The sequence below is a fragment of the Budorcas taxicolor genome, chromosome 7, assembly GCF_023091745.1.
Source record: "Budorcas taxicolor isolate Tak-1 chromosome 7, Takin1.1, whole genome shotgun sequence".
Lineage (NCBI taxonomy): Eukaryota > Metazoa > Chordata > Mammalia > Artiodactyla > Bovidae > Budorcas > Budorcas taxicolor.
Genome location: NC_068916.1, coordinates 6,159,448 through 6,297,228, shown reverse-complemented (window position 1 = coordinate 6,297,228; position 137,781 = coordinate 6,159,448). Strand labels below are relative to the sequence as shown.

Sequence of the window (137,781 nt, the reverse complement as noted above, 5' to 3'; positions counted from 1 at the left end):
CCTGCTGTGACCCATCATCACCTTCAAAGAGGCTGTTCAGAGAGCAGAGGAAGGCCAGAGAATATACACACAGGCCTATTTTTCTTTCCCTACCAACATCACTGGGGCTTTGGCCACAGATCCGTGTCCCACAAGAGGCTCCTTTGAAGCAAGAATGGGGCTGCGGGGTGGGGGGGGGGGCGGTGCTAGGGAAACCCACAAGCACCCACTGTTCCTGGGGAGAGCCCCCAGTGGGGTCCACAGTCAGCCCGGGCTGGCCACAACTCACCAAGGCATGCTGGTGAGGGCCACTTGTGTGGGAGCCAAGACCCCAGCAGATGGGGTTTCAGAGAGGCTGGGCTGGGGGAAAGCTAAGATCCTAAATGTCTTTTTTTCCCCAAAAGTCGTGGAATTTCCCTGGAGCAGCCATGGCCGCTGCTTACCCTCGAGGGACCTCTCTTGGTATGAAAGAAGAATTCCATTTTCCTGGACTCGGAGGCTGGCATGGAACTCAAGGAGGAGCTTGACCGAGATGTGGGGCAGAGTTGTGAATTCAGGACTGGCAAGCGAATTCCGGAGTGTGATCTGTGCTGGGTTAAGTCACTGAGTGGGACAGCCCTGGGGTTGGCTGAGATCTACCTGGAATCCAGCCTGGGCTGTGGTGGAGGCCTGTCAGGACTTTGGCATGGTCTGAAATAAATTTTAAAAAAATTTTCTTTTTTTTTTTTGACCATACCACGTGGCATGTGGGTTCTTAGTTCCCAGACCAGGGATCGAACCTGCAGCCTCTGCACAGCCTTAACCACTGGACCACCGGGGAAGTCCCTTTATAAAAAAATTTCAATTGAATTGTTAAAATGTAGACAAAGAAAAGAACTGAGAACTGGTGCTTGATGGCTGCTGGCCCCACTTTGAGGAACACACTGTGGCGGTGTTGGAACCACTAGAATCCCATTCCACAGGTGAGGCACAGAGAGCCCAAGACATTTGGGAGAGGTCACACAGCAAACCGAGAGCAGAGTGGGAATGTAAACCCAGACTTGCTTTCATTAACCCAAATCCATCAACACAGCCATGTACTGCATTTTTAAAAATATTTATCTGTTTGACTGTGCTAGGTCTTAGTTGTGGGGGATTTAGCTCCCTGACCAGGGTTGAACTTGGACCCTCTGCGTTGGGAGCGTGGAGTCTCAACCGCGGGACCACCAGGTAAGTATTATTCTTTTGAATTGAAATTTACCTTGAATTGAAATTTACCTTGTTCGATTACCCTAGGTGATTGAAATTACCTAAATTTAAGTTTAAAAATGATTTTATATGTTTATTTTTGGCTGCACCAGGTCTTCATTGCTCTGTGCGGACTTTTCTCTGATTGAGGTGAGCGGGGGCTACCCCAGCTGCGGTGTGCCGCCATCTCATTGTGGGGGCTTCTCTTGTTGCGGAGCGCAGGCTCTAGGGCACGTAGGCTCAGTGGTTATGGTTCCTAGGCTCTGGGACACAGGTTCAATAGTTGTGGCATACGGCCTCAGTTGCTCTGCTGCGTATGGGATCTTCCTGGACGAGGGATCAAACCCTCATCTCCTGTGTTGGCAGGTGGATTCTTTATCACTGAGCCACTAGGGAAGCCTTCTTTTTAGACTTCTTTTTTTTGTGGAAAAATATACCTAACATAAAATTCACCATTTTATCTGTACAATTCAATGGTATTAATATTAAGTACATTCATGGACTGTAGTGCAAGCATCGCCGTCTGATACTTCCAAAACTTTTTATCTCCCCAAATAGAATCCCAGGGCCGATTAAGCAATAAGTTCCATCACCCCCTCTCCTCCCCCGTAGTTAATCTTTAATATCTGCTTTCTGTTCCTGCAGATCTGTTTGTTCTGGACATTTCATAGAAATAGAATCTCACAACATGCAAGCACCCAGCCTTTAGGGTCTGACTTCTTTTACTCAACACAATGTTTTTAAGGTGTATTTGCGCTTCATTCCTTTTTATGGCGGAGTAATATTCCATTGTGTGGACAGAGCACATTTCCTTTACCCGTTCATCCACTAATGGACAGTTGGGTTATTTCTACCCTCGGGGCACTGTGAACAGGGCTGCTATGAACAGGCGCATGCAAGTATCTGTGAGTCGCAACTTTGAATTCCTTCGTTACATTTCTATCTTTTCTTTAGTTATTTCTTCTTGGCTGGTAGGTCTTTGCTGCTTGGCAAGGGCTTTCTGCAGTTGCAGCGAGCGGGGGCTACTCTTCATCGCGGTGCACGGGCCTCTCACTGTGGGGGCTTCCCTTGCCGGGGAGCAGGGGCTCTAGGCAAGTGGGCTTCAGTAGTTGCAGCACGTAGGCTCAGCAGCTTCTGCTTGTGGGCGCTACAGTGCAGGCCCAGCGGCCGTGGCACCTGAACTTGGCTGCTCTGCAGCACGTGCAGTCCTCCTGGACCAGGGATCAAACCCATGCTCCCTGCATTGGAAGGCAGGTTCTTATCCACTGCACCATCAGGGAAGTCTCCTTTGTTATAATTTTTTCCTTACCATACACATTTCTTGGCTGCTGCTGCTGCTGCTAAGTTGCCTCAGTCGTGTCCGACTGTGCGACGCCAGAGACAGCAGCCCACCAGGCTCCCCCGTCCCTGGGATTCTCCAGGCAAGAACACTGGAGTGGGTTGCCATTTCCTTCTCCAATGCATCAAAGTGAAAAGTGAAAGGGAAGTCGCTCAGTCGTGATCGACTCTGAGCGACCCCATGGACTGCAGCCCACCAGGCTCCTCCCTCCATGGGATTTTCCAGGCAAGAGTACTGGAGTGGGGTGCCATTGTCTTCTCCGACACATTTCTTACCGCATACGTTTTTCATATAATACTCTCAAGGACATTGCTATTTAAAACAGTACTATTCAGTTAGAGCGGACATACAAAAACGTGCACATTTTTAAAGTGTACAATTTGATGTCTTTGATATATGCTTACACCTGTGAAGCTGTCTCTGCATCTAGAGAGTGAACGCAGCCAGCACCCCGAAAGGTTCTCTTCCGCTCTTGACATCCCTCTCTCCCTCTCATCCCTTCTCTTGAAACCTCTGTCCTGCTTTCTGTCAGTTTACATTACTTTGCACTTTCTAGGATGGCATATGAAAGGAATCACGCAGTATGTAGCCTTTGGCATCTGGATTCTTTCACTCAGCATAATGGGCTGGAGGTGCATCCCGGTGGCTTGAGTGTCGACAGTTCACACCTTTTCATTGTTGAGAAGTATTCCATGGTGTGTTCATCTCTTCCCCTGAAGGTGAAATTTGGGGTTATTTCCGGTTTGGTGTGATTGCTAATAAATAAAGCCACTGTGAGCATTCATATACCAGGTCTTCTGTGAACACCTGCCTTCATTTCTCTAGGGTAAATCCTGAGGAAAGGGAGTGGCTGACTCAAGTTAACTGTTGAAGAACCCGCCAAATCGCCTTTCCAAGTGACTGCAGCAGTTTGCGTTTCCAGCAGCCTGGATGGGAGTTCCGGTTCCTCCCGATCCTTGCCAACACTTGCTGGTGTCAGTCTTATTCATGTTAGCCAACTAGGGGAGGGGATCATGGGGGGCACTGTGCTCTGAGACTCCAGGTGGTTTTATATTCTTTCTACTTTTTTTATTTTGTCTGATTATCTTCTTTTCCAGCATCAATAATATGATACTTTTATAGTCAAGGATCCTCTACCCCATGTATACATTTTGTTTTTTCCCAAACAGGAAAAACAAATAAGAATTAAATACTGGGCTTCCTTGGTGGCTCACTGGTAACAAATCTGCCTGCCAATACGGGAGACACGGTTTTGATCCTTGATCCCACATTCCTTGGAGCAAGTAACCCAGTGTGCCACAACTATTGACCCTGTGCTCTAGAGCCCAGGAGCTGCAGCTACGGAGCCTACCTGCAAAAGCTACTGAAACCCACGTGCCCTATGGCCTGCTTTCTGCAACAAGAGAAGCCCCTGCAAGGAGAAGCAAGGGGACTGCAACCAACAGTAGCCCCTGCTCGCTGCAATTAGAGAGAAGCCCGTGCAGCGAGGAAGGCCCCACACAGCCAAAGATAGACTAATAAGAAAGAAACTCAGGTATAAAAACAGAATTAAGTACCAATCAAACAGTTACTTAGTTTTGCTCTAAAGTTGCATTGAAGGTATGTTTTGAGGTGATGAAAATGTTCTGGAACGAGTTGATATTCACACAGCAGTGTAAGTCTACTAAATGCCGTTTAAGAAAAATAGCCAAAGTGGTGAATTTTACGTTAAGTGAACTGCATTTAAAAATTTAGAATAACCTGAGATATAATGCTGCATCCAGCTCAGTTCAGTTCAGTTCAATGCAGTCGCTCAGTCGTGTCCAACTCTTTGCAACCCCGTGAATCGCAGCACGCCAGGCCTCCCTGTCCATCACCAACTCCCGGAGTTCACTGACTCACGTCCATCAAGTCGGTGATGCCATCCAGCCATCTCATCCTCGGTCGTCCCCTTCTCCTCCTGCCCCCAATCCCTCCCAGCATCAGAGTCTTTTCCAATGAGTCAACTCTTCGCATGAGGTGGCCAGAGTACTGGAGTTTCAGCTTTAGCATCATTCCTTCCAAAGAAATCCCAGGGCTGATCTCCTTCAGAATGGACTGGTTGGATCTCCTTGCAGCCCAAGGGACTCTCAAGAGTCTTCTCCAACACCACAGTTCAAAAGCATCAATTCTTCGGCGTTCAGCCTTCTTCACTGTCCAACTCTCACATCCATACATGACCACTGGAAAAACCATAGCCTTGACTAGACGGACCTTAGTCGTTGGCAAAAATTGCCCAGTGTGGTGAGAATGGGGCTTCTTGGAAACTCATAGAAAGCTCTGAGGGGGCAGTCATGTTGTAGTGGCCACCCTGGTTCCTCCTCCTCAAGTGGAATACTCACATGCCTTGTGACGCATCCTGGAGAAATTGCTAGACGTATTGAAGGTGTCCACACCTGGAATCTGCCTGAATGTTGGATAGTGGTGGTGGAATATTATACATCCATAAAAAATCAAACCTGGAGGGGGACTTCACTGGTGGTCCAGAGGTTAGGAATCTGCCTGTCAGTGCAGGGGATGTGGGTTCAGTCACTGTTCTGGCAGCTAGGATCCCACATGCTCCTGGGCGTATGGGCAACTGGGACCGTGTGCCATCATTACTGAGCCCACGCTCTAGAGCGGCACCTACAAAGCATGTGAGCTGCAAGTAGAGCCCGTGCTTCACAAGAGGAAAAGCTGCCAGTGAGAAGCCTGCACACAACTAGAGAGTAACCCCAACTCGCCTCAACTAGAGAAAGCCCAGGCGGCAATGAAGAGCCATGTGCCTCAGCAAAGACCCAGTGTAGCCAAAGATAAAAAATAAATAAATAAAAATAATTTTTAAAAAAAGTATGCCCGGAGGGATGAATGCCAATATGGCCACAGCTCAGCAATAGAAAAAGAGTGACCTCAAGATCACAGGCAGCCTGATGCCCTTTTATACAATGAAAGTAAAGGTGCATATGCGTTTTTAATAATTATTAGAACTATGAAACATACAGTACAAGGGTTGAACAGGGGGCTCGAGATGAGGGTCATCTGGTGGAACAGTAATGTCCTGGAGTCCTGTAACAAGCCACCACAGACTGGATGGCTTAAAACAACAGGACTTCTATTCTCTCGCAGTTCTGGAGGCCAGAAGTCCAGGATGAGGGTGCTGGCAGGGCCGTGCTCTCTCTGGAGGCTCTAGGGGAGGAGGCTTCCTTGCTTCCTCCAGCTTCTGGGGACTCCAGGCGTTTCTGAGCCTGTGGCTCCTGCCTCCGTTATTGCGTGGTCTCCTCCTCTGTGTTCCTCCTTTTCTATCTCTCCTAATACTTGTCGCTGGGTTTTGGGCTCCCTCTAAATCCATGGTGATGTCACTTGTAATCTTTCACTTAATTACATCTGCAAGGACTCTTATCCAAATGAGAGCATATTCCCAGATTCTGGAGGTGAAGGCTTGGACATATCTCTTGGGGGAACACCAGACAGCCTGGTGGAGGGGCAAATACCAATGGCTGCTTGGTAGGCTTTTAAAAATGACTAATAACCTAATAAACAAAAGTGGCCACAGATGCTCCAGTGGTGAAAATGTGGCTAGATCAAGTATTATTTTATTTTTAATCCTCTTCGTGTGATATTGTAAAGAAGTGCTCTGCGTAGAGTGTGTTTTTATTTTAGTTTATATTATAATATAGTTAATTTATAATGCTGTGTTAGTTTTGGTGTACTGTGGAGTGGTTAACTTTTTAACTTTTTTACTTTATTTATTTTTGGCCGTGCTGGGTCTTCAGCACTGCGCAGGCTTATCTCGAGCTGTGGCAAGTGGGGGCTGCTCTAGTTGCGGTGTGCGGGCGTCTCATTGCAGAGGCTTCCCCTGTGGCGCACGGGCCCCAGGGCGTGCAGGCTTCAGTAGCCGTCCCACGTGGGCTCTGCAGCACCGGCTCAATAGTTGCTGCAGACCGGTTTACTTGCTCTGAGACATGTGAGATCTTCCCGGATCAAAGACTGAGCTCATGTCTCCTGCCTTGGCAGACGGATTCTTTGCCACTGAGCCTCCAGGGAAGCCCAAGTGCCTCAATTATACATATACATATACCCATTCTTTTCTAGATTCTTTTCCCATATAGGTTATTACGGAATATTGAGTAGAGTTCCTAGAGTTGTGTTAAGATGCAAATGCCTGGTTCTGCCCACATTCTTCTCCAGGCTAAGGGTCTGTCAGAGGTGGCGGCTGGGATCCTTGGAGACTGATCTGAGATGCCTGCACCCATAGGCGGTAGCCCAGGTCCTTTTGAAAAGCCCCTTTGTCCCTTCTGGGACAGATTATCCTGGATGATCAAAAAAAACAAAACCAAGTGAATCCCACCCTCAGTGTCCCCTGGGTTTGCTTCGCCTGCTCTGAGCCTGTTTCCACTCCTGGAAGATGGGCAGCCCTCCTACTCTTTGAATTTCTGAGGTGCTGGTTGTCAAGCAATGCTATCCCTGTGTCTGCTTCATACCAGGGTTTCTCAGCCTCAGAGTTATTGACATTTTGGAGAAGATTTCTTTCTTTTTATTTATTTTTTTTTTGTGGAGGGCTGTCTTGGCTGTGACCGGCACACTTAGTGAGGCTGAGAGGAGCTACCCCACGTCCGAGGTCAGGTGCAGAAGCCGGGAGGACCCCATGCCCGAGGGGCAGTGGCCAAGAGGAGTTACCCCACATCCGAGGTCGGGGGCAGCGGCCGAGAGTGCCAGGCTGCAATGGCGCAGGAATGGCCGAGAGGAGCTACCCTGTGTCCGAGGTCAGGGGCGGCGGCTGAGAGTGCCAGGCTGCGACAGCGCAGGAGCAGCCGAGAGGAGCTACCCTATGCCCTAGGCCAGGGGCGGCAGCTGGGAGGAGCTACCCCACGTCCAAGGAGTGGTGGCTGCCCAGGAGCAGGAGGCCTTAGAGCAGCCGTGAAGAGATACCCCACGCCCAAGGTAAGAGAAACCCAAGTAAGATGGTAGGTGTTGCAAGAGGGCATCAGAGGGCAGACACACTGAAACCATAATCACAGAAAACTAGTTACTCTAATCACACTAGGACCACAGCCTTGTCTAACTCAATGAAACTAAGCCATGCCCGTGAGGCCATCCAAGACGGGCGGGTCATGGTGGAGAGGTCTGACAGAATGTGGGCCACTGGAGAAGGGAATGGCAAACCACTTCAGTATTCTTACCTTGAAAACCCCATGAACAGTATGAAAAGGCAAAATGATAGGACACTGAAAGAGGAACTCCCCAGGTCATTAGGTGCCCAATATGCCACTGGAGATCAGTGGAGAAATAACTCCAGAAAGAATGAAGGGATGGAGCCAAAGCAAAAACAATACCTAGTTGTGGATGTGACTGGTGATAGAAGCAAGGTCCGATGCTGTTAAGAGCAATATTGCATAGGGACCTGGAATGCCAAGCCCATGAATTAAGGCAAATTGGAAGTGGTCAAACAAGAGATGGCAAGAGTGAACATCGACGTTCTAGGAATCAGTGAACTAAAATGGACTGGAATGGGTGAATTTAACTCAGATGACCATTATATCTACTACTGTGGGCAGGAATCCCTGAGAAGAAATGGAGTAGCCATCATGGTCAACAAAAGAGTCTGAAATGCAGTACTTGTATGCAGTCTCAAAAATGACAGAATGATCTCTGTTCATTTCCAAGGCAAACCATTCAGTATCACAGTAATCGAAGTCTATGCCCCAACCAGTAACGCTGAAGAAGCTGAAGTTGAACGGTTTTGTGAAGACCTCCAAGACCTTTTAGAACTAACACCCAAAAAAGATGTCCTTTTCATTATAGGGGACTGGAATGCAAAAGTAGGAAGTCAAGAAACACCTGGAGTAACAGGCAAATTTGGCCTTGGAATGCAGAATGAAGCAGGGCAAAGACTAATAAGAGTTTTGCCAAGAAAATGCACTGGTCATAGCAAACACCCTCTTCCAACAACACAAGAGAAGACTCTACACATGGACATCACCAGATGGTCAACACTGAAATCAGACTGATCATATTCTTCGCAGCCAAAGATGGAGAAGCACTATATAGTCAACAAAAATAAGACCGGGAACTGACTGTGGCTCAGATCATGAACTCCTTATTGCCAAATTCAGACTTAAATTGAAGAAAGTGGGGAAAACCACTAGACCATTCAGGTATGACCTAAATCAAATCTCTTATGATTACACAGTGGAAGTGAGAAATAGATTTAAGGGACTAAATCTGATAGGTAGATTTCCTGATGAACTATGGACTGAGGTTTGTGACATTGTACAGGAGACAGGGATCAAGACCATCCCCTTGGAAAAGAAATGCAAAAAAGCAAAATGGCTGTCTGAGGAGGCCTCACAAATAGCTGTGAAAAGAAGAGAAGTGAAAAGCAAAGGAGAAAGGGAAGGATATAAGCATCTGAATGCAGAGTTCCAAAGAATAGCAAGAAGAGATAAGAAAGCCTTCTTCAGCGATCAATGCAAAGAAATCAAGGAAAACAACAGAATGGGAAAGACTAGAGATCTCTTCAAGAAAATTAGAGATACCAAGGGAAGATTTCATGCAAAGATGGGCTCGATAAAGGACAGAAATTGTATGGACCTAACAGTCCATGGGGTCGCTGAGAGTTGGACACGACTCAGTGACTTCACTTTCACTTTTCACTTTCATGCATTGGAGAAGGAAATGGCAACCCACTCCCGTGTTCTTGCCTGGAGAATCGCAGGGATGGCGGAGCCTGGTGGGCTGCCGTCTATGGGGTCGCACAGAGTCAGACACGACTGAAGCGACTTAGCAGCAGCAGCAGCAGCAACAGAAGCAGAAGATATTAAGAAGAGGTGGCAAGAATACACAGAACTGTAGAAAAAAGATCTTCACGACCAAGATAATCACGATGGTGTGATCACTCACCTAGAGCCAGACATCCTGGAATGTGAAGCCAAGTGGGCCTTAGAAAGCATCACTACGAACAAAGCTAGTGGAGGTGATGGAATTCCAGTTGAGTTGTTTCAAATCCTGAAAGATGATGCTGTGAAAGTGCTGCACTCAATATGCCAGCAAATTTGGAAAACTCAGCAGTGGCCACGGGACTGGCAAAGATCAGTTTTCATTCCAATCCCAAAGAAGGGCAATGCCAAAGAATGCTCAAACTACCGCACACTTGCACTCATCTCACATGCTAGTAAAGTAATGCTCAAAATTCTCCAAGCCAGGCTTCAGCAGTACTCAAACCATGAACTTCCAGATGTTCAAGCTGGTTTTAGAAAAGGCAGAGGAACCAGGGATCAAATTGCCAACATCCGCCGGATCATCGAAAAAGCAAGAGAGTTCCAGAAAAACATCTATTTCTGCTTTATTGACTATGCCAAAGCCTTTGACTGTGTGGATCACAATAAACTGTGGAAAATTCTGAGAGAGATGGGAATACCAGACCACCTGACCTGCCTCTTGAGAAACCTGTATGCAGGTCAGGAAGCAACACTTAGAACTGGACATGGAACAACAGACTGGTTCCAAATAGGAAAAGGAGTACGTCAAGGCTGTATATTGTCACCCTGCTTATTTAACTTATATGCAGAGTACCTCATGAGAAACACTGGGCTGGAAGAAGCACAAGCTGGAATCAAGATTGCCAGGAGAAATATCATTAACTTCAGATATGCAGATGACACCACCCTTATGTCAGAAAGTGAAGAGGAACTAAAAAGCCTCTTGATGAAAGTGAAAGAGGAGAGTGAAAAAGTTGGCTTAAAGCTCAACATTCAGAAGATGAAGATCATGGCATCCAGTCCCATCACTTCATGGGAAATAGATGGGGAAACAGTGGAAACAGTGTCAGACTTTATTTTAGGGGGCTCCAAAATCACTGCAGATGGTGACTGCAGCCATGAAATTAAAAGACGCTTACTCCTTGGAAGAAAAGTTATGACCAACCTAGATAGCATATTCAAAAGCAGAGACATTACTTTACCGACTAAGGTCCGTCTAGTCAAGGCTATGGTTTTTCCAGTAGTCATGTATGGATGTGAGAGTTGGACTGTGAAGAAGGCAGAGCACTGAAGAATTGATGCTTTTGAACTGTGGTGTTGGAGAAGACTCTTGAGAGTCCCTTGGACTGCAAGGAGATCCAACCAGTCCATTCTGAAGGAGATCAGCCCTGGGATTTCTTTGGAAGGAATGATGCTAAAGCTGAAACTCCAGTACTTTGGCCACCTCATGCGAAGAGTTGACTCATTGGAAAAGACTCTGATGCTGGGAGGGATTGGGGGCAGGAGGAGAAGGGGACGACAGAGGATGAGATGGCTGGATGGCATCACTGACTCGATGGACGTGAGTCTGAGTGAACTCCAGGAGATGGTGATGGACAGGGAGGCCTGGCGTGCTGCAGTTCATGGGGTCACAAAGAGTCGGACACGACTAAGCGACTGAACTGAACTGTCCCGAGTGTTGGAGGATGTTTGGCAGCATCCCTGCCCTCTACCCACTAGATGCCAGTATAGAGTTGCAGGATTCAGAAAGTACAAGTGCAGAAGACCCAGGTAAATTTGAATTTCAGATTAACATAGAAAAAATTTTAGCCTGATTTGTCCCAATTATTGCATGGCATACAATTATACTAAAAAGGCATTTGACAAGGGTGCTCAGTGAGAAATGAACAGTCTTTTCAACAAAAGGTGTCGGGATAATTGGATACCTACACGTGAAAGTACAGAGTTGGATACCTGCTGTCTAGGGGGAAAAATATCTATGACCTTAGGAAGGAGTGAGGTGGGCTCATGCTCAGTCGGGTCCGGCTCTTTGCGACCCCATGCACTGTAGCCTGCTAGGCTCCTCTGTCCATGGAATTTTCCAGGCAAGAATACTGGAATGGGTTGCCATTTCCTACTCCAGGGGACCTTCCCCACCAAGGGATTGAACTAGCATCTCTTGTATCTCCTGCATTGGCAGGCGGGTTCTTTACCAATTGAGCCACTTGGGACTTTAGAATAGGCAACAGTTACTTAGCTATGATGGCAAAAGCAAGGCAACAAAAGGAAAACCAGGTAATTTAAGACTTCATCATAATTTAAAAGTTTTGTGCTGCAAATGATATTGTCAAGAAAATGAAGAAGACAGCCCCCAGAATGGAAGAAAACAAGCAGAAATCATACAGTTGACAAAGGACTTACATTTAATACACAAAAATAACTGTTTTTACCATTCAATAATAAAAATATAAATAACTCAATTTTAAAAGGGCTAAGGATGTGAGTAGACATTTCTTCCTCCAAACAACCAACCTGAGATAGAAGAACAAAGCTGGAAAACCTCACTTTCTGATTTCAAAAACTATTCCAAAGCCACAGTAATCAAGACAGCATGGTACTTGCATAAGGATAAGCAAATATATCAATAGAATAGAACTGGGAATCCAGAAATAAAGCCTTCCATTCATGGTCAATTGATTTTTTTAAAAATATTTATTTTTGGCCGTGCTGGGTCTTCCCTGCCGTGCGGGCTTTTCCGCAGTTGCGGTGGGCAGGGGCTGGAACCAGAACTCCACGCCGTTGAACCAGAACTGCTCTCTAGTTCGCCCTCAGTGGCCTCTCTCGCTGCCGGGCACAGGCTCTCGGGCACAGGCTCAGCAGCTGCCGGGGCATGGGTTCAGTTGCCCTGCAGCATGTGGAATCTCCCTGCATCAGGGATCGAGCCCATGTCTCCGGCTTTGGCAGGTGATTCTTTACCCCTGAGCCACCAGGGAAGCCCAGTCAATTGATTTTTAACAAGGGTGCTGTTTCAGTCCGCTTGAGCTGCTATAGCAAAATTACAGGAGACTGGGTGGCTTAAGCAACAGGCATCGGCTTCTCATAGTTCTGAATGTTGTTAGGTCCAAAATCAAGATGCTAGCCAAGTCAGTTTCAGGTGAGAGCTCTCTTCCTGGCTTGTAGATGGCTGGCTTCTTGCTGTGTCCTCAGCTGGCAGAGAAAGAGAGAGACAGAGAGGTCTGGTATCTCTTCTTATAAGGGTACTGCTGCTGCTGCTGCTGCTAAGTCGCTTCGGTCGTGTCCGACTCTGTGCGACCCCATAGACGGCGGCCCACCAGGCTTCCCCGTCCCAGGGTACTAAGCCCCACTCTCTGAATCCATTAAACTCTAACTACCTCCCAAAGGCCCCACTTCCTGACTATCATACTGGGGGTTAGGGCTTCGATTACACATTTAGGGGGGATACAAACATTCACCTTATAACAGGTGCCAAGACCACTCGATGGGGAAGGAGTAGTCTCTTCAGCAATGGCACTAGAACAACTGGGCATCCTAGATATCCACATGTAAAGACCGAGCGGTTGGACCCCTGCTTCACACCATACGCAAAAATTAACTCAAAATAGATCAAAGACCTGAACATAACATGCAAAATCACACTGCTCTTAGAAGAAAGTCAGTTCAGTCGCTCAGTCATGTCTGACTCTTTGCGACCCCATGGACTGCAGCACACCAGGCTTCCCTGTCCATCACCAACTCCCAGAGCTTGCTCAAACTCATGTCCATCGAGTTGGTGATGCCATCCAACCATCTCATCCTCTGTCATCTCCTCCTCCTGCCTTCGATCTTTCCCAGCATCAGGGTCTTTTCCAATGAGTCAGTTCTTCGCATAAGGTGGCCAAAAGTATTGGAGTTTCAGCTGCAGCATCAGTCCTTCCAATGAACATTCAGGACTGATTTCCTTTAGGATGGACTGGTTGGATCTCCTTGCAGTGAATTTCTTCTCCTTAGAAGAAAACACAGAAGCTAATCTCCATGACCCTGGATTAGCAATGGTTTCTTGGAAATGACACCCACAGGACAAGCAACAGAGGCAACAAGGAGATCAACGTGCCTTCTTTTCCGAGGGGCCCTCAAGCAGGTGAAGGTGTTGGTGGATCTTGAGTTTGCAGGAGAAACGTGCCAGAGATAACAGAAAATGGAAGATCTTGATGAAGCATGTTGACCCTTCAGTCTTCCCTTTACCCTATAACCGTGGTAATGGGATTCCTCCCTGTTCTCCCTGAGCGCTAACGTGGGCTTGTGACTTGACCACCGGAACATTTATGGAGTACCTACTGCGTACCCAGCCTTGTGTTAGGCCCTGAGCAGACAGCAGTGAATGAACAGTGAATGAGATGGCCACAGTTCCCGCCTTCAGAGAACTGATGTTTGCTCCCACCTAGGTTGGGTTCTCAAGAAGCTGAGCCTGAGATAGGGATTCAAGGTTGCATGGGTTTGGGAGAAACCAATGAGGGAGAAGAGAATGCACAAGTTAGAGAAGGAGCAGGCAAGGAACTGGGCTCAGCTGGAGTCAAGCCTCCACCTCCTCAGCGTGGACTCAAGAGTGTGCAGAGCAGCAGAGTTGCTCTCATTTTCCTGGCTCCCCATGCCAGTTGCTCACTGGTGTGGGCTTGCCTAGGTGTGTGTCTTGGGAGGCGTAACCTCCCCACTGAGGCAGTTCGGATGAGGGCAATTCACAGTGGGTGGCGGTGAGCTGTTAGCAGACAATATTTGCGGCAGCTGAGCTAGGTGCACCAGCTGGTAAAGGAGATCTGAGCGAGGCACCTACAGCATCCTCTCCAAAGAGATCCTGTACATCAAAAAATCCCACTGACACTAATTTAACCACAGTTATAATCAATGTGTTACGAGACCAAACTTGGGGCCACTTGCCCACTCACAGTAAAACCAATCTACTGACACTAGGTTGTGATGAAGGAAGTGAAGTGAAGTCGCTCGGTCGTATCTGACTCTTTGCGACCCTGTGGACTGTAGCCCACCAGGCTCCTCCGTCCCTGGGATTCTCCAGGCAAGAACACTGGAGTGGGTTGCCATTTTCTTCTCCAGGGGATCTTCCCAACCCAGGGATCGAACCCAGGTCTCCTGCATTGCAAGCAGACACTTTAACCTCTGAGCCACCAAGTGCAGCATTTACTGCAGGGCGCCAAGCAAGGAGTCCAGGCAGCTAGAGCTCAAAAGGCCTGAACTCCCCGATGGCTTTCAGGGAAAGGTTTTTAAAGACAGAGTGAGGGAGGGGAGTTTGGGGTGTTGTGATCAGCTTGTGGACATTCTTTTCATTGGCTGGTGGTGAGGTAACTGAAAGTAAACATCATCAACCTCCTGGTTCCAACAGGTCTGGGGTCTATGCGCTTGTGGGCAGCATGCAGTTAACTTCTTCTGCCTGGTCGGGGGTTCAGTATCTGCAAAATAATTCAAAGGACAGGACTCAGAATATTATCTATCGCCCTTGAGGAAGAACTAAAGTTTCTTGAATCTGCTTACTAGATGGTTACTATTTTGTCTGGCTTGACTGATTTCTTTTCTCGCTGCATTTTCTCACTTCTCTGATTAAATCTGTTTGGAATTTGGGGAAGGCCCAGGAGGCTAAAGTTATTTCTACAGAGGAGAGGCAGGTGAAGGACATGGGAAGCGAGGTCTGTCCTGTGAAGGTCCTATAGGGTCCTGCTCAGTTACAAACTCTGGTTGTGAAAAGGGCTCCATCAGAGGAAGGGAAAGGAAGTCTTGGGGTGACTGGGAAAAGAAGGATAAGGCATGGGTCTGGAATTCTGGTGACCATGTCTCTAAAAAGGCTAGAAAACTAAAGTGCACTGGAAGGGCTTGGGGCTCAGCTGCTCCAGATCACGTTCTAGGGCTGGCTTCCCTCCTGAGGCACCTCAGCCAGGATATCTTCCAGCCCATGACAGCTGGGGCTGACCTACCCTTAGGGATGTAACACCCCAATCTGAGGTTGGGACAAGTCATTTGTTACTAGTGACAAACACTTAACTTGTTTTGAATCTTTTCCTTTTACCAACTAACCTGCCATTAAATATCTTGCAGGGCCTTCCCAGGTGTTGCATTGGTAGAGAATTTGCCTGCCAATGCAGGAGACACAGAAGATGGGAGTTTGATCCCTTGGTCGGGAAAATCCCCCGGAATAGGAAATGGCAACCCACTCTAGTATTCTTGCCTGGAAAATTCCATGGACAGGGGAGCCTGGCAGGCCACAGTCCTCGGGGCTGCAAAGGGTGGGACGTGACTGTGCAACTGAGCACACACACGTGCAAACATCTTACACGTCTGTATCAGTTATCCATTGCTATATGACAAATTATGCCCAAAGTTAGTAATCAAAATAACAAACGCTTGTTATCTCATAGTTTCCATAGGTCAGGAATTAGAAAGTGGCTTGCCCAGGCATTTCTGGCTCCGAGTCCCTTCGGAGCTTGAGGTCAAGATGGTGGCTAGAGCTGCAGCTAAAGGACACGCTCCTGAGGCCGCAGAGCTCACCACCACATGCGGGGGGCAGCAGGTGCTGCCTGACAGTTACTGTTTCTCAGTTGCTCAGTCGTGTCCAACTGTTTGCCATCTCATGGACTGTAGCACACCAGGCTCCTCTGTCCTCCCCTATCTCCCGAAGCTTGCTCAAACTCATGTCCATCAAGTTGGTGATGCCATCTAACCATCTCATTCTCTGTTGCCCCCCCTCCTGCCCTGTCCTTCCCAGCACCAGGGTCTTTTCTAATGAGTCAGTTCTTTGTTTCAAGTGACCAAAGTGTTGGAGCTTCAGCTTCAGCATCAGTCCCTTCAGTGAATATTCAGGATTGATTTCCTTTAGGATTGACTGGTTTGATCTCCTTGCAGTCCAAGGGATTCTCAAGAGTCTTCTTTAGCACTACAGTTCAAAAGCATCCATTCTTCGGCGCTCAGCCTTCTTTATGGTCCAACTCTCGCATCTGTACGTGACTACTGGAAAAACCACAGCCTTGGCTATACAGACCTTTGTCAGCAAAATAATGTCTCTGCTTTTTAGTATGGTGTCGAGGTTTGTCATAGCTTTTCTTCCAAGAAGCAAGTGTCTTTTAATTTCATGGCTGCAGTTACCATCCACAGTGATTTTGGAGCCCAAGAAAATAAAGTCTGTCTCCACTTGAGAGGTTTTAGTTTCGTCTCCCTGGTCCTCAGGACATGGTGGCTTGTTTAACCTAGAGTAAGTGGCCAGCAGAGGGCAAGGCAGAATCCCCAGTTCCTCCAGCTTCATGCAGTTACTTCTGTCACCTTCTATATTGCCTTCTATTCATTAGCTGCAAATCACTAAAGTCCAGTCACATTCCAAAATGTTGGGCAACTTTTAAATTGAGGCAAAATCCTGTAGCATAAAATTTAAAGTAGACAATTCATTGGCAGTTCCCTGGTGGTCCTGCGGTTAGGATTCTGGGCACAGGTTTGATCTCTGTTTGGCGAACTAAGACCCTACAAGCGATGCAGTGTGACCAAAACAGAAAAAAAAAACACACAAAAATATGACAATTCATTGATTTTTCGTATATGCACAATGTTACACAACCACCACCACTATCTCATTCCAGAACATTCTTGTCATCTCCCAAAGAAACCCTGTATCTTTTGCAAACCCCCTCCCCCATATCCTGGCAACCATCATTCCATTTCCTGTCTTTATGAATTTGCCTGTTCTCAGTATCTCACAGGAGTGGAATCATATGGTATTTGTCCCTCTGGGCCTGACTCATTTCAGTGTTAATATTCGTATGTTAATCTCATCAAAAAATACCTTCGTAGAGATCCAGAATAATATTTGACTGGATATCTGGATACCATGGCCTAGTGAAATTGACACCCCAAATTAACCATCACAAGTCCACCTCTTGTCAACTTGGCAATCATACACATCTCCTTAGACCACACTTAATTTTCAAAAAAAGATGCTAACCAGGTCATACTTTTACCTAACACCATTACAACTTACCTAACACAAGTACAATGAAAATATACTAACCCTTTCTCTAGCAGAGAATACAAAGTCCTTGGGTGATATTTACTTTTGTCCTCGATATCCTGTAAGTTAAATACTATGATGTGAAGTTCAGTTCATTCACTCAGTCATGTCCAGCTCTTTGTGACCCCATGGACTACAGTACGCCAGGCCTCCCTGTCCATCGCCAACTTCCGGAGTTTACTCAAACTCATGTCCGTTGAGTCGGTGATGCCATCCAACCATCTCATCCTCTGTCACCCCCTTCTCCTCCTGCCCTCAATCTTTCCCAGCATCAGGGTCTTTTCAAATGAGTCAGCTCTTCGAATCAGGTGGCCAACGTATTGGAGCTTCAGCTTCAACATCAGTCCTTCCGGTGAATATTCAGGACTACTTAAACATTGTGCTATAGTCAATATACTGAATGTTGGGACTTCCCAGGTGGTCCAGCAGTTAAGACTACGCTCCCAATGCTGGGGGCTTGGATTCCATCCGGTCAGGAAACTAGGTCCCACACGCTGCAACTAAGAGTTCACATGCTACAGTGAAAAGATCCTACATAAAAGATCTTGCATTCAGCAATGAAGTTTGAAGATTCTGTGTGCCAGAACTAAGACCTGGCACAGTCAAATAAATAAAGTAATATATCATTACATGGTCAGAGGATAAGATGAGGAAAGCAAAGATATTTGCTATAGAGATATTACACACACATTCACAGCAAAAAAATAAATAAATAGAGGAAGGGTTGGCAGAAACAACACAATATTATGAATCAATTATTCCTCAATTAAAAATAAATAAATATATATATATATATATATATTTTTAGAAGGGAAGACGTACTCGTGATGATTTCCGTCTTCATTTCTGTAACTGGTCGTGTGGTCATAGCTGGTATTAACTGCCTTCTTCTACCACCTGTTCCATATCCCCTTTGCCCTCTGCAAGCACCTGAGCGATCATGGTTCTTTACCTCATTGAGTGACACAAAACTTCGTTCCTAAAGGGTCTGGACCATTAGTAGTCCTGACTGAACTGGGTTGTGGTTCTTTATTGGCCTTAATCACACGACTATGATAATACTCCTGTGAGAGTTGGACCATATAGAAGGCTGAGTGTCGAAAAATTGATACTTTTGAATTGTGGTGCTGGAGAACACTCTCGAGAGATCCTTGAATTGCAAGGAGATCAAACCAGTCTAAAGGAAACTAAAGGAAATCAACCCTGAATATTCACTGGAAGGACTGGTGCTGAAGCTGGAGCTCCAATACTTTGGCCACCTGATGCAAAGAGCTAATTCACTGGAAAAGACCCTGATGCTGGGAAAGATTGAGGGCAGGAGAAGAAGGGGACCACAGGGGATGAGATGGTTGGATGGCATCGCTGACTCAACGGACATGAATTTGAGCAAATTCTGGGAGATGGTGAAGGATGGGGAAGCCTGGTGTGCTGCAGCCCATGGGGTCTCAAAGAGTTGGACACAGTTTAGTGACTAAACAACAAATGACAATACTAACAGATGCCTTCATGGATCTCCTGTGGTCCAGACATATTCTTCCGTACCTCCATTGTGGAGTAGCAGGCTACTTTCCCTCTTGGACCGCACGATCCATCATCTCAGCCAGCACAGTAACCCCCTTCCTTGCCTGTTGATTCAGGGGCCTGAGGAACCCAAAATGGCCAGGTGGCCAGGTAGCTGTAACTTCCAGTTCAATAGAATCATTGTTTTTCTCCCAGGCTAATCACTCCTCCCTTTGAAATAGAGACCTTGGGACTTCCCTGGTGGTCTAGTGGTTAACACACTGCCCTCCTAGTGCCGGGTTGAGGCTTCGATACCTGGTTGGGGAACTAGGAGCTCACATGCCACACGAGTGCAACCAAAAAATAAATACAAAAATGAAATAAAGACCTCTAGGCCAGCAGAGCATAGGTCACAATGACAGGAAGCAAAATTTTTGCTAGGTATCCCTAGTGGTAATAGTGGATGATGCCACTCCCATATCCAAACCTCAGTTCCTGGGTCCGTGAATCTTGCCTATCAGATTCAGACCACGTGCAGCCTCCTGGACAACCGTGCCTCAGCCCTGCACCTTTCTGGTCCTGTAACTGAGTCTTCAAACGGCCATTCTATAACTCTATCAAACCAGCTGGTCCAGGATGATGGGGAATATGGTAAGATCAATGAATTCCTTGCCACGCTTCATTTTCATTTGCTGTGCAGTGAGCTTCTCAATCAGAAGAATGCTGTATGGAACACCATGGTGGTAGACGAGACTTTCTAGAATCCCACAGGTGATAGTTTTAAAGTATTCTCTCTATTTATTTTTGGTTGTGCTGGATATTTGTTGCTGCGAGTGGACTTTCTCAAGTTGTGGTGAGCGGGCGCTGCTCTTATTTGCATTGCACGGGCTGGTGGCGGCTCCTCTTTTTCTGGAGCACAGGCTCTAGGCACAAGGGCTTCTGTAGTTGCAGTATGGGGGCTCAGTAGTTGTGGTTCACAGGCTTAGTTGCCTTGAGCCATGTGGAATCTTCCCAGGCCAGGGATTGAACTCGTGGCCCCTGCATTGGCAGGCAAATCCTTGAACTAAAGAGCCTCTCGATGAAAGTGAAAGAGGAGAGTGAAAAAGCTGGCTTAAAATTCAACATTCAGAAAACAAAGATCACGGCATCCTGGCCCATCACTTCATGGCAAATAGACGGGGAAACAATGGAAACAGTGTCAGACTTTATTTTGAGGGGCTCCAACAATCACTGCAGATGGTGACTGCAGCCATGAAATTAAAAGATGCTTGGTCCTTGGAAGAAAAGCTATGACCCACCTAGACAGCATATTAAAAAGCAGAGACATTACTTTGTCAACAAAGGTCCATCTAGTCAAAGCTATGGCTTTTCCAGTAGTTACGTATAGACGTGAGAGCTGGACCATAAAGAAAGCTGAGCACCGAAGAATTGATCCTTTTGAACTGTGGTGTTGGAGAAGACTCTTGAGAGTCTCTTGGAGATCAAACCAGTCAATCCTAAAGGAAACCAATCCTGAATATTCATTGGAAGGACTGATGCTGAAGCTGAAACTCCAGTACTTTGGCCACCTGATATGAAGAACTGACTCAATGGAAAAGAGTCTGATGCTGGGAAAGATTGAAAGCAGGAGGAGAAGAGGAGGGCAGAGGATGAGATGGTTGGATGGCATTAGCGACTCAATGAATATGAATTTGAGCAAGCTCTGGGAGTTGGTGACAGACAGGGAAGCCTGGCGTGCTGCAGTCCACAGGTTGCAAAGAGTCAGACACAACTGAGCAACTGAAATGAACTAACTGATAGCTGTACTGGCCTTAGTGAATGGAAGTCCATATGGTGGAGCTTGCGCATAACCTCTATCCCTGCCACCTTGATCACTTGTTGATGTGGTCCATTGCATGGGGGCAGGAGTGGCTGGGGAGAGAAGCTCACTTGTATTCACAGACTAGGTCACTTTGTCCATTTGATTATTAAACTCCTCCCCTGTTGAGTTCAGCCTTCGTGAACATTCACATGGGATACAAATAACTTCACATTCCCCACCCTCTCATTCAGGGAGGTCTATCCACACAGTCTTCCCCAGACTTTCTAGTCCCCCAAATTCCAATCATGTTCCTTCCAAATCCCTGACCATCCAACAGAACCACTGGCTGCAGCCTATGGATCAGTGTGCAATCATACATTTGGCCATTTCTCCCTCCAAGCAAAATAAACAGCTAAGTGCACTGGTTGAAGTTCTGCCCACTGGGAGGACTCCCCTTCATGGCTGTCCTTCAAGGCTGTCACAGAGAGGCTGTAGCTTTCCAGCTGTCCACTTCTGGTGGGATCTGCATGTTTTGCAGGATCTTCTGGAATCTAGGGCCAAAGGGAAATCTTGGGTCAACTGAATATAAGAAAGACTTCTAAAAATATCACTGAGCTAGAAGAGCCTTGAATTTTGGCTGAATGTATTTCCTACCCTCTGACATACAAATGTCTTACCAGTAAGTTTGGAATCATTGCTACTTCTTGTTCACTAGGTCCAATAAGCATAATGTCATCAATATAATGGACCAATGTGACATCTTGTGAAAGGGTAATTTGATCAAAATACCTGCAAACTAAAGTATGACTTATGGCTGGAGAGCTGATGCACCGCCGAGGTAGGACGGTGAAGGAATATTGCTGGCTCTGCCGGCTGAAAGCAGACTGCTTCCGGTCTTGGACAAGGATGGAGAAAAGGAATTTGCCACCTCTATAGCTGCATACCAGATACTGAGAATGTGTTTATTTGCTCAAGGAATGAAACCACATCTGGTAGGGCAACTGGAGTCAACTACCCAGTTACTTGTGATTCCCCACTGTCATTCCCCAAGCTCCATCTGTCCTCAGCACAGGCCCAATAGCAGAACTGAATGGGGATGTGCATTCAATTGCATCTTTCAAGTCCTTAATGGTGACACTAATTCCAACTCTAATTGACACTCTTCCACCCCTCCGGGAATGCAGTATTATTTTTGGTTTACTATTTTATTAGGAAGAGACAGTACTAGTGGCTTTCACTTGACCTTTCCCACCATAATAGCTCTCACTCCATAGGTCAGGAAACAAACGTGAGGATTCTTCCAGCTGCTAAGTGTATCTATTCCAATTATGCATTCCAGAACTGGAGATACAACACAAGATGAATTCAGGGATCCACTGGAAAATGAACCAGATAAAATTCCAAAGATAACTTGACTTCCATTAAGCCCCTGCTCTGACTGATGGACCACAGTGATGTTTTGGGTGTCCTGAGATTTGTGTTGGTTCACAGCCACTGTCTAGTAATCTGTGAAAGGCCTAAGTATTTCCTTTAGCCCAGTGCATGTTCACCTTGGCAAAGGGCCAAAGGTTCCGTTGGAGAAGACTGGGAGAAAGGTTAATATAAGAATTTTTGGTAGTGTACTGGGTCCTTCCTCAAGGGGACTCAGCCTCTTCTTCATTAAAGATGTTCTGGGTTTGTGAATTGCATCAGGTCTGAGAATTGACTGAGGGGCCATGATACTCCATTTTTAAGATTCAAATTAGACTTTTATTCACATGACCTAGAACTTTTCTGCTTAAACAGACCAAGTAAGAATTTAGTAGGCTTCCCAACTATCTTACTTCTAAGAATGCCATGATCAGCTAGTCAATGCCATAAGGCTCTCTAAGTCAGACTCTTCTGATTGCTGCTTTTTTTCTCTCTGGATTGCTCCTTTGACTCTGCTGTCCATTGTGGTAACCATATCCATCTTCAAAAGCTTAGGGAGGTGAGGAGATCTTAAATGATAAATCTGCTCTAACATTTTCATCTTCCTGGGCTTCCCTGGTGGCTCAGAGGTTAAAGCATCTGCCTGCAATGCGGGAGACCTGGGTTCGATTCCTGGGTTAGGAAGATCCCCTGGAGAAGGAAATGGCAACCCACTCCAGTAGTCTTGCCTGGAAAATCCCATGGACAGAGGAGCCTGGTGGGCTATACTCCGCAGGGTAGCAAAGAGTCAGACATGACTGAGCGACCTCACAAGCTTTTGACTCCTTTCCTTGATAGTAAACTATAGTTACTGTTGAATTATTTCTTTCAATTTATCACATTTTTCTTCATGTATTTTTGGGTTTTGTTGTTAGGTGCTTTCATGTTTATAATTATTATTTCTTCCTGATAGATTGAAGTTTTATCATTATCATTATATAATTTTATTTTTGTCTCAAGTAACTATTTTTGTCTTAACATCTGTTTTATCTGATACTAGTATAGCTAATATAGCTCTCTTTCGGTTACTATTTGCCTGGAGTATCCTTTTCCATCCAGTTACTTTTTGTTTTTGCATCTAAAGTGAGTCTTTGGGGACTTCCTTGGCAGTCCAGTGGTTAAGATTCTGCACTACCAATGCGCGAGCATGGGTTTGATCCCTGGTCAGGGAACTAAGATCCCACATGCCAAGTGGCAAAGAGAAAAAAAGAAGTGATTTTTTTTTGCGGACAGCATAGCTGAACCATGATTTTAAAAAAAACAAAACAAAAACAAAAAAACCCTCTGAAAACCTCTACCTTTTAATTGGAGCATTGAACTCATTTACATTTAGTGTAATATTGATAAGGACTTATTTCTGCCATTTTGCTATTTGCTTTCTATATGTCGTGTCTCTTTTCAATTCTTCCATTACTAACTCCTTCTGTGTTAAATTGATATGTTTTAGAGTATCATCCACAGTGTCATTTTGCAAATGTGAGGCTATGTAGGAAAAAAGAGGAGATCCTTAGAAGTGGAATTACTAGGTCAAGGGCAGGGCAGGGCATGCACTGAAACTGCTAAGTTTTACCAGATTGATCTTAAATGATTCTACCAATTCGACTGGATACTTTCCATAGAGGGCTTTGCATTTTATTGAAAGCATCTGTTAGCTTGCTAGGATTCTCCCTTAAACTGTGTCTTCCTGTAGTGGGGGGGGGGGGGGGGCGGGGACCTAATGATTCATTTTTTATATTCCCACGTTTTCATGCACAGGAAGCCAAAAAAGATGTGAAGAAGGAAAAAGGAATCTTTTATCATGTCATGACAGGAATACTGGAAAATGAGGAATCATTCAGCATCTGGAACTTTAGGAACAGCCATGCAAACCTGGGGCCCTGTGAACTGACTTCAAGTATTTAGTCTCAGAATCTTGGGAAGTGGGGGGTTCTCCAAGACACTTTACAGAAAAGGAAGCTGGGGCTAGGAGTTAGGAGATTAAGGCTCATAAACTAGTAATTAAACTTTTACTGTGCACCTTTCCTGTGTGGGCAGTTATTGTCCCCACGGAGAAGACCATGTGAGGAACAGTCAGCCCTGTCCACATGGAACTTTTCTTTGTAAATACCTGGGAGTAAAGAGTAGCTCGTTTATTCCTCATTCCACCTTTTTATTTATTTTTGGCTGTGTTGGGTCTTGGACGCTCCTCACTCGATTTAGCAGGGCTACTCTCTAGCTGCGGTACACGTGCTTCTCAGTGCAGCGGCTTCTTTTGTTTCAGAGCACTGCCTGTAGGGGGTTTGGGCTTCAGTAGTTGTGGTCCAAGGGGCTTAGTTGCCCCACAGCATGTGGGCTCACCCCAGATCAGGGATCAAACAGTGTCTGCCGTATTGGCAGGCAGATTCTTAACCACTGGACCACCAGGAAAGTTCCCCTCATCCCATCTTAATGGCTATTATTTCCTTTTCCCAGCTGAGGAAACGCTAGGCTCCGAGAGGTAAAATCGCTTGTATAATTAAAGTCACACAGCCAGTAGGTGGCCAGGTTCGGGTTTCAACCCAGAGCGATGCTCCCAATCGCTGTTATTTCATGCCTCTGAATAATACCATTGCCCAGAGCAGCAGCAACCACCTTTCCTGCGTGCTAGGCTCTGTGGTAAGGACTGTCCCCACTCACTTATTCAAGCAGTGCACACTGAGCAGCTACTATGTGCCATGCGCCCTCATCTTAAAGATTTGGCGAAACTAGCCCAGGGAGTTTCTCCGAGTGAAGGGGACGCACCACACTTTCCTCGCCAAGCCTCCCCAGCTGGGTGTTGCACCTCGGTAAGGCATCCAGCGGGCGCTCAATTACCCCATGGCACTGTCGCCGCTTCTAGGGGCACAGACGACCACGGCCGCACGTCCCTCTGCCCGAGTGCCACAGGCAGCGGCAGAGGCGGACCCGTGAACTCGCGCGGTCGCCCGGGCGGCGGTTGGAAGCCCCGCCCCCGCGCGTGCGCGCTGCGCGCTGCGCGCCGCGTCTGCCCGCTCGGCTCCGGCGGTACGGGCGCGGTTGGAGGCGTCCTCGCGGAGCGCGCGCGCCTGCGCCGTCGTCGGGCTCGCGCACGCGCACCTGCGCCGGCGCCGGCCTCACGCACGCGCACGGCGGCGACGACGGCGGTGGCGGCGGTTCCTGCCGGGGGCTGCGAGGGCGGGCGGCCCCGAAGGAAGCGGCGGAGCTGAGGGGCTCAGCGGCTAGGCGCGCGTGGCTCTCAACCCGGCTCGCTCCGCGGCGGGCGTTTTGAGCCGGTCCAGGGGCGCGGACGCGGCGGCGGCGGCGGCGACCCGAGGCCTGCGGCCTAGGCCTCAGCGCGGCGGCGGGCTCGAGTGCGGCGCGGAGCCGGCCTGAGGGCCCTACGCGGCGGCACAATGAGCGTGGAGGCGTACGGGCCCAGCTCGCAGACGCTCACCTTCTTGGACACCGAGGAGGCCGAGCTGCTCGGCGCCGACACCCAGGGCTCCGAGTTCGAGTTTACCGACTTCACCCTCCCCAGCCAGACGCAGACGCCCCCCGGCGGCCCCGGAGGTGGCGGCGCGGGGGCCCCGGTCGGAGCCGGCCCGGGCGCGGCGGCCGGACAGCTCGACGCGCAGGTGAGCGGCACATGGCGGCGCCGGAAGCCGGGGCCGGGCCTCGGCGGCGGGGGACCTGGTCGGGTTTCCCCTCCGGCCGTGCCGGGGCTGATCTGCTCGGCTCCTGCAGTCCCGCCTGGTCCGGAGTGACCCGGCCGGGTATCTCCCGCTCAGTACAGGTCCGGAGTAACCTGCCTCCAGTTTCTGCTCTCCAGCCCGACCCGGGTAAACCTACTTCAAGTCCTTCTCTGGTCTCTCTCGAGTGATCTCAGAATCTAGTTCCAGACTGAGTGTTAGCTAATCTGTCCCAAGTCCCCTTCCGGGCCTGTCCGAAGTGACCGGCCCTAGGTCCGTCTCTGGCCTGGGCAGTGGTGACTTGTCCCTGAGTTCTCCTTAAGCTGGGTCAGTGCCCCGCTCAAGCCAGCTCCTGATCTGCGCCGATTTCCCCCTCAGTCTCATCCGACCGCTGCCCCACCCCCTTACCTGTGGTCGCAGTCTGGGCACCCCTGCCCTCATTCATGCCCACTGTGCAGTAGGTTTATATTTCACTGGGCCCACGGACGCTGGCGAGAGGAGGGCTGAGGCTCCTCCAGCAGAAACGGAATTTCTGCATTCAGTAGAGGACCCTAAGCTCGCAGACTTTTAAGATTGTTGAGGAGGCAGTTTGCGTTTTGTTTTTTTCTTCTTGCATTGCCTGTTGCTGAAACCGACCTGTTACGTAACTCCGCAGCCCTGCCTTGGAAAAGTTGGTTTTGAGTTTGTTCCTCCAGTGGGTGAGTGGTAGTGGGTTTTATATATGTGGCTCTGCCACGTCAGGAACTTTTGTTCTTGATGATGTGAACATTCAGCAAAGGCTGCTTGGTTATTTTAAATTTGCGTTTGTGTTATGAGAGTGTATCCGGCATGCACTTCCTGGATCTGGGTCCCTGACCCGGGATGGGAGAGGGCGCTGGCTTTGGCCTTGGGCTAGGCTCCCCAGGATTGTAGCCATCATCCTGTGGGTCTCAAATTCCATTCCTGGTGCCTGGCACCTCCCTCATTTATTTTCCTGAATTCTCAGCCACAGAGGAGCTGTAGGCTTCACCTTGTCGCAGGTGTCCCTTCGCATGAGGACCCACTGCCAGAGTGGGGGAGCCAGTCCAGCCTCAGCCAGCGTGAGCTGAAACTGTCTCCTGGGGGCTTGCATTCTAGTTGATTGAGTCACTCCCGTGGGTAGACCACCCACTTGGACTTTCTTTTAGCCCCTAATAGAAGCAGAAAACATTTGACTCATTCTAACCCCAGATTCCTTAAAAATAGAAGCTTAATGGGTGGGGCATCAGGGAGAACAGGTGTGCACATATCTGTGTTTTTTCTGTTTTGTTGATATATCATGGGGGAAGGGAGAGTGTGCTTGGGAAATAAGTGAGCTGCTGTAAGCTCATGATAACACCTGTTACCAGAGTAGTTTCATGCTCTGTGGGTGCTGTTTCCACAGCGGTAGCATGGGAGCAACAGCTGTATTTTTGTTACTTTTAAACATACCTGAAATCTGGACTCATGTTTGAATGAATAGACCAGATAGTGCTGTCTGTAATTTGTGTCCAGTGTGTCCAGAAGACGGAGGCTAAAGATCTCTTGGCTGAGCAGTGTGCCACGCTCCGTGGCAGTTCAGGGCTGTTTTGTGGAAGGTTATTGTTTTATTGCAAATCCTTTTTAAACTGTGGCCTGTAAAACAGCAAACTTGGGTCAGCTCTGAGGCCTAGTTTTGTCCCTTGGGTTCTGTTTTTGATTAATTGTGGGGCGTGTCTTTCTCTTTCTGTGGAAGTAATTGATTTCTTTTTTTTAAATAAATTTACTTATTTTTTAATTGAATGATAATTGCTTTACAGTAATTGGTTTCTTTTACTGCACCTGAACACCGAACTGTACTGAAGAAGATCATTGAAACACTCCACCAGAGGGAAACATTACAGCTGAGCTCACTTGTTATGACACCAAAGGGGTTTGTCCTTTTTCACTTTTAAGTAACTCTGGTGACCCACCCACCTGTAGCCTAACTTTGGATTTGTGTTTGGGGAAGGGGAGTGAAAAGTTGATTATCTCCTGTGTTGGTGGCATTGGCTGCCTACGACATTTGGGAGGTTTTCCCTTATTTGTCCTCAAGAGTTGCTGTATAACCGAATGTACGGTGGGGCTTCTATTCTGGGTGCCTTTTGATTTTATCTTTTTGGATGAGTGGCTGTGAATTGTCAAGTGCCGGGCAACTACTTTTGTTCCATAGCTTTATTGGGATAGAATTCATATACCATACACCCAGCCATTCCGAGTGTGCTCCTCAGTGGCTTTAGTATAGGGTTGTGCAGCCTTGCCCACAGTCGATTTTAGGACATTTTCATCACCATGGAAAGAAACCTAGTGCCGCTCAGTCTACCAGTCCTCCCTTCTCTAACCCCAGGCAACCACTGATCTCTATTTACCTACTTTGGACCTTTCGTGTAAATGGACTGTATGTGGTCAGACTGTGCCTGTGGTCATTGGCTCTTTCACTGAGTATGTTTTCAAGGTTCATCCGCGTTGTAGCATGTGTCTGCTGCATTCCTTTACATGACTGAGCGATGCTCCGTAGCATGGACAGACATTTTGTTTATCTGCTTGTCTGTTGGTGGACCTTTGGCTTAGCTACTATGGGAAATGCTGCTGTGAACATCTGTGTACAAATTTCTGTGTGGGTGTAAGCCTTCAGTGGAAATTCTGGGTGGTCTGGTAACAGCTGCCTGTTACCTTTTCAGGGGCTACCAGACTGTTTTCTGATGTGTAGCTTTCTATATCACTGATATCACCTTTAATATCAGTCTTGACTGCCAGCTTTGGTTTTGCCTGAAGGTTTAGGTAACACATGTGTGTCTTGGGGCGGCAGGGAGAATGGCACACTGAGGTGAACTGAGTTGGTTCAGATAACACTTGTTTTCTTATTTATGAAATGAACTGATATTTGTCACAGCCCTGTCAGATGTCCTTAAGATAAGGCAACAGTTTTCCTTTGAGTGTTCGACCCTTTTTGGGGCCTGTCTCCCAACGTCTCCAGGGGCAGGGAACGGTGAGTTCACAGGCCTTCTGGCCTGCTTAGCTGTAATAGTTCCCCTTGGTGCTGCTGTCGTGTTTCCTCCAAACATTGAGTTAGGATGATGGAAATGTTGAGCTGGGAACACTACCAAACAAAAAAGGAGTGAACCACGGATGCACCCAGCAGCGTGGATGCGTCTCAGAATGATCACATTGAGTGAAAGATGTGCTTAAAAAAGGAGTGTATACTCTATGATCCTTCTCATGAAACTCTAGAAAGTGCCAGGTAACCTACAAGATTGAAGGTAGGACAGCGGTTGCGGGGAGAGGAGGAGAGCAGGAAGGGGCTGACAAAGGCAGGACGAGGCTGGGGGTGATGGATTCACGAGCATTTACAGGCGAGGCTGGGGGTGATGGGTTCATGAGCATTTACAGACGAGGCTGGGGGTGATGGGTTCACGAGCATTTACAGGCGAGGCCGGGGGTGATGGATTCACGAGCGCTTCCAGGCGAGGCCGGGGGTGACGGGTTCGCGAGCGCTTCCAGGCGAGGCCGGGGGCGATGGGTTCGCGAGCGCTTCCAGGCGAGGCCGGGGGTGACGGGTTCGCGAGCGCTTCCAGGCGAGGCCGGGGGTGACGGGTTCGCGAGCGCTTCCGGGCGCCTGTGTGCGGGTTTTAGAAGCTGTGAGAGCTGCTGCCTTGTTTGCAAACGCTGGCTGCCTTCGGAAGTCCGGGAGGGTTGTCCTGGCGCATCCTTGACTATCTGGTTAAACAGATCGTCCTCTCATTCCTGGCCCTTAGCTTATGATGAGGAGCGAGTTCCTTACAGTCCCAGGGTTCCTGAAAATGGTGAGTTTAAAATTCGTGTGGACCTTTTTTGGTTGTGTGAAGACTCGGTTAGTACAACTGTGACGTAGTACGCTTTGAGAAAATTGGAGATAAGATGCTGCGAACCTCACAGGCGCTCTGGCAAGTGTTCTGTAGCACTTGTCTTTTATTGGATTTCCGGGGTTTGAAAACCAAAAGGGAGGACTTATGTGGCTTAGTGCTGAATAGCTGAAATAGCTTCTAACTCTGTTTACCCAATTAATTTCTTTACCCAGATTCAGCATGATTGAGGGGGAAGCTTGAACACTAACACAATAGCAAAATTCTCTATCAATGTAGGTCCCACAACCAAAAAGGAGACATCTTTCAAACAGCTTGACTGAGGTATGATCATACACCATGGAGTCCTCTTGTTTTTAAGTGTTTGATTCGTGGGTTTTTTTTTTTTTTAGCTGTGCAGCCATCAGACAGCCACTCACTGTCTTCTCTTCTCCTTCATGCCACTGTTCTTTCCTCTTCTGTTTTGCTCCTGCTGATCTTGGTAGTCTCTTGTTAAAGCCCTGAGGTAGGGAATCGGGTGAGCCCACACTTGGCCACTTCAGCCGGCCCTTCGGGGACGTGTGTGGCCTGTGTGGGTTCTGCACCGGGGTGTGGAGGCTTGGCCACCCGCTCAGTGATGAGCCCGCGCGCCCCGTGGGTCTGTTCTTCAGTTCCCTCCACGCAGGCTCCCAGGCTCCCCTCCTTGGCCTGGTTCGTGACGGCTGCCCCTCAGGACTTCCCTTTGCGCGTCCTGCTGTGCTCCAGGAGCGCTGTGGGTGGTGATTCCTGCTGGGGGGCAGAGTGAGTCCCTTGTCAACTGAAGCTGCTGTATTAGAAATGGCAGGCGCTGCCCAGTCTGCAGTTGCCCGTGGGGGCAGTGAGGGTCCAGAGGAGGGGGTGGTCTGCCCGGCAAAGTGAAAGCCTTTACGAGTGGTGAAAGTGAAAGCCTTGAGTCGTTCAGGAAGGTGCGCCCACTTGGCAGGGAATGCAGGGCTTGGCATGGAGGGCTAGCGAGTGCAGGCAAGGGCCAGTGTCTACACCGAGGGGCCCAGCTCGATCTAGGAGCCTTGTGTTGCTGCTGAGGGGTGCTGTGAGCTCACTTGAGAGCGGGGCCCTTAGACGGCGGGAGGTCTGGCAGAGTGTGGCTGGAGCTAGAAGGGGGATTCAGGTAGAGAGTGCTGGGGTCAGGTGTGTAGCCTTCTGTGTGTGTGACAGAGAATGCTCATGTACCAGGTGGCCCTTCCTCCTCTTGGGGTCCCACGGCTGGCATCAGATCCTCTTGTGCCTTTTTAAACGTGTGCTGGTCCAGTAGCAGCTTGCGAGCTGGACAGCCAAACCCGGCTTCTCGGGACCCCTGTGGACTGGGCTGGGATGGCCTCTAGACCTCCAGTTGGCTTAGGCAGCCTGTGGAGCTTTGGGGACCTTCTTCACGACTGAGGATGGCACCTTCCCGTCCACTCCAGCTCCTCTCGTAGCTCACCGGCTGGGGGTGACGCGAGCCTGGCGCGCCACTCCTTGTCCCCGGGGGGAAGGCGCTTGGCTGTGCTTGTCTTCCATCGCTCAAGTGCATGACTCCGCAGAGCTGACAGTTTCCAGGCAGCACTTTGTCCACCTGTATTGCATAAAAATGTATGTTATGGATTCTCTGATGCATAAGTAAAGAAAGCAAACCCTGCCCTTCTTTCTTCTTGGTTTGATGATTGTAAAGATTTTCCTTTTTCTTTTCCTTCTCTGACGTGTTTTAAAGCAAATCCAGCTTATTTCGCTCTTCTGAGGTTGAGCCATATGAGTTAGTGATAGTCGGCCGTTGAGACCTACAATATTTAGAATGCATTCTTAAAAACAGAGAAGGGGCATCTTCGTAGCCTCACTGCTGTTATCAGATGAACAGCACCAACGGTAGTCTTTCCGGGATCGTCTAATACATGGGAATTCCTTTCTCCACAGTCACGTTGTTTACCTGGCCCAGACCCCTGCGAGGTCTGGCATTAACGTGACTGCCTGTCGTGTCTCCGGCCCTGCTCTCCCGGACAGCTTCTCTCTCTCCTTTTCATGCCCCGAGCCAGGATCCTGTCCAGGTCACTGTCCTGTGAGGGGCCCTGCCTCCTGGACCGAGCCTCTCCTCACAGTCTGGCTTCTCCCTGCAGGTGTGGGTGGATCCCGTTTCAGTCTGTGAGCTCCTCTGAAAAGTGGCTGACCCCAGAACTGGGTAGTCAGGGGCGAGGTAAGCCTCAGCCACCCCAGACAGGTTGAGGGTACTCATGAGCTTTGGAATGAACTGCAGGGGTGGGCTCAGCTCTCGATGAGAACAAGAAAAGGGGAGGCAGGTGGCGCCCCTTTAACTCAAAGCTTAGGGGCTGCTGTGCTGGGTGGGGCCATGAGCAGTGCCCTTCATTGCAGGTCAAAAATGGTCAAATCGCAATAGTTTCTTGTGATTAAAACAGATTAAAGAAGGCTAAGAGATTATATCACAATGTGTAATCATTAACTGGATCTTGAATTTAGAAAACTATAAAAGATGTTATTAGGGCACTGGGGACGTGTGTGTATGTGTGTTGGATAGCAGTGTTATATTAGCATTATTCCTGAGTGTGATGCTCATATTGTGGCTATGTGGAGAGAGCTCTTGTCCTGGGGCCTGTGACTCTGAAGTGGATCAGGAAAGTAAAAGTATTTGTGTGTGTGCGTGCTTGTGCAGAGCAAGAGAGGGAGAGAGCAAGCCTGGTAAAATGTGAGTGGCTGGTAGATCCAAATGGGGGATGAGTGGGTCACTCATTCTCTGTAGTTTTGAAACTTTTCCGGAAGTTGAGGGTGAGGGGTCTTGTGTTAGGCTGTTCCTGAGGGCTCAGAGACCCAGTAGCTCCTCTGCCTCAGGCCACCTCAGGAAAGGCAGTTTCCCATTCACTCTTTTTTAGTTAGACTGTGGAAGAAAAGAGGGAATGATGAATCGTTTTTCATCACAACGTTTATATTTTGGATGAGAAGATGTATTCATTGAGCCTGTCCTGTGAGAGCATACTGGGGTGTGGGCTTAGTTCTGGGTGCTGGGGTCATAGCAAGAAGCAGAACAGGCAGAGCTGGCCCCACTGGCACCCCTCAGATGGGGTCAGGGGTGACCTCCCTTGGAGGTGTGCTGTGGATGGAGACTGAAGGACCAGGAGCTGTCTGTGCAGAAGCCAAGGGGGTAGTGAGTGCCAAGGCCTGGGGAGCGGGCCCATTCAGGGACCAAGAGGAAGGCCCATTTTATGGTGAGTGGTTGACGCTTACAGGGTTTGGGTAATGTGTGGTCTAAAAGTTCTTACCAACACATTTAGTGGTAATTTTTAAGTAATGTCCGTTTCCTCCGTGAGAATGAAGTGACTTTTCTTCCTGCTTCTCTGATGTGCACAGAATTCTGCAGTGGGTCACAAGAAACTCTCTTGGCAGAAAATCCCTGCAAGGCCTTGGTCATAGTGTCCAGAGCAGAGGTGGGGAGGAAACTGTTTCTTTGGCTTTCTAGACCCAGTGACCTGGTGCCTGGGGGTGTGCTCAGAGAGCCCAGGGGAAGGCTTGGGGAGGCCTTTCCCCTCCTGAGCCCAGCAGGACCCAGGGCTCCTGGCTGTAGTTGAGGGGTTGATAACTTCAGTCAGTCCTGTGCCAGACAAGGACCTTCCCCTCCCTTCTGTTATGTTGCCTGGCTTGGGTTGTGTGCCTTCTCTGCCAGGCACTCTTTAGTGCTTTAATTCAGTTAATTATAGTTTCTAAGGTCAAATGTATTTTTGAAGTTAATGTTTATCTTAAAACTTTCCAGAAAGTAGAGGGAGAAACTAACAACCCAGCTATGGAAGTCTGTGTTGTGGTCAGGTCACAGCAGGGCAGGAGTCGGGCCGGGCAGGGGTTGGACATGCACGTGTACGTGTGCAAAAGTCCTTGTAAGAAGGGTCACACCCACACTCCCAGCCACACAGCTGAGAGCCTGCTGGGGAGTCTGGACTCCTCTCTGGTCTCCTTGCCTTAGAGGCTGAGGGAGAGTCCATCTGACTTTGTCTTGTCTGTATTGCATTGTCTCTCAGGAGAGTTCCTAGAGCAGACTGAGAGTTCCTGCTCCTTGTGAAGCCGGAAGGGTTCATCACAGTGATGCAGAGAAAGGATCGCCGCTTCCAAGAGCCTCACACATTGCCGATGCTGGTTCCCTCCTCCCTCTGAGGGGAGAAGTATGGGGTCTGAGGCCTGATGAGGCAGGATGGGTAGAATGAGGGCCCCTGGTGGCACGCAGGTTTCTGTATTACTCTACATACTAATTTTGGCATTTCAGGAAAGTAAAGATCCACATCACTAATGTTTCCTTGAACAAAAAAGTTTATGCAGCCTGATGACACATTTTAGGAGCTCCTTCTCTAGGAGTTGGTGAGATTTTCATTTTTCTTTCCTTTAACCATTTTTAAAGTTGAAGTGTAGTTAAAGTCCTGTGTTAGTTTCAGGTGTACAGCAGAGTGATTCAGTTACACACATACGTATGCGTATTCTTTTTCAGATTCTGTTCTGTTCTGGGTTATTACAAGATACAGGATATAGCTCCTTATATTATAGACCTCTCTTGTTTACCTGTTTTATACACAGCCGTGTGTATGTGCCAGTCTCAGAATCCTAGTTAACACCTTCCCGCTCAGCCCCCTTGGAAACCATAAGTTTGTTTTCTGTGTCTGTGAGTCTTTCTGTTTTGTAAATAAGTTCATTTGTTTCATTATTTATTTGCTTGTTTTTAATTCTCCAACATATAAGTGATGCCATATGATACTTGTTCTTCTCTGTCTGACCTCACTTAACACGATGCTCTCCCATCCATCCACGTTGCTGCAGGGGGCACTGTGTGGTCCTTTTTAATGGCCGAGTGATGCTCCGCTGTGTGTACGCGCCACAGCTCACCCGCTCACCTGTCGGTGGACATTGAGGCTGCTCCCGTGGCGTAGCTGTTGTGAGCAGTGCTGCTCTGAGCATCAGGGGGCACGCATCTTTTCAAATTAGAGCTTTCTCGGGATGTGTGCCCAGCAGTGGGGTTGCTGGGTCATATGATAACTCTTGTTTTTAGTTTTTTGAGGACCCTCCATTGTGGCTGTACCAGTTTACATTCCTACCAACAGTGTAGGAATGTTCCTTTTTCTCCACACCTTCTCCAGCATTTATTATTTGTAGCCTTTTTAGTCGTGGCTATTCTGACTGATATGAGGTGATACCTCATTTGGTTTGCATTTCTCTAATAATTAGTGACATTGAGCATCTTGTCATGTACCTATTAGCCATCTGTATGTCTTTGGTGAAATATTGGCAAACATTTTCTTGAAGTGCTAGGTACTAAATGTTCTAGACTTCGTGGGACAAGAAGCAAATTAAGTACCTACTATTAGGTACTTAATTCAACCATTTAAAAATGTAAATACTTTTCTGAGCTTGAGATTGTGGCCCACATCCTTCTGTCTCCTGTAGCATGATATATGTGGCTGTTCCACTGCCATTAAGTGAAACCCAGGTACCGTAATCTGGCCACACACTGAGAAAACCAGCGTGCGTGTGCTGCGGCGGTCATCCCGAGAGACGCATTGCTCTCTGTCAGCAGCCTCACCCCAGTGCCGCCACTGTGCGTGGCAGGGGCAGTGCTGCCGGGAGGAGAGGTGACTTTGGACAAACAAAGCACCACAAGGAATTCAGCAACCTGGTGAAAAAACGGGCAAAGCACTTGAATAGACTTTTCCTCACAGAAGATATGCAAATGGCCAACAGGCATTGCGAAAGATCCTTAGCATCGTTACAATCCACGAAAGGCAAATCGAAACCACGGTGAGTTACTGCCTCACACCCAGTAGGGTGGCCACTGTCGAGAACAAACAGAAACCACAAGTGTTGTCAGCAATGTGGAAAAATTAGGACCCTTGTGCACTTCTGGTGGGTGGGAAAGTGAAATGGTGTAGCTGCTGTGGAAAACAGTAGTAACTTCCTCAGAAAGTTAAACAGAGAATAGCTGTATGATCCAGCAACTCCATTTCTGGGTATATTCCCCAAAGAATTGAAATCAGGGACTCGAAGAAAGACTTGGACTTCATAGTAAATCGTTGACAACAGCCAAAAGGCGAGAGCAACCCAACTGCCCATTTTCAGATGAATGGATAAGCAAAATGTCGCGTCCGTACAATGGAATGTCATTCAGCCTTTAAAAGTAAGGAAATTCAGACACAGTTATGACATAGATGAGCCTTTGACCCCGTGTGCTGCGTGAAATAAGGCAGTCACAGAAGGGCATGACTCCACTGACCTGAAGTCCCTGTGGCCGCAGTAAAATCCACAGAAACAAGGCAGAATGGAGGTCGCCAGGGCCTGAGGGCGGGGAGACGGGGAAGGTCTGGAGGTGGGTGGTGGCAGTGTTTGAACAGCCGTGTGGATGTGCTTAATGCCGCAGAACCACTTAAATTTTTTTAAAAGGAGGTCAGGGATTCACAGAGAGGTGCTTGTGATGATGTTAATAATAGTATCTTCATGACACTAAAACCCAAAAGTTGATACTGATTTTTTGTTTAAAAAAATTTCCCCAAAACAAAGCATACAGTCTCCTTACATTTAACCTGGACGCTCTGAAAACGAAAGCATGGTAAAGTGGTGGCAGAAGCTGAGACGGGGTTCTGACCTGGGTGAGACCGGTACGCAGACAGGGATTCCTGTAACGGGCTCTTGGCTTTCTTGACAACCCGAATGTGTCTTTGAAATTTCTGGGGTGCCCTTCTCAGGAGACGTGGTGTTCTCCTGCTCAGATGGGTGACTGGAGCAGTGGACAGGGGCTGGCGTGGCCGACCCTCCGCGGCGTGGACGTGGGTTATGGTTTCAGTCTGCCACCTGTGTGTGGCAGGGGTTCTGCCAGGGCACCAGGCCAGTGTCTGACCCGTCTCTCAGCTCAGAGAAACCCGGGGCTTCTGTCCCTCCCTGTCCTTCGTCACAGGCTGCTCCCTCTGCTTGACCCAGCTTCGTGTGGGCTGTGGCCCCTGGGGGTGACGGGGACTGTTGGCTGCCGTCTGAGGGGGCAGTTCCTGGAGGGCAGCTAATAGGAGCGTCTCTTCCCCTCGGATGAGCTCTGTGTGCTGACGAATGGATGTGTGAGCTCAGCAGAAGTGCCTGTGAAGTTCACCGCTTGGTTACTTAAAGTTGCCTGTTCGTATGTTTTTGCTGTTACAACGTGCGAAAGGTAGTGTATTTAGTACGATTGTATCCTGAAACTAGAAGATTGTCTTAACATTTAGTTTCTAATTGCTGCTTAAGGGCTGCCTTCCAGAGAGGGGAACTGACAGTGAAGAAAATTTGTGGACTAGCAGGAGAACCACATTCCTACGCCTGCAGGAGTCTCAGCCTTTGCTTCTGGTGCTTAGGCAGAGGAATGGGGGGTCGGCCCCTTCACCGTGGTGGGGTTCCAGGCCCTCTGGTCTGGCGTTGCGCATCTGTCCTTGGGGGGACCATGCCTGGTTTGTGAGCTGTCCTCTTGCTCCTTGTGGCCCTCCGCATCCTGGTGGGTGTGGCTTTGTGGTTAGATGGGGTTTGGCTGGGGTATGCACGTGGCAGGGCGGGTGGCCTCTGCTGTGCGTGCCCTGTTTCTGGCCAGGCAGGTTTGATAGGGAGGAGAGTATGAAAAGTCACATCGGAAGAAGCTGGACTGCCTCACGGTGGAGAGCAGGCCAGTGCTTCACGGGAAGGTTGCCATGACTGCTCACGTGGAGAGACGCCAGGTGCCTGGGCTGAGGCCCAGAAGCTGCCGCCCTTCATGGTGATGCTGCCCTTCTGCCATAGGTTGGTGGCCCTGAGGGCATCCTGCAGAACGGGGCCGTGGACGACAGTGTGGCCAAGACCAGCCAGTTGTTGGCCGAGTTGAACTTTGAAGAAGATGAAGAAGATACCTATTACACAAAGGATCTCCCTGTACATGCCTGCAGGTGAGCGCTTCAGCACAGGGGGGACTCGCCTCCCAGAGCACCCACCTTCCACATGCAAGTTCTGACTTTACAGAGGCCCGTCTAAGACACATGGACTGTGACACTTGGAAACACTGTGCTTGGAAATAAGGTTGCTCCAGCCCTTGTACACACATAAATCCCTCATCCTGGGCAGGAGAGTGGGATCAGCACCCTCTGTCATCCCTGATTCTCCCAGCTGGAAGGAGAAAGAGTCCCCTTCTCTGCCTTCTTCAGGCCTTAAGGTTGTTCCCCAGAACCTGCCCCCTCACTCATCCGAAAGAACTCAGCACATCGGGTGAGCATCTGGGTCCAGAGGGTAAGAGCATCCGAGATTTCGCTCACAGCAAGGTTTCTGTAGGCTTCTTTAAAATAGCTGCTTTGGAGACTTCCATGGCAGTCCATGGTGCCAGGGCAGGGGGCGTGGGTTCCATCCCTGGTCGGGGAACTAAGATCCCACAGGCTCTGTTGGGCAGCAAAAAATAATAATAAAAGACCTGCGTGTTGACCAAATTTGGATTTCTGATCTAGAGGAGGACCCATCCCTTGTGTTTGGACTTACTCTTGCTTTTTTGTTACACGCACACAAGGAAATTGAGACCAAAAGAGGTGAAATGATCTTGCTTGGGGCACTCTGCCAGTCAGGGCACTGGGCCTCTCGGCCCTGCCCACCCTCAGGCGCGCGGCCCTCCACGATCAGCACCCATGGCGGCACAGAGGGCTGCTCCTTCCCTGCCTGATGGGCAGGCTGTCTGACTTTGTTGGTTCTGTGCTCCCTCTCATTCACAGTACATTTTTACATCTGTACTAGTGTTCCTGTTCTCAACAGGCCTGTGAAGTGGTTAAAGTCTGCGCACCCCCTCGCACTCCTGCCGTCAGCGTGGAGTGGAGTGGAGGAGGAGGGAGAGCTGTCCTGGCATGAGGTGCCGCGGGGAAGGTGCTTGGCCAGAGCACATTCTGGTTTGAGATGAAGTCTTGGCTTCATGCACATACAGAACTTCACTCTGTGCGGAGCCAGAGCCAGTGCTTTTGTTTTTGGTGTGTTGATTTTCAGAAAAGGGAGTCCGGGGGCTCTCCTGAGGTGCTCCTTGCGGGACCCTCCACTGCTGGGTTGAACTGAGTGTTCACGGGAGCATGGCGCCCTCTGCCGGAGCATGTGAGGCTCTGAATGCAGCGTGGTCTCAGCTTACCTTCTGTGCTCCCAGAGCCAGGATGTTGACTTCCCTGCTCACAAGTCACCGTTCCTGAAACTTGAGAGTGAGGGAAATGGCTCCGTCACCTTGGGGGTGCTAGGCCTACGTTGCTGGGCTCACCTGGCACCTTGCACCGCTCTTGTGCCCCACACCCCCGACCCTGCCTTGCGAGGGTCTGTGCTGCCATCTGAGGAGTCTCCACAGCACCCCGACCCCTTCCCTGTGTTCACAGGGTCAGGAAGCCTCTGCAGTTAACTGATTGGATTTTGTTAGTGGGATCGTTGGGTTTGAGTATGTGTTTAATGAAAAACTTAAAAATGTTGTAAGAGGAAAGAATTTTACATCCTGCCAAATTAAAACCAGAGAGCAGTCTTCCAACTTTAACTGTTGATGTTTTGACTTTTTTAGTTACTGTGGAATACATGATCCTGCTTGCGTGGTTTACTGTAACACCAGCAAGAAGTGGTTCTGTAATGGACGTGGAAATACTTCTGGCAGGTAGATAATCAAACCGCGCATGTGTCTTTAATCAGTGCTGTGCTCAGATTTGTGTGTAAATTATGGAAATGTTGAAGCGAAGCACAATATAAAATCACGCTAACAAACCTGGTTTTTCCCCCTCCTCTGTGACTGGTTTAACTTGAAACAGATGGTGGTGTGTGAATGCCTTAATGTATTTACCCTTGATTTATTCTCTGTGGTTCTCTTTATTATGCAAGGAGGGTTGGTTTAATTCTCATTCCCAGTTTTTATTTATATTTTTCTGCAAGATGAGCTCCTGGCATGCCCGTTCATCTTCATTACTGGGTGCCTGGGGAGGATGTTCCCAAGACAGTCATGGGCATCCATGGGAGCTGCTTCCTGAGAAGGCTCCCTCTGGCCTTAGCTCATTGGAGCAGTCCTGAGGCTAATATGGGCCAGATCCTGAATCATCAGATTAAATTAAGTTCACTTGATCGTCGACTCTGGGCTTCCCTTCCTGCTGTTGATCAGCAGCAGCTGTGACTAGGTCCCTTTTTTGGGTTTGGGTGAGACCAGCATGATGTGGGTACTCAGATTCCAGGGGAGAGTCCGTTTATCTAAGCTTGAGTGGTGAGATTCCTCAGCCCCCACCACTGGCACGGGTCTGGTCCTGTTGGCTTCTCTGAGGCTGCCGTGAGGTAAGGACTCAGGCCATTGCCACAGAGAAGCAGAGCAGAGTCTCCGTGGGACAGAAGCAGCATCTTCCTCTGAGATTCCCGTTTTATAGAAATAAAGTGACGAAATTCCGTAGGCGGCTTTATTCTGCAGAGCCCCTACCCTTCCTATGTCTTCGGCAGCTGGACCCGGGCTCACGATCTTGTGTAGGACGCAGAGTGGTCAGATCTCATGTCACCGTGGAGTTAGTAATGCAAATTACGGGCTTCTGAGTGAGGCGAGAAAGGGAGCTGAGGTTTTTTAGGGATATGAAAGGAGAAGCATCTTTAGGGTACCCAGAAGAGACTGGTATCCCACTTTCCAAATGTTCTGGGTAATTTAAGTGTTACTGTGTTTGCATTAGTTCCTCTCCTGCAGGAAAAGCAATTAAATAAAACTTGCCTTAGTTGGCAACCCCATCTTCAGGTCAGCAGAGCCAGGGTCAGGGAAGTGAGCAGAGAACCTCTAAGAGAAAACAGACTTCATCGGCCAGCACTGTGTGTTCTGTGCAAGGTCAAGTTGTGAAGGTGATGGGGCAGCCACCCGCCTTCAGGAAGCTTCCAATGTGATGGAGCGTGGTGGGCCTAGAAAAGACAAGAGGAAATCACTGATTCCCGTAGAATACCCAGGGGTGGCTGCTCCAGGAGGGGAGGAGGGGCTTTGGAGGTACAGAGAGCAGTGATGATTAGCTGGGTAATCTGACAGTCTTTGTGTGGCCAGAGAGGATTAGGATGTTGGCCTCTGAGCCAAAGCTTGCACAGGAGGGGTTTCCCAAGGGGACGCGAGGGGAGCAGCAGGGAAGGCTGGAGGCCCAGCAGGCGCGCTCAGCATGTGACACACCCACAGCAAGGCTGGGGGTCGCTGGGGAGGCTGGGAGAGCCTGAGGCAGGGGCAGGCACTGCCTGGGGCCCTGAGTGAGGCTGGCGTTGGGGAGGGCGAGTTCAGCGGCTAAACCAGGGACTCGGGCCCCGGTTTAGGTGAGCCGTGTCCCGGAAATGAGAAAGACGTCAAGAGTGGCCACGCGCAACAAGGAAAGAGCTGAGACAGCGGGGCTTCCAGACGGTTCAGAGCTGGCCCTGTGCTTCCGGAGAGTAGCCTTGACCTCCCCCTACTCCTTATTTTTTTGCTGTCTTCAGGTTTCTAGTACATTTGGTTATCAGGTTTCCTGGCCTGCAGCAAATGAGAAGGGGTGTTGCTCCTGGAAGCAGGCGCGGGGGCCAGGAGAAGTGACTTTGAAAGAAGCAGCAGAGAAACTACGTTGAGTGAATAGGAGCAGTGAAGGGGCGAGCCTTCCTCTCCAAGACAGCAGCCTTGGCACCCGCGTTAGATTCAGTCAGGCCCAATAAGCTGGATTTAAGAAAGCAGGAATGGGGGAAGAGGGAACTGTGTGAAGCATGTTAGGAAAGTTTTCCTTAGAAATGGTTCAAGTTGGATCGATTTTGCGCTCAGTGGGGAGCCAGTTCGGGGGCAGGCCAGTCCCTCTGGATGCCAGATGGATGAGGTGTGACCGCTCCTGCTAATGGACCGTGAACGGTACCGGAACTTTTAACGGAGCTCGAAAATTGGAAGTGGTGAAAAGCCAAACTTTAGGTGTTAACTATTGATCATTTCCTGGTTTCAGCCACATTGTAAATCACCTTGTGAGGGCAAAATGCAAAGAGGTGACCCTGCACAAGGATGGGCCCCTAGGGGAGACGGTTCTGGAGTGTTACAACTGCGGCTGCCGCAATGTCTTCCTCCTCGGCTTCATCCCTGCCAAGGCTGACTCGGTTGTGGTGCTGCTGTGCAGGTGAGGGCAGGGCCCCACTTTCCTCATTGAGGGGGGTGCCTTTCAGGCGAAGACTCAGTCTCTCCACGGCTCCAACTCTCTGGAGCTTTAAAATAGCTTTAAATGGTTTCTGCCAACTGGCAAGGTCTGAGGAGGTTTGGAGGGTTGGGGCTTGTTACAGAGCTAGGAATGTCATGACCCTTTTGGGGTGTCTTCTGGTTAAATCATAAAATTCTGTAACAGCAAAGTCTGTTATGAGTTTTAAGAGTTCAGAGCTCAAGTGCATGGGGAGATGCGTTTATTGCTGACAATTTAAAGGCACTGTGATCATACAGTAAAATGTAGGGAGTACCACTCTGAGGTGCGAGGTAATGAGCCTGTGGCGGGGGGCAGAGGTCATCCTCACCTGGGCTCTCCTCGCCCTCTGGGTTTCTGCAGGCAGCCCTGTGCCAGTCAGAGCAGCCTCAAGGACATCAACTGGGACAGCTCCCAGTGGCAGCCCCTGATCCAGGACCGGTGCTTCCTGTCCTGGCTGGTCAAGATCCCTTCTGAGCAGGAGCAGCTGCGGGCGCGGCAGATCACTGCCCAGCAGATCAACAAGCTGGAGGAGCTCTGGAAGGTGAGGGCCTGCCAGCAAAGCCTGTCCAGCTCCGTGGCAGGTGGTGGTGGGGGAGGGGGCTGGGACCGGGACTGGGGTCCTCAGAAACAGGAAGGAGGGTGCCAGCGATGCCTCCCGCCAGGCCTCTGGGAAAGGAAAGCTCTGGCCAGTGGAATTTTTCTCTTCTTGTTGAGGGCAGGGGTGGCTGGTGGGAAGGAGGAGGATGGGAGCTGGCTGTCAGCGACTGCGGCTGGACACGCCAGGAGGAGCGGGGCCTGAGCAGACAGCCAGGACTGCGGTATACTGTGTGAAACGTGGTTGGGCTTGAGACATGTGACATGTTGGAGCCAGGGCGACGCCAGGCTGGGGGCTTGGAAGATTCCTGCCCTGCCCATAGGCCATTTCTCCAAGGAAGCCCTCCTCTGGTTCTGGCTGCTTGCACACACACAGACACACACACACACACACAGACACATGTACACATTTTATTTATTTTTGGTGCAGGATGTGGGGTCTTGGTTCCCTGACCAGGGATTGAACCTGCAGCCCCTGTAATGGAAGCTCAGCATCTTAACTAGTGAACGGCCAAGAATTCCTAATTGCTGTTTTAATTAATTAGGCTAGAAGTTTTAATTAGGCACCCATATAATTTTAAAAATGTGAATTTATCTTCTCTTCAGCTGCAGGGCAAAGTATGTTTGAAGCATTGGCTAGCAAGGAACCTTTCCACCTCGATTTTCAGGCTGCTGTAGTTATCTCACCGTCCTTGTTTATATCTAAACAGCTCACTTACTGCCGAGAGCGTGTTTCTCCTTTTGGTGCCGCGTAGTGGGGTCAGGAGGAAATGGGGAGGCGGGCCTTCCTTTCTGTTTACACACTCAGGGAATCCAGTGCTCTTTCTGGCAACTGGGAAGAATAACCTCTCCCGTGTCAGGGGCGAGGTGTTGGTGGAAGAACATGGCCACCAGGTGGGATGTGTGTCAGGCTGTGTTCCTGGGGCCTCCCCCTCTATGTGCCGCGTGTGCTTCCTGATGAGAGGGCTGGGCCACTGGGAGCCCTGCTCGTCCTGAGAAGTGATGGCGGGTGTGCACTCGCATACAGCGCGTTGTAAGTGGAGGTGAGAATGGGGAAGAGCGTGGTGCCGGCTCTTGTCTCTAGGAGAACCCTTCTGCCACCTTGGAGGACCTGGAGAAGCCCGGAGTGGATGAGGAGCCGCAGCACGTCCTCCTGCGCTACGAGGACGCCTACCAGTACCAGAACATATTCGGGCCTCTGGTCAAGCTGGAGGCTGACTACGACAAGAAGCTGAAAGAGTCGCAGGTGATGTGGTGTGTGCACGAGGGCTTGTTCGTTTTAACAGAGCCTCTCTCCTCAGGTCTGCGGAGGGTGGGTTTCTCTGCAGACTGCAGATGCTGACTTGGGCCACGGTGCAGCCCCTGAGAGACGGAGCCGTGGATTAAGGACAGGCCTGTGGGCAGGTGCCCCGCCACTCATGGCCAAACATCCATATATAGGTGCTGTCTGATTTAAAATCCAACAAACATTCCTTCCAGTTGGGTTTGTAGCCTTTGCTGCAGCGGGGAGAGGCAGACCCCAGGAGCCCGCAGTACCCTGAGGACCCTCCTGTGCCCGTTCCTCGGAAACTGCACGGGAATCGGAAGCCCCGAGGCTCACGGGCCATGTCCTCAGCTGTCAGCTTCTTTCTCTGCCTCCGCCGCCCACAGAGCCGCTGTCTCCAAGAACAGACGTCGTGTGGGGGGGTCTTCCGGTCGTCCTCTGCAGGTTTCAGGGTCCTCACGCCTTCTCTCCCGGATGTGCGCTTGTTGGTGTTTCAGGCTGTCGGGTGCTGCTTGCCGTGGGGCGCCTGCCTATGGAAAACAGACACGAGGAGCCCAGGCCCATGTCTGTGTTGCAGGCTAACAGGGCTCTTATTTTTTATGTGCTCAGACTCAAGATAACATCACGGTCAGGTGGGACCTGGGCCTTAACAAGAAGAGAATCGCCTACTTCACTTTGCCCAAGACTGACTCTGGTAATGAGGATTTAGTCATAATTTGGTTAAGAGGTGATTTTAAGTTTTAAAATATTTGTGACTCTAAGTAGCATAAAATTCCTAGTTTCACCCTTGTAAAGTGTCCCTGAATTTGAACTGTTGGTGGTGGTGTCTGTGATGCGTGTGAAAACGCCGGTTTTCCTGTTGTCTTCTCTCTGTAAGACATGCGGCTCATGCAAGGGGATGAGATATGCCTGCGGTACAAAGGGGACCTGGCGCCCCTCTGGAAAGGGATCGGCCACGTCATCAAGGTCCCTGATAGTATCCTTTGTGTTAAGGGCCGGCACAGGCACCCTCTGCCCCAGTCTCCGACGGGCTTATCCCGAGTACAGGAGACCTGTGTGGGTCACCGTGGAGAGTGGTCTAGGGGCCTCAGATGCAGGGAAGGCTGTGTGCAGCCCCGTTGACTCTGGTTTGTCTCCAGCCGTCAGGCTCTTCAGTTGTGCTAGCTGATACAGAGCTGCTTAGGCAGAAACCAGGATGCTCTGAACCGTGTGCCCGAGGGCTCTGTGGAACCTGGGCCCTGGGCTTGGGTGTTCCTTGCTGGGTGCCACCCTAGGCTCGTGGGGAAGATGCCCCTGGCTGCAGTGGCCGGAACCTGCCATTGAGAACACGGGTCCCTCGCTGTGTTTCCTGTGTCTGGTGAGGAGGAGGGGCTTTCTCCTCCATGAGTGAGGGCTCCTCCTAAGGCTTTGACAAGGAAGGGTGAGACTTAACTCGGCGGTGTAGATTATGGTGATGAGATTGCTATTGAGCTTCGGAGCAGTGTGGGTGCCCCTGTGGAGGTGACTCATAACTTCCAGGTGGATTTCGTGTGGAAGTCAACCTCATTTGACAGGTATGTCCGCCCCCTTCCCCGCCCCCACTTGCCTGCATCTGCTTGGCAGGCCCTGGCCCTCAGTGTGCCTGCAGCTTCCCCACTGCTCCGTGTTGTGGGGAGCCAGGCTGCCTGGCAGCTCCATGTGCCCGCTGCTGACCCAGAGCTTCCCCTTCAGAATGCAGAGTGCACTGAAAACCTTTGCCGTGGACGAGACCTCCGTGTCGGGCTATATCTACCATAAACTGCTTGGCCACGAGGTGGAGGATGTGATCATCAAGTGCCAGCTGCCCAAGCGCTTCACGGCACAGGGGCTCCCCGACCTCAACCACTCTCAGGTTCTCACCTGTCCGAGGGGCAGGAGGGTCCCAGACCTCAGGGTACGTGCCGAGCAGCCCTCCACCTTGTCTGCACCCCTAACGGCCACTTGTATCCGAAGGTTTACGCCGTGAAGACTGTGCTGCAGAGACCGCTGAGTCTGATCCAGGGCCCACCGGGCACAGGGAAGACCGTGACCTCAGCCACCATCGTCTACCACCTGGCTCGGCAAGGCAACGGGTAGGGCTCTGTACAGCCCCGGGTGGGGAAGTGGAGGGGCCCAGGGTACCTGGCGTGCTGATTCCTACGCCGTTGGTAGTAGATCTGGCCTTTGTGGCTGTTGTTAACAAGTAAGCTTGCACAGGGTAGGTTCATCCTCACTTGTGTTGTGCCTGTGTGCACCTCAGAGCTTGGAAAGTCTTAACGGTGTGGTCAGGAGGTGATGACGCTGGAATCAGGAGTTAGTGGGGAGTGGCGTGCACAGTGTGAAGCTCAGGAAGTTCCAGACCATCTACCTTGTTGCTCCTTCAGCACCATGTCACTCCTGGCTTTAGTCTTAGGGCTTGAGTCGGCTCCCCTACCACCTGTGATCCAAACAGTGGTCTCGCTCTGGGCTCTTCTCTGGGCGAGCGCTGACATTCGCTCACATTTTGCTGAAGGCCCGTGCTGGTCTGTGCTCCAAGCAACATAGCCGTGGATCAGCTGACTGAGAAGATCCACCAGACCGGGCTGAAAGTCGTGCGGCTCTGCGCCAAGAGCCGCGAGGCCATAGACTCCCCGGTGTCCTTCTTGGCCCTGCACAACCAGATCAGGAACATGGACAGGTGGGTGTCGGCTCCCTGGCCTTACAGTGAGACGCGTCTCCTCGGGGCAGGCCCTGGCGGCACCCGCCTCCTGCTCACACGCCGTGTTCGCAGCATGCCAGAGCTCCAGAAGCTGCAGCAGCTGAAGGATGAGACCGGGGAGCTGTCGTCGGCGGACGAGAAGCGTTACAGAGCCCTGAAGCGCACTGCCGAGAGGGAGCTGCTCATGGTGAGCTCCCCACCTGCCCTGCTGCCCAGGAACGGGTCTGGGCCTTTGGGCTTTTGTCTTCTTCTCTTGTTCACTTGGGCTTCCCTGGCGGCTCAGACGGTAAAGAATCTGTTGGCAGTGCAGGAGACCCGGGTTTGTTCGCTGGGTTGGGAAGATTCCCCTGGAGAAAAGAATGGCAACCCACTCCAGTATTCTTGGCTGAGAAATCCCGTGGACAGAGGAGCCTGGCGGGCCACAGTCCGTGGGATTGGAAAGAGTGGGACATGGCTGAGCAGCGCTTTGAGTTTCTCTTGTTCACTTGGGCCAAAGGACCTGTTTGGATACATTAAGTCCATGTGAAGCGCCATTAGTGGGTTCTTTTCCATTTGAGGAGAGAACTCTGATGCTGTCCTCCGTGTGCTTCCTCTGAGGTCACACAGAGACATCTTATTGTCTGAAAAGCACAAGTGTTTGAGGTAGATTGCATTCCCTGCCAGCCTGCCTGTTGCTGGACTCTGGGAGCCTGGTCTGTGCCTGGAGCCTCGGGCAGGTTCAGAGCACCGTCTCCCGCGCTAGGTGACAACCGACTGAGACCACGGTTCCCCTGGCTCAGCACTGCCCCTCAGAGGCTGTCTCGAGGCACCACACCCTTTTTAGGCGTGACTCGCAAGCGCTTAGGGTCACCACAGCCTGGACTGTAGATGCTGTCGGGAAGGGTGTGGACCAGAGCGGCGTCTGCGTCCCGTCCTGCCTGCCCTTTGGGCTCTGGGAGCCTGGACCTGCAGGTGCCCTGAGACCTGGCGCACTCTCTTCCCCAGAACGCAGATGTCATCTGCTGCACGTGTGTGGGCGCAGGAGACCCGAGGCTCGCCAAGATGCAGTTCCGCTCCATTTTAATCGACGAAAGCACGCAGGCCACCGAGCCAGAGTGCATGGTGCCCGTGGTCCTTGGAGCCAAGCAGGTGGGCCCCAGCGCGTCCGCCACGGCCTGACTTGGCGCTTTGAGTGCGTCCCTCTCGTTCTGTGCGGCACTTAGTGTGGAGGTTTGCGTTAGTGTCCTAGGCTCTTGTGTTCCTGCCCTGGCAGAGCACAGAGGGGTGTATAGCAGGCCTTTGAGGGGTCTGCCAAGGGTGGGCGTGGCACAGAGTGCCTTCGTGAAGGTTTAGAGCATGTTCCACATGTATGGTGGGCAGCTTTCCCACTCCAGGTCAGTGTCTTGCCACTTGAGTTAGTGTAGCTGGGTGGTTGTATGGACCCCAGTCCTCTTAGTCCCTGAATAGATAATGTGGGCTATCCATGTTTGAACTGTGATGTGGGCCTCTTATCACAGCTGATCCTCGTGGGTGACCACTGTCAGCTGGGCCCTGTGGTGATGTGCAAGAAGGCGGCCAAGGCCGGGCTGTCGCAGTCGCTCTTTGAGCGCCTGGTGGTGCTGGGCATCCGCCCCATCCGCCTCCAGGTCCAGTACCGGATGCACCCCGCGCTCAGCGCCTTCCCATCCAACATCTTCTACGAGGGCTCTCTCCAGAATGGCGTTACTGCAGGTAAGCTTGGCCCAGTGCCGGTGTCTGGGGACAGTGCCTGGTCTCGCTTCCTTCTCAAGTGGCCTTACGTGGTGACTGCGTGTGTAGGGGCCTCTCCGAGAGGCGCAGTGGGGCAATGCGTGCTCTAGAGTGCAGGCCATTCTTGCGGCATGGGCCGGGGGTGGGGGGTCCTCATCTCGGTAAGATTCGCAGAGTCAGCCGTGAGGATTCCCTCCATTGGTGCATCACACACAGAAGAGGAGGTAGCAGAGACAAGCGCCTGCCCCACTCCTTCCTCTGTCGGTGGTTCTCAAGGCCTGTGCATGCCCGAGAGCAGACTTCTTCCGCGGTGGCCCTGGGGTGTTGGGCGCCTTCAGGCTGTGCTGATGCCTGTGGTGCGCCCAGGCTGCTGTGTATTGCCATACCACACACCTGTGGCCACACACACTCAGGGCCCACACACTCAGGCCCTGTCCTGAGTTCAAAGTGAGGAGTACTCTGTTTACTGGTCCCTGAGGCGCGTCCTAGGGATCCTGTGTGGGAGAGGATCGTCTCCCGAGACACTTGGCAGGTGTGTGAGGTGCTTGAAGGAAGGACTCACATGCTAGTTACACAGACTGGACAGTTAGCAGGCGTTTTCTTCAAAGGGATCAAACCTGGCCTGTGGCTTCAAGGAAAACAACTCACAGTATTCATCACCAGTGATAAAATATGAGACTTCACATCAAAATGAGAGTTTTGGAAAACACATGTCCCCTAGTGTGAGCTTACCGTGTTTTCCAGGTGCTGAGTAAACTTTCTGATGAGATCGTGGTGGTGACACTTGTCAGGGGTGTCAGCCTTTGGAAGCCCTGCCTGACAGGGTGAGCAGCACTTCCCATTCCAACAGGTAGCAAAGGTGCTTCCACGTCACTGGGGGTCAGAGGCCACGCAAGTAAGGGCAGTGCAGAAAGGCCATCGTCCCTGGACCACAGGGCAGCCTCCCATCCGGTTTCCAGGTAGAACTGAGATAATCCCATGGCAGCGGGAAAGGTCTTAAAGATGCTTCCTGGGACTCCGCTGGTGGCCCAGTGGCTGAGACTGTGCAGGGGCCCGGGGCCAGCCCTTGGTCAGGGAACTAAGGCCCCACACGGTGCGAGTGAGAGTTCCTGTGCCACGACGAGAGGCCTCAAGTGTTGCAGCCAAGAACTAGCACGGCCAAATAGATACTTGAAAACAAACATGCTTCCCTTTTCCAACCGCATGCATCTGTGAGGCCTGACCATCCTCACATGCCGTGAGGGCTCCCAGGAGACTGGGAGCAGGAGTCGATAAGCTGGAGAGTGAAGTGAGTTGGTAAAATTCACTAAATATATATTTTAGTGAAATATTACTTTCCATAAAAATATTTTTAAGTTAATATAGTCATTTTTAAATGAATTTTTTTAATTATTTAAAATTTTGGGGTTTTAAAATACAATAAATATCGGTAGTTGTAATGCACAGAAATAATAGCTGTTTGGACTGCTCCACTTTCAGAGTGTAAAGAGATGCTGAGCGCACCATTCGTTTGAGAACTGCTGGTTTAGAGTCTTGTTAATGCCAGCAGCCCATCACGCCGGCTTTGTGTAGCCCACTTTGTGGATGAGGAGACTGAGGCGGGACGTGTGAGTGCCTGTCCACGGCACACGGCTGCTGTGCAATACAGTCCCGACCCTCGGGGTGCTGCTGGTCTGGTGGGAGGCAGGACTAGGAAAGGCCAGGTCACGAGGAGCTTGTTGGGGCGCAGTCGGCGCTTGTTGGGAAAGCCACCACCAGCACTGGCACAGACTCCCGCTGGCCTCGCTCCACCTTCTCCATGGCGTCGGCTCCACAGGATAGAGGTTGCTGGCGATGCTTCACTGCTGGACCGTCAGTGTCTGGGACATGGCACCCCCGAAGTAACTTTTTAAAAAACTCTGAGGAGTGTAAAGAAGTGCCAGGCTTAGTTTTCATTAGGGGACCACGCCTGTTACCAGCACCTGCACCTGCACGCCGCCTCCCCAGCACCCTGCAGCCTGGCAGTGAGCCCTGTCTGGGATGGTGCTGGCGCCCTGGCCCGGGGTGGCCGACATCAGTGGTGTGGGCGTATCTACAGCCTGGAAATTAGCCGGCACTGGCTAGCCCTTGCCTTGTCCCTGGCAGGTGATTAAACGTTTGCCAGTGCCGAGCTTGCTCTAGCCACTGCCCTCACTTGAAACATTGAGTCTTTGCCTCATTATTAGCTTGACATAAAAGGGATCATACCGTGTGTCCTCACAGCTCAGGCTCTTCCTTCATCTGTGGTAGTCTATTTTGGTGCAGAAATTCCAGTTTTCTTCGTTAATCTGATTAGGTGTAACTCCAGTCAGAAATTCCCAAAAGAATGGGTGGACTGTCTGATTGGACAGACTGATTTTCAGCATTGTAGGGACTTGCAGAGGACTGAGCAGTTAAGATGAGCATGAAAGAGCTTGAGGACGGTGGCAGCTCATACTCGGGGATGTCACGAGCTACTGTCCAGCTGCAGTCCCAGAGACACTGCGCACAGGGCCTGGGAGAGTCCAGAGCAGACCCGCCTGTCCACAGGCCCTGGTTTGGGAACAGGACGTTGGGCGTCAACAGTGTCATTGTTAAAAGCCAGGTGTGGGTGCATGTGAGTCCCTTAAGGTACATCATAAACCTTCTGAAAGGAGATAGAATATCTTCTTTACCCTGGGGCAGACATAGGCCGCAGAAAACACCAACAGTGAGATCTGTTCCGCAAGTAAGCCGGCTTTGTACCAGGTATAGTGCTAAGTGTTGCTGGGAGTTTCGCTCAGAGGACCCCCGCCGATGGCCTCCCCTGGGACCCACAGACCTGGGTCAGTCGCTGGAGCCTGCCGTTTCCTGCTCTGCCGTGTGCCTCTGCCCAGGATGGAGTGGCCTCCACTCTGCTCTCCACCTCAGCGCACCCAGACCGGCCGCACTTCGCTTCTCTAACAGGATGTTTTCTTTTTTCTCCTCCACGATGCCAGCGGATCGTGTAAAGAAGGGGTTTGACTTTCAGTGGCCCCAACCGGATAAACCAATGTTCTTCTATGTGACCCAGGGCCAAGAGGAGATTGCCAGCTCAGGCACCTCCTACCTGAACAGGTAAGCAGAGACTTGTCTGTGGTGCCTGCTGGCTTCAGTGACAGCTCTCCCAGTGACTGCGCGCCTGTGGTCTCGTTTACTGTGGTGGTGAACCTTGTCCTTGCTTCCCTTGCGCTCATTCTGTTCACACTCTCAAAGCAGCACCATAGGTCCAGCCTCATCTTTTCAGTGTATATTTCCTGTTGAGCAGATCCTTTAGGAGCCCCCGTGTGAGTCTTTTCTGTCCCTCCTGACTCAGCTGGTAAATGGTGGGCTGCCCGGCCACGGGTGTGCCAAGCAGGGCCTCCATAGGGTTGTACTGGAGGCGAGGCTGCCCCTGAGCCTTCCACAGCCTCTAGTCCTGGGGGGGGTCTCAGGAGCCCAGAGATGGAGCCTGGGAAGTGAAAGCCTGACTCTCTTAGGACGGAGGCTGCCAACGTGGAGAAGATCACCACGAAGCTGCTGAAGGCGGGTGCCAAGCCGGACCAGATCGGCATCATCACGCCCTACGAGGGCCAGCGCTCCTACCTGGTGCAATACATGCAGTTCAGCGGCTCCCTGCACACCAAGCTCTACCAGGTGCGTGCCCGCCTGCCCCGCCGGGCCCGTCCCAGGCCCTGCCCTCCACCGCCTGGCAGCTTCAGGCCCCAGGCTCAGCTGTGGGGCTCGGTGGTGCATTTAGATGGACTTTGTGCGGGCTGAGGGCTCCTCGGAGGAAGCCTGTTGGCTGACCGTGCTTACTGCCCCTGTAGGAGGTGGAGATTGCCAGTGTGGACGCGTTCCAGGGCCGCGAGAAGGACTTCATCATCCTCTCCTGTGTGCGGGCCAATGAGCACCAAGGCATTGGATTTTTGAATGACCCCAGGCGCCTCAACGTGGCCTTGACCAGAGCACGGTAGGGAGACCTGCGTCTTGCAGGGGCGGCCCCTCGTGCGTAGGAGGCTTTCCAAAGTGCTGGGAGGGGTTGGCCTGAGAGCTGCTCCCGGCCTGCTTCTCTTCCTGTCAGCTCTCACACCGCAGCCGCGCCTTGGGCTGTGGCACGGGGCGTGGTAGAGGGGCCTCAGCAGTGCCGCAGCAGAGGGCTCCCAGCAGCAGTCTGGAGAGGACCTCTCACCCGTGAGTGGTCTTTGTTTCTGTGTCCTGGTGGCTTTCTGTCCAGTTGCCTTGTTTAGCTCTGGAATATAACTTTCGAAATAGTAAGGGACCCAGAGAATCAGGTGGACCCCATATGTCACCCCCACATGAAACCAGACAGCAGCCACTCTTGTACCAGCTGCAAGCGGGACTCACATTCACATGTTGGTTCCCTCCCCACTGAGGGCACCTTGCTTTTCATTTGGTAGCCAGCATAGGCGGGGGAGCCCCGAAACAGCTGATGAATGTAAGCTTTCCCCCAGAAGCTTGGCTTGGGCATCAAGTGCCCAGCCCATCAGAATGCCTGAGGCAGCTGTGGAGTCTGCCCCTGCCACGTGTGACTTAGTTGCCCAGGAGGCTGACTCACGTCTGCAAATGAAGAGACTCGTCTCTGAGTTCATTTTCCCACAGAGATGTTTTGACATCTGGACTCAACAGAAACCTGCCCTCAAATAAACCCATGTGCAGGGTTGGCAGCTTACAGGATGGGCTCCAGTGAAAGTTACCCCAGTTCGCAGTTACCCAACCATCCCCAGCATTCCCAGAGGGCGCTGCATAGGCAGGCCAGGCGTCTAGGCAGGGAGGTTGAGGGTGGCTCTCAATGCTCCTGTGCGCTGAGAAGACAGGGGCATGGTGGGCAGGGTGCCAGGGGAGCTGCCTGGGCACCTTGTACTTTCAGTTCATTCTCTCAGTCATGTCCGACTTTTTGCGACCCCATGGACTGCAGCACGCCAGGCTTCCCTGTCCATCACCAACTCCCAGAGCTTGCTCAAACTCACGTCCATCAAGTCAGTGATGCCATCCAACCATCTCATCTTCTGTCATCCCTCCTTCTCCTGCCTTCAATCTTTCCCAGCATCAGGGTCTTTTCAAATGAGTCAGTTCTTTGCATCAGGTAGCCCAAGTATTGGAGCTTTAGCATCAGTCCTTCCAATGAATATTCGTGGTCGATTTCCTTTAGGATTGACTGTTTTGATCTCCTTGTAGTCCAAGGGACTTTTAAGAGTCTTCTCCAACACCGCAGTTCAAAAGCATCAAACCTTCGGCGCTTAGCCTTCTTTATGGTCCAGTTCTCACATCCATTCATGACTACTGGAAAGCCATAGCTTTGACTAAACTGTTGGTGCCTATCTCTTGCAGATATGGGGTCATTATCGTGGGCAACCCGAAGGCCCTGTCCAAGCAGCCGTTGTGGAACCACCTGCTGAACTACTACAAGGAGCAGAAGGTGCTGGTGGAGGGACCCCTGAACAACCTGCGGGAGAGCCTCATGCAGTTCAGCAAGCCCAGGAAGCTGGTCAACACCATCAACCCGGTGAGCGCCTGCCACGGGCAGGGAGAGACTGCTGGGAACCCCTCCTCCCGGGCCGGTGTTCTGGGCCTGTGGCCGCGAGTGACGGCACGTGGGACTTGGGACGAGTACGAGCTGGGGGTGGGCTGAGAGTGTCAGTGTGTGAAGAGGAGCGGTGCGTGCTAGCCTGTCCCCGCAGAGCTCCCCACGCCAGGTGTCTCGGGTGCTCTGAGGCTTCTCTCTTCTTGGCGCTTGTGGAACACTGTGTCACAGGTGGCACCCAGCCGCTCGCAGTCAGACCCAAGCAGCTGGGAGCTTGGTAAACCCATGGTGCTCTGGGGCTTAAGGAGTGGGTGCTGCCTGAGCTGTTGGGCATCAAAGGCCGGGTCAGGCGTGGAAAGGTGGACGAAGCCCGGAGCGCACAAGTGGCCAGCCTCTGGGTTGTCATCTGTGTGTGCAGCTTGGCCACCTCCCAGGCCACCAGGTGTTTGGAAAGTTCCTCCTCCCGTCAGCATGATAAATTCCTCACTGACCTAAACCCTCTGCAGGGAGCCCGCTTCATGACAACAGCCATGTATGATGCCCGGGAGGCCATCATCCCAGGGTCGGTCTACGACCGGAGCAGCCAGGGTGAGTCTCTGCGGGGGACCGCCTGGCCCCGCACTTGTTGACTGCTCCCACGCCCACACCTTCCAGCCCTGTCACTCCTGAGTGACCTCTCATGCCTCTGTCCACAGAAACCTGCCTGACAGTGAGAGTTCTTTCTCAGCTTCGCTTGTTTGAAATCAAATAATTGGTCTTGGGCAATTTCTCAAATGACAGATGTTTTTAAAATAATACAACTCTGTGTACGCAGTGGTGTCTCAGCAAATCTTGTAGCTCGGTCAGTTTGCTTCTACGCCCTCACCCCACCCTGCCTGCCCTTTGCCCTCCTCCGTTGGGAGGGTCACACCTGCAGCCTCATCTCAGGTTTTGCTGCTTTCCCTGAACTTCAGCTCCGTCTGTCAGACCTCAGGGTTGGGCGCACCACCTCTCTAGCTGGGTGAGGCTTCTGTGTACTGTGTGCTAAGGCCGAGCCTGGCCCTGCTGCCTGGGACTCCTCCGGCCTGAGGCGGCAGTCTGTCGCAGGTCCCCGTTCATTCCACAGGTCCCTGCCTCCTGGGACCCTTCCCCGAGCCAGCTGTCTTGGAGGGCCAGCGCCTCGCCCATGTACTCTCTGCCACCTGCCCACGTCTCGCAGCTGCCTTTGGCCTCCCGCATGCTTGCCATTCCCCTCCAGGGCAGGTGGACCCCGGCTGCCCCTCTTCCATAGGAAATCGTTGAGACCCTTTCCCTGCCGCAGTGTTCTTCTGGTCGTTAGGCTCAGACTGGGGGTTGTGTTCTTAAATAACAACAGATCTTGTCACCATATCTGATGCGTCCCTGTGTAGCTGAGGGTGTCCTGGGTCCATCCTTCATCCCTGAGGCCCCCGTGGATCTTCCTTGACCAAAGGTTGCCCTGGGGGCTTTTGTCTTCAGTGAGATCCACTGGTGTATCAAGCTTAGGCTTTTTCTTAGGGGTGGCAGGGTGGCAGTGGTACCATGTAATATAACGTTTGCAGTAAAAAGGGCTATTTAAAGAAATCAGAAATGCAGCATGGTTTCCGTTTTTCATATCCCCTATAGACCGGTGGTTCCCAGAATCCCCCAGGAGAAAAAGTTCACTCCCAGACACCAGCCCCAGGAGGCTGTTGGGGGTGGGGAGGATGTGTTGTGAGATTCTGTATCAGGTGACTTTGCTGTCAGAGCACACCAGGAAATGCTGGGACAGACAGCAGTGAGAGGACAAGACAGACGTTCCCGCTGTGGGCAGAGCAGCGGGCAGTGGACTCGCTTGGATGCAGTGTGATGCCTGCCGTTCGTGTTGTGTCTTACAGGCCGGCCCTCGAACATGTACTTCCAGACCCACGACCAGATCGGCATGATCAGTGCCGGCCCCAGCCACGTGGCTGCCATGAACATCCCCATTCCCTTCAACCTGGTCATGCCGCCCATGCCACCACCGGGGTATTTTGGACAAGCTAACGGGCCAGCCGCAGGTGAGCGCTGAGTGGGATCCCGTGGGAAGCTGGTTTGGCCTGGGCTAGGGTCACACCATAGGGTCGAGCAGGCGTGCTTGTCTGTGAGGCTCAGAACCTCTTTCAGGGAACCCTGGACTGCTGTCTTTCAGGCCGAGGCACCCCAAAAGGCAAGACTGGTCGTGGGGGGCGCCAGAAGAACCGCTTTGGGCTTCCTGGGCCCAGTCAGACGAACCTCCCCAACAGCCAGGCCAGCCAGGATGTGGCGTCCCAGCCCTTCTCCCAGGGCGCCCTGACCCAAGGCTACATCTCCATGAGCCAGCCCTCCCAGATGAGCCAGCCCGGCCTCTCCCAGCCTGAGCTGTCCCAGGTGAGCCCTGGCCACGTGAGCGTGAAGCAGCGCACACCCGCAGGGGTCAGAGCCTCCCAGGGAGCCACTCTCCCCTAACGACCTCCGCGTTGGGACTGTGGGTCTAGAACACTCCACACGCAGTCCTGGGTAGCACATCTCCAGTGGTGAGGTAACCAGTGTGGGTTTCCTGCCGCTTGGGCTTCGAGGTAAGTTTCCAGATGGTTCCTTGGGGCTAGTGGCGGCTTGGACACAGAGCAGGTTCTCACGGCCGGGAGGATGAACGCCCTTCCTCGACTCAGTGCCGCTGTCTCCAACCTTGTCTCGCAGGACAGTTACCTTGGGGATGAGTTTAAGTCACAGATCGACGTGGCGCTGTCGCAAGACTCCACATACCAGGGCGAGCGGGCGTACCAGCACGGTGGAGTGACGGGGCTGTCCCAGTACTAGAAGGCAAGCTGGCCTCTGGAGGAGGTGTGGGTCTCGAGTCCTCCAGGGGCCCGCCCACCCTGTCGCCTGTCACTCTGGGTCCCGGTGCCTCTGCTCAGCTGCAGGGGATGTGAGATGCATGTGCGCTCCTCTGCCACAGGCTTCTCCAGAGGGTCTTAGTGCTGCTTCTGGTGGGCAGCCAGGAGGCAGAGGGTCCCCTCACCCTGACAAGGCCGGTCACGAGGGTGGAGAGGGCCCAGCCCCTAGGTGCCTGCGGCGCCTCTGGGTGTGCGTCTCGGTCCCTCGAGGGCCCCGTGTCCTGGTTGTCTGCCCATAACAAGGCCAGAGTGGAGTTAGAAGGCCTTGGGCCAGCCCCACCCGCCAGTGACCAGGGGCTGCGGGAGCTGGTGATGCTGGGAGCAGGGCCGGGGCTGTTGATTGCACAGGCCCAGCAGCCGTGACTCTCAGCCACCTTCTCTCTGGGTGGGAAGTCAGTGGTCCGGGCTCCCAGCTGGCCACTGGAATGGGGGAGCCTTCCAGGCCATGTCTGCGAGCTGCCCTGGCTCCCACCTGTTCTAAAGCCTCTTGCCCTCCCTCTCTCCCTGACAGGTGGCAGCGGAAGAGCTAAGCTATGTGGCTTAGTCCATCAGCATCTTATTCTGGGTAATAAAAAATAAAAATAAATGGATACCTGTTTTCCACTGCTAAAACTGAAGCACCACTGTGAGCAACAGGAGGGAGAGGAGCACCCGAGGGAGAGAGGAGCCCGAGACAGAGCGAGCGCCCACTGCTGGCACGTGGCGGCAAGGAGCCGGAAGGGAGCGCGGGAGGTGGGGCGGCCGCGGAGGACCGCCGCCAGCGAGCCCCGCCAGCCCCGCTCGCGAGGAGCCCAGCTCGCCCGCCGTATCCACACCTGGGTCTGCGACCAGGGCGGAGGGAGGAAGACCCTCATCTCAGAGTAGCCCTTTCCTCTGTTCTTTCTTTCCTTTTCTCTTTTATTGAAAGGGGACTACGTTTTAGCAGGAAAAAACTTGGCGTTTCTGTGCTGAGCAGGCTGCTTGCAGTGGTGGCCGTGCCGGGAGAGCCCCGCGGAGTGTGGGTTCTGTCCACACCGGCTCTGATACCGCCGCGCTCATGCTGCCTGCGTTCTAGGAGGGTTTTCATTTCAAGAAAATATGGTGGTTTGTGTTTTTCTGTTTGTTTTTTAAAAATTCTTTCTAAGGAGTACTGAAAAATATACTTTGCTGAGTTTGTCTCTCAAATCTTAGTGGTGGGCCTGGGAGATGTGAGAAGCTTCCAGAAACGAAGTTTAAACATGCCAACACAACTCAAGATTAGATCAACACCTGCGATGGGACGAGGATTGTTTTCAGTTTTTAGCTTCCAGCAGCTTCTCCCAGCGCATCAGGGCAGTGAGGGAGCACAGTCCTGAGCCGGGCAGGCAGCTCCGAGGCTCTGCTGGACTCCCAAGAAGCAGAGCGCCTCCCGTGCACTGTGGACTTGGCCCCACAGGAGGGGCTTCAGGCAGGACTGGCCATGAGGCCAGAAGGCTGGAAGGTGGCTGTTCCCTGGCCAGCTGCTGCTTCCCCAGGGTCTTTCCTGAGGATTTGGTGAAAGGCGGCAGTCGGGAGGACCCGTCCCCGTCCCCGGGGAGGCCCCCACCATCCCTGAGGCCAGTTGGAGTCACTGAACGCCCCCCGCACCTCCACCTTGTTCCCCACCTGCCCCACTAGTTTGGAGCTGCTCTACACAGAGGCACAGCTTTGATGAGGTGGGGTCATTTGTGGGAGGGAGACAGGAGTAAATTTCCAAAATAAGTTGAATTTGTGCTAAAGGGCGTGAAAGAATTCGTCACATCAGGTGTTACACGGGGCCTCTGCCTGGGTCTGAACTGCAACTTGAAGTTATTGTTGCTGCCCGAGGCCCCCCGACGCCCAGCTCTTCGCACGTGGTGGGGTATTAGCCTCCTTGGCTGGCCCTGGTTGGGGACCATCTAGCCCTAACCCTGCCTGTCCAGGCCCTGGTGCCCCTGACCCCACCATCCCCCTCCCAGTGTGCCTTATCCCACAGCCTCCAGCTGGCACACGGGAGAGAGGGGACGCAGGCCCCCTTCCTCTGGCACTCAGGAGGGTGGGGCACAGGCTGCCCCCTCTGGCAGGCCTCTTGTTTATCACCTTCGCCGCAGGGCCTTCGGCCCCCGCTTCTTTTGGTAGCTGCATAGTTTGGATAGGTTTCTGCTGTGACCCCTCGTGTGCTGTCCCGTGGGTGACACACCCACCACCCCGTTCTGTTCCTGGGAATGCTTTGCCTCTGCTTTGTGCTGTTTGCTTTTTTTCTCCACCTTAGCAGCAGTCACTATAAGTTCCCCAAATTAGAAAAACATCTGTACCAAGGCAATGTAACTTTTGGTTTTTGGTCAATTTGTTTTAAGCTCTTTTGTCACCAATAAAATCTTAATAAACATCTCTTGCTTTCACACAGGCTGGATAACTGCAGGGGGGTGTGGCAGAGCACTTGCCCGGGGAGGTGGGGGGGTCTGGCTAGTTGAGGATGTGGGGTTCAGAGCAGCCTTGATGACAAAGCTGAGACAGGGCTTGAAAAGGGCCTGGGCCGGGTGGTTCCTAGGTTTCAGGCATGTTAGATGTTGGCCTCTGGGACGGTTTCTCCCGTGGCATCACTGTTGGGAACCCCCACCTATTACCCTCGTGGTCAACGGTGATGGTCAATGGCTGCCAGCCCCCCACCCCCCGGGCCACGTAACAAGACCAGTGGGGACAGCTGCGCGGACCACGGAGTGTTTATTGCTGCCCCCCCCCCCCCCCCGCTCCGCCCGCCCCTCAGCGACAGCCGCACTCGTCCACCGCCATGTCTTCGTAGCGCCGCAGCACCACGTTGTCGCTGTTATCGAAGAAGAGCACGGAGATGGGCGACAGGCGCGCGGGCACGCAGCAGGGCAGGCCGGCGGCGCCGGGGGCGGCCGCGTGCATGAGCGTGCGCAGCACCGCGTGGTTCAGCGCGGGAGCCCCGCCAGCTTCAGACAGCACCGCGGGCAGAGCGCACTTGCCCTGGCAGTAGTTGGCCAGGAAGCCGCGAGGCGCGATGACCCAGCGGTGCCAGCCCACCTCTCGGAAGCTCACGTAGAGCCGCCGTGCGCGACACGAGTCCCCGGAGCCACCACCCACTAGCGGCTCGGCCTCACGCCGAGGCCGGGCCACGGAGTGGCACAGGCGCTGGTCGAGGGTCACCAGCAGCAGCGAGGCCTCGGCCAGGCGCGCGCAGGCCGCGAGGGTCCGGTGACGCAGCGCCAGCGTCAGGCGGAGGCTGCGGGGCGCCGAGGCGTTGCGGGCCCAGATGGAGCCCAGCAGCTCAGCACGCACCGGCTGTCCCAGGGTGGGCACCACCTGACGGAGCCCCACCCGCCCGAGGCCTGCTCCCGCCGGCGCCACACTCAGTTCCCAGCCGCCAGTCGTCCCCGCTGTCGCCTCCGCAGCCGCGAAGCGCACCTCCAGGCGGGCCTGGCTCGGGCGCTCGGCTGGTTCCACGGCCGACAGGTCGAAGACGACGGTCCACTCAGGGCACTGCCCTGCGGCTGAGGCGGGTTCCGGGGAGCGGGCGGCCGCTCCTGGGAAGAAAGGGAGAGGGCTTGGCTGGCGCTGGGTCCCCTCTCGGTGCTGGCTGGCCCACGAGGGGGTTCTGGGTTGGGGGCTGCAGAGAAAGGTGAGCGTCCGGAGGTGGGGCCGCACTGTCTGTTAGAAGGCGTCAAGTGGTGTGAAGCGCCAGGGGGTGGGGGAAGGGCATCACTTGCGAGGAAGAGGCCCTACCCAGTCGGGGTCAACCCGCGGTTGGGGACTTCGGCAGACAGGGGACCGCGTGCGGGGATGGGGGGAGATCGGCAAGTGGGGGATGAACGAAAGCCCGCCTGGGGCCAGGGGAACCGATGCTGGGGCGGAGTGGCATCAGCAGGAAGGCATCAAGTGGTGTGAAGCGGCAGAGGGGCTGTGATGGAGTGGGGGCAGGGCTTCAGCTGCAAGCCAGGGGGCCCGGCTGGGAGTAGAAGAGCCTGGCTTTCGGACCGCTCCCTTCGCTGTCCCCCATCCCCTGTCTCCACAGGTGTCCACGCGCAGGACCGCATGGAGTACTAAAGCCCAGGTTGCTTGCGGGCTGGACGGGATGGGTGGGGATCCTCAGGGCTCTTCGGCCTCCCAGACCCACGCCGCCAGCGCAGACCCCACTCACCGCTGTCCAGGACGTGGCGCACGATGTTTCCGGCGACCCCCAGCTCCTCCACGTGGCACGGCCGCAAGGTCGCCCTCGGGGGCATCCTCCGCGGGTCCGCCCTGGCCTCCTGGTGGTCCCGGCGGCGGAACAGGCGCCACATGACAGGGGGTACGGGCCGGGATTTGGGGGCGCCCCGGGGCACGTCGGGCAATCCGAGAGCCTGGAGCAGGGCGGCGGCTGGGCCCGGGGGCGCGGGAGCGCAGGCCGGGGGTGATGAGGGCAATAGCAGGGCCAGTAGGAGGAGAAGGACTTGGCGGCCCGGACGGCGGCACAGAGGTGGCATCTTCCTCACAGGCAGCGGCCGGGCGAGTGCTCAGGGCCTGTCGGGCTCCCTGACCTGTGGGCTGGGGGCGGGACCCGGGTCCCTGGAGAGATCTGGGCTGGGTCAGAGTCCCGGGGGGTGTGGCCGCGATCCTGAAGCCGAATAGGGACCAACTGCGGGGGCGGGGGCTCCGGGGGGCGGGGCAGGGGTCCAGGGAGTGGCCAAGAAGGAGTGGGTGGGAGAGGGAGCGGAGCCTGGTAGGGTTAGGGTCCCTGGGGCGGGTTGGGGAGCCGCGTGGCTGGTCTCCGAGGGGGAGGTTGGGTGGGACTGGGTCCTGGGCGGCGAGGCCGGGGTGGCGTTCAGAAGCGTTTGTCCTTAACCAAGCCATTCCTCAGCGGCTTCCTGCGAGCCAGAAACGGCCCAGGTTAGCCTGGGGACACCACGCCCTTGCGGAGCGCCCCTCACCCCTGTCCTGCCCTCCTGGCCTTTCACATCTCTTTTCCCAGCTCCGCCTCCATCCTTCCTCCCAGCCTATAAAGCCAAAAGACCCTGCCATCTGCCTGCTGGGCAAGTGGTCCCTGCCCCTCCCCACAATTAAACCCTTCTCTCCCCTCCCCACCTCCTGAGCCACCGGTGGCTGCTGGAGGGCAAGTTACCTACCATCTCTGCCTGAACCAGGACCTGGACCTCTGCCTCCATAGGAGGCAGAATTGACCAGAGCCCCCTGTGACCCCACTGGAGCAGGGCAGGCTCCTTCCCACCTCCAGGAGCCTTACCAAGAAAGGCTTCCCAGGCCACGATTCTCCACCCACTGCCCGCTGTCTACATCTGCCACAGCCCTATTTTGCTTCCATGTCCTTAAAACAAGTTATGTAGTGTTTTAAAAAAGAATCCGTACTATAAGTGCCCAGCTTGAGATCCCAGAGAAAGACCCCTAACTTCTAAACAATGTGCACGGTCTGCTTCTTTCGAACTGTCTAGAAAGATGTGTGCTCCCTTCAATTTTCCAAATGGTGCGGCTGAGATGGCACCCATGTGCTCTGGCGCTCTCCTTAATTCCATCTTCCCTGCCTGTGTTAGTGGCAGATCTCTGGGCTTTCCACTGGGAGTGGACCTGCGCTCTGAGGGGTCTACCCAGCCCCACCTTACTGGACCCAACAGGTCTGCCCTGCTCCTCCCTGCTCCTGCCAGCCCTTGCTCAGAGTTACGCCCTGTTTAACTGCCAGTCTGCTGATGCCAAGATGGACCTCGCTGCAGCCTAATGGTCATGGCCATTGGCCATTCCTGTTCCCACGTATGAGAACCCTTCATGCCTTTGCACGTGATCGATCCATCAGTCTCTGCTGAAGTGAGTTCTACAGTCCTGCTTACACACAAATGTATTTTTTTTGAGCCAGTAATACATTCTTGGGCTTCCCTGGTGGCTCAGCGGTAAAGATCCTGCCTGCCAATGCAGGAGACGTGCGTTTGATCTCTGGGTCGGGAAGATCCCCTGGGGAAGACAATGGCAAGCCACTTTATTCTTGCCTGGAGGATCCCATGGACAGACGAGCCTGGTGGGTTACAGTCCAGGGGATAGCAAAAGAGTCGAACACGGCTTAGCAACTAAACAACAAATATATTCTCATGATCTAGACATCAGAAAGCACAGCAAACTCAGTTTGACTGGATGACTCCGAGCAATCCACCAGTTTTCCTGAGGCTCCTCACAGACGTATGGGGATTACTGCCCCCTGCAGCTCTCTGGCCCACAGACCCTTTCCTATGAGGACGCAGGCGTCTCAGTCACTGTGATTCGCTCTCCCCTTGGGCTGGAGCCCTGGAGGTCCCTTCCTGGGAGCACGCCTCTCCCCCTCCGCCCGCTTCTCCGTGGGCTGCTGCTTCTCTCACTGCCACCACAGCAGTTCTTTATCTGGGAGATCAGAGATAAGCCCCCTGTGGACCGCCCATCTGTCCCATAGCTTCTGGCTTTGCCTGTCGGTCCCTCCGACAGAGCATAGGTGGGGTTCCTGGCTTCTCGAGTCTTCTCATAGTTCCGCTGTTGGACGACACAGTCTCTCGTTTCTGCTCCTGTTCGATTGCACAGCTTTCATTTCTGCACCGACATCGATCTTTTGGAAGTTTGTGCTGGGGGCTTATGTGAGATAAAGATAGTTACCAAGGAAGCGTCCCACTGACACTTCTTCCCTCCCGGGGTTCCTTCTTTGTTCAAGTTTGATGGGCTCAGCTCTGTTCCTGCTGTTTTTAATTCCTATACTTTTATAGAAGGTTTAATACCTCCAAGGATCTGTATTCCCTGCCCTGGACCTTTTTATCAGAGCTTTCCTGCGGTGATTGTGATTCAGGTTTGTTTTTCTGCACAAGCTTCCAAGTGTCCCCTCCCTCCTCAAAACCAGTGTTAGTATTTGTGGGGGGAGGGGAGTACCCGATTCTGGCAGGATGGCCTCTCTGCAGTATCAGATTTACACTTTTGTAGTCTCAGTGCAACACTGCAGGGCAAGAAAAAAGTCAGAGTGAGGGTGGAAGCTGGAGGGAGATGTGGGCAGGCAGGGACCCAGGGGCTTTCTGGATATTTTCTTGCGGGTAAGGAGAAGGGAGAGAAGGGGGTCTCTCGAGGATTTTGCAAGGTTTTCACCTCGAGTTGCCATCAGCTGCAATGGGCAAATGTACAGGAGAGGTAGTTTGGGAGTGGGGCTGGGGGTTGATTTTGGATATTTGAGAAGGTGCTGAGAACGGCGCTCAGAGCAGCACTGGGAGCTGGGAGAGGCACTGGGAAGTCGGGTTGGATTCAGTGACCCGGGGGGGGGCGGGAAGCCAGGCACATGAGCAGGAAGGCGGCAGAAAGTGAAGTGGGGAGCAGAAGCAGACTGGTGGTTGCAAAAGGAGGGATCGGGCTGGGTACGGGGTTTCTTTTAGGGGGCTGACAAAAATGTCCTAAAACCACAGTGAGGGTTGCACAACCCTGTGGATGGACCAAAAACATTGAATTCTACATGGTAAATGGGCAAACTGCATGGTGTGTGAATTCTATCTTGATAAAACTGTTTTTAAAAGGGGGAGGGGTTAAGTGACCACCAGGTTTGTTTAGCATCAGTGGAGCAGACAGGACTGGTCTCAGGGGTTGATGGGGGAAAGATCCCAGAGGGAGCTAGGTTCGGGAAGGGAGGGGAGGGGGCCGCTGTGCTGTAAAGGGGGATGGGGTGGGGAAGATGCTGGCTAGACTGGCAGGGAAGGGCAGAGAGAGAGGCGGCTTCTCTCCTTTATCAGAATGTCCCTGAGCAGGCAAGGGGGAGACATCGGTGGCCCAAACGGGGGCTTCAGAAGGAGACGGACCAGCTACCAAACAGCCAGCCAGGCAAGAGGGTAGACGTCCTCCTCCTGGGGACACGGGGGCCAGTCATCAGGTGAGGGGACAATGGTGAAGACAGCTGGTGGCTGAGGAGAAGGGAGAGTCCCAGGAGCGTAGGCACCACCCCGGCATCACTAGGACCCTTGGCCCACGTGGCTGCTGTGGCCAGACACGTGGGTCTCAGCTCTTCGGATACAGCAGGGCCTGCTGAGAGCGCGGCGAAGGCCAATGTCTGGGGAGGTGGGGCTGGCAAGTCAGCAGCGCCAGAGTGTGGCGAGGGGCCTGGATGAACGGCAGCCCCACCAGCCTGAGAGGATGACGGGGGCTTCAGGCCGAGATTGTGCCCAGGGCATGGGGGTCACTGCAGGGGTCTGAAGCTGGAGGCCCAGGAGGGGTCCCGTGGAGGTGGATCAGAAGAGAACCAGCAGGAACAGGGGAGGCATCGGTGCCGCCCTGCCACAGGCTTTGCTCTTCCACTCCGGGGTCCTTCGAAGTGATTCTCAGTCGCCGTTTCTTACTGTTTTCAGACCTAACTGAATCTTCTCATCATACATGGTCTGCGTGATCCTGGTTCTGAGCAACTGAGGTTGCTCCTGTGGCCTGTTTTTTTTTTTTTTTTTTCAATTTTGATCAGTGTTCTGTGCTTTAAAAGAGCATCTGTCCCTGAGCTTCCCTGATGGCTCAGTGGTAAAGAATCCACCTGCCAGTGCAGGAAGACATGGATTCGATCCCTGAACTGGGAAAATACCACATGCCTCAGGGCAACTGAGCTCACGCACCACAACTGCTGAGCCTGTACCCTAGAGCCTGGGAACCACAGCTACCGAGCCTGGGCGCCCTAGAGCCCGCGCTCTGAGACAAGAGAAGCCACCGCGACGAGGCGCCCAAGCACCACGACCAGAGATCAGCCCCCGCTCGCCGTGACTTGAGAAAGCCCAGGCAGCAGCAAAGACCCAGCACGGACAAAAATACATCATAAAAATTAAGTTTAAAAACACAGAAAAGAACGTCTGTTCCTGCTTCTGAGCCGCCCGCCGAGGAGCGCGGACTTAACCTCCCTGGGTCCCCTCTCGCCATGGTTTAGGGCTGCATTGTGCAGGTTCCTCCAGATCAAAGGTTACACCTGAGTGTCTCTTCCTGTCCTCTACTTGCAACTTGCATTTATCCTGGAGTTGAAGTCTTTTAACCAGGTCAGAAGTGGGTTTATTTAAAAGCCCAGTCTCGTAAATGTCATGATGATTCCATGAAGATTTATATGGATGCCTATTATTTGAGCTTCTGAGCTCTATTTTGCATTACTTACTCTGCTTCTTCTAACTTTCCTTTTCTGTATTTGTTATGCCTGTTTCTTGTTCCATTCTCCCCTCTACACCCTAATAGTGTTACTGTAAGTACTCACTATAGCTGGTTTCCCTGGTGGTCGGACAGTAAAGAGCCTGCCTGCAATGTAGGACACCCAGGTTTGATCCCTGGGTTGGGAAGACCCCCTGGAGAAGGAAATGGCAACCCACTCCAGTACTCTTGCCTGGAGAATGCCACGGACCGAAGCGCCTGATGGGTTACAGTCCATGGGGTTGCAGAGAGCTGGACACGACTGAGAGACTAACATAGAGAACCCAGAGATGATCCCCTGGGGCTTCCCAGGTGGCGCCAGTGGTGAAGAGCCCACCTGCCCATGCAGAAGCCACAAGAGACGCAGGTTTGATTCCTGGGGCGGGAAGACCCCCCGGAGGAGGGCATGGCCTTTATTTTTATTTTGTTTGTTTTTTTTAAGCTTGACCCAAACATGGCCTCTTTGTGATTCTTTTTTGATTTTCAGCTGTGCAGCATGTGGGCTCTTGGTTCCCAACCAGGGATCAAACCTGCACACCCTGCAGTGGAAACGCAGAGCCCTACGCGCTGGAGCGCCAGATAAGTCCCAGCTCCAACTTTTTTTAAATCTCCGCGATTAGGCATTGACAAGAATTTTACCCAGATAGGTGTCAGTTTCTCTGCTGATGTATCTCTCGGGTCTAGCTTTCTTGTTTTCTATAATATTCTTGTAGAGAAGATCTGCAAGCGCTGAGCATTCTTAATTTTTGTTCCTGTGGATATTCTTTTTCCTTTTTCTCTCTTGATGGGGATGCTAGGGACAATTCAAGCCAGGATCTCATTCAAGCCAACACATATCTTTTCTCTTGAGGAACTGTTTTTCCAGTTGTATACAAGAGTCCTGGTTTCCTGTTACTTTCTTTCAGCGTTTGGGGTGATATCTGACTCCACAGTCTTCCAGCTTCCCTTGTTGCTGTTAGTCCGTCACTGTTTTGTAGGCCATCTCTTCTTTTCTGCGGCTGTTTTACATTTCCCAGGCTCCTCTGTCTATGGGATTCTCAGGCAAGAACACTGGGGTGGGTAACCATTCCCTTCTCCAGGATATCTTCCCAACCCAGGGATTGAACCCAGGTCTCCCACACTGCCGGCAGATTCTTTGCCATCTGAGCAACCAGGGAAGCCCCACGTCTGGGGCAAGGACGCTTTTCTATTCATGCTGCTGACGATTTGTGGCTTGTCACTTTCTGGAAGAAGTCTCAGCGTTGTCTTCTCACTGTTCTCTCTCCCTGTCCGTCTCTCCTTAGAACTCGGCCAGGTAATTCTCGCCATTCGAGTTGTCATATTTTCCATGCGTTTAGCTGCATTCTGGATGACTTCTCCACAGCTTTCAATTTACCGATTCTCTTTTAAGCTGTATCTAACTGTGGGAGACAACTTCTACAGTAGGTTGAACAGGGGTCCCTAAAAAGATACGTTCCCATCCTAATCTCTGGAACTGTGAATGTGACTATTTGGAAAAAGAGTCTTTATAAATGTAACTAAGGGAGGGAAATTGCAAAGAGATGACAGTGGTCTAAGTCCAATGGCAAATGTGCTTATGAGAGGAGAGCTGGAGACCAGAGGCCATGTGGAGACAGGAAGTGGAGACTCGAGTGACGTCGCCACAAGCCCAAAGGAGCGCCCAGAAGCTGGGGGAGGCGAGCAAGGACCCTGCCCTAGACCTTCAGACAGAGTCTGTGGCTCCTGTTCCACAAGCCCAAAGGAGCGCCCAGAAGCTGGGGGAGGCGAGCAAGGACCCTGCCCTAGACCTTCAGACAGAGTCTGTGGCTCCTGTTCCACAAGCCCAAAGGAGCGCCCAGAAGCTGGGGGAGGCGAGCAAGGACCCTGCCTAGACCTTCAAACAGAGTCTGTGGCTCCTGTTCCACAAGCCCAAAGGAGCGCCCAGAAACAGGAGGAGGCGAGCAAGGACCCTGCCTAGACCTTCAGACAGAGTCTGCGGCTCCTGCTGACACCTTCACGTCAGACGTCTGGTCTCCAGAACTGTGAGAGATTAACCTTCTGTTGCTCTAAGCCCCCTGGTTTGCGGCACTTTGTTACAGCAGGCCCAGGAAAGTAACAGAACATCCGATGCTGTTTTGACTGGTCTCTCGTGTCTTTCACATTTTTCATAAACTTTCAACTTTGGAATAATTTTTAGATTTGCAGAGATAGTATCAAGAGTTCCAGGGCAGGCCTTGTCCAAGCTTCCCCAAATGCTGACATTTTATATCTGCACAGTACATCTGTCACAGCTGAGAAACCAACGCTGGGGACACTGCTGTGAGCTGAACAGTAGACTCGGTTTGAATTTCACCAGCTCTTCTATAGCCGTCTCTTCGGGCCCAGGACTCCACAGCTGCATTCAGTCAGTCTGAGCTAGGACAGCCCCTCCGTCTCTTGTCTTCCAAGACCCGACAGTTTTGAGGTGTCCTGAGCTCTTCTGTGGCACATCCCACATTCTCACTGCTTTTTATCTCATCTTGTTTTAAACTCAACTGTTCTAGTTATCCTTAAGGGTTAGGTTCAGGCAGCGTTCCCTCGTCCCCTGTCATCTCTGTATGGAGTTTGCTCTTTGCCATCCCAGCGGGAATGCTGCCCTTTGCAGCTGGAGCGCCAGCCTCCCAACCCACATTCTGGCTGGACATTCTTGGGGGAGACAGAGCAGGGAATGGGGTGTGGGTAGGGGACCTGACTTTCTCTTTGCTTTGGGCTTTCCAGAGTTCACTATCTCACAGCAGAAAGAGCTTTCAGAGTTTCAGACTGGGCCGAGCGAGTGCTTCCCTGACCTCGTCCCTGAAGTTATCTTTAGTCCCTGCTTCTTCCAGAAGCCTCTGAGGGTTGGTCAGACTCCTTGGTGAGGCCTCACCGATCTCTATGTGCAATTCCCAACTCAAATCGCTGGGCACGGACAATCCAACACCCTTAGAACTAGATTCCCAGCTCCCACCCCCATGGCTGCACACGGCCCTGCCCTGAGTCCCGTCTTGGTAAACGGCAGCTCAGCCAGAGGTCTTGGATCGTCCTTGATTCTCTTATTTCTGTCTCACCTACATCCCGAGCAAGCCTGGTTAGTTCTCCAACACAGCTGGGATCTGACCACTGGGGTGGCCTCACCTGCTGCCCAGCCCTCTAGTGTCCGCCATCTCCGCTCCCTGGCCTGACTCCTCTCTCGACCCCGGGCGCTGGCTTTCTGGCCTCTCTGACCAGCCCGCAGCTCTCTGCTCCCCTTCTCAGGCCTGTTTTCCTCTTCCTCCTCTTCCTCGCTGCCCCTGCTGACCCACGTGTCACTGCACTCTGAGCCCACTGCTTCCTGGGAACCATCTTCCCCAGCCTGGTCCCTCACGACCTCCCTGGACTGTTGTCAGTCCAGGGGCCAAACCAGAGGGTCTGCTGGGAAGCACCCCGGGGGCCTCCGGCAGCCTCCGCCTGCCCCGCCTCAGTGCTGCTGAACCATTCCTCGCACTGCCTGTGGGGCGCTGCATGCCTTGGACCTGGCTGGTCACCCCAGCAGGCCCCATTCACCCCTGGGGCCCCTCTAGCCCAGGGGCTTTGGGTGCCGTCTGGCTCACCTCCCAGGGCTGGAAGTCCCCAGACCCACCTCCAGAAAGCTTCCAGAGGTCCCTTTTGCTCTCCGTCCCTATGACTCCTCGGGGCCCAAACCCCGAGCCCGATCTCCTGCTTGGCTGACCAGTGGTTGCCTCAGGGACCCTGAAGCCAGGGAGTATCAGCGTGAACAGAGTGCAGGCTCTGGCGCCCACAGCACCCCTTGCCCCCACCTCCACTGCCACCTGCTTAGAGGCTGTCAGTCCTGGCTAACCGCCGCCCCTCACCACCGGGCTTAGCCCTTACAGCTCTCACCACTGAGACCTTGATCTCACCCCTCACCATTCTGCCCCGACCAGGCACCTCTCTGCCCCCACCTTCCTCACTGTCTGTTCCGACAGCGTCTAACTCTGTAGCTACGTCGCCCATGCCTTTATTGCAGTCTCTCTTTTGAGTGGAGGCTCTGGGTGGAGGGCAGCGTGCACCTGGGCTTCATCCGCCGCCGCGTCTCCAGAACCCGCCCTCAGCGCGCTCCGCCAGACAGAGGTAGCTAAAAGAATGAACCAGGGCCGCCGGCCCCTCCAAACTCACTCAGCTTTGCGGGGCTTGGGGCTCGGGGCCTCCGCCGTGTCATATTCCCGCACATCCTTCAGCTCCCGCACCTGGCCCGTCAGCACTTTGGCGGCAAAAGCCACGATGTACTGTGGGAGGGGAAGGCAGAGGTGAAAAGGGAGCCCTGCGCCTCCTGACCGCCGTCTGCTCCAGCCACAGGCCCTCTGCCCCTTGCCCCTCTCACTGGGCCTGTGTGAGAAGGGCCTGCCCCTGGAGGGCTCCTCAGGGACGGGGGACCGGAACAGGGCCGGCGTCTGAGGAGGGCCGGGTGGCGAGGCGTTGTGCACGTGCACTCACCAGGAACCAGTAGAGGTTCATGAGGGTGAGCAGCAGCAGGAGCACGTTGAAGAAGAAGTAGAAGGGGATGTCAGGCACCGACCGCAGGCTGCAGTAGCTCGTGGCGTACAGGACCTTGAGCGGGAACCAGTAGAGGCGGAACCAGAACCTGCAGGAGGGAGGGGCGGCTCGGCGAGGCTGTGGGGGAGAAGCGGAGGATGGCCCCACCCCGTGCCTGGCCTGTCCCGGCTGGAATCATCCATCTGTCCCTATCTCCTTACCCCACCCTTGTCCATTCCTGCCCATCTGTCTCCTTTCCCGCCCTGTCCTTTCCAGCCCACTTGCTTCTTCCCGACTCGCACCGCCTACTGCCCTGCCAGGCCCCACCCACCTCACCAACCCCACCCGCTTCCCTGCCGGGCCCACCCCATCTCTGGGACCCGCTTTCTCCTTGCTCGGCCACGCCCACTCGCCTAAACCCCACCCCCTTCCCTGCCGGGCCCACCCCGTCTCTGGGACCCGCGTTCTCCTTGCTCGGCCACGCCCACCCAGCTAAACCCCACCCCCTTCCCTGCCGGGCCCACCCCGTCTCTGGGACCCGTGTTCTCCTTGCTCGGCCACGCCCACCCGGCTAAACCCCACCCCCTTCCCTGCCGGGCCCACCCCGTCTCTGGGACCCGCGTTCTCCTTGCTCGGCCACGCCCACCCAGCTAAACCCCACCCCCTTCCCTGCCGGGCCCACCCCGTCTCTGGGACCCGCGTTCTCCTTGCTCGGCCACGCCCACCCAGCTAAACCCCACCCCCTTCCCTGCCGGGCCCACCCCGTCTCTGGGACCCGCGTTCTCCTTGCTCGGCCACGCCCACCCAGCTAAACCCCACCCCCTTCCCGACCTGGCCTCGCCCGCCTCCACCAAGCGCCCGCCCCTTCCACTGGGCCCGCCTCCTCCCCGCACCAGCTGAGGCAGAAGCTGAGGCAGCCCAGGTCGGCGGCCAGGGCGTGCAGCCTCTGGTGGGCGCCTCCGCGGGACTTGAAGTAGACATTGAGCTTGGTGAACTCCAGCTGCACGTCGCTGATGTCATGCAAGAAGAGCACAAGAATGCCCACCTTGTGGTACCTGGGGGGGAGAGCGGGAGAGCAGAGAGGGCCAGTTACACAGGACCCCTACCCACACCCAGGCTCCCAAGCACAGGCCCCCTTGGCCGCCCCCAGGCTTCCTGTGGGCGGGTTCAGAGCCATCCTCCCTGGCCCGGCTGCCCTGCCCATCCCTTCACGGGGCTAGGTCAGCAGTAACACCCAGACGGAGTGCACCCTGTGGTAGCCCCACCCAGGACCTCACCCTATCCCTCGTGACTCAGGAATCTCTCTGGAAGTACTTTCTTTGATCCTTCCTCACCCCCTCACGGGTAACCTCACCCGTGACCCCTGACCCCTCTGTAACCCCTGACCCTCACATGTCCAGACCCCTCAAACTTTAAACACGACTGCCTCACTGATGTTCCCAGGTTTATACATTAAACCTAAACATGGCCACAATCTGCAGGCTTGCCTGAGACAGGCTGGGTCCCCACCGTGATCTGCAGAAGCCTGGAGCCCCGCTCCCAACCCCTCACAGCCGTGTGGCCCAGCGGCCTGAGTCCAGCCTGGATGTGGCCGTGTGCCTCGGTCACGTCTCCGTCCCCACTCTGTCCTCCTGACAGCTCAGGCTCCCGACAGTCACAGGCTGTGCTCACCACCTAACATCCCTGGTGTTCCTGGAGGCTTCCTTCACCGCCCTTCAGTCTCTGCTCACCTGTCACCCCTAACCTCCCCACCCAACCTCCCCACCTTGCCAGTCCTCATCTTTCCACTCGAATTTTCCAGTTATCACCTTCAGATAAATGCAGGGCTTTTTTGGGGGGGTGAGGGGATGTTATCTGACTCTACCCTCTAGAGCAGCGCTGTCTGATAGAATTTTCAGGAATGATAGGAATGTTCTAAACCTGAGACCCAGAGTCACCAGCTACAGAGTCACCAGCCACATACTGGCGCTGAAGTACAGAATGTGTGATTTTATTTAAGTTTAATTAACATTAACAAGGCCACCTGTGGCCAGCAGCTACTGTGCTGGAGGGCACAGCTAGTCCAATAGGAATAGAATATGAGCTGTATATGTCGTAATTTTTTTAATTTTATTGAAGTACAGTTGATTTACAATATTGTGTTAATTTATGCTGTACAGCAAAGTGGTTCAGTTTTATATATATATGTATTTATATATATATAAAGGCTTCTCTGGTAGCTCAGCTGGTAAAGAATTCACCTGCAATGCAGGAGACCTGGGTTCGATCCTTGGATTGGGAAGATCCCCTGGAAAAGGGAATGGCAACCCACTCCAGTATTCTTGCCTGGAGAATCCCATGGACAGAGGAGCCTGGCGGGCTACAGTCCATAGGGTTGCAAAGAGTCGGACACCACTGAGTGACTAAGTACATTCTTACATATATATATGTGTGTGTGTGTATATATATATATTCTTTTTCATATTTTTCTATTAGGATTTATCACAGGATACTGAATATAGTTTCCTGTGCTATACAGTAGGACTTTGTTGTTTAACCCTTCTATATGTAATTATTTACATCTGCTAATCCCAATTTCGTTTTAAATTTTCTATCAGCCATGTTTAGAAAAAAATAAAGTGGAAGAGGTAAAATGAATTCTGATAGTATATTCTAAATAATTCAGTATATCTGCAATATTGTCATTCAACATGTAAATGAGTAACAAAGGGACTGCAGGCATTTCCACTCTCCGTTGCTTGGAATCAGTGGCTTCTACATATACAGCAGCTCGTGGCTTGGGCAGGCTCTGCCTGAAGCACCGCGACCACATGCGGTGGCCACAGTGGGCTCTGGAACATCAGGGTCTCTCTGTCGGGCTCATGGTCCCTCCCCCAGCAGCACCTGCCACATGGCAGGTGTTCAGTAAACACTTGCTTTGTGACCCGGCCAAGGGTGCCATCTAGGAGGGGTCAGAGTGGCACAGATGGGGTGGGGGCAGGAGGGCCTCTCTGCACCTGTCTCACCCCATTACTCTAGAGTCTCTCTCCAGAAACCTCCCCCACGGACACTCCCATGCCTGACCCAAGGATCAGCCTCTGTCCTGTGCCAGCCTCCTGCCACTGCTCACGCCAGCTCTCTCCACCCTGCTGTCTCCCTCTGGACTCACCGGAAGGCGTAAGAGGAGACAATGAGGACCAAGGTGACCACGTGGTGGACAAGCATGACCACTGAGTCCTTGCGCCAAGCATCCAGGTACAGCGTGGCGTAGATGGAATGGCCGTAGAAGCTTCCCTGTAGTAGGTAGGCCACTGCAATGTCCCGTGGCACTGCCATGCCCGTCTTCCAGTCTGGGGAGGGCCGCACCGTGCCGTCAGGGACTCACAGGGCCTCTGGGACCCCCAAGCGACCCCACTCACCCCCTCAAGCCAGGCGGGCGCCCCACATCTCTGCAGATGTGCAGGCCACTGGTCTTCTGTTACCCACTCTCCACCCGTCATTGTTTAAGAACAGGCATTACCGTTTAGACCAATTCTAGACCTCCAGAAAGAGGTGCTGCTGCCCTCAAACTGACTCCTACAAGTCCATCCTAAAGGAAATCAACCCTGAATATTCATTGGAAGGACTGATGCTGAAGCTGAAGCTCCAATACTTTGGCCACTTGATGTGAAGAGCTGACTCACTGGAAAAGACCCTAATGCTGGGAAAGACTGAAGGCAGGAGGGGAAGAGGGTGGCAGAGGATGACATGATTGGATGGCATCACCGACTCAATGGACATGAACTTGGGCAAACTCTGGGAGATGGTGAGGGACAAGGAGGCCTTGTGTGCTGCAGTCCATGGGGTTGCAGAGAGTTGAACACGTCTGACCGACTGAACAACAGCCCTGGAATCGGTCCTGCGAGAATTTCCAACTCTGCCCCAGGCCCCCTTCCTGTTGTCTCTTACTCACCAGGCTTGCTCGAGACCCTCTCAGCAAATCCAGACTGATGGAGGTGCCACCTGCCTCGCTGTGCCAGCCAATGCCCATGAGTGTGGGTGCTCCCACACAGCAGGCCCAGCTCCACCTCCCCTCCTCCTGTAGTACCCCCGCCCCACCCCCGACACATGCGCCCACCCACACCCCGGTCTTGAGCCTTCCCAGGGACGCCGACCGCCAGCTACTTCTACCACCTCCGTTCTCCCCTCCTCAGCCCACCACCAGTCTCTGCCTGATCTGACCGAGAACTCCGGGCTGCGCCCTGCTGTCTGCAGCTCCTCCTCTCTTCACCGCATCCTGAAATGGCCTCCGCGGGCTCCATCCCAGGCCCCCTGTTCCCACCCCCTGCCTCCATGACCTGGAGCTAGACTCTCAGGTCCCCCTGGAGCCCTATCCCCTGGCTGCCTCCTCTGCTGCCTCCTCCAGTGACAAGCCTTCATCTGTGCCCCAGCCCCTCCTGCAACAGAGACCCACTTGGGCCCCTCTCAGAGGGTCCCTCCTCGGTCCCCATGCCCCGACCCCACCCCTGGACCAGGCACTACCATCTCCTCCCAGCGCTGCCCCAGCTTCCTGGCCTCCAGAGCCTGTTCCTGACTGCCTGATGGTCCGTTCTCCCCACAGCCACCTCGATGGCTGGGAATACACAGACCCCATGACCTGGCAAGCCCACTCGGCCTACGGCCAAGGGTAATGAAGACAGGGGCCCTTTACATCCATGTTCATGGAAGGAAAGGGGAGGAGCCCCAGTGCCTCTCAGCAGGTGAATGGATGCACAAAACGGGATAAATTCACACCGTGGAATATTGTGCAGCCGCAGAAAGGAAAGAAACATTAACACACTACAATGTGGATAAACCTCAAAAACATTATGCTGAGTAAAAGAAGCCAGACACAAAATAGTCACAGATAATCACAAACCAATGATTCCATGTAGAAGAAATGACCAGAACAGGCAAATCCATAGGGACTGAAAGCAGATTAGTGCTTACCTGGGGCTGGGAGAGGGAGGATAGGGAGCTGCTGACGGGGATGGGTCTCCTTTGGGGCAAGATGGAATGTTCTGGAACTAGACAGGCATGGTGCTTGGACAATACTGACTGTGCTAACTGCCACTGAATTGCTTGCTCACTTTAAAATGGTGAATTTTGAAAAACTGTGCTAAAAATATATATATAACATAAAATGTACCATCTAGGCCACTTTTAAATTCAGCAGCACTGGGTATATTCACAGTGTTGTGCAACCAATCCCCAAACTCTTTCCACGTTGTAAAACTGAAACTCTGCTCCCACCAGACACCCCCACTGCTCCCCCTCCCCCAAGCCCTGGCCTCCACCACCCTACTTTCTGTCTCTGTGGATCTGACAATCCTGTGCTGTGCTTGGTCACTCAGTTGTGTCCGATGCTTCGTGACCCCGTGGACAAAGGAGCCTGGTGGGCTTCTCTGTCTACGGGATTCTCCAGCCAAGAATACTGGAGTGGGTTGCCATGCCCTTCTCCAGGGGATCTTTCCAACCCAGGGATCAAACCCAGGTCTCCCGCATTCAGGTGGATTCTTTACCAGCTGAGCCACCAGGGAAGCCCATGACTACTGCAGTGGGTGGCCCGTCCCTTCTCCAGGGGAATCTTCCCAACCCAGGGATTGAACCGGGGTCTTCTGCATTGCAGGCAGATTCCTGCAACCGAGCTGTCAGGGAAGCCCGAAGTGTTGCCTCATACAAGCAGAGTCACACAATATCTGTCTTTCTGTGACTGGTTAAAATCACTAATCCTGGGAATTCCCTGGGAGTCCGGTGGTTAGGACTCTACACTTTCATTGCTGGTGGCATGGGCTTAATCCCTGGCCAGGGAACTAAGATCCTGCAAGCCACATGGTGCAGTCAAATAAATTAATAAATAAAATTAAATAGTTAATTCTGTGTTATGTTTAACTAATTTAAAAAACGCAAAACACCCGACAGATCACTCGCCCCCAACTTTAACATGTCCAGGGCTCCCGAGACTCGGCAGCCAAGCTCACAGACTTGGGAGGGTCTCTCACCACGTTGTGTGTGCAGCCGTGTAGCAGCGCTGCAGTCAGCAGACAGAGCCCCCCACCCCGCACCTGCCAGGTGCCTCTGTCCCTCTTGAGAAGGAAGGGACATAGAGAAACCTCTGTGGAAACTGGACACCCACTTTTCCACCTATTGCATTGGCAAGACTGGTACAGTAGAGACCAAGCATCTCCTCTCCAGCCTTGGGCCCCGGATCTGGGGTAGAGGGAAATGAGGAGCAGATAATTCCCCATCCGAGCTGTGTCTGTACCTCCTAGCACATTTGGAGGGGGGCAGGTAGGGCTGGGTTCTGTCCTTGGACCTCCGACCTGGTCTCTACACACACTCCCTTGCTGCTCTGGACTCGCCACATCCCCCTCGCCTCATCCCCCTCCTCGACCTCCAGGATCAGCTCCTGGTCTCCCCAAACCTGCCCCGCCTCCACCACTAGGCCCCAGCATCAGCTCCACCCTCCTCCACTCTCATGCCCACCTCTGGTTTGGCAGTGAATCCTATCAATTCTGCTTTCAAAAATTTTCTTAATGATATGATCTCTCTCTTTTAGTTTTGGTCATGCTGGGTGACACGCAGGATCTTAGTTTGATCCCAACCAGGGATCAAACCTCTGCCCTGTGCAGTGGAAGCAGAGTCCTAACCCCTGGGCCACCAGGGGGAATCCCCTTAAAACAGTTCTTAACCACTTCTCTCCCTCCTTCAGCCCTGTTCTGGTTACAGACACCAGCTCCTGCCTTCAGCCCCTCAAGTCATCCTGTCAATGTCCCCCCCTTCTGCTCTCTGCCCTCTGGTTAAGGCCCCCAGTGCCCCTGCCCCAGATGACTGGCCTCCTTGCTGTTTCTGATCAGCCGTAGTGTGTCTGTCTGACAGTAGCCTTTACATCTCCTATCTGCCCCAGGCTCCTCCCAGTCCCCACACAGAAGTCACCTTTGGTGGGACCATTCTCATCCCTGTGGCCTCCCTGGTGGCTCAGATGGTAAAGAATCTGCCTGCAATGCAGGAGACCTGGGTTCAGTCCCTGGATCAGCAAGATTCCCTGGGGAAGGGAATGGCTACCCATTCCAGTATTCTTGCCTGGAGAATTTCACGGACAGAAGAGCCTGGTGGGTTATAGTCCATGGGGTCACAAAGAGTTAGACACTAGCTAACACTTTCCCCATCCCTAAAGAAAATGCCCTTCTCCCCACCTCCCAGACACCCCTATCCCCTCTCTTCTCCTCACTCAAGATTTCTCATCTGTACTTTTCACCATTAACAGACTTCCTATTTCATGGTCTGTTACCCCAAAACACAGGGGTAGGGCCCTTTCTCTAACCTGCCCACAGTTGTGCCAGCACAGCGCCTGGTACACAGTAGGTGCTCAATAAATATGCACCCAAAGAAGCAGCTAGTGTGGTCTCACAGAATAATTTATAAGGAGGAGCCAGAGGCAAGTCCATGCCCAAAACTTTGAAAGAGTTCAATTACAGTTCATTCTCATAAAAGAAAATCGAATGGCAACTAAACCCCCCCCAGGGATGCATGGCATGGGAAAAGTGGCCCTGCAGACAGCAGAGCCCCAGAAAGACAGACACACAGGGGTTCCATGCTCAGCCCCCTGGTGCCACCCTCTCAGGGTGTTTATATCACGCGGCAGGAAACACGTCCATGTGTGTCCCAGACGGCCTGTGTGGGCAGCACAAGGGGAGCGAAGTCTGACCCCTCACTGCAGACTGTTCTCTATCAGCCTGCCGGTTGGTGACAGACGACACTGCAGTCACCTTCCTGCCCACCCCCCACCCAGAGCTCAGGCCTGCATGAGACTTCCACGTCAAATCCACTCGGTGGATGCAGCCACTTCTCCCCACCTGTATCTCCTCGCCAAGCTGGTCCAAGCCACACTGGTCTTTCGCCTGCCCTCTGGGCCCGGCTCCCCTTCTTACCCAGGATTCATCTCCTGGGAGCCAGAAGAAGTTTCTTATAATCCACAAACCCACCCTATCTAGGATGAAACTCAAGCTCCTGCCCATCCTCCTCTCATCTTTACATATCGAGCTCACGCAAGCCCCAGGGCCTTTGCACGTGCCGGACTGACTGCCAGGGCCCACACAAGGGGTCCCCTCCTCTAGGGTGTCTCCCTGAGTCCTGACACAGTGTCAGGTGCCCCATTTCCTGGCCCACAGGCCCCTCGATCGCCATTGTCTCAGGGCTGATGTCCAGTATGGGATGTCTCCTGAGTGTCCGCGTCCCGAACAGAGCCCTCCCCCAGCCTGCCCACCCCTGGGAGGGGCCCTACCATAGAAGACGGAGGGTGGGTCGTGAAAGAAGGGGTAGTCAGTGCCGAAGAGCAGGTAGGTGCTGTAGCTCCAGGCGCCCAGGTAGAAGAGAAACTTCCAGGCGCTCTCAGGCATCTTGGCGGCATCTCTAGGCTGGAGGCGGCACCGCTTGGCTAGGGGCTATGGGTGAGAAGGTGGGTGGGCCATCAGCACTGGGGGCTCAGGTCCACTCCTCCAGGGAAGGGAAACCAAAGCCCAGGGACTCCCCAGGCCAGGCAGTGTTGGGAGGGCCGGGCCAGGTCCCCACAGCCTCCTGGAACCAGAGCCCACGAGTGCCTGCCAAGGGCTAAACTTAGTGCCCAGCTGTCCAGTCACAGTGGCCTAGGGAGGGGAGTGATGGGGGAGACCTGAGAGGAAACGTGAGGGGAGATTGTGAGCAGAGGAAGGGGACACGTGGGCGTAAAGCCAGGGAGATCATTGGGTCAGTCCCGGGGACTGGGGGTGGGGGGGTCTCAACAGGAGCTGGAGGTATGACAGGGAGGAGGGAGGATTAAAGAGATTTGGAAGGGGTGGTAGGGGTGAACCTGTGAAGAGAGCACCGAGGCAAATTTGGGGGCATTTGTGGGGGACACAGGGGGCTGGAACCCAGTGATCGCCAGGGGGAGAAACTTGAGGGGAAGGGGGTGCCTCAGAGGTGGAATCTGGGGAGACCTTAGAGGAACGGAGGGATGTGGAAGATGGGGTAGGGATGCGGGGCAGGACCTGGGGATGCAGGGCGACAAAGGGAGGATGCAGGAGAGGAAGGAAGACGGTCAGGGAAAGGACATCAAAGATGGGCGGATCTGAAGGGACATCGGGGAAGGCACAAGAGAAGTGGGGCATGCAACGGTGAGACGTGGAGGAATCTGAGGGGCTCAGAGCCCCTGGAGTCCTGGGAGCAGAGCCTCGATCTCCCTGGGGGCGGGGCTCCACAGCTGCCGGCCAAGCCCCGCCCCCTTCGCCCGAGGAGAGGCTGAGGGGCTGGAGCACCAACAGTCGCCATGGAGACATTTGGAGCCAGCTCCAGTAACCCCTGGTAACCAGACAACCGCCAAGAAGATGAGCTTTGGAGGACGAGGCAGCCCCTCCACCCGTTTCTGGGGAAGGGCGAGCCACAAATTTGGAGTGAGTGCCAGACCTCCGGGGATTCCAAAAGTGGGGGCGCTGTGACCTTGCTGTCCCCTACCCAGCTCCCTCAGGAAGTGAGGAGGAAGCCGGCTCCAGCCTGGTAGTCCCAAAGTGACCGTATCCCCTTCCCAGGCTCTGATGTTCCTGGACCTCCCACCTCCCAGCTGGAAACTAGGAAGGTGGGGGAAGCAACAAAGCCAGACTGGGACCAGAGCTGACATACGGAGGGGCTCTCGTCACGCCTGCCGCCCCCTCCCTGGAGCAGGGTGGTGGCTGGGGTCCCTACCCACCATGTGGGTCAGATGGGGGTGGGGACAAGCAGCCAGACAACGTCCCATCCTTGACTTAACAAGGGCCAGCCTCTTCCCCGCCAGCAGAGAAAGGCCCCTTTGTTGGCTCTGGGCACTCTGTCCCTGCACCCCCTGCCAGCTCTGGTCAGACGGGCGAAGTGACCCTAGCTGGTCCTCAGGGGAGTCACAGCCCAGCGATGAGTTCAAACGCCTTCCCACAAGCTCCCAGAGCAGCGACCCCTCCTCAAGGAAGGGAGAGAGTCCAGGCACCAACGTCACCCCCGGTCACTCTCCAGGTGGGGGAGGTGGCCTTCCCAGGCTCGCCGGAAATTCAGTAGTTCTGTCGCGACCCCTTCGGGGTCGTACAGTCCGGCTTTGAGGACCCAGGCCGCGCGACCTCTCCCAAAGACTGAGAACACGGTGTCGCCAGGGAGCCCCGGCTTTTGCAGCCCTTGATCAGAGGGTGGCGCTGATTCCAGAGAGACGAGCTACAGCGACCGGGCAGCTCCGGCCTCTTCCCCGTAGCAGCGGACAAACCAGTCCCGCCGCCGCACCGATTCAGGACAACAATATGGTTCGGAGAGCGCCCCGCACGACTCGGAGAAGCAAGGCGCAGACGGCCCCTGTGCGCCGAACCTTCTCCCCCTGTGTCCTCCGCTCCTCGATCTCCGGCTCCACCGGGTCCGAAAGAGTGCGCAGCAGCCAAGGCCCTCCCACCTCCCGGGGCCTCCTTGTGCCTCACTGACCGGATCGGGTCCCCATCTTGAACACCCTACCGGAGTCGGAGTCCACACGCCCACGCTTCCCCGGCCCGGGCACACCCCCGCATCCACCCCCACTCCCACCTCTCCCTGACCGATACGGCAACGCGGCGGCCCACGATTCCGCGGCCCGAGCTCCTCCAGCCCGGGGCCCCCACGTCCTAACCCCCAGCAGCACTGACCCGAAAGAGGCGCGAGGTGGCCGCCGAGCGCAGCACGGTCCAGCCGAGCGCGCCGAGGGCCAGCAGCAGCAGCTCGGGCGGCGCCAGGTGCGCGTGCTCGGCCAGGCCGCGGCGAGCAAGCCCCCAGCCGCAGTCCGCGCAGCCCCGAGCCGCCGCCAGCGCGCTGCCCCAGCCGCGCTGCACCAGCTGCGCGTAGCTCGGCATGGGCTCGGGCCCCGCCGGCCCCGCCGACCCCGCCGCCGCCATGCCGCCGCTCCCGGCCGCCCCGGCAGTCTGCGCCCGCCCACGGTGGCCGCCGGAGCCGCGCGCCCCGCGTCCCGCGTCACGCGCTGCAGTTGGGCCGGGGGGCGCGCTGGCGGGAGTTCTTGGGACGAAGGGGCGGGACTGGCGCTAGCTCCGCCCCGCAGGGAGGGGGCGCGGCGTTTACGATTTCGGGGCGCGCGGTAGCTGGGTCCCCCGGAGGCACCGGCTGCGTCGACCTCGGGTGTGCAAGTCCCGGCGTTGTCGCGCCGCGTCCTGGAGGCGGGCCAGCGCTCGGGCTCATTTTCCAGTGGAGGAAACCCAGGCGCGGGAGGGCGGGGTAGAGGTGGAGTGGGCATCTGGCCTGCCGCCCGCCAGGCCTGAACCCAAGAAGGACCGCAGCGGGCCCGTGCCCCCATCCCTCGTCCCCCCGCGCATGCCCTTGCTCACCCTCACCACCAGGCACAGCGAGCACCAGCAGGCCGCACCCGGGACCCGCGATTCCCTTTCCCAGGCCCTCCGGCTTGTCTCTGTTGCCCTGTCCCACACTCACGCCTCATCACGTCCTGGCATGAAGGCCACCTGCTGCTCTCCACCCTGAGGACCCAGCGGGCCACTGCAGCAGGTTCACAGACCTTCAGGTAGGCCAAGGGAGTGGGTGCCCCAGGTGTGTGGGGGCCACCTGGGTTGAATCCAAACCACTGCTTCATTGGGACCAACCCTGGTGATCTTCTATTATCCACCCACCAGGCCCTGTGTCCAAAGCCCTCAAAGGTCACCTCTTGAGGACATCGTCTCTCCTGCCACTGACAGCCTTCATTCCAGCCCCCGGGATTCTTGTACACCTGTGCCCCTCCCTTCCCCCTACCTAGGAGTCCTCCCACCACCTTTCAAGGTGCAGAGTTAAGCAATCAGTGTGGGCCCTGCAGGAGCCCCGCTGGGTTCCATACAGCCACTAGCCTGACCTGGCCTTCAAGCACACAGGTGAAAATGGAAGAGAGAGGGGTCAAGAGGACCCCCATCCCTCTTTTCCCTTACTGCCTGTCCCGACCCCTAGTCTTCCAGCACATCCAATTCACTCCACCTTCAGACGTTTCCAGAATCCGTGAAGTCTCTGCATCTGTACAGCCTTATTGAACCCTTGGCCACCCTTGTGCCTCCTCCTTACCCCACACAGAGGCCAGAGGAAACCTACCTGCTTCTCCGCTGCTCACAGCCTTCCAGGGCTCCCATCACCAAGAGTGAAAGCCCACCTTCTCACTGACTCGCAGCCCACCCTCACGGCCTCCTCTCTCCACCTTGCTCCTTCCATCCCAGCTGCACTGGCCTCACAGCTGGAGGAGGCTCTCCCCAAGCAGTCCTCCCCCAGGGCTTGCACTGGCTGCTTCCTCAGGTATTGGCGGGGCTCCTCCTTCCCCTTCAGGCTTTACCTACGACGTCACCTGGTCGTTGCACCTCCCAGATCCCCCTGCCCCCATCAGCCTTCTCCGTGGCACGTGTCATCATTTGTCCTGCTCTGCCTCCTATTTTTTAATGTGCTCTCCGTGTGGGCAAGAATTCTGTCCATTAAAGATACCCAATTCCATAGCCGGCCTGGCAAGCTGAGGGGAGCTAAGGGGTCCCCGGCTGCTGGACATGCCTCCGTAAGTCCAGTCGGGCAGCCCTGCACCATCCCAACCATCCATCTCTGCCCCCACCCCTCCAGGCACTATCTGGTCACTATGGCACCCATCAGTAAGGGGAGAGCTGCCCCCCACACCAGCCCCAGCCCAGCCTCAAGTTTCATTTTGGCACAGCCCAGATAGGAGGCTGCCAACGGGTGGGTGCAGAGCAGAAATGGAAGGGGGCTCCTGGCACTGGCAGCTGGGAACCAGAGCTCCCAGGCACCGAGGGCTCCGAGGGGGGCTGCTGAAGTCCCAAGAAAGGGACTTGTACCCTGCCCTTCCTGAAAGGGCAGGCCTCCTCTTCCCCAGGGAGCTGACCCCAGCCCTCACCCTCGTACACACCACTGCCCCTGACTGGCGCCCCTGCCCCAGAAGGCCTCTGCCACCTCAATCCCCTGCTGACCTGGAGGGGAGGGGCCGGGGGTGCCTTGCTCTCTGTCCTGCCTTGGCAGTCAAAGGCCACCTCCGAGGCAGATGAGGCCAGGCTCGGGGAAGCCAAGTATCTTCTTTCTCTCCCTCCCCAGGCAAGGGCCCAGAGACAAAGCCCCATCCGGCCTGTTGACTCTAGTGCGGCTCCAGGAACTTTGCACAGGAGGCTCAGCCCCCCAGAACCTGGGCTGACTGATCCTTCTTGTTCAGGCGGACACAGCTCCGCAGTGACCTCATCCCAGAGGCCCTGGCCACTCCCCCTCCCTCTGTTGTCCAGCTTCTACTTATCAAGGGGCGCTCACTAGGCACTCATCTTTCTGGGCAGGGAGCTCAGTGTTTTGGCCACAGCGTTGCTCTGGCACCCACACCCCCATCAAGGCGGGCCTGTCCTGACTCGCCACACGGCAGCGAGGAGCAGGGGCCGGGGCGGTAGGGTGATGTTTACTCCTGTGAGGACCTGGCACGGCCCCTCCCCACTTAACTGAGCTGAAGCCTGAGTACTTCCGGCACCCTCACCACCTCCAGACCCCCCAGGGGTGCTGCGTTTAAATCCTGGTACCCCTTGTGATGGCTCTGACCTCCCTGTGCCTCAGCTTCTCTGGATGCCAACTGAGTGTGGGGGTAGCTGTTTGGTCACCAGGGGTCCCTCCTATCTGCCCCTTCAAAGTGGCTGGAGCAAACACAGATTGGATGGGGATTCCTGGAAGGGAGACATTTATTGAAAAACGGCAGGCTGGGCTGGGCTTCCAGCCTGTACTTCTAACCAAAGGGCAAGTGCCCGGCGGAGAGGGCAGCAGAGCCCTGGCCTCGCGTTCCCACAGCTCCTCCGGAAGTGCGTCTGGGGCGGCCTCAGGCGCTGGGGGCATACTGCAGCACCAGCCGGTCAAAGTCGTTCTCCTTCGATGCGAATTGGGGGTGCAGGGGTAGGGGCGGGGGGCGGTACAGAGAGACAGAGAAACGGGAGAACCTGTGAGCCGGGCCCCGAGCCCCCACCTTGCCTAGTAGAGCCTGCGGGGTCTGGGGCACAGAGCTGGGCCACCCACAAGGGCTCACCTTGGCCTGGTACTCCTTGATGAAGGGGTGGGACCTGTGGGCGTCCTTCAGCTGGGACAGGTAGCGGTTTGTCACCTGTGGGAGGAGGCAAGGTTAGCTAAACATGGGGACCCCACGTTGGCTCTGACCTGGAAAGCAGAATGGGGTGAAACAAGGGCCACCCAGCCAGACCCAAGCAAGAGCCCCAATTTCCCCAAAGTTTTTCCATCACCCAACACCCCGGAATCATGCTGAATTAGAGGGGACCCTGGAGGGTGGGGCCAGGAGCCTGTACTTGCACGTGATTGAAGGGATGCCCCAGGCTCAGGGATGCGGCTGGGTGGGGACCCAGGCCCAGGGAGAAGCAGGGGGCCAGACAGAGTAGACGGCAGGTCGGGGGATGGGGTTGGGAAACGAGATGGGTTTGTTCTGGGCGCACTGTATGGAGACACCTCAGAGGCCTGGGGATGGCCAACTGGGGCCAAGACAGAGCCTCGCACCCAGCCTGGCCCTACCCGGGGGCCCAGTCCTGACATACAGGGCTGTGGGCGTCTGTGCAGCTCTGCTTCTTCCAAACTGGTAGTCTGGGGGTGTCTCTGTGCTGAGTGGGGGCGCTGTCCTATCTGTCCCACACCACCCCAGCCCTGAGGCTGCCAGTGGGCCCTTCCATAGGCAGTGGGGACAGACCCCCATGAAGCTCTGGGGTGGCGGGCCCCTGGCCGCCTGGGCCTGGCACCTAATGGGCAGTGCCCCGCATCCTTCCCCTGCACCCTCAGAGGAGACAGGCTCACCGGGATGGCTCCCCTGGGCCCCATTTCTCTGTGCTGTTGCCTGCTCCTGACTGCGAGGTGACACAGGCTGGCTCCCACCCTGTGAGCCCTGAGCCTCAGCTCACATGTCCAGAGGACTCAGAGCTCCGGGCAGGGTGGGGCCCTGGGGGAGTGACTGTACCATCAACTTCCCAGGGTCAACCGCAACCGCATCCACTCATGGGGAGCAGGTTCCTGCCCCAACCCCAGGCTAGCCTTGAAGTTCAGACTCCGTGACCTCAAGCTCCCTGTGGAGCTGGGGCCTTGCTGGAGACCCCTGCCCACACCAGGCTGGCACTGTGAGGACCAGAAAACCCTGCTGCACCTGCTGGGGGTGGGGAGGGTCCTACCTCAGGAGGCCTCCCCAGGTGCTGCAACTGGCTGGGGGCGGGGAGGGGCCTACCTCAGGAGGCTTGCCCAGGTGTTGGGACAGGACGACGAGGTTGATCAGCGTCTCAGGGTGGCTGCTGTCCTGGCAACAAAGGGGACGGGCAGGGTCAGCTTCTCCAGGCCATTGGATTGGCCCACTCACCCCCAACTCAGACAGGGCTGGGGCTACGAGATGCAGTGTGCCCTGTGACTGGATGCTTGGCCAGGTGGTGAGCTTGGAGCCTTCCCTTCTGCTTCCCCACACCAGCTACTTTCCCCAGGGGCTTGGTGCTTCCTGAACAGGCCAGACTGACACAGAGACTCCGCTTGCTGCAGTTTCCAAGGGGCCTATTTATTTACCACAAGTCTTAAGGTGACAGAGTCTAGGCCAAGGGAGCCTCAACGTATCGCAGCCCAGCGAACTGGTCCTCCTGCTGCAGCCGTGAGGCCTGAGACCGTAGGGTAGGGCCCGCCCACTCCCCAGGGGACCTGACAGGAAACTGCAGGAAATTACCAGAACCTCCAAGCAGCTGACCTCCCCTCACCCGCCCACACTGGGCGCTGAAGCCCGGGGAATCCTGGGAACGGGCTCAGCCGCTGCCTTGGCCGGGAACCCCAGCCCGAAGGCCCTGATGGGGGAGCGAGGCAGGGACATGCTGCCCGGGATGTCACAAGCTCAAGGGGCCGTGTGGACCTTGGCCGCTGGCTGGCACAGGGCACAGCTCCACACGCGCAGCCTGATGACCCCACCACCGCCCTTTGGCCTGTCTCTGCGTGGCCAATGGCCTGCCGTGACAGCCTGGCCCCTCAGAGGTGAAGAGGGAGGGGCTGCCCACTGGCGTCAGTTTCTCATTGTATCAAAAACCGCCTCAGCTTTCGGTCAGAAGGCAGGCCATGACGGCGGCCCCCAGCCCCCGCAGGCGGCACGCTCAGGGCCTCCGCTCGGCGAGCACGGGCACAGGCGACACGTGTGTGTGCTGCGCTTGCTCCTCAGCAGCCAACGGGAGGGGTCTCTCTCAAGCACGGATCCAGGTCAGGGGTCATCACCCTGAAAGGGCCCAGGCCAGGCAGCGGCGGCATCAGTGAGAAGACGGGGCATGTGTCTGCTTAGCTCAGGCCTGGGCTGATGGGATCCTTCCATTTTCAAGAGAAGTCAGAATGAGGACTGCGGTTCACAATCCCGACTTTTAGCTGAGTCAGCGTGAGAATCCCCACCTGGCCAGCAGGTCGGCGTGGGGCCCCTGCCGCACCTGTTTCTGGGGTGGGGCTGGGCCTGCCCCTACCTTGTCCAGCGCCTCCTGCAGCACGCCCTCAGCGGCCTCCCAGCGGCCCTGCGCCATGTGGCAGGCTGCCTGCCCGTTGAGCAGCAGCAGGGTCGGCGAACACTTGTCGGCCATCTCCTGGAAGATGTAGTAGGCGTCCTGGAGCTTCTCACCTCCCTGCGGGGACAGTTGGGACATCACCGCCTTGTCACCCTGCTGCCCTGCCCCAGCCTGCTCCCTCCGGGACAGATCTCAGGGCAGGCACCCTGGGGACGCCGCCCCCTTCCACACAGAGGCCCTTGAGCAGCCTGTGCTGCGAAGGGGCCGAGGCAGTGTCCAGACCCCTCAAACTCGGCTCCCTCAAGCCCTCAGTTTATGGACTTGAAAGGCTCAGCTTCGAGGAAGAGGAATCAACGCACTGGCAGCTGGGCCAAAGTCTGGGCTGGGACACACGGCCCACCAGCCTCTGTTCCATGGTTGGTCCTGAGCCCGCCCGCCCGCATTCTGAATAGCAGGTTCTGTCTGCCTGGTAGAAACAGTGTCACGCTGGCAGGGGAGCCTGACACGGAGATGCACTTGTGAACAAATGCAAGGCTACAGAGAGGACTGTTGGGGTGTGTCCCCTGCACTGAATGGATCCTACGGGGTGAGGCCTCAGCCGTGCAAAATGACGTGCAGATGCACGCAGACAAGGAGCACGTTTTTAAAAGCCTGGACAAGAGCGTGAACTCAGAGAAAGGAAGTTAAAAGCCCAAGACAGAAATGGGGCTGCTGCCAGGAGAGGGGAGCCCAGGCATGTGGGGGTAGCGGGGCTGGGCTCGAGGAGGGAGTACGCGAGGGAGGACTCGGGCCCCAGCTTTGTGCCAGGAGCCTGGAGAGCAAGCTGAGCAGCAGCCGAGCTGCCAGGCTGGCTCCCCACACCTGGGTGGGAATGGGAGTGTGTGCAGGAACAGGCACGCCGAGTCTAGTTCCGAGCCCCCCAGTCGGTTCACCCTGGCTCTGGCCAAGCTACTGGGCTATAGGAAGCCAGAAGGGGTCAAGGCTGAGTGATGGGGAAAATGTTCTGGGCTCTTCCAGGAGACTGGCCCCCCAAGAAAGCACAAGGCCTGGGGTGTCCATGAAGCCCAGCTGCTCCTGCCCCCATGCTCCCACCCAGGCTGGGCAGGGGCTCACCGCAGCCAGGCTGGCCCAGGCGGTGGCCAGCTGGGTGAGCGTAGCGTCCTCGTCCTGGTCCTGCATCTTCTTCAGCTCCTTTCTGGGGGCGGAGGAGAGGTGCCCAGTGGCTGCGGGGCCCGGCCGCTGTCCCCCACCCCTGCCCGAGTTCCTTGCTCACGAGGCCTTGGCAGCCCCTGCGGCCGCACACGCCTGAAGCCTACACCCACCCTGCAGGCCGGGCCCTGCTGCCAGCCTCACGGAAGGAAGCTGAGGCACCGGAGGCAACGCCCCTCGTCCCAGGCAGCACCATGCAGGGCCGGGCAGGTAACCAGTGGTGCCGCCACCCCCGTGGACCAGAACGCACTACATGGAGAATTAGCGTCGCTGATGATCTGAGCCAGGGGGCATGCTCGGGGTGGTCCCCACTGAAGACAGAGGCCCGGTTTCTGGAGAATTCAGGGTCCCAGCACAGCCTGGCCTTTGCTAAGATAGCCCCGCCTCCCACCCCCAGGCACAGGCCGTCACCCAGCAGCCCCGGCGGGGACGGGCTTACCGGGCGAGGTCCAGGCGGTCAAGCTTCAGCAGGATCTGCACTGTCATAGCCATGCTGCGGGAAAGGAGTATGGTCCGTGAACCCTCGCCCCACCGTACCCTCCCACTGGGAGCTCACTCTGTAAGCACCACCTTCCTGAAACTTCCTGTTAGTGCTCGGGCCACCAGTCCCACTTTGCAGTGGGGAAAACTGAGACTGACCATCAGCCCGGTAGAATCAAACTCTGTGGGCACTGCTCACCACAACCAGTGCCCCATCGCTTCCCAGGCCCTGTGCCTCCGTGGAGCAGGATCAGGCCGAGAGCTCCACGGGGTCCCCAGCCCTGCGGCCCGCTCCCTGCCCACCCCATGGCCAGCCACCAGGTTTGCACCCACCTCCTCTTTCCAGACACAGTCCCTCCCCAGTGCTCCCGGATGAAGTGCTGCAGGGAAGCACGTGGTCCTTGCCTTCAGCATCACACCCACCACCCCTTCTCAGGCCTAGACACCTGGGACCCGATCACTACTGTGGCCTCTTGTTCCAGAGCTTTCCCGCCAGGACATGACCCAGTGCCCAGGAGAGCCCGGGGAGGGGCATGAGAAACATTCGCGGATCCACCGTCACCTCAGCCCTGCACCAGGCCAACAGCAAACCCCCTTTGGGATTGAGGTGGGATATAAGTGGGCGAGAAGGAAGACTAACAAGGGGAAGGCAGAAACCAGAGTGCTTGTGGAGCCCTGGCCAGAGCGAGGATCACAGCACAGCCCAGAGCCGCCTCCTGGGCTGGGGGCTCCAGGGCCTAAGCCTGCAATGCCCGAGGGCCGGCCTCAGCGGAGGGTGCTGAGGGCCCAAGGAAGAGGTGGACAGGCCAGGGCCCTGGACAGAGGAGCACAAGGCTTCATGGAGGGAGGGCGGGCACAGAGGCCTTGGGCAGAGACAAAGGTGCTTTCAGCTCTGCTGCTGGGAACAGACGCTTTTTAGCGGAGGGTGCCTTGTCCTCAGAGCAGCAGCCCAGCCATGCGGAAGAGAGCGTCTCTGGGACTGGGAACAAGAGCTGGAGCTGGAACGAGAGGCCTGCGCCCCACCCCAGGCCCACTTTCCAAGCAGCCCCCCTCGCCGTTCCTATGACAACGGCTGATGAGGCTCCGAGCTGCCTTTCAGACAGCCCCCCCCGCAAATCCCCGTGTAGGATGGCCACTCACCACTCCAGGCTGTCCCCCTGGTGAAGGGTGCGCAGGGCTGCGTCTGGGTTCTGGTCGTAGAAGTAGATGGAAGCGGCCATGAGCAGGAAGGTGGTGTTGGTCACATCCACGCTCCGGCTCATCTCCCGGTCCAGCTCGGCCACAATCGCGTCCCTGTGAGACACAGCTGCTCATGGCCCAAGGCAGGGGCAGGAGGTGGCCGCACCCCCAGGGGGAACAGACAGGCCCCCGCAGGCACAGAGCAGCAGTGGGCAGGATGGGCCCAGCTGTCTGCGCCAAGCCCGTCTGGGTGCCAGTCTCCCCACCTCATCAGACACTTCTCAGCCTTCACACAGACAGGGAAACCGAGGCCAGAAGTGGGGTCAGGTGCGCCAGGCCTCATGGGGAGATGCGGTGCAGGAAGGGTCGTGCCTGGCCCTGCCCACAGATGACCATCCAGGCCCCACACTCCCCCCGCATCAGTGCTCAAGGGCTGAGGTGTCCACACCACCCCAATGCAGAGGGGTAGGCTGGCTTTGCCAGGGGCACCTCCCGCTGCAGGGACGTGAGGCTGCACAGGGGCACCTCAACCTCATGCCGCCACCAGCTTCCCCTGGAGGCTGGTGGTCTCAGCAGAGGGGCCAGATCTACCTTGGTCAGCACTGGGCCTGGGTGCTGAGGGCGGCTGTGTGGGAGGATGCCCCACGGCCAAGATGTCCCTGGCTCCCCAGCCTGACTGCTTCCAACAGGTGGGTGGTGTGCTGGGCTGGGGCTTGGGTGCTGGCACCAGGCCGGAGTCCAGGCTGGCCTGAGGACCAGCTGGGTGCACCCATACGTCGCATTACACCAGAAATGAACTGCTTAACTGAATCGAGGAGTTGGGATTCTTGTTTCAAAGGGCTGCTGAGCAATTAACGAGAGAAGGGCCCTGTGTCACTACTGGACAAACGCCGTGGCTCGGGACCGATGCCGTCTCAGCAAACGCCTATGTCTCATGTGGGTTGCTGAGGGGTGGTGTACCCCAGGGTCCCTGGAGGCCAGGGACGGGTCTGTCAGCCTCTCCACGCCCACCAGAGAGGGGCCTGACAGACACGTGACTTCACAGCTGCGTGTGCTGCCCGCCGCGCATGCGGCACGACTGTGCAGGGACCTCACGGGGCTGGCATGAGCCGCCCCAAGGCCACCTCACAAAGCTTCTGCCTGCTTCCCGGCGCACCGGCGGTGAACACGCAGCCTGCCCGTCCTCCTGTCAGCGGTGTACGCTGTTACTAGAAGGTGCTGCGGTTATCCCGTGGGCTCTGCCGCTTCCTCCACCACCTGCCTGCCTGCCGGGCAGTCTGCGTGGGGTGGCAGTCTGCACTGTCAGGACGGATGCACTGTGAGCACCTCTGCTTTTCTGAGCACCAGCTCCATGCCCTGGGCCTCCTGGGGGTTCTTTCCTGTAATGCTTGCAGCAGCCCCGGAGCTCCTTCCCCTTCTCAAAGGGCTCATCACCCAGGCTAGTGAGGTGCAGAGAGGGCGCCTGTCTTAACTGTCCCGGGGCATCACAAAGCACCAGGTACCAGGAAGCAGTGAAACGACAGGATGTATTCTCTCACAGTTCTAGAAGCCAGCAGCTGAAACCAAGGTGTTGGCAGGGGACTTCCCTGTGGTCTAGTGGCTAAAACTCTATGCCCCCAACGCAGGGGGCCCTGGTTCAATCCCTGATCAGGGAACTAAACCCCAAGGACCACAGCTAAGATGTCGCATGCCACAACTGAAGATGCTGCAGTGAGGGTCAAAGATCCTGCCTGTGGCAACTGAGACTCAGTGCAGCCGAGTCATTTTTTTTAAGGTGTTGGCAGGACTGGTTTCTTCTGCAGGGCTCCAAGGGACAGCGTGTCCGGGGCCGCCTCCCCCGGCTCTCGGAGCTGTGGCAGTCCTTCTGTCCAGATCTCTGCCTGCGTCTTCAGGTGGCCTCCGCGTCTGCGTCTTCTCTCCCCCTCTTCGGAAGACACCCGTCACTGGATTTCGGGCCTACCTTACATCCAAGATGAGCTCAAGGCCTTTAACCACTTACATCTGCAGAGAGCCCGTTTCCAACGAGCAGGTTCACAGCTCTTGGGGGTCCCCATTCAGCTGCCACTGCTTAAGCCTCTTTGAAGAAACCCCTCAGGTCTCTTTGTGGACCAAGGAGCCAGATCAAAGGAGGTTGCGCACGGGGCGCTGCCCTCCATGAGGAGCAGAAGTGGGGGTCACAGGAGACATCCACACTTGGGACCCACAGAGGGCTGCAGCAGCCCGCGGGGGAGGCGTAGTATCGATGAGGTCAGGCCCACATACTGGTCTAACAAGCTCCACGGGGCAGCGTTCGGGAGAGGAGCCCCTGAGACCCCCCGAGGCATCACAGTGCTGTGAGCGAGGCCCCGGAGCTGGGACAGGCAGCTGGGGTCGGCTCACAGAGCAGAGCGTCTCCCTGTCATGCGCTGTGCTGCCCTGCCTTCTAGCCCAGCCACCCTCTGGGGGGTGTTTCACCTCTGAAATCCCAGGGGGCTTTGTGAGCAGTCCATTTCCGGGGATGGGGGGAACCGAAGTGCAGGGGGACCACAAAGCCTGCTGCATCAGGCTGGTGCTCCATGCACAGGTGAGGCAGGGCCACACAGCTCCCAGCCAGAGGCTGAGCTCACAGGCACCTGGGTGAGCATCCCAGCCCAAGACCTGCCTGCGCAGGAGCCACCTGAAGCCAGAAGGGCCAGACCGTGAGCGGTCTCAGACCCCACCCCGGGCAGCAGAGAACAGGCAGGCCTGGTCCTGGAAGACCCAGCGCTTCCAGGTCCCTACAGCCCTGACCCTCGCCTCTCCCGGCCACCGCCTGACGGAGTCTGATGACAGCTGATCAGCGGCACGAGGCGGACATGCAGCTCAGAGTGAGGACGCGGTGTCCGTCCTCCCACCCGTCTGCAGAAATAAATGACAGGCAGCGCAGCCGCCAGCGCCTCCCCGCAACACAGGTGAGCAGCAACGGAAGGTGGGGAGGGTCCCCGCCGTGTGTCCCAGGGAGATTCTCTGGGCAACGAGGCTCCCGCAGCCCCTAGGCAGCTGTGCACTCCCCACCTCTGGCCCCCCGCCCCCACAGAGACCTCCTGGAAGCAGGGCCCCTCACTGCCCCCGCTGTGCGGGTGAGGGGAACCAAGGCTCAGAGGGCACAGCAGGGATGCCCACCAGACACCCCCTGCCCGCCCAGGCCCGCCCACAGCGCCCCAGCCTCACCGCCGGCTGTCGCTGGCCAGGTACTCCGCAAACATGCGCACGGCCTGCAGCTCGGGGGCAGAGGAGGGCTTGATCTCATCCAGCACCACGCCATACTTCCTCTGTGGGCAGGACACGGACGCCGTCAGCCCTGCCCGACCTCCCAGTGCAGTTTCTGTGTCCCAGACCCCAGGGAACATACAAGGGCTGCTTGGTGCCAGCATCGCCCTGGTGAAGCCCCAGAACCTACCGCTCCCAGGGACGCGACGCCCCTTGGTCCTCGGGAGCCACCACAGCATCCCCCGTTAGCCACATTGCCCGCTGCTCCAGCTGCAGACCCTGGCCGGTCACTGTACAGCCCCAAGTAGTGAAGGGGAGGGGGTCACCAGGGTCAGGGAATCTGGGCATGTGCTTCACCCCGCCCACAGACACCCGGCAGGGAGGTCACTGCGAAGGGAAACCGGAATCAGGGACCCATTTCCCTGTTCCCTTCCAGGCAGTTTCAATGTGTTCACTGTCTTCTACATGTCTTCACGTTTAATTTTTAAAAATTTATTAAACAAGAATTTTTTGGCCTTGCCATACGGTATGTGGGGCCTTAGTTCTCCGACCAGGGGTCAAACCCGTGACCCCTGCATGGAAGCCACAGAGCCTTAACCACTGGGCCACCAGGGGAGTCCCTACCTGTGTTTATCTTTAAAGACACATGCAGACATGAACACATCCGAGGAGACTCTGCAGTGCACTGGGGCACCCTACTCTGACGGGGGGCACACATACCCTGGAGGTGGGAGGTGGCGGGGAGGAGCACCTGGGCCACAGGGGGAGGTCCCCTCAGGGTCTAGAATGCTCCACAGAGGGAAAGATGCAAACAGACCTGGGAAGCCACCTGAGGCCTGACGCGAGGTGGGGGCACCTGTGGAGCCATGTGCCCCCCACACAGCAGCCCAGGCCTGCCCTCTCCCCGCTGCTCTAAGGGGACGAGGCTGGCGGCCACACCCGTGCTGTGGGCCTGGGGTGGGAACACGGCGGGCACAGTTCAATCCTCTCTGCAGAGTCTGGGTTGTCTATACAACACGGGGATGAACTCTCACTGCATTATGTCCCAGGGGAGTGCTGCTTTTTAAGACCCAGGTAAAGAACCCGCCTGCCAACGCAGGAGACACCAAGAGACGTGGGTTCCGTCCCCGGGTGGGAAGGCCTTGGAGCAGGAAATGGCTCCCCTTCCAGTACTCTCGCCTGGGAAATCCCATGGACAGACGAGCCTGGCGGACTACAGTCCATAGGGTCACAAGGAGTTGGACAGGACTGAGCGCAGCATGCAACGATGCTTTTAAAGCTTGAACTGTAGCGTCTGAACCGCCAGCTCTAGTTAATAACAGCATCAATACCAGTGCATCAGTTCTAACAAAAGCACCCCACGAACCCAAACTGTTAATGAGAGAAAATGCCTGTGGGGTGGGGCTGGGGATTTGGAATTCTTTTTATCATCTGCTCGGTTATCTGTAAACCCAGAACCATACCGAACGAGTAAAATCTACTGATTAAGTGAAAAAAAAAAAAAAAAAAAGAAATCCCAACACCGGTCTCCTGAGCTGGTGCTGCAGGGCCTCAGTGACGCGGTCACCGACTCGCAGCGGCCACACCGGCTGTGTGGCTCCTGCCCCCGCCGACACTCTGCTCCCGACTCTCCTGTCCCAGGGCACCGGCAGTCACGGTCAAGGGCCCACGCTCACCTGGGCCAGGTACGCTCTGTACAGGAAGACATCCCGCTCCACATCTCTCTCCGGGCTGGATGGCTGCGGAAGCAAAGGTAGGTCAGGACTTGTGGGGGCCGTGCGGCCAGCAGCCCTGCAGAGGCCAGCCACAGGCAGCCTTCCCAGGAGTCTGGGCCCTAGTCCCCGCCCTGGCTCTCTGCCGCCTTAGGACCTTCGGCCACAGGAGAGCAGCCACCACGGACGGCACACAGCATGCTGGGCACCCCATTCTGTGCCCCCAGGACATCCCCCTGGGAAAGGAGGCTCGACTGTCACCCCCATCCGGCTGGGTGAAGGACGGGGACACTAACAGTGCTGAAACGGCCCCAGCCATACAGAAGGGGCTGGGGCAGAAGCCACGCTTCTGACCACGGGACACTGGGCTGCTCATGCCAATGGGGAAGGACCCGAGGCGCAGCAGACCAAAATGGAAGCAGCTCAACAGTCCAGGTGGTCCGAGGACGCCTGCAGTGGGGTCAGGGTTGGGCGTGCACTGATGCCTAAGTCTGTACAAGCCTGGAAAGCAGGCCTGGGAAGACTCCCATCTGAAGATGGATGGCTGATGCTGGAGAAGGGATGGGACCTGGTGGGGGACATGCAAAGGGGACTTTACTGTCTGCAGCGGATCCTTCCATGCTGCTTTGATTTCAAAACGTTCTTTAAAAGTGACAAACAGGAGAGACGAAGATTCGCCTCACTCAGAGGACCTTTCTGGAAGAGCTCAGCTTGGCTGCCCCAGCACAGCGATGCTGGGGTCTAGCCAGGCGGGGGGAGTCCTTGGGGACCGCCGTGTCCATGGGGACAAGGTCCACAGGCCACGTTCAGTCAGCCCAGTCACCGCACAGAACCCAGAAGCAGCTGTAAGGCGAGCTCATGCAGAGCTCACTGCAGCACCCTGAAGAGGGCCCCGTGCGGCTGCGGGCACGGGAGGGGCCCTTCCTCGGGGGAACAGCCTTGGACCATGCCCTGGAGTGCTGGCCGACTTCCTGGAGGCCCCACGGTGCCTGGGGTGGGCAGGCACAGAGCAACTCAGCCCAGAGGGTTCGGGGGTGCTGGGACAGGCCACGCGGGGGCCGGGAGAGGAAAGTGACCGGGCAAGTGGGCCTGGCCACCTTGGAGCCGCCACTCCAAACCACGGGGCCTGGGGACCAGCTGAGAGAACGGCCTGCCAAGCTGCCCGAGCTGGGGAACAATGGCCTGGAGCCCCACCAGTGGGAGCATGCCAGGACTGCCCTCCCCGAGGCTGAGAAAGACTCCAAGAGCCCGGGCCTTCTTCCCAGCCTCAGGGTGTGAGGGCGGCGGACATGTCCTCCTCTCAGGCCACCGGAGACTGCAAACAAGAAGCCTGGCTCCTGGCCCCAGCTGGACTCCAGCCAGCTTCGCCATGGGGTCTCGGCAGCTTGCTCCAGCCACGGTGGCCAGCCAGGATCTGGCCAGGACTTGGAACACAGTGTCTCCTAAAGAAGTGACTCTCAAAGGACCCTCAAAGCTGGACACTGGTGAGGCCAACCCAGCTGGGGTCCCCACACCACCTTCAGTATAAAAAGAGAGAGAGACAAGGGGCTTCTCTGGCGGCTCAGTGGTAAAGAATCCACCCGCCAACGCAGGAGACACGGGTCCAATCCCTGATCCGGGACGAGCCACATGCTGCAAGGCCACTAAGCCTGTGTGCCACAGCTACTGAAGCCCCAGCTCTAGAGCCCGAGCTCTCAGAGAGGCCGCTGCAGTGAGGCCCCCGCACTGAGAACCCCCGTTCACCGCAACTACCGGTGAGGCCGCTGCAGTGAGGCCCCCACACTGAGTACCCTCGTTCACCGCAACCAGAGAAAGCCTGCGTGCAGCAACGAAGACCCAGGACAGCCAAAAATAAAATAAATAAGATTATTTTCTTCAACAAGAGAGAGAGACAAATGCTGGCTCTTGGTATCTTTGAAGCATGGACACAGTGAGATGCCCTGCGAGGGACCAGGGGACCAGAGGCCACCCTGAGCCTCAGCTGCCCTCTGCGTCAAACAGGCACACCACCGACCCTGCAGGATGCCTGAGGCGGGGGTCAGTGAGACCCCACACGCAGACCTCAGGACTTTCCCAAGCAGCCAAAGAGAAGAGCTTCTGGGAGGCATAAGAACGAAGACAGGCGTACAGACCAGGGAACCCCAGGAACCATGAAGCATGTCACCAGGGGAGTGCCCTGGTGCCTAGTCCTGACGGCTCATCAGCACCAGCTGGGAGCGCAAAGATCAGAAAAGCCAGGAGGCTCACGTCCACCAGTGACATCAAACTGCCTGCAAACAGCTCAGAGGTGCAGCCAGGCCTGAGAGCCAGGCTAACTGTCCAGGGAGGCCAGGGATGGGGTTGGGGAAGGGGACCACATCCCATCCTCTGACGGGCCATCAGTGTCACCCGACCACACTAGACCATCAGCTCCTGGAGGCTTTCTTAGCTGCTTCACCCTTAACACCTGTGCGGTGCCTGCCATCTTGTGGGCACTCGAGAAACGGCCGACAAGCAGGGAAACAGACATCGTGACGGTGCCGGCATCGCAACATACCAGGGGCTCCACCTGGGGCCACCTCTGGGGGTGCCTGTCTGAAGTTGCTATAACCAACCACCACCTCGGGCGGGGTTCAGAACAGAAACTTGTTCTCTTGTGGTTCTGGAGGCCAGAGGTCTGAGATCAAGGTGCCAGCAGAGCTGGGCTCCTCCCACAGGCCAAGAGGACCCGCCTTTGCCTCATCCTTGGCTGGCGGCTACATCACCCCAACCTCTGCCACCACTTTTTCTGTCTCCCTCAAGCCTCTCTCTGCCTTTCTCTTAGAAGGACACCAGTCATTGGATTTAGTTGCTGTTTAGTTGCTCAGCCATGTCCGACTCTTTGTGACCCCACGGACTGCAGCACGCCAGGCTTCCCTATCCTTCACTATCTCATGATTTTGCTCAAACTCACGTCCATTGAGTTGGTGATGCCATCCAACCATCTCATCCTGTCGTCCCCTTCTCCTTTTGCACTCAATCTTTCCCAGCATCAGGGTCTTTTCTGGTGAGTTGGCTCTTCACATCAGGTGGCCAAAGTACTGGAGTTTCAGCTTTAGCATCAGTCCTTCCAATGAATATTCAGGGTTGATTTCCTTTAGGATTGACTGGTTTGATTTCCTTGCAATCCAAGGGACTCTCAAGAGTCTTCTCCAGCACCACAATTTGAAAGCATCAATTCTTCAGTACTCAGCTTTCTTTATGGTCCAACTCTCATATCCATACATGACTACTAGAAAAACCGTATCTCTGACTATAGGTACCTTTGTTGGCAAAGTGATGTCGCTGCTTTTTAATACGCTGTCTAGGTTTGTCTAGGGCCGATCCTAAACCCGGGCTAATCTCATCCAGAGATCCTTCACTGGATTACAACTCCATGCATGTTTGCTCAGAAGTGTCTGACTCTTTGTGACCCCATGGATGTAGCCTGCCAGAATCTTCTGTCCACGGAATTTCCCAGGCAAGAATACTGGAGTGGGTTACCATTTTCTCCTCCAGGGGATCTTCCTGACCCAGGGATCAAACCTCATCTCCTGTGTCTCCCATGTCGGCAGGCGGATTCTTTACCAGGCACCACCTGGCAGTGTGCAAAGACCCTCTTCCAAATAAATCACCGTCACAGGTTCCGAGTGGATGCATCTCATCAGGGACACCATTTAACCCAATACAGGCTGCCAAGGAGGGTTCAGGTGGCCTGTGGACCAGAATTAACGCACGCCAAAGGGCTCAGCAGGGAAGGAACTCCCATTCTTCTGGCCGTGTCAGGGAGGATCTCTTGGTTTGGTGCCAGTGCATCTTTACCATGTTGCAGAAGAGGGTACCCAGGCCCCAGCTCAGAGGTTGTGCCACAGCCTTGCCTCCAACAGTGATCTGACAGCTGATCTGGTTTCCTTTGCTTTCCATAGCTCTCTGCATACAGCAGGTCGTGCTGCTTCCTTCAGCAGGGAGGTAAAATTTGCATATTAAGACACAGTAAGACTCAAAGAACACATTGCTATCACATAAACAGAACAGACACACAACAGAAGACAGAAGGTGGATCGCTGAGTATGACGCAGAACCTCGCAGGGCCCTACTGAGATGAAAGTCATGGCTCCCATCCGACAGGAGGGGAAAGCAAGGCTCAGGGGGGTGCCGTGACAGCCCTGGCTGCAGAGAGCACACAGAAGAGCCAGAACCTGAGGCAGCCAGGCCTGTCTGAACCCTCCTGTGGTCTACTTTACCCGGCAGGGAGGCACGTTAACAACTGTGACACCGAGCGCAATAAGGCCCCGAGAGATGTCCACGGCAGCCCTTGGGACAGCTTTCCTTACGTCACAAAAGGGACTTCACAGGTGTGATTACAATTATGGACCTGAACGTGGGGAGACCATGCTGGGTTATCTGGGAGGGTCCAGTCCAATACAGAACCCCTTAAAAGCAGAGGACTTTTAGACAAAAGGAATGAAGGGGAAGGGGAAACTTGCAAGACTCCAAGAACCCCCATGCCTGGATCTTTTTTTTCTCTTTTTTAATTTATTTGGCTGCACCAGATGTTAGTTGCAGCACAGGAGATCTTCATTGCAGCATGTGGGATCCAGTTCCCTCACCAGGAATCGAACCTGGGCCCCCTGCATTGGAAGCACAGAGTCTTAACCACTGAACCACCAGAAAAGTCCCCCCATGGCTGATTCTGAGATGGAAGGGTGGTATGGGAAGTTGAGGGCTGGAGAGAGGCATCTGGAAGCCTCCAGGAGCTAAGGGTGGCCCCTGGCCAAGAAGCAGCAACTTCAATGAGTAAGGAAGGTGGCTCTTCCCCAGAATCTCCAGGAAGAACACAGCCGGGCCGCCAATACCTTGATTTTAGCTTAGTGAGAGCAGGGTTGGACTTCTGACCTATAGAAGCTGCAAGAGAGTAAACGTGTGTTGCCTTGAGCTGTCCTTTCTCACACTGACAATGGAAAACTAATACAATCACGCAAACGGCGTTTCAACGAATCGGAACCTCTTACTGAAGCCTGAGGTTTTACCCTCCATGCCACAGATGACACGTAGGGACGTGGGGCTCACTGCCAAGGGCCAAAAGGGAAAGCAAGCCTTCTCCACTTCAGAATCCAAACTTCTCCAACCCCCGGCTGCCTCCGTGAAGATGTCTGCCACTCCCTTGCATGGTGCTCCTACGGCCTCCCACACCTTCGGAATAAACTCCAAACCCTTGCTGTGCCCACCCCTGCCCCCAGGCCTTGCCTCTCACTCTGCGCACTTCAATCTTCATCTCTCCCACTGTGCTCACCCCACTTCTGCAACCCCAGCCTCTTAGGCCTTGACTACACAGAGCTCACCCCTGCCTCAGCACCTTTGGGACTCTCACCTATGAAGTGAGAGCCTTCTCAAGGTTTGGTCACAGGGTTAGATGACAGTCACAGAAGCTTGGTCTGATTTGACCACTCCCACATGAAGCAGCGGCCCACCCTCCCAGTATGTGATCAGCACTTTCTATCTCCTATCCCTGCAGGGCTCAAGTTGTAATTATGTATTCACTCCATTCTTTACTTGTTTACTCTCTTCAGAACACTAGACCATGAGGCCAGGCAAAGACCCTGTCCCATTCACGGCTCTTAAAAATCCTCGGGATTTCCTGGTGGTCCAGTGGTTGGGAGGGAGTCTGCCTGCCAGTGATGAGTCAAGCAAGATTCCACATGCTTCAGAGGAACGGAACCCATGTGCCACGACCCCTGGGCCAGCACTCTAGAGCCTGCAAGCCCCAACTACTGAAGCCCTTAAACGCAGAACCCGTGCTCTGCAGCAAGAGAAGCCACCGCAGTGAGAAGCTCATGTGACGAGCAGTCCCTGCGCTCTGCAGCTGGAGAGAAGCCTTAGCAGCAATGAAGACCCCACACAGCCAAAAATAAATATACAAAATAGTAATAATAATATATTTTTTTAAGTCTCCAGTAGCTCACTCTCAAAGTGACAGACAGTACCATCCATCTCCTTTCCCAAAAAGGTGCTGCTAGCAGTCCCGGCTGCACCCTCTCCTGTCACCCACTCACTGCCTGGGCCTTTCAAGCTGCAGGTTCTAGCTCTCAGGCAGGCTCCCTCCCACCACTCTCCATCACACCACTTCCTGACACCTTTTAAATGACTTACTTTTATTTATTTGTATTTGCACTTGGCGTGGCATTGGGAACTTCCCCAACCAGGGTTGGAACCATGCCCCCCTGTAGTGGAAATGCCAAGGCTTAACCGCTGGGCCACCAGGGATGCCCTTGGTAGTTTATTTACTTTCTTATTGTTTATCTGCCTCCCTTGCAAGCTGAGGTTTCCAAGAAAGATAGTTTTATCTATTTTGCCACAGCTTTGAGCCTAGCACGGATACACGGCCTGGCCCATACAGATGATCAGTGAGGAATGAATGAATGAGCAAGTCTGGGGAGAAATAAACTGGCTAGTGGGGCAGGGTAACAGGCGAGAAGTCACTTCTCTCTTGAGCCTCCTTGTTCTCTCACCTGTAAAATGAGGATAAATAATAGTCTCTAGGGGTATTGAGGGCATGGCGGAAACAAATGAGAACTATTATTGTTATTACTATTATTATTACCGCAGCGTAGTATTATATTTGTTACTATTACTACAGAAGCATGAATCTCTCTCATTCAAACGCCTCCTAAGGTGCAGAGTGAGCTGTCAAAGTAAGAATTATCACGAAATGGTACTGCTTTGAGTTTTGTCAAGGGACAAAGACAATTCCTCACCGCGCTGTGAAGAGATGTGGGGGGTGAAACGGCGCTAGGAGAAAAGGTAGGGTTTTTAAAATCAGAGTCCGACCCGCGGCCACCAGGAAGCCTCTTCCGGCTCCGCCCCCAGCGTCTCCCAGCCCCGGAGCCGCCGCACCTTCACCCGCTGCGCCTCGTTGATGCACTGCTGGTAGCTGCCAATGTAGAAGGCGTTCTTCACGTCGAACAGCTCGTCCACCTCCCCGGAGCCGCCAGAAGCCGGGCCAGGAGCCGGAGGAGCCATATCGCTGCCCTCTCCCTCGCTCCCCTTCCTGAAAGACACGTCGGCCGGAAGGAGGCACGCCGGAAAATGTAGTTTACTGGCTCCTCCCTGGAGAGGAGCCAATAGAAGACTCGTAAAGGGGAACAGAGGGGCGGGAGACGCAAGTGCGTCTCGTAGGGCATCTTGGGAACTGTAGTTTAACTCGAGGCTGAGACCACCTCCCCCCCCCGCCCCGCGGGATTCCGGGAAAACAGGGTAAGGATGTGGTCGAGGCTTTAAACTGTGAGTTGGAGAGGGTGGGACCAAGCCGGAGGCAGATCCAGTGAACGGCAACGCTTTCTGACGTCATCAACACGCGCCGGAAGCACCGTTCTCACGAGCGCTCGCACTGACCCGGCTGCGAGGATGGCAGGCTTCGCGGAGCTGGGGCTGTCTTCGTGGCTCGTGGAACAGTGTCGGCAGATGGGTTTGAAGCAGCCCACGCCCGTGCAGCTGGGCTGCATCCCCGCCATCCTGGAGGGTGAGTGTGGCTTGGCCTTTCCAGGAGGCTTCCCCGCTACTGTCGCTTCTGCCTTCTCTCAGCTTTTGCCCACGCGGGTCCCGTGAGGCAGGGGGCAGCCCTGGACCTTCCGGGAGATCCTGGGTTCCGGAGGACGACTAGGTAATGTTGGCGTTTAGGCAGTACGACTGACTCGCCTGCACAAGTGATATAATCTCTGAAACTTTCGTAGCATTATCACTGGGAGGGTTTGATGAATAACTAATAGATAGTACTGGGAAAATTAGGTAGAACTTGCTTTACTATCTTCATTTTACAAATGGTAATTGAGGTTGTCAAGACTATTGGTAAATCCAGGACTCTGGTCCCTAGACTGCTCTTCTCTCCACCCCTTTGGTCCAGCCCAGTTTTGCCATTAAAGAGACGCCTTCAGGAAGCCTAGGATGTGACAAGTTAAGGCATTAAGTAGGGATGAAGAGTCAGTAGGGAAAATAGGATTCAGGTTGGGGGAGGACATTCTGAGTTTCCCAAGCTCTGATCCCAGGGAAGGAGTCAAAATGAAATTGTGGTTAGTAGCAAGTATCTCAGGTAAAATGGATGTGGGTTCCAGTCCAGGCTGTTACTGGCTGTATGTCCTGGGCAAACCTTTGACTCGGTTTCCCCTTCCGTTAAATGGGGACGATGATGGCCTCACTCTCCTTAAATGTGTCAATTACTCTAAATGGAAAGTTGTCATAATGTCTTCAACAGGAAGGGCACAGGCTGCTACTGAGCATATAGTTCTCGTCATTATTGTTAAGTTGCTAAGTCATGCCCGAGTCTTTTGTGATCCCGTGCACTGTACCCCGTCGGGCTCCTCTGTCCATGGGGTTTCCCAGGCAAGAGTATTGGAGCGGGTTGCCATTTCCTTCTCCAGGGGATCTTCCCGACCCAGGGGTGGAACCTATGTCTCCTGCACTGGCAGGTGGATTCTCTACCACTGAGTCACCAGGGAAACCTGAGCATATAGTCATTGCTTGTTAAATGTTAGCTGCTGTAAACTGTGCCTGATGGAATACCTGTCTGCACCTGTGACGCTGCTGTGTTCTCTGCTCAGGTCGGGACTGCCTGGGCTGTGCCAAGACAGGCAGCGGCAAGACAGCAGCGTTTGTCCTGCCCATCTTGCAGAAGCTGTCTGAGGATCCCTATGGCATCTTCTGCCTCGTGCTGACACCCACCAGGTGAGTCCCACCCCACACGCACACACACGCCTCTCAGGTGAGTGAACTAGCTGTGTGCTCTTGGGCACGTGCCTTTACCTCTCTGAATACACTTGCTATGTGTGGAAAATGGGCACAGAAATTAGCCCAACCCTTAGAGGTGCTGAAGAATTAGCAAGACGGTGTGTGAAAAGTGCTGAGCACAGGGCTTGACTCAGGGCAAGCAGGAAGGCCAGGAAGTAAGCATATGGCCAGAGGAAAGGCCTGGACAGAGCTGGAGGCAGAGAGGAGGGGACTTGGCCACTGACCAGCCTCGAGATTGGCGGGGTACGGGTGTGGGGGGTGGTTAACACTTGGGTCTCGGGCTTTGATGACTGTGGTGTCAAGGCCATTGCTGAGGACATGGGATGAGGAAAGGCCAGTTTGGGTGGGACTGGCTGAGGACAAGCCATACTCTGTTCGGGCACCCAGCCTATTGAGAGGGCAGGAGCCACAATGGGCTTCCAACAGTCAGTATCAGAACCTTTGTCCAAAGGGGACTGGGAGCCATGGAGGGTGTGTGAACAGGAAAGATGCAAGCAGGAGGCCCTATTGATGGAGACAGGAATGAGAGGCAGGCACAAAACCCCTATCTGACTCAGGCTGGCCCGTTCATGCCCACAGGGAGCTGGCCTATCAGATCGCAGAGCAGTTCCGGGTCCTGGGAAAGCCTCTGGGCTTGAAAGACTGCATCGTCGTTGGCGGCATGGGTATGGCGGAACCCAAGGAGGCTCTGGGCATGGGACTGCTGCAGCCTCAGACCATCTACCTAGCCCCACCTCTCGCATTCCACCCACAGACATGGTGGCCCAGGCCCTGGAGCTCTCCCGGAAACCACACGTAGTCATTGCCACACCGGGGCGCCTGGCTGACCACCTCCGCAGCTCTAACACCTTCAGCATAAAGAAGATCCGCTTCCTGGTGAGTCAGCCTGGGGCCCCGATTCCTCCATTTGGGAACTGTGTGTCCCGCTGGCCGTCCGTTACCAAGTTAGGAGTGGTGACAGTGACATCTCGGGGACCGACAAAAGGGGGCCTGCACCAGAGAAGACGGGCTCCCCAGGTGGCTCAGTTGTAAAGAGTCCGCCCGCCAATGCAGGAGGCGCGGGCTCAATCCCTGGGTGGGGAAACTTCCCTGGAGGAGGAAACGGCAACCCACTCCAGTATTCTTGCCTGGAGAATCCCATGGACAGAGGAGCTGGAGGTCGACAGTCCTTGGGGTTACAAAGGGTTGGCCACAACTGAGCACACGTGCATGCACACGCTAAAAAAGTTAGCTGAGGGCAGGGCCTCTCTGAGAAGTTAACGTTGAAGCTGAGATGGGCAAGAAAGCAGGCCTCCAAGACCTCGAGGGAGAGCGCTCCAGGGTGCACATCTCAGCCCAGGAAGGAGGCACATGGAGGAGGCAGGCTGGGCCCCGGGTGGTGGTCAGGCCTCGGACAGCGGCCTCACCCTGGGTCCCCACCCCATGCCTGCTGTGGCTGATGCTACAGGTGATGGATGAGGCGGACAGGCTGTTGGAGCAGGGTTGCACTGACTTCACCGTCGACCTGGAGGTCATCCTGGCAGCTGTGCCTGCCCGCAGGCAGACGCTGCTCTTCAGCGCCACGCTGACCGACACACTGAGGGAGCTTCAGGGCCTGGCCACCAACCAGCCCTTCTTCTGGGAGGCTCAGGCCCCGTGAGTCCACAGCTACTTTCTGGTGGGGGGATGGGGCAGGGCAAGCAGGAGGCAGGGGTGTCCAACAAAGGTCATTGACTGTGGGTGGGGTGGGCATTGACCTCATTCAACAGAAGGGGAAACAAATCTGCCCGTGCCCAGGGTGCGCACCGTAGAGCAGCTGGACCAGCACTATCTGCTAGTGCCTGAGAAGGTCAAGGATGCCTACCTGGTCCACCTGATCCAGAACTTCCAGGACGAGCATGAGGACTGGTCTATCATCATCTTCACCAACACATGCAAGTGAGCATGGGCGGGCCTGCCGCTCCCGCCCCCCGGGCGTCGCTGCCCCTGCGCCTCTTGGAGGTCCAGCAGGTGGTCTGCGGTTGGAGGTGTCAGGCACAGGGCCAGTCTTGGCACTCCAGGGCCTCTGCTCCGACCAGCAGTTTCAGAGGATTCACTCAAGGAGGCTCAGAGCGGTCAGGCAGTTTGCTAATAAGGTCACCCTCATCAAGACAGAGCCAGGATTTGGGGGTCCTCAGACCTGCGCTTTCCTGGGGGCTCAGATGGTAAAGAATCTGCAGTGCAGGAGACCCAGGTTCAATCCCTGAGTTTGGAAGACCCCCTGGAGAAGGGAATGCCAACCCACTCCAGTATTCTTTCTTGGAGAATTCCGTGGACAGGGGAGCCTGGTGGGCTACAGTCCATGGGGTTGCAAAGAGTCAGACAAGACTGAGGGACTAACACTTTCACTTTTTCAGACCTGCCCTTAACTGGAAGAGCTGAGGGCCTTGGGCCCTCCCCAGGAGACCCCTGCAGCGGCTGGGAAGGCCTTGAAGCAGCCAGTTCGCTGTGGTCTCAGGGGTTCACTGAGGCCCAGCACATCACCCCCACGGCTGTCCTCTCCACAGACCCAGGGATTTCAAAATCCTTTGACATGTTTGGGGAGAGCATCAGGGAGCTGTAGGCTGGTCTAGCCTGAGCCAGCGTAGAAGGGCAGCCCACAGCACGTGGAGGAGACCTGACCGCTGCCCCCAAGAAGTCCTTGGGCTGCCAGGAGAGAAAAGGCTAGACGTAGAGCAGTCTCTTGTTGGCTCAGGCCAGGGAAGGGGTCAGCAGGCGGGACGTGGCGCCCCTGCCTCTCCTCCCCCAGTCATGCAGGGCCGCTGCTAGAGGTCTCGGGGCGGGGAGGCGGGGGCAGAGCACCTTTCCAGGACCAGCAGCCTGTCCTTCCCACCAGGACCTGCCAGATCCTATGCATGATGCTACGCAAGTTCAGCTTCCCCACTGTGGCTCTGCATTCCATGATGAAACAGGTGAGGTGCCAGGCGGCCGCCCAGAGCCCTCCCCGACCAGCCTCGCCCTGGGGCCTCCTCCCGGCCCCCGGGCTTTTGCTCAGGCCCTCTCCTCTGCCTGGAACACTCTTCCTGCCACCCTATCTGCCCCATTCTGGCCTCCTCAAGGTCATCTCTCTCGCTGGACTGTGAGCCCCTTGAGCGCAGAGACCGTCCTGGCCTCTGCTGTGCGTGTCCCCAGGCCTCACACAGTGACCATAAACTCTGAAACATTTCTTGGGATGCTACCTGATATCCCCCCACCCCAATTCTCTCCCAATGTGGCACAGAAAGAACGCTTCGCTGCCCTGGCCAAGTTCAAGTCCAGCATCTACCGGATCCTGATTGCAACGGACGTGGCCTCCCGGTGAGCGGCTCCAGGGTGCTCCCTCCCCCATGGTGGCCCCCACGAAAGGGCCAGAGAGGGAGGCTGGCTTCAGGTAGCCCCAGCTTCACCACCAAGTGACCTTGGGTGAGTCCCAACCTCGGTTTCCCCACATGGACAGAGGCGCTGACTGACCTTTGCCTCCAGGGGCCTGGACATTCCCACTGTGCAGGTGGTCATCAACCACAACACCCCCGGACTCCCAAAGATCTACATCCACCGAGTTGGCCGGACAGCTCGCGCAGGTGAGCAGACAGGGCAGGGCAGCCTTTGGGCACCCACCCTCCTGCCTGCCCGCAGCACGCAGAGCCAGTCACGAGCTGGTGGGGCATGGGAGGGCCACAGGCTGCAGGTGAGAGGCACTAGAGGTAGTGCTTGCAAGCTGGGGGCATCCTCCTTTCAGAACCACAGGTGGGGACTTCCCTGGCAGTCTGGTGCTCCAGACTCTGCGCTTCCCATGCAGGGGGCACAGGTTGGATCCCTTGTTGGGGAAGATCCCGCACACCACGGCCAAAAAACCCCCCAAAACAAACAAAAAGACATAGGTGAGGGTGCTGTGTCTTCTCCACGTGATCCAGGCAGCACTGAGGTGTCCCCTGGGGACACGGCACACACAACCCCCTCCCCACCACTACCTCTTGCTTCACCCGAGCCCCCTTCGCCTATCAGGGCTGGCCGTCCAGCCCAGCAGCAAACAGGTGTACGGGTCCTGATGGGTAAGATGCTGCCCTGTGGGATTCAGCGTTTAAGTTCAACCACACAGGTGTACGGGTCCTGATGGGTAAGATGCTGCCCTGTGGGATTCAGCGTTTAAGTTCAACCACTTGCTGTGGCTCCCGGTAGGAGCCTTGTGTCTGCTCCTCAGCCCCACCCGGAAGGGGCACAGAGTCCGGGAGATTTTCTCACACCTGGAGTGGGCAGAGCCGTGGTTTCTGGGGCCAGACTGGCCCTTCTCTCCTGCCCTGTGGCCTCAGGTCAGTCACATCAGGTCTTTGGGGCCCCCACCACCTCGTCCAACGATGGGTGACAAGAATGTGATGCCTGTTTGGGGCCGCCCTGAGGGTCTCAGGCATGGTCGGGTCCGAGGGCTGTTCTAGCGCATTGTCTCATGGAAGCCGGGAACAGCGCATTGTCTCATGGAAGCCGGGAACAGAGAAGGTGGCATGTAGGCTTTGGAGCTGAAGCCTGTCTGGGCTTCCTGCTGACAGAACTGGGCTTGAGCTCCCTGGCAGCCACAGCAAAAACGGAAATCAGCCACATCGCCAGCCCCTGATTAAGGCCACGCTGGCAGGAGAGCTGCTTTTCCCTGGAGTCCTGCTGCTCCCCTGGGACAGATCTGCCTGCCACACACAGGTCAAGCAGGGGGCTGAGACGTGACGCTCTAAGCTTCCTTCGTTTCCACTCAGTCCTCCACCCATTGAGCTCCTGTACAGTTCTCCTTGATCAAGAGGAGCTCTGAGCCGCCCAGTGGTCAGGACCTGCTTGTATCGGCCCCTTCTCCTGGCCTCCAGCACACAGTCTGGGTGTGTCCCCACAGGGCGGCAGGGACAGGCCATCACGCTGGTGACGCAGTATGACATCCACCTGGTTCACGCCATCGAGGAGCAGATCAGTGAGTGGGGCAGGGAAGGGAGGGTGGTGCCTCCGGGTGAGACGTCCACTCACTCTGTCAATGCCTGCTTGTCTGCTCATGTGAAGAGGCTTAAACTGCACTTTCCTTCCTACGCAACCCCCCTAGAGGTTTCTTTGGCCCAGCAATTGCTTCAGAAATTCCATCATGGCCTCCAGCAGCCAAAAACCACAACTGATGGGAAGAGACTTTGGTTTCTCAGACCAGAGTGTGTGGGTGGTCCCTGCAGATGAGTCAGAAGCCCCAGGGCTGTGGCCTAGGCAGGTTTTTAAAAATCCCTTTGGGTGGACCGAGAAGCTCTGGGGCATCTCCAACCACTGCACAGACTGTCCTGCGATTCAGAAACGTCTTGACTTTAATGGACACTGTTTTCAGAAAAAACGACAACAACTAATCAAATTCATAGTGTTGTTAACAACCAGAAAGAGAGAGCAATCTGTACCTAGCTCTTGCCCACCTGATCTTTATCTGATATGACTCTGTATGGCCTTGCGTGCCCTGCTGCATGGAGAGCTACATGGTTGAAATCTTCCTCCCTGTGGTGCCTGCCCTTCCCTGCCCTCTCTCAACCCCAGGCCCCTGCTGTCCCCACAGAGAAGAAGCTGGAGGAGTTCCCAGTGGAGGAAGCCCAGGTCCTACAGATCCTCACACAGGTCAACGTGGTGCGGAGGGAGTGTGAGATTGTGAGTGTCAGGGAAGGGGCTCGTCCTCAGGGACTCAGGGTGCTTCCTTGAAGGTGGCAACCCCCGTGATGGTCTCGCCCTTCCCCTACTCTTTCCCCCCCTGCCCAGAAACTGGAGGCAGCCAACTTCGATGAAAAGAAGGAGATTAACAAGAGGAAGCAGATGATTCTGGAGGGGAAGGTAAGGGCTGGTTGAGCTGTCTGTGTGGTAGGGGCAGGGCGCAAGGGTCCCCAGGGAGGATGCTCAGCTTAGTCACCTTCTGGTCCTGCCCATGCCAGGACCCCGACCTGGAGGCGAAGCGCAAGGCCGAGCTGGCCAAGATCAAGCAGAAGAACCGGCGCTTCAAGGAGAAAGTGGAGCAGACACTGCAGCGGCAAAAGGCCAGCAGGGCTGACCGCAGGGGGCGCCCACCCAGGGCCCGGCCTGAGGCCTCCTTGTCCCCAGCACCCACTCAGGGTCCAGCCTGAGTTCCGCACAGCGCCCACTTGCCCAGCCTGGGACTCCTTCATCAAGCTGAGGGTTGGAGCGCCCTCCCCTGAGGACAGAACCCTCTCCCAGCCTGCCCAGTGCCCCTCAGCAGAGCCCGCTGACACACACGTTGTACAGTGCACAGCCCTCCACCCTGCAGCCTCTGGTGGCCCCTTTTCAGAGCCTTGGCCAAGAGGCGGGCTGCTGAGGAAGAAAGAACACTGGCTGTGAGGTTGGGCCCCAGTCCACCTGGGGCACAGTGACCCCAGCCCAGGGTAACCCTGGATGTGCAGTGAGCAAAGGTGTGTCACTTGCAGGCGGTGCTTAATAAATGAGGCTTTTTGCTTCTGCAGTCTGACTCTGGGGAGCAGGGGCAGTGAGAAGAGGGTGTGGCTGCCTGTGCTTCTCAAGTCCCCCGGAACATCATGTTGCCACCCCACCCACTAGTTCTGTTCTGTCGGGCCAGGCCCAAAGCTTTGGACTGTAGTGTTGACCATTCCAGCCGAGTGACCTTGGGTGGGTGAAGTCCCTTATATGGGCCTCGGTTTCCTCATCTGGAAAATGGGGAACCACTCTACTACCCAGATGTAGACATGATGTTTTGGAGAGATCGTTTCCATGCCTGGTGAACACAGCCACATTCTAGGAGCTTCCCCACTTGCCCACTTGGTTGTATTTGGGGTTTGTGGCTAGAGTGAAGTGAAAGCGGGGGGATTAATCAGGGTCCACGTTAGTCCAAGGTGGTCCAGACAACATGGGCAGGGCTTAAGGAGATGGGGAAGCAGAGCCATGTGTCCTGGGCACGCTCCCTTGGGCTTTCTGAACCTCGCCCTCCAGGTGGCTTACCAGGCTGAGGGCAGATGGACAGAGGGCCCAGTGCTGGCGGTTGGGTACACCCGGGCTGCTCAGACACCACGCACACAGCCACGTTTAGAAATGTAATTTGGGCACCAGCACGCGCCCTGGGGAGTCTAGAAATTCTACACAATGAAAAGCTCAAAAACAGCCTCTGAGCTGTGAACAGCCAGGGCTGGCTGGAGTCCTGTGGACAAGCCCTCCCCAGGCTGAGTTGGGCCCCAGTCCCTGCCACGGGGCTTGGCCCACCGTGCCGCCTGCGGCCTGGCCTGTGCCCCAGGTGGAGCCATTTGTGTAAAACCAGCTCCCACAGGCCCCTTCCTCTATGCAGACCCGGAGGCTGGACTCAGGGTGCCCCCTCAGCCAGGCGGGCCAGCCCTTCCCGCAGCTCGCTCAGCTCAAACAGCCTGACGTCCAGCAGCTGTGCGGCCCGGCCCACCTCGGCCCGTGCCCGCTCCCGCTCGACCCGGGCCTCCTCCAGGCTGCGCTCCGTGGCCCGCAGCTGGTGCTCCAGCTCTGCGTTTCGGGTTTCCAGATCCTACAGGGAGAGGGCAGGCAGTGTTGGGGGCCCCAGAAAGTCTCAAGGGTCCAGCATCTCAAAGCAGGTGCTGGGGACCACAGCCCCCACTCTGGGCCAAACTCTTCCTGTCTGCTGGCTTTCTCCCAGCTACCTGTACCCAAGACACTCCGTGGTCCCCCAGCCAATTTGAACTGACCACATTCCTCCTCAAAATCCTCCTGTCACCCATTGTTCTGGGAATGAAATTCAGACCCCTCCCTCTCCTTGCTCATTCCTGCTCAGCCTTTCTGGCTTCCTTGTGGTTCCTTGAATACTTTCTCCCCACCTCAGGGCCTCTGCATTTGCTGTGCACGCTGGCCAGGAGACAACAGGGAGCGTTCCCTCAAATTCTCTCTGGGGGCACCAGATCCTTTAACTTCTCCACCGGCTGGACTCACAGGACATGCCCCTATGAACGTTCCTCAGATAAAGTCTTCAGCGAAAGCCAGGTCAGCCACTGCTGGTCCTGCTGCTAAGTTGCTTCAATCGTGTCCGACTCTGTGCGACCCCATAGAAGGCAGCCCACGAGGCTCCCCCATCCCTGGGATTCTCCAGGCAAGAACATGAGTGGGTTGCCATTTCCTTCTCCAGTGCATGAAAGTGAAAGTGAAGACGCTCAGTCGTATCCAACTCTTAGCGACCCCATGGACTGCAGCCCACCAGGCTCCTCCGTCCATGGGATTTTCCAGGCAAGAGTACTGGAGTGGATTGCCATTGCCTTCTCCGAGGCCAGCCACATCTGGGTACAAATGCAAGCTTCTGGCCTCAGACGGGGATGTGAGAGGATTTGATAGGGGTCAAGAATGGAAATTCAACAGAGACTCAAAAACTGCTTGTTGAATGAATGGAAGATGAAACGTCCTAATAACCATCATTTGACTCAGTCCTTCCATGCACCTGGTCATCTGAATCGTTCACAACCTTAGATGTCTTCCTGACTCCATTTATAGGTGAAGAAACAGAGGTTCAGGAAGGCCCACGGCTGCCCAGAACCCGTGGGAAGGGAAGATCATGTCGGTCCCGTACCAGGGACTGGCTGCCACGGGTAGTCACCCCACCCCACCACACAGCAACCACACATACCTGCACCTTCTGCTGCGTCTCCTCGCGCTCGGTGTCTGCGGCCTCACGGGATCCACTAGTCTGGCTCCTCAGGGTCTGGATCTCCTGGTGGAAAAGTTCCCAGAATCTGTTCTGCGGTCCTTGGCTCCGCTGCGGGAGATCAAGGACGGCAAGGCCCGAGGAAGCACACGTGCACACAGGTGCGTTCACACACCTGGTCTTTAGTTTGCACTAGCGCCTCCAGCTGCTCCAATGACTGGCTGGGTCCCTCCTTCTCACTGACTGCAGGTGGCTCCGCCGCAGCCTGGGCTTCCAGCTCAGCCACCTGTGCAGACAGGTAGGTCAGTCCCGGATGGCCCAGTCTGGACCCTCCTCACCCCAGGGATACGCCTCCTGGTCAGTCAAGCCCATGACAGGGAACTCATCCCTTCAATCCGGGCCACTACCTCACCTCTGGCAGGTAGGACTCTAGGGTCTGATGACCCTCTGTGGCCGACAGTACTTCAGACCCATACTGCAGAGCAAGAAACTAAGACTCTGGGAAGTGACCTGCCGAGATCACACATCCAGCCAGTTGAACCCACACAAATAGGAGGCAGGGCCTTCACAGTGACCCTTGGGCCACTTGGGGGTCTTTGGGAGGGTGGGGCTTCCTCACCCGCTGCCGCAGCCTCTCAGCCTCTGCGCGCTGGGCCTCCAGCTGCTGCCTCCACTGGGCGGCGGCCGCGTTGGCCTCTCGCAGGGCGCCGGCCAACTTGTTGTTACTGTCCTGCAGCGCGAAGAACTCGGCCTCCCACTGCACCTCGCCCACGGAGCTGCGAGACCGCCGGAGTCGGCAGAGGGCAGGGCGGGGCCTCACTGGGCCGGGGGCGGGGCGAAGGCGGGGCTGGGGCGGTGCTATGGGCGGGGTCAAGAGACCTCGACACAAGGGGGTGGGGACGTCCCGGGGAGGCGGGGTCTTCCCGGGAGGTGGGGTCAGAGCAGGCCCTTCTGTGTCCGCTCCGCGAGACAGTCCACATGGAGCTCAGTATCAATCCATGGGATGTGGACAGAACCAGGTGGTGGGGAGGCATCCGTGGGTTTAGAATTAGCTGGGGGAGGTGTGGACGGGCCAGGGCTAGCCCCGAGGAATGGATGAGGCAAGCGGGGTCGGCTCTGGAAGGGGCGTAATCTGGGTGTCTCCTCTCCAACCCAGGCCTGTACTGGGATCCCAGGCGTGGATCCACTGTCAGATTGCGCCACTTAAACAAGTCCCAGCAATTTCTGAGAACTTCCTCCCGCCTCCCCCACCTTTCGTCCTGTCACGCCCCTGCACCCTGTGCTACCCCTCACCCTTCGGACAGCATCTTTTTGAGCCGCTCGCGTTCAGCGGGACCCGGGGCATCCGCGCTCTGGCTGCGGAATAGCTTCTCATCGCCGGGGCCATTGGCGCTGACGAGGGGGCTCGGAGGCACCTAAGGGCATGGATAGAAGTGAAGTCACAGTAGGGCGTGGCTTCAGTTAAGGGCCAGTTAGGTCACGGTTGGGGTCAGGGCTGATGTCAGGGGTCATGGCTGAGAGGGCGCAGGAGGTCCTTCCCAGCACTGGGATCCAATCGTCCCTCTCCCCGCCCCCGCCCCACCACCCACGGCCCCCACATGGCCCCTGGGCTGTAGTCTGGCGCCCTGTCCCGCCTCCTTGCCTGCTGGGCTGTCACCAACCCACCAGCAACAAACCTAATGCAGGCTAGCCTAAACCCAGGGAGACAGATACTCATAATCTGCAAATCGGGGAAGCCTCGATGCTATTCCCTCACGGCAATCACCTTTCCTGGGGCCAAATTTCAACAGCTATTTAAAATTCCTATGAGAAACCTACTCTATTAGGCTAAATTCATTATGAATCCACCTGGTGCCTGGACCACAGTCCTGAGGGCGGGGACCAGCCTACTTCTTTTATCTGCTTAAGCCCTGTGCCCGGTCCTGGGCCTGGCACACAGTAGGTGGTCAGTCAATGATGTTGAATAGGTTAGTGGGGGGGAATGCTCAGGGACAGTTTTTTACCCCACCCCGCTACTTAGGGCTCCCCAGGTGGCTCAGTGGTAAAGGACCCGCCTGCCAATGCAGGAGACATAAGAGTCGCAGGTTCGATATCCCTGGGCTGGGAAGATCCCCTGGAGGAGGGCATGGCAAACCACTCTGGTATTCTTGCCTGAAGAATCCCATGAACAGAGAAGCCTGGCGGACTACAGTTCATAGGGTCACAAAGAGTTGGACACGACTGAAGCGACAGTATGCAAGCACACACCACTACTTAGCCATTTCAACTTTCACATTTCCACGCTGCCACGTGAGCTGGCTTTCTGGCCTTCCTTTCAGGCAGGCCTATGACATGCTCCACGGCCCCCACGGCCCTTTTCCACAGCCATGGCTCTAGTTTCACATCATCAGTGAGCATCTGGCCCTGAGCACCGGCATAGCGTTTAGACCCCTCCCCTCCATGGCAGTCGAGTTCTGGGACAAGGAGTGCTGACCTGGTGGGCAGTGAGCCCCAGCGCTGGACTGGTGAGTTCTCCCCCATCCTGAGATTTCTCCCGTGCCAGCCTTGCTGCTTCCTTCACTTCCTGGAACTTCTCAGCAAACTGAGGGATGAGGAATAGGAACAGACAGTCAACAAACTCCCAGCCCCCTCCACCAGGGCCCCACCACATGACTCCCACCCAACACTAGCTTTGTCACTTTGCAAGAGAGGGAAGAAGGCTTGGAAAATGAAACCCAAGGAGCAGAGTGGGTATCCGGCTAGAGGGGTGGGGTGTTCACGGAGGCCACCTTGAGAAAGAGATCCCCTTTTCCCCTCAATCAGCTTATCTCAGTAAGGAGAGCCTCAGGTGGGTGCTAATCTGTCTTTCGTGCCTGGGACGCTTGTGAATATCCTTTGTGACGAGAAAGAGATCCCCTTTTCCCCTCAATCAGCTTATCTCAGTAAGGAGAGCCTCAGGTGGGTGCTAATCTGTCTTTCGTGCCTGGGACGCTTGTGAATATCCTTTGTGACAAAGAGAAAGCAGGTCTTGGACTTGGAGCCTCTGACACGCACCTGCAGCCAGTGGGAAAGTAATCCCCCTGTTCTCATTTTTGTCATAGTTTACATTAATCTCCCATACCTGTTTTCCAGCTAGAGTAGGATACACTTTTTTGTTTTCCATTTTATTTATTTAGTTTTGGCTGCACCAAGTGGATTGTGGGATCTCAGTTCCCTGACCAGGCACTGAACCTGGACCATGGCAGTGAAAGCCTGGAATCCTAACCACTAGGCCACCAGGGAGCCCTTTTAAAAAAATTTTTTGTTTATGTATTTATTTATTTTGGGTTGTACTGGGTCTTCATCGCTGCTTAGACTTTTCTCTGGTTGCAGCGAGCAAGGGCTCCTCTCTGGTGGCGGTGCGCAGGCTTCCCATTGCAGCTTCTCCTGTTGCAGGGCACAGGCTCCGGGGCACGTGGGCTCAGCAGGTGCAGCTCCCGGGCTCTAGAGCGCAGGACCCATAGTTACGGTGCACGGGCTTCCTTGCTCTGCAGCGTCTAACAGCTTCCCCGTCCAGGGATGGAACCCGTTTCTCCTGCGCTGGCAGGTAGAGTCTTCACCACTGAGCCACCAAGGAAGCCCCCCACCTTTTTAAATTTTAAAATAAATTTCCTTAGCTTGAAAGTAATTTTTAAAATATTTATAGCTATACACCCCCTTTGGGTTGTGCAAAGTGGCCAGTGCAATTCACTGGGGGTATTTGGGGTAGGTAGTGTTTTCAAAAACTGTTCCAGGATTTCTCTGGTGGCCCAGTGGTTAAGACACCACACCTCCAGTGCAGGGGGTGCAATCCTCAGGTGGGGAACAAAGATCCCATATGCCACATGGTGTGGCCAAAAAAAAAAAAAAAAGTCCCAAGAGCAACTGAATACTCATATGTGAAAAAAATACTCCTACTTTATACCGCCTGCAGAAATTAATTCAAGATCTAAAATTTGAAAGGGAAACTAATGCTTCTAGAAGAAAAGAGAAGAAAAGCATCGCAGAGAGCATGAACCATACAGGGAAACAATTCATAAGACAATGCCGAATTCTAGAAACAGCAGAGGGTGGAAGGAGGTGGTGATGAAGGTACTGCCAGGGGTGTGGGGAAGCACTCAGCCCATTAAAGGCACCCAGAGAGGAGCAGGGTGTGTTCAAAATCAAAGCAGGTGGCCAGCTGAGCTGGGATGTGGACCAGGGGAGTGGGAAGGGGCTATAGGCTGGTCCAACTCTGTATGCCCGTTCTGTAGCTGGGAAGATGGAGGCCCAGCATCTGTCCAGGGTCCCACAGTACACACAAGAGAAGACCCAACCCCAGCCCTGCTCCTCCCACCATGTACCCCCGCAGGCCCACCTGAGTCAGATGCTGTTCAGAAGCAAAGCCAAGACCATAGACAGTGTTAGCGCGACTGTCTGCCCACTGTCCAAACTTCTGGGAGGTTTTGGTAAAGGTCATGTTGGGAGTGACAGTGCTGTTGATGATGGCCTGGGGGAAGGTGAGGGCGGGGAGAAAAGTTCATCGGTGATGGAACTGGTAATAATAATCAATAGGAACCCCCCAGAGAAAATCGCCTTCTATTAGTCCTTCTGTGCTAAGTCGCTTTAGTCCTGTCCGACTCTTTGCAACTTTATGGACTGTAGCCCACCAGGCTCCTCTGTCCATGGGATTCTCCAGGCAGGAGAATGGGAGTGGGTTGCCATGCCCTCCTCCAGGGGATCTTCCTGACTCAGGGATCAAACGTATGTCTCTTACGTCTCCTGCATCGGCAGGTGGATTCTTTACCACTGGCACCACTTGGCTTGAGCCATTTCAGGAGGAAGATGGAGACCCAGAAAAATTCAGAGTATCCCCTGGCCCCCAAGACACACAGCAAGGCAGCAAATGGACCCAGTCCTGTCCTGGGATCCTTGGCCCCTGCCACCCCACCCAGGCCCCACCAGGACCTTGGCACCCCCAAGGCTGATGATTCGGTAGACATTGCGGGTGGCATCGTAAAAGTAGGAGACAGTGAGTGCGTGTTTGCCCGCAGGGATCCAGTTCCGCTTGGTGGCCGGGTCGATCTGGAACACGTGTGCCCGTGTGCTGAAGATGGGCTGCTCCCTGTGTGGGGAGAGGGTGCTCAGTGGGGGCCAAATACACCCACCCCCAGGACTCAGGGTCAAGCTGGCAGAAGCAGGGGCTCACCTGGCTGTGGACATTGGTCAGGCTGGTCTGGGTGGGCTCCAAGCAGCAGCCAGTGGGATGGTAGGAACTGCTGGTTTGGCCTCTGGAGGGAGAGGGGGTTTGTGAGTGTCCCCCGGGCCAGGATGAGGGAGGCCAAGCACGTCCAACCCCACGTACACCATTCACAGAAGTTCGACCCCAAAGTGAAGGGAATGTAGCCCGCCAGGCTCCTCCGTCCATGGAAGTCTCCAGGCAACAATACTGGAGTGGGTAGCCATTCCCTCTTCCAGGGGATCTTCCCAATCCAGAGATCAAACCTGGGTGTCCTGCATTGCAGGAAGACTCTTTACCCTCTGAGCCACCAGAGGCCATCTCCTGTCCTGAGTGTTGCAGGAACATCCTCCAGATGGAGATGGCCTCTGACAGGAGCCAGGTGGCACCTGACATCCTGAGCATAAACCTTGCATCTTCCTGCTTACAGGACTCCCAGTGAAGTCTTCTCTATCTCTGGGCTGGGCCGAGGAGGCCAAGGCCAATTCCCGTTCAGTACCTTCTGACAAATTCATTTAGCACTCTTCAAAGCAGGGCCTCCATCAAAAGAGTGGGGCGTTACCGGGTGCCTACTGGGAGACCTGTCCCCCACAGGACCCCCAAAGAGACCCCCCAGCTTCCACTCTAGAGCAGAGGCACGCCTTGGAGTCAAAGTCCAAAAATCCCCAGGGAGCCTGCAGCCTAGTTAAAGAGACAAGACGTGGCTGAACAGGTCCACTGTGGTGGCCACCCATCACCACTGAATCCCAGTACTTGCGGCTGGGCGGGAACCAGGTCCTGGAGAGACCCGGGCGAGGGCAGGCAGACCGAGGGAAGGGAGGCCCGGACTCCGTAGCCCCCGTGGTCAGAGTGGGGAGTGCACCCCCTCCCTTCTGGGCAGCTGCTGTCCTGGTCACAGGGTCTGAAACCGGAGCTCGGGGTGGGGGAGGGGCGGTGACTTTGGCCGGCCTTGGGGGTGGGTCCCGGGTCGAGCCGGGGTTCCGGGGGCGCAGGGGTCTCAGACACTCAGGTCCCTCCTGCCCGTCTGGACGCTCCTGCCACGACTTGCTGCACTGGGGAAAGTTACTCACCAACTAGTCATGCGCCTCGGACGCCGCCGGCCGCAGGGCTCCCCAAGGGGAGCCCAACCGCGCCCGGTGTCCGGGATCCAACACTGCGTTCCGGTGGTCGAAGCCCCACCCCACGAGCCCCAGTCCAGGGGATCGGATATTCATTCGGGATCAAAACCCCACCCGCGTCAGGTCCAGGACGCCCCAGCTTCAGGAAGTGTCGCCCCCAGCCCTGGAACTTCCAAGATCCCTTGCCACGGCCCTCCAACACTCCGGGTCCAGAACTTCGGGGACACGTTATCTACCTCCTGCAACCGCAGGTCCAGAACTTAGGGGATCCTTAGCGCTGTCCCTGACTCCTGAACTTCGGGGACCCCCTGCCACCCTTCCATCCCCAGGTCGGGAATTTCGGGGTTCCCTCGGGTCGCCCCTCCACCCCAGGTCCGGAACTTCGGAGACACCTTCACGGCCTTCTCCAGCGACGGGGCCGGAACTTCGGAACCCCCTCCCAATGTCCCCTCCCTGACCCCGACTCCGGAACTTCGGGGTCCCCTGCCCTCCCAAGCTCTGGCACTTCGGGGCTCCCCCAGCCGCCCCCAGCCTCCGTATCCCGAACTTCGGCGACGCCCCCAGCACCCTCTCCGGGGCTCTCGAACTTCGGGGCCCCCCGCACCCCCAGCGCTGGCTCGGTTGGCCGGGCTCACCCTGCCGGCTCGGCGCCCCGCAAGTGTCCGGGCGCGAGACGGGGGCCGCCCCGCGGCGCCGACTCCCCGCAGCCCGGCGCCCCGCTCGCTCGCTGGCTCCGGGGCCCGCGCCCTCCGCGCCGCCCTCCGCGCCGCCCGCGCCTTTGTCTGCGCCGCCGCCGCCGCCCGCGCCGCCTCCGGTCCCATCGCGGCGGGTCCCGACGCGGCCGCCGCCCGCCCCGCCTCCCCGGGCCGCCGAGGCCGCCCCGCAGCGCCCCCTGCCGGCCCTCCGCGGCGGGGGGGCGGGAGAGAGGGAGGGGCAGGAGCAGGAGGAAAGAGGGAGAGGGTGGGGGGCAAGAGGTTAAGAAGGGTGCGGAGGGGGAGTCAACGGGCAGAGCCAGAGACCCGGACCCAGACGGAGGAGAGAGGCAGAGACACAGGCGACAGGCAGACAGACCTAGGCGGACAAAGGAGAATGTGGCCTCATCCTCCTTTCAAGGGTGTATGTGGGGGGGGTGTCCCCGATCGTCTGGGCCACGGCTGCTTTTGTCTGTGATGAGGAGTCAGGTCCCTCTTCACCCGAAGGGAGTCCAGGTGCGGGGCACATCTGCGCCTTGGTGGACCCAGGCGTGGCTGGTACTCAGTACCGATATGCAGAAAATGAAGAGACCCTGGCTGAGAGGAGGCTGGAAGATGAGAGAGAGGCAACCAGTAGGCCCCTAATGGGGCTTCACCCCAGGTGCCCTGCTCAGATTCCTTCCTGCCTGCTCTCCCACACCACTCTGATCCCCAGGTGGGAGCTTCTGTCCACCTTGGGGCTTCTGTGTCTCCCCAAACAGCTGTCACAGCGTTGAGGTTGGATTAGGATTATCAATGCTGTTAAAGGGTCCCCAAATCCCAGGTGGGGGGAATGTCCATGTCCACTTGCCACCGAGTGGGTGAATTGCCTGGAGGTCCACAGGCCTGGGCTTGTCACTACTTCCTTCCTGCACTTCTGGGAGACAGCCCTTCTAGAGCTGAGCCAGGATCTCCTGCTCCAAGCCTGTGGAGCCCCCTTGTCAGTCCCAGCTCCACCCTTTCTCTGGAGACTCCTCCAGAGTCACACAGTGCCATCGGTTCACGGCCAGGGGCACTGAACCAAGGAAGGCCTGCCTGCACTTCCATGAAGCTCTGAGCGTCGTGTACATGCATGTTCCGTCGCTTCAGTCGTGTCTGACTCTGTGTGACCCTGTGGGCTGTAGCCTGCCAGCCTCCTCTGTCCATGGGATTCCCCAGGTAAGAATACTGGAGTGGGTTGCCATTTCCTCCTCCAGGGGATCTTCCCTACCCAGGAATGGAACCTGCATCTCCTATGTCTCCTGCATTGGCAGGCGGGTTCTTTACCACTAGCACCACCTGGGAAGCCCACATTCAAGGTTTTTTGCTTTTTCTCTCCTCTGTCTCCTTTACTTGTTCTTGTCTGTTTCCTCCACATCTGAGCTGGTCGCTCCCTTCAAATTACCTGTAGGTGAATCCTAGGTCGCGTCGTTTTTGGAGCCTTCATCCCAGGCCAAGATCTGAGTTTTCCTCCCTCCCAGCCTTTGCCGAAGCTGTTTCCTTCACCTAGAACGCCCTTCTCAAAGGCCTACATTCTGTTTTGTCCTTCTAGGCTCAGTGCCCCCTCACCTCCCAGATGCTTCTCTGACTATTCTGAGCTTGGTAGGGACCTCGCCCACCCCTGCTGCACCACCCTATCCCTTTCTTTGGGGTCCCTGACTTATTTACTGGTTCGATTGTGGCCAGAACTGACCCATCCTCGAGCCTGAACCTCACTCAGCGTGAGAGGGACTATCACTCCTGCTCAGGAAACAGAGCCACAGCCTCACTTTCTCCACCTGCCTCTAACTTCACACGGCATCTGCATAAGCACAGGATTTGGCTTCGCTCTCAGGCCCGAAGCCACAAAACGCTTGAACACTGTAGGGAACAAAGAAAATACCGTCTGTTCCGTGCAGAGAGTGACTTTTCCTTCTAACAAAAAAAAAATAAAATAAATTTTTTTAAATGTAACTGGAAAGGTGCTGGCAGGGCTGAGGCTTTTGGAGGCCACTCAGCGTGTGCTGAGTACTGGCCAGCTGTAGAACTGGGGTCAGGTGGCTGTTCTGTGGGGGCGGGTGGGCGAGGAGGCAACAGCGTGGCAGAGAATGGGGTCCCCTCTCAAGTCTCCAGGAAGGACTGGGATGGAGCTGGCCCTGAGCAGCCCTGACCAGCAGTTGTCTTAGGCCAGTTCAGACTGAGAGAATGATTCTGTCAGTGTAAACTGGGCTTTCTTGCCTGGAGAATGGGCTGATGCTTATGGGGCTGGGGTGGGGGGGAAGAGGCAGGAAGAATCCAGGCAACACCATCACTTTCTCACTGTTCCCTGGGCATAGATGAGTAGCAGGCGGCCCTGAGCGGCCACTCCCACCTCAGCCTGAGCCCTCTTCTGCGTGGTCCTTGGGCCTCTCTTACAGAGGACTGGGAATGTCCTTGAGGGGCGAACAGAGGCCACCAACCCAAGGTGGCTGACTAGAAATGACAGCTTCCTCTTGGGGCTGAGGAAGGACATGAGGGAACGCGCTTCCTACCGTAGGAGGGACCAAGCAGGAAACAGAGCAGCTCATTCGGCTCTCAGCTCAGTTCAGTTCAGCTGCTCAGTCGTGTCTGACTCTTGTGACCCCATGGACTGCAGCGCTACAGAGCAGCTCTTACAGGTGAGGCTCTGGCCTCTGTCTCGTTAACTCTGACCCAGACTTTGGGCTGCAGTTATATTGCCTCTCTTCCCTGGAGGGTTCCTGTCCCACCAGAGCAGCAAAGAGGGGAGATGTCTGTCACTCTTCCCCAAAACCACGTGCCCAACCTCTTGGCATGGGTTACAGGGACCACTCAGGTCTGTTTATGTCATGATTTGGTTACTGCCCACTTTGTTCAAGCCTCTGTCCCGCCACCTAGAGCAAGCCTGACTTGCAGCAGGAACTCTGTAAATGTTGCCAGAAGGAAGGGATCCCAAGGGCCCTGCCTAGGTCCTTGGTGGCCTTCAGTGTCACATGAGCCAGGGTGCCTCTTACCAGCACGGTGACCTTAAAGAAATCACTTTCCTTCCCTGTACTTTAGTTTCCCCATCTATAAAACACGCTTTAAGAATGGTACCCACTTCTGAGGCTTCCTGTAAGGCTCCAATATGGCCTGGCATGAAGAGGGCCAGGAGCTTAATAAATGTTTGCTAGTTATAAACATCATAGTTATTCTTGGCTATCTGGACAGGCAGTTTTGATACTAAGCCAAGTTCTTAAGACTTTCAGGGTTTGAAGGGTCCCAACCAGATGTGAGCTCTTGAGGACAGAAATGGGTCCAGCGTGGCATGACATCCTCTAAATCTTTAGCTCTGGGCCCTTCATGGGCCTCTCTAACCACCCTCCTTCTCCTGTTCTCTATGCCCCCAGGTTTGCCAGTTGGGACAGCCACAGGATCATATCCTCCCAGCAAACTCCTATCCATTCCTCAAACCCCTACCCACCCCCACCCCATGCCCTCTTCTCTAAGAAGGCTTCTTTCCTGCTAAACCCTCCCTAACACCCTCCCTCCTGGTGGAAGTGTCTGTGTTCAGGGCTGATTCCCCAAGCCCGAGGGTATCTTAAGGGCTCAGCTGAGGCATCTCTTGGATTTGGCATCTTCCAGCACGGGTGAGCTGCTTGGGATTCATGGCAGAGGAAAGTCTGATGATTCTCAACTCACACACAAAAACTGACTCTACCTTAAATTCAGATCTGTTTCAATTTCTGCCAAAGGCCAAGGTTAATTCATTAAGCAAACAGCCCCCAGGAAGTAATGAAGTCAGGTACCCGCCTCCCCCACCCCATCCCACCCCAGCCCTGGCACGAAGGGGCTGGGGCAGGGGGTCTGTCACTGGGTTATGGACTAGACCTCCCAGGACCAGGGTGGGCTGGGGGTTAGGGAAGCAGAACTTGAGCCCCCTCCAAACTCCAAACCTGGATCCGTGGTTTGGTTCCCACAGACCTAATTACCCTCATTTGCCACATGTACTAATTACCTCCGTTGTACCAGGTGGCTGGGCGGGGCTGCCCCACTTTTGGGAGGTAGGTCGGGGCCTGATTATTTTTGGCTGTCCCGTCCTTGAAGGCTCTACCATCCGTTCATGTGAAGGGCAGAAAGTGGGGCAGAAAAACCAGGACCACATCAGGAGAGACAGTGGGAGGCTTGAGAGTCCAGTTGGCCTGGGAGCCCCCTGAGCAGGTTATCTGGGCCTAAAGCTGAGGGTCTTTGGCACTTACCTGCAGCAAAACCTGGAGAGGCTGAGACTCATGCATCTCCATGGTGGATTGGTCTGGAGGCCTGTTTTGAATGTGAAAGAACTGGTGAGAGAGGGTTTGGATTGCGGGTGTTAGTCAGACAGGTCTGGGTTTAAGTCCTGAGTCATTCCAACTTGATGTGTGTTCCTGGGCACGTGACCCTCTCTCTTTGCATCTTTCCTGAGGGATCAAACAGGGATCACAAATTACAAAGAGTGCTCTGGGCAGAGTGCACAGCATGTGCAAAGGCCCTGAGGTGAGGGTGGACTAGTGTGTTGGAACAGCCAGAACACCAGGGTGGTCAGAACAGCGTGAGTAGGAAGAAAGCAAGGGGATGCTGAGGGCTAAGGAGGCCACAGGAGCCAGGTGGAACCTCATGGGTGGTGGTGAGGCAGGTGGGTTTCCTTCTGAGGGTACTGGGGAGCCATAGGAGAGTTTGGAGCCAGAGGGAGAGATGTGATCGGATGTGCACTGCAGGCTGGTAGGGTCTGAGGTCCCAGACAAGGGATTAAACCCAGGCCCTTGGCAGTGAAAGTGCAGAATCCTAACCACTGAACCACCAGCGAATTCCCCAGGGTTTCAACTCTTAGGAGAGAACTAGGTATCTCTATGGGCATCCCAGGTGGCTCCAGTGGTAAAGAACCTGCCTTCCAGTGCCAGAGACACAAGAGATACGAGTTTGATCCCTACGTCAGGAAGATCCTCTAGAGAAGGGCATGACAACCCACTCCAGTATTCTTGCTTGAAGAATCCCATGGACAGAGGAACCTGGTGGGCTACAGTCCATAGGGTCACAAAAATCAGACACTACTGAAGTGGCTTAGCACACACACAGAACACTACACAGTGTGCAGAACAGTGGCAGACCCTGGGCCTCAGTTTCCCAGTCCCGACTGAGTCCAGAGGCTTTGGCAGCCCCAGGGCACTCTGGACTCTCAGCCAGGGAACCTCCCCCCACCCCAAGCTCCCAAATTCCGGCCAAGCAGCCTACATGGACTCCCTTCCGCCTGCCCTCTCCTCCTACTCGCCTTCTGTGGCCGTGAAGGAACAGCTGCGGGAACAGAGAGCGGGAGGCCTCGGGGAAGGCTGCGTGGAGGGGCTCCGGGGGCAGTGTTCCCGCTTGGTGACAGCCCACGTGAGGCCGCTGGGTGCCGAATGTTCTTGCAGGAACTGGGTGACTCAGATGCCTCAGCCTCCTCCCTCGGTTTGCCAGGGGAGGTCGTTCCTGGTCCCCAGGCACAGGCTAGAGTCAGGATTCACCCCTCTGGGCCGCCCCCAAAGCAGCATCTCCACCCCCAGGATCCCTTAACTGGTGGCATGGCTCACTTTCCTGCTCCAGGAACTTCCATGAGTCTCTCGGAGGTTTCAGAGGGAGAATCTAGCACCTCATTTCCATTGGCCAAGCTGCTGGACCCCATCTCTGAACTTTTGCACTTGGCCTCATTTCTGAGCTTTTGTGCTTGACCCCATCTATGGCCTAGAATATGAGCTCTGCTAAACTTCCTCCTTCAGGAAGCCTTTCCAGCTTCCCTCCACTACCCCAAGCCTGACCCTCCAGGACGCAGGGGTATCTCTCTTTGGCTTTGCCCTTACCCCAGACTGGGAGTCCCTCAGAGTCTTGACTTGAATAAAGGGCTCTCAGGGGTTCCGCTGTCCCCCAGTGTGGGGTACAAAGAGAAAGGGAGACAGCCGCCGTGGCAGCCCAAAGCAGGACCCCACAGGTTGCCTCTTTGATCTGATCTCTAACTTCATTTTTTGGTTGTAGTTCCCTGGCCCGGAATTGAACCCACGTCTCCTGCAGTGGGAGAGCTGATGCTTAACCAGCGGGCCGCCAGTAAAGTCCCTCTTATTGTTCAGTCACTCAGTCATGTCTGACTCTTTGCGACCCCATGGGCTGCAGCACACCAGGCTTCCCATCCTTCACTGTCTCCTGGAGTTTCCTCAAACTCATGTCCACTGAGTTGGTGATGCCATCCAACCATCTCATCCTCTAACTTTCTTTTTATAGAAGAGGAAACTGATGTTCAAGGGACTCAGGCCAGTTCCCCAAATTAAAAACTAGCTAAGTGGAAAAGCTTGGCCTGGAACCTGAATCTGACAGGCCAGACTCTGCTCCCTGAAACCTTCAGAGTCTTATTTACCCAAAGGGCTTTCACTTGCCTGCAGGTAGATTTGGCATAATCTAGGCTCAGACTCAAACATTCCAATTGTCCCATCTCCATGGATACCCTTGGGACTTCCCTGGCCCTCTGTTTCCTCCTTCTCTCTCTCCCTCTCTTTTTTTAAATTTTTTTGGTAACACCATGGAGCTTGCCAGACCACCTGACCTGCCTCTTGAGAAACCTATATGCAGGTCAGGAAGCAACAGTTAGAACTGAACATGGAACAACAGACTGGTTCCAAACAGGAAAAGGAGTATGTCAAGGCTGCATATTGTCACCCTGCTTATTTAACTTCTATGCAGAGTACATCATGAGAAACGCTGGGCTGGAAGAAGCACAAGCTGGAATCAAGATTGCCAGGAGAAATATCAATAACCTCAGATATGCAGATGACACCACCCTTATGGCAGAAAGTGAAGAGGAACTAGAAAGCCTCTTGATGAAAGTGAAAGAGTAGAGTGAAAAAGTTGGCTTAAAGCTCAACATTCAGAAAACGAAGATCATGGCATCCGGTCCCATCACTTCATGGGAAATAGATGGGGAAACAGTGGAAACAGTGGTTGACTTTATTTTTTGGGGCTCCAAAATCACTGCAGGTGGCGATTGCAGCCATGAAATTAAAAGATGCTTACTACTTGGCAGGAAAGTTATGACCAACCTAGACAGCATATTGAAAAGCAGAGACATTACTTTGCCAACAAAGGTCCGTCTAGTCAAGGCTATGGTTTTTCCAGTGGTCATGTATGGATGTGAGAGTTGAACTATAAAGAAAGCTGAGCACCGAAGAATTGATGCTTTTGAATTGCGGTGTTGGAGAAGACTCTTGAGAGTCCCTTGGACTGCAAGGAGATCCAACCAGTCCATTCTGAAGGAGATCAGCCCTGGGTGTTCTTTGGAAGGAATGATGCTAGAGCTGAAACTCCAGTACTTAGGCCACCTCATGCGAAGGGTTGACTCATTGGAAAAGACTCTGATGCTGGGAGGGATTGAGGGCAGGAGAAGGGGACAACAGAGGATGAGATGGCTGGATGGCATCACTGACTCGATGGACGTGAATTTGAGTGAACTCCGGGAATTGGTGATGGACAGGGAGGCCTGGCGTGCTGCGGTTCATGGGGTCGCAAAGAGTCGGACACGACTGAGCGACTGAACTGAACTGAACTGAACTGATACAGCTTGCAGGATTTGGTTCCTGGACCAGGGGTTGAACCTGGCCCTCGGCAGTGAGAGCTTGGAGTCTTAACGGCTGGACTGGACTACCAGGGAATTCCCTGCTTCCTCCTCTTTAAGAAGGACGTTCTTCATTTTTTCAAAAAAAAATTATTGATTTGGCTGTGCTGGGTCTCAGTTGCGGCATACAAACTCTTCGTTGCTGCATGTGGGATCTAGCTCCCGACCAGGGATCAGGCCTGGGCCCAGCGCTGGGAGCTCAGAGTCTTGGTCACTGGAGCACCAGGGAAGTCCCTTCTCTTTGTAACTTATGTTTCTTGAGCACCTACTATATGCTAGTGCTCTGGGAGGCTCTGCCCTCAGGGGACTCACAGCTGTCGGGTGGACGAAATGGATGACGAGCGAAGGACAGAGCGGGCTGGTCTCAGTCAGCATTATGAGAAGGAAGGAAAGCCAAGCAAAACAGCGGACAAAGACAGCTGGTTGGCAAAGGCTGCTCTGAGATGATGAGTCAAGGGGAAAGAGCATGTGCAAAGACCCTGAGGTGGGAACGCACTCAGCCTCTCGGAGCAGCATCAGGTGTGGCTACAGCAGAGTGAGTGGGGGCACAGCTGGGGGCCGCGTGGGCTGGGCGTCAGAAGGAGCCTCCTGGGCCCGGTGAAGAATGGAGACTGGGGAGGCATGGGAGCCTTTTGAGCAGGAGAGGGACTGGATGTGCTTTTATAGGTTGAGGTAAGATTCGCCAGGATGCCAGAAGTGGACAGAGGAGGGTGATTCTAATACTTTCCTTTTTGTTATCATGAAGCAGAGGGCATCCTGGACTGTGCTTGACAAACAAGAGACATTGTTATCAGCTATCACTATATCTTTAGGGATGGCCACAGGCTCTGAGCACATGGCCCTCCCGGGTCCTTGAGGAGGAAGCTCATCTCAGCAACCCCCTTTCTGCTTTGTCTGGCCTTCCTCTTTCTCTCTCAGAAACTCTTCACGCTGGCTCTGGCCTTATCACTGAAATCCCAGGCCTCCAATAGGCCGGAAACATCTGGTTTCCGGAGCACACAGATCCTCTAGTACCAAGGGAGGTCATGGAGGGGCCTGCTTTACCCTGGGCTGGAGGAGGGGGACCACTAAGGGACAGAGAAAGGGTCACACACTGGACACCAACCACATATAGCAAAGACACTACCTCCCGGCTGCAGTCAGGGGCCTGGGTTCGAATCCGCGTGTGTGTGCTGAGTCACTTCAGTTGTGTGTGACTCTTCGCGACCCTATGGGCTGTAGCTCACCAGGCTCCTCTGTCCATGGAATTCTCCAGGCAAGCATACTTGTGTGGGTTGCCATTCCCTTCTCTAGGGTATCTTCCCAACCCAGGGATTGAACCCGGGGTCTCCCACATTGCAGGCAGATTCTTTACCATCTAAGCCATCAGGGAAGCCCCCAGAGTCGTGTCCAACTCTTTGCGACCCTATGGACTGTAGCCTGCCAGGCTCGTCTGTTCATGGGATTCTCCAGGCAAGAATACTGGAGTGAGTTGCCTCACCCTCCTCCAGGGGATCTTCCCGATCCGGGGATCAAACCCACATCTCTTAAGTCTCCTTCACTGGCAGGTGGGTTCTTTACCAGAAGCACCACCTGGGAAGCCTGGGTTTGAATCTTTCTCTGTCTTATTCTGGCTGGGAGGCCTGAGAGTAGCGGCCACATGCTTCCAGGGAGGGGAACCATGGCTTGGCTCTGCTTGCTTTCACCTGGCACAGCTTAAATGCTTGTTGACTGAGGCAGCGGGAGCACGTTGCTGTGTTAGCCTGTGTGGTTTATAGGACCCAGTGCCAGGAGGAAGTGCAGGGCCCCTTGTCAAAAAATTATTCGATCTTTAAAGACTGTAACATCAGAGCCATAAGCTCAGAAGCTGACCCCCTCAGCCTCCTGAAATGGTAACAAGTGTGATGAGTGTAGCGGGGGCAGTTGAGACTCAGCCTTCTTGTCACATCTTGGAGACCCCAAAGATGTGGTATTCTTCTCAAAATCCTTTAATTCTCTACTATTACAATTCCCAAATTGAGTGGGGAATTCAGAGTCTGGGAAAGTGTTAGTCTTGCCACATCAAGACTTGAGGTCTCTCAGACTTCCCTGCTGGTACAGTGGATAAGAATCCTCCCGCCAGTGCAGAGTTCAATCCCTGGTCCGGGAAGATTCCACATGCTGTGGAGCAACTAAGTCCGTGTGCCACAACTACTGCGCCCATGCTCTAGAGTCTGGGAACAGCAACCACCCAAGTGCCCAAGTGCCTAGAGTCCACGCTCTGCAAGAAGAGACGCCACTGCAATGAGAAGCCCAAGCACAGCAATGAAGAGTCGTCTCTGCTCACTGCAACCAGAGAAATCGCGCGTGCAGCAATCTAAGACCCAGCACGGCCAAAAATAAAAAAAATTTTAAAGAAAGACTTGGGGTCTCAGTGCATCCTCTGGAGAAGGAAATGGCAACCCACTCCAGTGTTCTTGCCTGGAGAATCCCACGGACAGAGGAGCCTGGCAGGCTACAACCCATGGGGTTGCAAGAGTTGAACACAGCAGCAACTAAACCACCACCACCATTTCACCCTGGGGCCCACGCAGGATGTGTCTAGTTACTGGACTGAGTCCTTGGGAGTGTCTCTGCTGTCCTGGGGGCAACTTCCAGGGAGAAGAGCAGAGACATGAGAGAGGAGGGGCTGAGTGACCCCCACAGGGTTGGCCAGGTGGTCAGTCAGTGGTTGGGAGTGGCCTGGCTTGTCTCATTCATCCACCCACCCATCTGCTCACTATCTGTCCATCCACTCATCCATCTGTCCATCCATCCACCTACCCAGTCACCCATCCATCCACCTACCTTCCAGAATGATCCACCACCTATGATCCAGTCCCTGCTCCTCTATCCATACATCCAGCCAGCTAGCCTTCCACTTCTCAGGCTAGCACACTTCTACTCATTCTTCAAGCCCCAACTCTATGTCCCCTCCTCTATGCAGCCCTCCAGATTCTTCAGACACAGCACCCGGCCCAGGCCTGATCCCATGGAGCAGAGAGCAAATGTATCTGCTTTGGCAGCCCCAGGCCTGGCACTCAGGCTTCTCAGGGAACTGGCAGTACCGGTGTGAGGTGTTGACAAAGAAAAGTCGAAGCAAAAGTGTTCGTTGCTCGGTTGTGTCCAACTCTTTGCGACCCTGTGGGCTACAGTCCAAGCTCCTTTGTCCAAGGGATTCTCCAGGCAAGAATACTGGAGTGGGTTGCCATTTCCTTCTCCAGGGGATCTTCCTGAACCAGGGATCGAACCCGGGTCTCCTGCACAGCAGGCTGATTCTTTACCAACTAAGACACCGGGGATGGAAAAGACGAGCAATTTCTGCTCATGACCCACTGAGAAATCAAACTCCTTGTGGGCTATCGATAATAAAGCCACCATCATATAAGCCTAATAAAATGGCTGCAGGGACGGAAGGAAGCCAGGCTTGGCCTGAGTCCTTTCCAGGGAGCAGGAGCTCTAGGCGCAGACAGCTTCCATTGACACTTATGTGCTGCGTGACATTGAACAGGTCAGACTACCTCTCTGAGCCTCAGTTCCCCCATTTGGAAATTTCTCCATCTCAACCCGAGCCTTTCGGGGTCTTGGTTCCCCAGTCAGGGATTGATTCCGGGCATCAGCAGTGAGAGCTCAGAGGCCTAGCCACTGGACTGCCAGGGAATTACCTCTCCGTTATCCTAATTGCATATTTTGTAGAAGTGCCAGCGCAGCCCCAGACCCCAGGAGCTGGGGTGTACCAACTTTACTCTGGATGAGAGGCCAGGAAGAGCTAGACTGGAGGAAAGGAGAGGGGGGTTAGGAAGATAAACCACAGTGATGATGGGTGAGGAGGGGGTGAAAGATACCAGCATACGTCTTCTAATGGAATTAGCTTTATGTATTTTCTCTCCTGATTGCCAAAGTAACACGCTCAGTGTAAAAAGAGTTTCAGAAAATGCAGCAAGCATAACATAAATAATCTAAATAGGTCCTTTGTCATAGCATTTAATTTCCTGAGTGAATTTTTATTCTGTACCTATGATATGCCCAGTGCTCACTGTTAAGTTAAAAAAAAAATCACTGGCGAAGTGTTGAGTGAATGACATTTTTATTTATTTATTTGACTGCACTGGGTCTTTTTTTGTTCCTGGGCGAGGTTGCTGTGCGCGTGCGCGTGCGCGGTGGGCTTCTCATTGCGGTGGCTCCTCCTTTGCGGAGCGCAGGCTCTGGAGCCCGAAGGTTTCAGCAGTTGGGGCTCGCGGGCTTAGTTATCCTACAGCGTGCGGAATCTTTCCCTACCAGGAATCGAACCCATGTCCCCTGTTTGATAGGTGGGTTAAAAAGAACCCACCTTTTTTACTTGCTGATTTTTTTTAATTTTTCTAATTTTTATTTTTATTGGTGTATAGTTGATTTACAATGTTGTGTTAGTTTCTGCAGTACAACAAAGTGATTCAGTTATGTATATGTGTATATTATATAATATTGGAGAAGGAAATGGCAACCCACTCCAGTATTCTTGCCTGGAGAATCCCGTGGACAGAGGAGCCTGGTGGGCTATAGTCCATGGGGTCGCAGAGAGTCAGACACGACTGAGTGATGAAGCATGCATATATATTATATGTAGAATTTTTTTCAGATTCTTTCCCCATTTAACTTTTATAGAATGTTGATAGAGTTCCCTGTTCTATACAGCAGATGACAAGCAGATCCTTAACCAACAGACCACCAGGAAAGTCCAGTGAATGAAATTTAAAAAATGAAATCAACGTCCAGAAACCACTGTTACTAACATGATTGTCTATTTCACTCCAGATTCTTTTTTCTCAGCTACAATGCAATCACATTGTACACTTGTGTACGTACACTGTACGACTTGTCAGTCAAGGCCTACTTCCCACACCAGTCGTACCATTAGACTCTCTTACATTGAAAGACTTCATCATTGTCCAGCTGAAGGCTCTTCTATGATTTACGAAACTGATCCCCGATGGTTGGGCATCTAGGTTGCTTCCTCGATGAGTGCTTTTTGGAGAAAGCCTTAAAAGTGGAATCACTTTGTTGTACATTTTTCAGGGTTTCTTATGGATACTAAGAGCCACACCTGCTTCCGTATTTCCATAGGGGTACCCATATCTCATTCCAGACCCATTGGGTGAGTGTGTCTTTTTTTTTTTTTTTTGAGAGTTATGTTTTATGCAGCAGAAATTTTTAGGAGTTCAAGTTGAGGAGACTGCATCTCAAGTAACCCTGAGAGAACTGCTCTGAGGAGAAGAGCCAGGTTATACAGAAGTTTTGCAACAAAGGGCAGGTGGTCTGAAAGTCAAAAGATTATTGCCAATTAAAGAAAACCAGGGGCTTCTTTGGTGGCTCAGAGTTAAAGAATCTGCCTGCCAATGCACGGATCCAATCCCTGGTCTGGAAAGATCCCACATGCTGTGGGGCAACTAAACCCAGGGTCACCACGGCTGAACCAGTGCCTCAGAGCCCGTGGGCTACAGCTGCTGAATCCCTTGTGCCGAGAGCCTGTGCTCCGCAACAAGGGAACCACTGCAGTGAGAAGCCCGGACACAGCAACTGGAGAGTAACTCCCGCTCGCCGCAGCGAGAGAAAGACCCAGCACAGCATGAGTAAAAAGAAGAAAATCTGGGGAAAAAAGAAAACCAGGTATCCCAAGTTAAGGAATTTAGTGCTTTCTATGTATATGAGAGACTTTATTTTGGGGGGCTCCAAAATCACTGCTGATGGTAACTGCAGCCATGAAACTAAAACACACTTGCTCCTTGGAAGAAAAGCTATGACCAACCTAGACAGCATATTAAAAAGCAGAGACATTACTTTGTCAACAAAGGTCCATCTACTCAAAGCTATGGTTTTTCTCATAGTCATGTATGGATGTGAGAGTTGGACTATAAAGAAAGCTGAGTGATATTTTTGAGCTGTGGTGTTGGAGAAGAAGACTCTTGAGAGTCCCTTGGACTGCAAGGAGATCCAACCAGTCCATCCTAAAGGAGATCAGTCCTGGGTGTTCATTGGAAGGACTGATGCTGAAGCTGAAACTCCAATACTTTGGCCACCTGATGCGAAGAACTGACTCATTGGAAAAGAGCCTGATGCTGGGAAAGATTGAAGGTGGGAGGAGAAGGGGACGACAGAGGATGAGACGGTTGGATGGCATCACTGACTCAATGGACATGGGTTTGGGAGGTATTCTTCCTGAGTTCCCTCAGGGCTCACCAGCTCACATTGGAGGACTGGAATGGCTGATGACTGTGTCATCCTTATTGATTGATTTGGCAGGTAATATTCCATTTCTCAGTTCCTCCTCTTGGTCCAAAATTTGGCCAGTGTTTGGGGAGACGTTGTCCATTTCTTTGAACATTTGACAGTTGCAAATAAATATTAGAGACATTTACTTTGCAAAATGTGGATTAAAATCAGAGGTGCCCAATGGGACCCAAGGGGGCCTGAGGAGTGAGTGCTTCATAGGTATGGGGTTTCCTTTGGGGAGTGATTTCAGCAATATTCTGGCATTAGATAGTGGTGATGGTGGACCGGCACAGCACTGTGAGTGTGCCGGATGCCGCGGGATTGTGTGGTTTATAATGGCTACTTTCTTTCTGCTGCTTTTTAAAGCTTTGTTTATTTCTGGCTGTGTCGAGCCTGCTGATGCAGCGCTGGTGTGTTTTCTCTCCTCGCAGAGGCCCGGGGCCACTCTCTAGCTTCAGCGCCCAGGCTGCTCACTGCAGCGGCTCCTTTTGTTGCCAAGGACGGGCTTCGGTAGTTGAGTTGCCTGGGCGTAGTTAATCTTCTCGACCAGGGACTGGATCTGTGCTCCCTGCCCTGGCAGGTGGATTCCCACCGCTGGACCAGCAGGGAAGCCCCACAATGGATAATTTCATGTTATGTGAATTTTACATCAAAACCAGCCAATTAGCCAACAAACCAGAGCCCCCAACCTGGGGTCTCTGGCTTCCAGAAAGTCCCCAAAACCCTGCTCAAATTTCCTCCAGGAAGCCTCTCCTCGCTACCACATCCAAGCCCCTGCACCTCTTCCAGCACTTTCCATCTGTCTTCTTTATCTTCATAGCTCTTATTACTTCCTGGCATTCATTCATTCATTCACTACCTGTGCTTGGCACACAGTAGGTCCTTAGGGAATATTTGTAAAAATCGATGTTTATGACAATAGTATCCATGACCCAATTATTGCCACCCTGCCAGGCAAAAAGATCAGACACAGTGTACCACAGAAAAATCCCACCCAGGCAAAAAAAACCCCACAATCCACCCAAAAAAGGTCATTCAGGCTAGGAGGGGTGATGAGGGAGAGGCAAGGGAGTGGAGGTGCTAGAGAGCACAGTTCTCAGCCCTCCCTGATTGTACTTTCCTCTTTTTAAAAAAAATTAATTTATTTGGCTGTGCCGAGTCCAGCTGCGGCATGTTGGATTTTTCAGTTGCAGCACCTGGGATCTAGTTCTTTGACCAGGGATCACATCTGGGTCCCCTGCATTGGGAGTGCAGAGTCTTAGCCCCTGGACCATCAGGGAAGTCTCATGTATTTTCCTCATGTCTGTCTTTATAAAGGGAGAATGAGCAGTGTGTGTTTCATCACACAGAGTATGCGAGGTGGGAGAAAGTTTTCTAGAGTGGCTCCCCTCGGTTAAAGGGGAGGGAAAGAAGGTGTCTTTGGTGACAAGTTGGGGGACCCTGGCCCAAGGCAGGGACTGCTGGGTCTTGAGTGGCTGGACAGCGGGGCTCAGCAGGGGGCGGTGGCCAGAGAGAGAGGTGTCACTCTCTCCTAGAGCTTAAGATGACACCCACATTGGTCCCTGCACACAAAGCCCAGGCCCTGGGGCTCCTTGACTGTGTTTCCTGGTCCCTGGTCAGAGTTTACAGTCTCTGCTTAGAGAGCCTCGTGGAGGTAGCAGAGGAGTCTTTCCATCGTGTGTCCCCTACTACCTGGAGGACGGCCGGACATCATCCTTCCCTTAGTTGAGCTGGATGCTCTGCATTAATCCCCCGCCCACACACACGCAAAGCAGGGAGGAAGCAGCTGAGGGGTAGAGTCCCACCGCCAGGCCACCCTTTCCACCCTGTGTTCCCAGCCTTGTGGGCTTGTGTGAAAGTGGGGACATAGACTTCCCTGGTGGCACAGTGGATAAGAATCTGCTTGTCAGTGCAGGGGACGCAGGTTCGATCCCTGGTCTGGGAGGATTCTACATGCCGCCAGAGCAACTAAGTCCGTGCGCCACAGCTGCCGAAGCCTGAGTGCCCCAGAGCCTGTTCTGCAGCGAGAGAGGCCGCTGCGATGACAAGCCCAGCACAGCAACAGCGAGCAGCCCCCGCTCGCTGCAACTAGAGGAAGCCTGGGTGCCGCAATGAAGACTTAGGGCAACCAAAATTAATAAATAAAACTCAAAAGGAAGAGGAAGGAAAAGTGGGGATGAGCACAGGCTTCCAAGTCGTCACGTACAAACAGCGCTGAGTGCCAAGTGGCCTGTGTGCGGTAGGTGCTGTCGATTCCAGTATGGGTCTCGTAGGCCTCAGAAGCCTCTGTGATTCAGCTCTGCTCTCTCCTGCCATTTCTTCTGGTGCAGTGACATCAGTCCTATTACCTGGTCTCAGAACCACACACCCCCCAGCCCTTCCCACCACCACACCTTTGCCCATGCTGTGCCCTTCACTTGGAATGCCCTTTCCCCTCCCTCCTTGCAAAACCGTGCTCAGTCTTTGAACCCACTCTTTAAATAGACAGGATGTTCCTGGTTTTGAGGTGACTCAATGCTTGTGAATTTCTTTTAAAGTCTTTACTGAATTTGTTATAATATTGCTTCTGTTTTTATGTTTTGGTTTTTTGGCCCCAAGGCACGTGAGTTCCTAGCTCCCCGACCAGGGATCAAACCCGCACCCCCTGCATTGGAAGGCCAAGTCTTCCACCAGTTAAGTCCCAGCACTTGTGAATTCTTGTGATGGGCTTATATCAGAGTGGTTAAGACAGCTGAGGGCCCTAAATTTAGGGTTCCTATCCCAGTGTGCCATGACACTGCGATTCCCTTGCTTGTGAAAAGGGAGCAAGGAATACCCTTGGTCCCTGCCTCCGTGGGCCAGCCAGAACTAGGGGAGGAGGCCAGGCCGGGGGGGTGCAGTGGACAAAGTGCAGGGCCCTGGAACAGTAGGGAGGGAACTCTGTCAAGGGTGAGCTGGTAGCAGCTCCGCGCCACTGTGCAGCTCCATAAGGACGCAAATAGGAGGCCTCGGGGCACCTGGACTGGGGGCTTCTGAGCTGCAGCCTGCCTCCAACCTCCAAAAACAGCATCCCTCTGTGAGCCAGCAGCCTTGGGATGGAGTGGATGGGTGACAAATAGCCTACAGGAACCCGCAGTCTCCTCTCTGGCCTCCTCCTGGGCCTCCTAGCCTCCAGTAGGCTCTGCACCCTGGGCAGGGCCTTGAGGTGGGCAGGGCCGAGACAGACCACCCTTCTAATGCTTGAGGGTGCTGGGCAGCCGTGACCCTCTGGGGTGAGCCCAGGCAGGGTGTGGGGAGGAACTGAGGCACAGCCACCAGGGTGGAGCTGAGGACTGAGGAAGGAGAGCTGTCAGGACGAGAGGCCTGAGTGAATGTGGGTTTGGGCTTGAGAGGCAACAGGGGTTTTGGTTTCAGGGGCCTGGAGTGGATGAGGACGACAGCCTGACACCAAAGATGCTTTGGAGACATATGGCATCGAGAGAGGGACATCCAGGGAACTTCTGGCCTGGGATTCTGGGATGCAAGTCCTTTCCCAGCCTGCCATCCTGCGAATCGTGTGGGGCACAGTCGTTCCTCAATAAACACTGGCTGGGAGACAGTGGAGAGGGCTATACACACAGGGAGGCTCAGGCCTGGGGGGAGTGCGGCAGAGGTTTATTCAGCATGCATTGAATCCTATTGGGTTGAGCCTGGGATGCCACTGGGGACAAATAGAGACCTGGGTCTATTATCACGGAGTAACAATTCAGTGCAGGAGATATTTGTGCCTGCGTGCTAAGTCACTTCAGTTGTGTCCGACTCTTTGCAACCCTATGGACAAGAGCCTGCCAGGCTCTTCTGTCCATGGAATTCTCCAGGCCAGGATACTAGAGCAGGTTGTCATTGCCTCCTCCAGAGGATCTTCCAGACCCAGGGATCGAGCTCACATCTCTTATGTCTCCTGCATCAGCAGGCGGGTTTTTTACCACTAGGGCCACCTGGGAAGCCCACAGAAGACATAGTCAGAGAAATAAATGTCTAAGTTTGAATGGAGCTATTGGAAAGAAAAGAATTAGTTCCATGAGAGCTTTATCAGGTGACTTAAGCTGGGCTGGGGAGCTGGGGAAGGTTTTTGGAGGATGGTTGGAGTTCAGGGATGGAGAACTCAGTGACAGAGGCAGGCACAGGAGAAGGTGTTTCTGACGAAAGGTGCTGCCTGTGCAAAGGCCTAGGAGTGGGGATGAGGTAGATGTTACTGTGACCAGAGGGAGGCAGAGCCTGAACTCTCCGGGCTGGGGCCATCAGGAGGGGCAAGATGGGGCAGGGTCTTGATGGGGAGCTGGGGTTTCACCCCTGGTGGGCTGGGGGTGCATAGGAGGATTTGGAGAAGCACTCTTCAGCAGAAGTAGGGAGGGGGAGGAGGAAGCAGGGCTTGGGGCCTCCCAGAAGAGACTGGGGCCACTTGGGTGGGGGCATCAGGGTGGAGAGAAGTGGGCTGAGTCGGGATGTCTTTGGGATAAGAAGATGTCCTACGGTTGTCCCTCAGTCTCCATGGGGCATTGGCTCCAGGATCCCCCTTGGATACCAAAATCTGTGGACGCTCAAGTCCCTTGTATAATATGGTGTAGTATTTGCATATGAGTCAGGCACATCCTCCTGCACATTTTCCATCATCTCTAGATTACTTATAATACTTAATACAACGTAAATGTTAATGGTTGTTGCTGGTACAAAGCAAATTCAAATTTTGCTTATTAGAACTTTCTGGAATTTGTTTTTCTTGAATATTTTTGATCTGTGGTTGGAGGAATCCAAAGAAGCGGAACCCATGGATACAGAGGGCTGACTGTATAAGCCATCTTTGGGGATAAGGTGTCTGAAGGAGTCACTTGTTCTGAGGGAGAAGCTGGCCATGGGCCAAGCAAGGACTGAGGAGGGGATGGCCTTCTCTTTTGGGAGACAGCTCCACAGAGCCCATGGACTGGGGATTAAGGAGGCTCTTCCATGATGACGGTCTCTGAATGGTGGCCGTGAGCTTGTGCGGGTACCTGTCCTCTGGGA

At 54.6% G+C, this 137,781-nt stretch overlaps 6 protein-coding genes across 11 annotated transcripts; 2 read left to right on the top strand and 4 right to left on the bottom strand.

The window, feature by feature from the left end:
- The first annotated feature begins 25,459 nt into the window (after positions 1-25,459).
- Positions 25,460-58,837, top strand: UPF1 (UPF1 RNA helicase and ATPase). Of its 2 annotated transcripts, none has more exons than XM_052642867.1 (24): positions 25,460-25,696; positions 37,390-37,532; positions 39,152-39,241; positions 41,541-41,708; positions 42,126-42,306; positions 43,444-43,605; positions 44,233-44,317; positions 44,501-44,599; positions 45,068-45,176; positions 45,334-45,493; positions 45,595-45,713; positions 46,133-46,297; positions 46,391-46,505; positions 47,303-47,446; positions 47,815-48,028; positions 51,022-51,139; positions 51,541-51,697; positions 51,871-52,013; positions 53,393-53,567; positions 54,092-54,173; positions 55,460-55,621; positions 55,753-55,970; positions 56,280-56,402; positions 56,988-58,837. In XM_052642867.1, the coding sequence occupies exons 1-23, from the start codon at positions 25,475-25,477 to the stop codon at positions 56,397-56,399; spliced, it is 3,351 nt and encodes a 1,116-aa protein (XP_052498827.1). In that variant the 5' UTR covers positions 25,460-25,474; the 3' UTR covers positions 56,400-56,402; positions 56,988-58,837. The 2 variants fall into 2 exon arrangements, with proteins under 2 accessions (XP_052498827.1, XP_052498826.1); XM_052642866.1 differs by having other exon boundaries at positions 44,233-44,350.
- A 378-nt stretch (positions 58,838-59,215) lies between these two features.
- Positions 59,216-60,967, bottom strand: GDF1 (growth differentiation factor 1). The gene is made up of 2 exons (XM_052643321.1): positions 60,615-60,967; positions 59,216-60,000 (listed from the first exon to the last, which is right to left on the bottom strand). Exons 1-2 carry the CDS (start codon positions 60,937-60,939, stop codon positions 59,216-59,218), a joined length of 1,110 nt encoding a protein of 369 aa, XP_052499281.1. The 5' UTR covers positions 60,940-60,967.
- Positions 60,968-61,194: 227 nt separating this feature from the next.
- On the bottom strand, positions 61,195-81,015 carry CERS1 (ceramide synthase 1). Its single transcript, XM_052643322.1, has 7 exons — positions 80,770-81,015; positions 78,390-78,549; positions 73,257-73,437; positions 71,002-71,163; positions 70,070-70,217; positions 69,752-69,861; positions 61,195-61,320 (listed from the first exon to the last, which is right to left on the bottom strand). Exons 1-7 carry the CDS (start codon positions 81,013-81,015, stop codon positions 61,278-61,280), a joined length of 1,050 nt encoding a protein of 349 aa, XP_052499282.1. The 3' UTR covers positions 61,195-61,277.
- Positions 81,016-83,796: 2,781 nt separating this feature from the next.
- COPE (COPI coat complex subunit epsilon) lies at positions 83,797-101,492 on the bottom strand. Its single transcript, XM_052643013.1, has 10 exons — positions 101,334-101,492; positions 94,407-94,469; positions 92,692-92,792; positions 89,464-89,616; positions 88,283-88,336; positions 87,748-87,829; positions 86,596-86,751; positions 85,347-85,415; positions 84,156-84,230; positions 83,797-83,999 (listed from the first exon to the last, which is right to left on the bottom strand). The coding sequence occupies exons 1-10, from the start codon at positions 101,457-101,459 to the stop codon at positions 83,952-83,954; spliced, it is 927 nt and encodes a 308-aa protein (XP_052498973.1). The 5' UTR covers positions 101,460-101,492; the 3' UTR covers positions 83,797-83,951.
- Positions 101,493-101,714: 222 nt separating this feature from the next.
- DDX49 (DEAD-box helicase 49) lies at positions 101,715-109,685 on the top strand. Its single transcript, XM_052644413.1, has 13 exons — positions 101,715-101,958; positions 103,034-103,157; positions 103,800-103,885; positions 103,975-104,096; positions 104,668-104,855; positions 104,997-105,137; positions 106,075-106,150; positions 106,459-106,535; positions 106,701-106,798; positions 108,091-108,165; positions 108,778-108,866; positions 108,975-109,046; positions 109,145-109,685. The coding sequence occupies exons 1-13, from the start codon at positions 101,844-101,846 to the stop codon at positions 109,331-109,333; spliced, it is 1,452 nt and encodes a 483-aa protein (XP_052500373.1). The 5' UTR covers positions 101,715-101,843; the 3' UTR covers positions 109,334-109,685.
- Positions 108,516-118,923, bottom strand: HOMER3 (homer scaffold protein 3). 5 transcript variants are annotated; one of them, XM_052644414.1, is made up of 10 exons: positions 118,818-118,923; positions 117,035-117,116; positions 116,794-116,950; positions 116,204-116,335; positions 114,323-114,430; positions 113,143-113,264; positions 112,469-112,625; positions 112,025-112,135; positions 111,832-111,915; positions 108,516-110,727 (listed from the first exon to the last, which is right to left on the bottom strand). In XM_052644414.1, exons 2-10 carry the CDS (start codon positions 117,046-117,048, stop codon positions 110,536-110,538), a joined length of 1,077 nt encoding a protein of 358 aa, XP_052500374.1. In that variant the 5' UTR covers positions 117,049-117,116; positions 118,818-118,923; the 3' UTR covers positions 108,516-110,535. The 5 variants fall into 5 exon arrangements, with proteins under 5 accessions (XP_052500374.1, XP_052500378.1, XP_052500375.1 ...); XM_052644418.1 differs by lacking the exon at positions 118,818-118,923 and adding an exon at positions 118,135-118,530; XM_052644415.1 differs by lacking the exon at positions 118,818-118,923 and adding an exon at positions 117,822-117,948.
- Between the last annotated feature and the right edge of the window lie 18,858 nt (positions 118,924-137,781).

Excerpts from the sequence above, each read along its gene's own strand:
- UPF1 (XM_052642866.1), top strand. The coding sequence starts at position 25,475 with ATGAGCGTGGAGGCGTACGGGCCCAGCTCGCAGACGCTCACCTTCTTG. Across the intron at positions 25,697-37,389 it reads CCGGACAGCTCGACGCGCAG|GTTGGTGGCCCTGAGGGCAT; the intron begins GTGAGCGGCACA and ends CTTCTGCCATAG. Across the intron at positions 43,606-44,232 it reads AGAAGCTGAAAGAGTCGCAG|ACTCAAGATAACATCACGGT; the intron begins GTGATGTGGTGT and ends TTATGTGCTCAG.
- GDF1 (XM_052643321.1), bottom strand. The coding sequence starts at position 60,939 with ATGCCACCTCTGTGCCGCCGTCCGGGCCGCCAAGTCCTTCTCCTCCTA. Across the intron at positions 60,001-60,614 it reads GCGCCACGTCCTGGACAGCG|GAGCGGCCGCCCGCTCCCCG; the intron begins GTGAGTGGGGTC and ends CTTTCTTCCCAG.
- CERS1 (XM_052643322.1), bottom strand. The coding sequence starts at position 81,015 with ATGGCGGCGGCGGGGTCGGCGGGGCCGGCGGGGCCCGAGCCCATGCCG. Across the intron at positions 69,862-70,069 it reads TGAACCTCTACTGGTTCCTG|TACATCGTGGCTTTTGCCGC; the intron begins GTGAGTGCACGT and ends CCCCTCCCACAG. Across the intron at positions 61,321-69,751 it reads CCCAAGCCCCGCAAAGCTGA|GAAGCCGCTGAGGAATGGCT; the intron begins GTGAGTTTGGAG and ends TCTGGCTCGCAG.
- COPE (XM_052643013.1), bottom strand. The coding sequence starts at position 101,459 with ATGGCTCCTCCGGCTCCTGGCCCGGCTTCTGGCGGCTCCGGGGAGGTG. Across the intron at positions 92,793-94,406 it reads ACAGAGCGTACCTGGCCCAG|AGGAAGTATGGCGTGGTGCT; the intron begins GTGAGCGTGGGC and ends TCCTGCCCACAG. Across the intron at positions 86,752-87,747 it reads CCTGGGCCAGCCTGGCTGCG|GGAGGTGAGAAGCTCCAGGA; the intron begins GTGAGCCCCTGC and ends CTGTCCCCGCAG.
- DDX49 (XM_052644413.1), top strand. The coding sequence starts at position 101,844 with ATGGCAGGCTTCGCGGAGCTGGGGCTGTCTTCGTGGCTCGTGGAACAG. Across the intron at positions 106,799-108,090 it reads TGGCCGGACAGCTCGCGCAG|GGCGGCAGGGACAGGCCATC; the intron begins GTGAGCAGACAG and ends GTGTCCCCACAG. Across the intron at positions 108,867-108,974 it reads TGCGGAGGGAGTGTGAGATT|AAACTGGAGGCAGCCAACTT; the intron begins GTGAGTGTCAGG and ends CCCCCTGCCCAG.
- HOMER3 (XM_052644414.1), bottom strand. Across the intron at positions 116,336-116,793 it reads TCAGCCTTGGGGGTGCCAAG|GCCATCATCAACAGCACTGT; the intron begins GTCCTGGTGGGG and ends ACCTTCCCCCAG. Across the intron at positions 112,626-113,142 it reads AAAAAGATGCTGTCCGAAGG|CTCCGTGGGCGAGGTGCAGT; the intron begins GTGAGGGGTAGC and ends GCGGTCTCGCAG.